A 114434-nucleotide genomic window follows, 5' to 3' on the forward strand; every position below is an offset into this window, starting at 1 on the left:
CCCCGGTTAATGAAGTAGTTGGTGCAACCGGAATCAACCCCGCCTGAGCCAATGTACCAAACATGCTCAAGAATTGTGCTAAGGTCTCCTGAAGTCCGGGGGTAACAACAGGCGCCTCCGGTATCTGCCCCCCAACTGGAACTACTAGCGGCTTCTCAACTGCTGCTCTGATAGGTGACCTAGCTGCGACACGTGCTCCTCGTCGGCCTCTACCTCTGCCCCTAGTGACATCTGCTCCGGGGGTAACATCATTAGTAATTGTAGCTCGTGTCCTCACCATCTGTGAGAGAATGGAATGATAAAAGTTCAAACTTCAAGATCAATAAACTCGCACGATAGGAATGAAGAAAGTGAAACTGTCCTAATAGTTCCGTAGCCTCTCGAAGATAAATACAGACGTCTCTGTACCGATCCGCAAGACTCTACTAAACTCGCTTATGACTCGTAGCACCTATGAACCTAGAACTCTGATACAAACTTATCATGACCCAATTTTCCCTCCATTAGGTGTCGTGATGTCACCTAGTCTTAGGGACTAGGTAAGCCTAACATTAGCCAAATAACAACAATAATTAAATAACATCTAACAATTTATGAAATAGAAACCTTTATAAAATTTACAATTCTCAAAACCGGTAGTACAAGTCATAAGCTCTACAAAGTTTGCTACAATTTTCTAAATACAACTGTTTGAAATAAAGTAAATAGTGTGAATACAAATCAGAAGATGACTCTGAAGCATGCGAATGCATCAACAGGTTTACCTTGAGTCTCCACAACAACAATCCACACATCTAGCTAATGATCAACTGACTTCGAAATACCTGGATCTGCACAAAAATGTACAGAAGTGCAGTATGAGTACACCACGGCGGTACCCAACAAGTATCAAGACTAACCTCAGTGGAGTAGTGACAAGAGACAGTCAAGACACCTACTGGACTAAATAACCTAAACAAGTATAAGTATAGGAACAACAGAGTATGATATCTATATAAAAACTACACAAAATAGCAAATAATACGGTAATTTCATTAAGAAAGGAAAACAACAACTATCAGCAGAATACCATAATAATGACACGGTAGATGTACGGAAACACAGTCTAAATCCGGTGAGCACAAATAAATGAAAGGCAAATAACAACACAACAAAATGACCGCTTTCACACCGGGTTTTAGCCAATAACCTCCACGAGGTACCGAACCTCAGAATATTCACAACTCACGGGTCCTAATTCCTGAACCCTAACACTTAGCATCAGTGCTCTCATTACAATTTATAACTGCACTAACGACTCACGTGCCAAATAGAGCCATTCTCACAAAGAAGGCAAGTAAACAAGGGTGTGCATCTATACCAAACAATATCAAGAAACCTCTTAACCAATAAGAGTGCTTAACTACGTGTATACTTGTGCAAGTGTCCTAACATAGTTCATGCCAGCTAGTAAGTATAGGAAAAGAAATGGACAGCACGTAGAATGTTTTCCCACAACTTTCCACAAGATAAAGCTCACACAGGTAAGTGTACCATTACATAAATATCAACAATAAGAATGCCCCCAGGCCATCACAAGTCATCACAAATCAATCCCTAACACAACCCACCTTGTCTCTCCACATGTGCAATAGTAAAGTGAATGCCAACCTTGTCTCGCCACACGTGCATAATAATGTTCCCACCTTGTCTCGCCACATGCGCAACCCATATACATATAGCCCGCCTTGTCACGCCGCATGTGCAAATATCAGTAGTAACAATAGCACGACAGAAACCTCGTGCAACACAATAACAACAACCGCACGGCATAAACCTCGTGCATCGCAATAACAAGTACAACAACAACAATGACAATAATACAAGGGCACGCCAAATAAGTCAACTCAGAGATTCCAGAACTCAAAAAATGGAGGAACTAATTCACAAGGAGTAGCCATAATAGGGAATGCTAGTCATAACAAGAACAACTCAATAAGGAAGGAAATAATATGTAACAATGGCCCGCGATATATAGTTCAACAGCAAGGGAGCTAACACAAGTCGAATAATCCCAAATAAGGACAAGTCAACTAAGATATAGGATATCTAAACTTCTTTTAAAGTTGGGCAATTATGAAAAGGGGCAAAATAAATTCAATTAAGGATAAGCAGCAGAAAGATAATCACAACCTCAATTAAGGATGAACAATTACAGAAAAGATAACTATAACTTCAAAAAAAGATAAGTAGTTAGGGGAAGGATAACATGGCAATAGAAGAGATAACAATTTCAGTTAAGGCACATATGAATCAAATAAGCAATAAGAGTGGATCATGAAGCAATTATATCTAATTAAACTAGGTAGATATGAAACTAGTAATTAAGAAATATAATCATAACAAGAACAACTACATATTCAGTGAATACAATGATCTAACAACCCTAAACGGCCGATTTTCCACAAATAAGTCTGAGCACTTACTCGTCACCTCGCGTACATGGACTACAATTAGCATAGAAGACTCAAATACTAAGGGGTAGTTCTCCCACACAAAGTTAGGCAAGATATTTATCTTAAAGATGACAGACCGATACTCAAAAATGAACTTCTCGGTGAAATGGCCTCCGGACGACTCAAATCTAACCAAAATAACTTCAAAGCACAAATAAAACTCATAAGAAACTATTTCGGATCATAAAGCCTCAATCTTTATCAAAATCTAAAAATCGACCCCCGGGCCCGCACCTCGAAACCCGACAAATCTCACAAAATCTGAACACCCATTCCGATACGAGCTCAATCATACTAAAATTATCAAATTTCGATACCAATTCGTCCCTCAAATCATGATTTTTCATTTTGAAAATTTTCTTCAAAAACCTCCATTTTCCTCAACTCAAAATACAAATTAAATGATAAAAATAAAGATAAAAATATGGAATATAATAAATTCTAGGTGAAGAACACTTACCCAATCGATTTGCTTGAAAAACCCACAAAGAATCTCCCAAAACTGAGGTCTAAACCTCAAAATATGGAGAAAATGGCAAAACCCTCTAATATAAACTCTCTGCCCAGGACTTCCGCATCTGCGGACAAATAAGCGCATCTGTGTTATCGCATTTGCGGGCAGACGTTCGCATCTGCGAACTTGACTTACCAGACCTAGATCCGCATCTACGGACAATATAGCCGCACCAGCGGCGTCGCAGAAGCGATAATAGGAGCGTAGAAGCGAACTCCTTCGCAGATGTGATCACTCAACTGCAGAAGCAGCCTTCGCACCTGCGTGCCAGTATCCGCAGAAGCGAGCTAGCTCCCTAGGCCTCTGTGATCACAGAAGCAATCAGGCTCACGCAGAAGCGGAGCTGCACCAGCGCTCCAAGATGTCGCAGGTGCGAGACACCAGAACCAGACCTGACCAAAACTATGAAAACCAACCGAAACTCGTCTGAAACACACTCGGGTCCCCCGAGACCCCGTCCAAGCATACCAACAAGTTCCATACCCTAACACGGACTCGTTTGAGGTCTCAAATCACATCAAACAACGTCGAAACTATGAATCGCACCATAATCGAACTTATGAATTTTTAAATCTTCCAACTTCTAAAACTCACGCCGAAACCTACCAAATCAACCCGGAATTATGTCAAATTTTGCAGTCAAGTCCCAAATAACATAACGGAGTTGTTCCAACTCTCGGAATCGCATTCCGACCCCGAAATCTCCAAGGTCAACTCTTGGTTAAACCTCCCAACCTTCCAAACTCCCACTTTTCCAACTTTCGCTCAAATGCTCTAAATTACCCTACGGACCTCCAAATCCGAATCCGAATCCGGGCGCACACCTAAGTCCAAAATCACCATACGAAGCTGTTGGAATCATCCAAAACCTATACCGGAGTCGTTCACACAAAAGTCAACTTCTGGTCAACTCTTACCGCTTAAGCTTCCCAAAACTTGAATCCTTCTTCCGATTTGACTCTAAATCACCCGGTAACTAAATTCAACTACGCACGCAAGTCGATACCCATAATACGAAGATTCTCAAGACCTTATGCCGCCGAACGAGACTTAAATTCTCAAAACGATCGGCCGGATCATTACAGTTAGACAAGAGACTTACCTCGTCTCAAGACTCACTTTCCGGTTATAATTTCGTTCTATAGCCTCAATTCGGTGCCGAACAATCCAAAACTAGTTATATGTGGTTAAATCTTATTTTTATTAAAACCCTAGGTTCTTCACATTTTCAAAAAGTTTCACAATCTTTTCATGTTAAATCTAGCGAAAACCCACGTAATTAACTCAACAATGGGTGGGAGTTACTTACCTTAGGATATTTATGAAAATCCCCCTCCAATGAGCTCTCAAAATTCCCCAAGACTAAATGAAAAAGTGAGGAATAAGGCCTAACTCCCGCAATAAAATCCCTCATTGCCTCTAGCAATTCCGCTTCTGTGGACCTTGGGCCCCACCGCAGATGCGAACGCAGCAGATGCCAGGCACCAGTAGCCCTTCTAAAAATAGGAAACCACACTCTGCCGACCCTTTGAAACTAGTACGGTGGCCCCGAGGCCCCGACCAAACATACCAACAAGTTCGAAATTATAAAACGGACTCGCTCACACCCTCGGAACGCGAAAAACAATATTAAAACTAAGAATCGCAACCCAAAACCAATAGAATCAACTTATGAACTTCAAATTCTTCCAACTTACTCCGAACGTGCCGAAACATACCTAAACTACTCGGAATGACTCCAAATTTTTTGTGCAAGTCTTAAATCACCATGCGAAATTATTCTCAGGCTCGAAATCCCAAACGGACCTTGATAACATCAAAACCTACTCCAAACCAAATTTAAAGAACTTTTAAACCTTGAATAAGCCAACTTTCAACATTAAGCGCCGAAATGCTCCTGTGGTCATCCAAAACCCGATCTGAATATACGCCCAAGTCCAAAATCATCATACAAACCTATTGGAACAGTCAAATCCAGGTTTCGAGGTCGTTTACTCAAAATGTTGACCAAAGTCAAACTGAGCCTTTTAAAAGCCAAACTAAGGAACCAAATATTTTGATTTCAACCAACCCTTCCAAATCCCGAACTAACCATCCCCGCAAGTCATAAAATAGTAAGAGCACATATGGGGAGTCTTATTTAGGGGAACAGGGATCTAAAAAGCAAAATGACCAGTCGGTTCATTATAGGATCAGACGGCGCGTGACTTATCATTTATGGTGGGCGAGAAGGTTCTCTTGAAAGTCTCACCAATGAAGGGAATCATGAGGTTCGGGAAGAAGGGCAAGTTGAGTCCACGGTTTATAGGTCCATTTGAGGAGGCAAGTTGGGGAGGTTGCTTATATGAGCTTGCTTTGCCTCCCGATCTATCGGGGGTTCATCCGATTTTCCACATGTCTATGATCTGGAAGTATAATGCCGATAGTTCGCATGTGTTAGACTATAACGCGGTTTAGTTAGATGAGAACGTGGGTTATGCGGAGGAGCCAGTTGCCATTGTTGATAGACAGGTTCGCCAGTTGAGGTCCAAGAAGATTTATGCGGTAAAAGTTCAATGGAGGGGCCAACCAGTTGAGAAGGCGACTTGGAAGGCCGAGGAGGACATGCGGAGCAGATACCCACACTTATTCGACACTCCAAGTACGATTCTAGACCCGTTCGAGGATGAATGTTTGTTTAATAGGTGGAGAATGTAATGATCCGACCGATCGTTTTGCTTTCTAGATTCTTGTTCCCCTAAATAAGACCCCTCATATATGCTTTTACTATTTTATGACTTGCAGGGATGGTTAGTTCGGGTTTGGAAGGGTTCGGGTTGAAATCGAAACACTTAGTTCCTTAACATTGACTTTAAAAGGTTAAGTTTGACTTGGGTCAATATTTATAGTAAACAACCTCGGAACCGGGATTTGACGGTCCCAATAGGTTCATATGATGATTTTGGACTTGGACGTATATTAGTATCGGATTTTGGATGACCCGGGAGCGTTTCGGCACCTAAAGTTGAAAGTTGGCTTATTGAAGGTTTTATAGTTCTTTAAATTTGGCTTGGAGTAGGTTTTGGTGTTATCGAGATATGTTAGGGATTTCAAGCCCGATAATAGTTCCGTATGGTGATTTAAGACTTGCACGCAAAATTTTGTGTAATTCCGAGTAGTTTAAGTATGATTCGGTGCGTTCGAAACAAGTTGGAAGAGCTTGAAGTTCATAAGTTGATTCGATTTGGTTTGGAGTATGATTCTTAGTTTTGGTATTGTTTTTCGTGTTTCGCGAGGTCAAGCAGGTCCGTTATGATTTTGAACTTGTTGATATGTTTGGACGAGACCTCGGGGGCCTCGGATGCCATTCAGATGATGCGCGAAACTCGTTCGGACTTGGAAGGAGTTGCTGAAGCAGTAGGGCTTATGGTGCATTCGCACCTGCGAAAGATTGGCCGCAGGTGTGCTTTGTGGGCTGTGTGGGCTGAGTCCGCAGGTGCAGACATGGGGGCGCAGCTGCGCGACCGCAGAAACGGTCAATGGTCCGTAGAAGCGGGCAAGATCCGCAAAAGCGAGCCATTTTTTCACAGATGAGGAAGTAGGCCAGCTGAGGGAGAGCCACATTTGCGATGAATATTCCACATAAGCGGAAGTCGCTGGGCAGTGAGGTCCATTTAATACGGGACTTAGGCCATTTTTGGTTCATTTATTTCATTTCTTGGGCGATTTTGGAGCTTCTTAAAGAGGGATTTCCACCTAGCTATTGAAGGTAAGTAATTCCTACCCAATGTAAGTTAAATACATAGATTATGGGTAGATTTTAACATGTAAATTTGTGAAAATTATGGGTTTAGATGAAAAACCTAGATTTTGATAAAAATGGGATTTAACCACGAAAATAATTGTGGAATCGAATGAAAATTATATTTTTGAGTTCGTGGGATTATGGGTAACAATTTTCTTCAAAAATTTTCAGAATCCGGCACGTGGATCCGGGATGAATTTTAAGAATCTTCCAATTTGGGTTGGGTAATTACTCTAATAGTTAAATTATTAACTTTTGAGCGTATATTGATTATTTTATATAACATTTAGCTAGTTGCGGATTGTTTGGCACCAAGTAGGGTCTTTAGAGTGAATTTGTGATCGGAAAGTGAGCTTTGAGACGAGGTAAGTCTCTTGCCTAACCTCGTAAGAGGGAATTTACCCATAGGTGATTTAAATTACTATTTGTTTCTAATTGTGGGGGCTACATACGCACGAGGTGACGAGAGTCTGTGCGTAACTACTAATTATGCTTATATCCGGGTAGTTTAGGACCCAAATCATGAAATATTTGTAATATTTGCACCCTCCTTGCTAATTAAAGTGCCTAAATTATATTGGAACTTGATAGAAAAATTGTAAAAGACTGAATTTCACTTACTTAAGTTTTGGCGGGTTACTTGATCGTTAATAGAAATTGTGCTTCTTTGTGTATTAGCCTTGTAATAACTTTTAAATCGGATGTTCATAAAGTATCCTCTCTTCTTTTGGAGCGGGCCGAACGCCTCGACAGTAGATAGATGCATCTATGGCTTGTGCCGCTCGACCCTCGGCAGTGTACACATTATTCTGGATCGGACCGTACGACCTCGACATAAATCATATGTAATAATACTCGGAGCCTAATTATACTTGATATTATTTTATGGCTTGAGAGGTTGTAATTATTAATGACATAATTTGACCTGGAAGTTACGATTAGTGAAAGAATTATGTATTTACTGCTTGTTGTTGAGTTATAATTATTGTTTATATAACACATGCTTATTTAAAATTTTTATATTTTATTTATAGCCCATAGTAAGTGTCGAAGTCGACCCCTCGTCACTACTTTTTTGAGATTAGACTAGATAATTACTAGGTACACGTTGTTTACGTACTCACGCTATACTTCTGCACTAATCGTGCAGGATCTGAGGCATGTACATAAGGCGGTCATATCGGCGCGCACCCCCGTTACCCCCGAGGCCTAGTGATGAGCTGCTTCCTTATGCACCTAGAGTCTCTCTTTGTATCTATTTTCTGTCTACTTTATTTCAGACAGTAGTTAGAATTTTGTATATTCTACTAGTTGCTCATACACTTGTGATACTAGGTCACACATGCTAGTAGACTTTATGATTTTGGAGTATTTATGTCACTATATTTGCACACTCAATTGCCTTTGTTTTGTTTTATTAAATTTTTTACTCCTTAATCTCTTAATAAATGGAATTTAATTACTTAAAAACTTATTAAAAGAGTAATCAAATAGTCAGTTCACCGTTGGCTTGCCTATCGGCGACGTTGGACGCCATCATAGCCTATACGAGAATTTGAGTCGTGACGGTTGCAGTTTTAAGATGTAAGTACCTTTTCTTTTTCTTTTTTACTTTCATATAGATATTCACCAAATAGCATTGCTTATGCAAGGTTGGTTAAGTAACACTCCCTATACTCTTTGATATGAAATAGTGCCTTCTTATTTTTTTCTTCAGTAACCACCAATTGACGAATCAGTGTATATTATCCAAAAGTCACTTGGTAAACTTTTGGTTTGAGCCTTTGAGACAATTCAACAACCTTCTGAATGAATGTATATTGTTCAGAATGCCACAAAGTAACCACGTTCTCCCGTACCTAAATATAAATATTTGCATTATATCATCCACTAATTGTTGGCAAATTCAGTTTACAATCGAGCCATGCATATATCTAACTTAGAAGATTAACCAGTAATATAGAAAAAAATAAATTTAATAAAAAGGAAACTCTCATATTCATAAAATGAAATCTAAAATTTGAGCAGAAATTGATACAACATGTGCAAGGATGACCTAGTTTCAAACTTACAAGATTACACAAAAAAAACAATTTAGACAAATAAAAAAGAAAGACCAAATTTTCAGTTCATCTCTGTTGCATTGAGTTTTATCATCACCACATTATAACAGTGTAAATACAACTACACATAATGATAAATCGAAAAATAAATTTTAACCAACTATGAAAATGTAATACTGAATTTGTTGACCGTGTACAAATACAAACTATAATCGTGACCGAAGTAGAAGACAACTACTAATGAAATATTTTTTTCTCTCATATTTCTACTTCATCACCAGAAAATGGAAACATCCTTTCATTGGTTTGAGTTTTCATTTTCCCCTTCAAATTTCATGTTATTCATTATACTCATATTTTAATATTATCTATACAGTTTTAAAAAAATTGTACGTATTAGTATGAGTTACACGTGCAACGCAAGTATTCAGAAACTAGTTATTTCTAAAAAACGGGGCCCTCAAAATTGGGGCATAAGCCTTACTAGTAAGGGGTCGTTTGGTATATTGAATAAGGATAATAATTTCTGAATAAAGTTTAGGACTAACTTTATCCCATGTTTGATTTGGGGTATTAATTAATTCTGGAATAATTTTACACCAAAATAATAAAATTAGTTATCCCATATAGAACGCGTGATAACTAATCCAATGAGATATCCATAACAAACAACCCCTAAGAGTAATAAAAGAAACATTTATTTTTAGGTTACCAAACAAAAAGGACAAATAATTGCCCAAAAGCATTAATTAAAGGAATTAAATCCTCCTTAAAATCACCTGATTTGAGCTGGATATGTTCTGTTAAATACATGGACTGAAATGTCACACGAGAAGAATAGACTATGAAACCATATTTTCAACAACAGTCAATATCAATTTCACTACGTGGTCCTTAATTGGTCCACATCAAAATTGGAACTCCAAAATTAATTACTTCTGTTTTGTTTTGTTTTGTTTTATTTTATGAATTAAATTTATGCACTAGTATTTATTTATGTTTTAATTAACGCAAATATTTTCATGGTAATACCAAACTTTTTAATAGAGTTTATGACTGATATCTAAACATAAAACATCTAACAATGGGAAAAAAATACAGAATATATAAGACCGTTATAAAATGAACTAAACCTTAGTATTTTTATCCAAATATTATTTTCATCTTAAAAAATAATTATTTTTAATTATAATTTAAACGATAATCAAAATATTAATAAACGATCCAAATCTGACATCCTACTTTTCCTATATTCACTCCGTAGTATTCCTTTCTCTCTTTTTTGTGTGAAATCTGCAAGCAATCCGCAGAACGGCCAAAAAGAAGATAAAAACTAAAAAGCAAATTCAAATAAATACACGAACTCAAAAGAAATATGTAAGTTTTTTCCTTGCTTTTTTCCCAATGCTAGATTATTTTTTTGTCCCCAATTTATTTCACTCTTTTCATTTTGATTTTATGAATATTTATCATCACTCAATTAACATTATGATTTATAATATTTTACAAATTTGAAATAAGCCAATAAGAATCTATTACTCTTTAATCCAAAATTAGTTGAGTCAATTATATGTATTTTATTATCAATCCCGTTTTATGTATCAATTATATTGAATGTGATTATTATTTATACTCATGTACTTTGTGTATATCTTAATGTGTATTTTTACTATAATCATATTATAATTGATTATTGCGTCTTAAGGCTCAACATAATAATTTTCATATAACAATTTTGATTATGTGTGATTAAGTACCTTAATTATATAGTAATTGCATATTAACTTTGTTCTCAAAATGCATGTATTATGTCACAAATGCAAACTTTCTTTTAATTTTTTTTAAAGAATTATTTAACTATGCAATTTAAAAGTGTGATACTTTTCGATATTAAATAATGGCCGTAATAATAATTTCAATTTAATATGTAACGTAAGAATAAATATTAGTATAAAAATCTGGTCAGTCAGTCAAACAGTGTCTCTAAAGTTAATTAATTCTCAACTTTACCACTATTACAATCCACTCCACCAACTCACCCTACCCGCCCACCCCACCCACCCCCAAAACCTCAAAACAAAAATAGACAGACACAACACAACCCACAAACCTCTCTCTGTTGTTTTGTTTGGTTCTTCTTTCTTCTTCATCAATCTACTTTCACCAGCAGCAAATTATTATTAGAACCCTTTAGATCTCCTACTTAGATTCTCCTTTACTGAGTTAAAACCGAGTTATTGTACTCTCGATCCAAGTTCAACTCAGTTCTTGATACTATTTATTTTGTGTCATATTTTTTGCAATGTGGGGTTCACTATTTTGAACCCCTTTATGAAAATGTCGGCTTCACTTGCTGCATTTGAGCGTCCACGAATTGGTACTTCAAATACGGTAAAGTTTCTTATTTTTAAATTTTTTTATATTCTATGTTTTATTTCAATGATTATGTGTTTTATTGCTGGGATTAGGAGAAAATTTGCGGGGTTATTGTCAAGTTACTGATGGCCAAAATTTGGACTTTTTATGAATTGGGTTAGAGTTTTTCTTTTAGCCTAATGGATAAGTTAGAATAGTAAAAGAAAAAAATTGGGTTTATTTAGAATGGCATAATCTAAAAAAAAAGGGAGAAAAATGTGGGGTCATTGTGAAGTCAATGACGGTCAAAATGGGAAAAAATTGGAAATTTAATGGATAAGTTAGAATTGGAAAAGAAAAAATGTGTCTATGTAGGCATTGTTTAAAAAAAAGGATTTTTTGGGGCTGCTAATAGTGAAGAAAATTCTGGGGTATTGTGACGTCAATGATGGTCAAAATTGAGAAAATTGGGACTTTTGAAATGGATATAGTTTTTAGCCCGATGGATAAGTTAGATTGTACTTATATAAAAAAAGGGTTAGAATTGTAAAAGAAGATTTTGCGTCTAGTGGTAAGATTGCAACACGTGATGTGTGGGTTAGACGCATCTTATTGGTTTAAACCTTGTCGCAGACAAACACATGGTATTTAAGTCGAGGAGGGTAGAGGTACGAGTCTATTATCTACGGAAGTTCGAACTGTGCGCCACTAGCTCTTGCTGATTTTTTTATTATAAAAAAAAGAACAGAGAGGAAGGTTTTGTGTCTATGCAAGTTGGTATAGTTAAAAAAGAAAGATTTTTCTCTGGTAATAGAGAAGAAAATTGCGGGGTTATTGTGAAGTCACGGATGGTCAAAATGAAAGAATTTGAGACTTTTTATGAATTGGGTTAGAGTTCTTTAGCATAATGGATAAGTTGGAGTTTTCAGAAAAAGAATTGGGTCAATGTGAAATAGTATGATATTAAAGATTATGTTTTGATGGTGTTATACCAGTTTTAATTAATGGATAAGATAGAAATATAAGAGAAAATGGGGGTCATCTGTTAAAAAGTTTAGGATTTTCTGTTAATGTTCCGTGGACTTTTTTTAGGATTTTCATTTAATGTTGTTTTAACCAGATGATAAGATAGATAGAAAGGAATCTCTGGGTCATTTTGAAGTCAATTATAGTCAAATACTTATTTCAGAAAAATAGGATTATTTTTATAAATTTTTTGGATTGGATTAGAGTTAGTTTTGGATCATTTTGTAATCAATGATAATCAAATGATTTTTATTTTGTAAGATGTAGGAGTTTTTCCTTTTTTTTTTTCTAGGTGGTAGGAGTTATATCTTTTCCCCCAAAAAACGTAGTTAGAAAAGAGAAGTAAAATTTGGGTTACTCTAAAGTCAATTATAGTCAAATTAATGAAGTTAGGGTATTTTGATTACTTTTGCAGTTGTTTTCCTCAAAGGATAAGCTAAAGAAAGATAAAAATTGGGTCAGTGTGAAGTCAATTATAGTCGAGTGATTTGCATTAGAGAAATTATGATCTCTTGGTTGGAGTTACACTTATTTTACCAAAATTGAAGTTGCAATTTAGTGCAAAATAGGCTCATTCTGAAGTCAATTACAACCATATTATTTGTGATTCAGTAAAAGTAGGATCTGAAGCTGTGATGTGCGCCTAACCCAAATCACGTATGTACTCTTATCGCTAGAGCAAAGTTTTTTTTTTTGAGAATCAAGAAATCCCCGAGGGCCGCTGACCTACAATTCGGGACTTGGTGAATAATGACATAGTGGTTGATTCAGGTAGAACAACAGTTACGGGAGATCCGGGTCAAATCCTACTAGAGGAAAAAGGTTAGGCGATTGCTTGCCTTATATCTAAGTCTTGGTGGTAGAGTTATCCAGAATAGCAGGTGGTACTTACTGGAGTAGGCGAGATGCGAACAAGTTGGCTCGCACACCATTATTATAAAGAGAAGTAGAAAAAGAAAAAAGAATTTCCCACCAAGTAATAATTGAAAAAGAAGGAATGTTTTTTTGCTGCGAGCCAGTTGGCAAAAGCTACTTATATCTCTACCAAAAGTTATAGAGGCTCTGATACCATCTGAAATAATAAGAGAAGATGAGGGATGTATTGATGATTTGATAAATAGAACACATACGTACTTATAGATGTCTAATATCTATTATGTTATTTTGTTCAATGCGTGAAATATCTAAATTTAAGAACTTATGACCTGACAGTCTAACTAGCATTAGATGCTTCTATTCGTGCTTTGCAATTAAAATTCTTGGGTTTCAATTTTTTAACTGGCTAATTGTTTGCAGGTTTTCAAGAGTGGGCCACTGTTTATCTCTTCAAAAGGTCCGTAATGCTTTTCCAGTTTCCTTGATGCCTTTATGTTGATGATTATTGCACTGGTCCGTCATGATTTGGCTTATTTGTTAGGCACTAGTTGCCTAAAACTCTGTCAACAAGCCTTTACTTGATGCTGGCTTTATATTATATATAACTTAAGGGCTGCACTTTTTTCGGGTTTAAAAGAGTTCAAAATTATCCTTCAGAATAAAAAGAGTAATTTTGCCTTTATTCTGAGAAGGCTGGTCCAATATTTGGAGGATTTTAGATTGTGATGGGGCAGTAGGTTCCATTACTGATGAGATTGAAACTAAGAGATCAGTGTGCACTAGTGTTCCTTACCCTGCTAGGTATTCATACCCTTTAGCAGATGACACTTTTGATTGAAATGATGATAAGAAAACTGTCTTATTTTCACCAGCTTTTCTTCACCTACAGCAAACCGCAAACGCAAGGAATATGTTAAAGAACTACTGTCCAAAGGAGAATAGGAGTTTGAAATACTCAGTACATTTTTCTTGGATAAGTTCAAATGCTCAATACATTAGGTCAAAACAAAATACAAAATGAAATGCTGGGATTTGCAGTTGCTGCTGGTCCAATCTAAGTGTTGTAGAACTTATTTTTGGGCTTGCACTAGTTGGTTGATGCAGAGTTCTGTGCAGTTCAATTTATTAAGCAAACTCTGATTATCTGACCAATTTGGTCGCTTGACATCTAATTCTCAAAGAATAACTTTCTGCAGGATTAGGTTGGAAGTCATGGAAAAAGCGTTGGTTCATCCTTACACGTACATCTCTGGTCTTTTTCAAGAATGATCCTGTCAGTATAATTTCTCTGAGTGTTCTTTACTTCCAAAGTTGATATTTTTGTTCGACTATTTACTTGGTTTCATATTCTATTTCTAAAGAAAAGAGAGAATCGTAGCTTGAATTCAAGCTGATGATTTAGTTCTAGGAAAACACCTAGAAGTTACTCTTTCCTTCTCTTTGCTCTTTGAAGTTCAATTCACATGAGGAACGTAGTGTGCTTTTGAAGTTGCAACACATATTCTTCAAGAATTTGAAATTTCGAATTTGCTTGGAGCCACGCGACAAATAAAAAGCAATAAGTCTGCAACTTCCAATGCGCACTACATCCATTAGCTGAATTAAATGCAATTTTTTCCGTTTATCTAAACTGTCAAATTTAAACTGTAGGGAACAAGAAATCATTCTTGAAGGATGCATAAAGCGCTTTCCAACTTAATTAGCAACACAATACATCATATCTTACCTCATGCTTATTAATGTGCAAAATGCTATTCTATAGAAAATGAGCAATAGGATCACTTATCTTTTGAATAAATACAAGGAAGCAAATAGGACCACATATCTGTTGAATAAAATTGTATTCCCACTAGGAAGAGTCCGCTGGATCGGCAAAACTTGTTGTTTGGCACCAAATATTTTAAGATAGACCTAGAGAAATAAGCTTTATGTTGACATGGTAGCAGTTCACAAACTCAAATGTAATTGATGGAATATGGATAAACTAAAATGATTTTCTTTTTTCTAGAAAGTGATTATTTCACATGGGTTTTGTCAATACATGGTTTGACATCAACAATTTCATGTGACAAAACTGATGAGAGAGTAGTACGAGTGCTGTATATTGCATAAGGCAAAACACACAGTGAGAAATTTTTACATATTCGTTATCAATTTTGCCATGCCATTTTATTTTATTTGACACACGGCACTATGCAAGTCCTACCTCTCAATTAATTATAACAACTCCTTTACCTTTATCCTCTCCTTTTCTTCTCCAGAATTCTTTGTTTCTGTCCAAAATAAGTGTCTTTTTGGACTTACAAATTTGGACCAAAATAAATATCATTTTAATCAAGAAGGCATTATCTTTTTTTAAATTTATCCTTGCCCTGATAAATAATAAGTACACCTTTGTAAAGTCTTTCCATGCTAATTTACATTTACAAAAAGAGATTAATGAGTAATTTGCAAAATTTTAAAAGACACTTATTTTGTCCAGGAGGTAGTAGAATCTTTTTCCATACATGTAGATATTGGCTCAACATCCATTTAAGAATAAACCAAACATCTGAGGAGCCTAAGATAATTCACATAGTACGGGAAAAGATCAAATAAGAAAATATAGTGAGAAAAAATGAAAGAAACTTACAGTGGATCATTATTGGAACCATCATCTATATTAGCAAATAAAAAGATTCTAGTTAAATACTATGAGGAGTAAGTTCTTATGGGAAGGAAATGCAGATAGAAAGAAGCTACATTTGGTAAAATGGCAAAAGGTAATAACTGCTAAAAAGGGAGGAGGTATGGGGGTTAGAAACTTGAGAATGCACAATAAGAGTTCACTATATAAATGGAGATGTTGCGGACGAGGGTTCCGGACTTCCGGCGAGTTGTTTTCCTATACAATGATGGAAAGGAAAGCACTTGGAAAAAACTTATAGATGCCAAATATGTGAAGAAGGATACATGGAGGCTTGCAACTGTTCACAGTTCTACAAAAGGCAATATCTGGAGCAATATTAGTAAGCTGTGGAATGAATTTCAACAACACACTAGACTGAAGCTGGGAAATGGAAGTAAAATCAGATTCTGGACTGAAGTATGGGTGTGGGATGTGTGGTTAAGTAACAGATTTCCAAGCCTATATAATTGCTCTATTATCAAAGATGGACATGTTGCCGAGTTTTACTCCACAAATGGCTGGCAATTAAACTCCAGAAGAGGTTTTAATGACTGGGAGATGGAAGAAGTGGGTCAAATACTCCAATTGTTGAGCACAACAGTGATAGAGCAAAACAAGGAGGATCGATTGGTACGGACAACAAGTAGTGATATGCAATATTCTATTAAAAGCTGTTATAACCTTCTCCAGAAACAATCTGATTCTTATGATTCTAATTGGCCTTGGAAAATGTTATGGAGAACCAGAGCGCCTACCAAAGTGGCTTGTTTTGGGTGGATTGCCATCAGAGAAGCTTGTCTTATGCAAGATAATCTACAAAAGAGAGGATTTAGTCTAATTAACAAGTGTTATTTATGTGAAGAAGAGTTGGAAACTGTTAACCATCTGTTTATCCACTGTAAAATTGCTAAACAGTGCTGGGAGCTTTTCTTGAATTTGAGTGGTGTTTCTTGGACTATGCCTTCAGACATAAAATCATTACTGTTTAGCTGGCAAGGACAGAAGATAATAAGAAGTAAGAAGCAGCTTTGGAGGACCATTCCTTTATGCATCTTTTGGACCTTTTGGGAAGAAAGGAACAATGCTTGCTTTGATAATAGGAGGATTCACATCTCTAGGATTAAAAATAATTGTATGATAAAATTATTTTTTTGGTGTAAATGACGTTTAGTTGAGAGTGTGGATCACTATTTAGAGTTTTTGGATCCGTTAGGAAACTTGTAATTGAAGTTCTGCTGCTGCAGGTGTTTGGCTGCTCTTGATGTAACCTTTGTACCATCTTGGTACCTTTATTAATAAAATCTTTACCTTATAAAAAAAAAGGTTCTAGTCATGTTACTTGAGCAAGAAGAACTGATTGACCTCATAATAACTTGTGTCATATTATAATCCGTACATTAGAGGATAAGTTTATTTAAAAAAGAATAACAAATGGACAAAATCAGAAGCAACATTAACTTTGAGAAAATGGTTAGAGAATCAAGTATCACATTTCAAGCTTTAATTTTTTCATTGAAGAAGAATGAGGAGGAAAAAGAAAGGAGGATCAAATTTGATAAAAGCAAGCAGTGTCATTGTCTTGATTCGTTGAACTCTAACAATAACAAGTTGCTTATTCACATCAATGGGGAATGTAATTTCACAAAAAAGTTGCTTATTTAGTCCCTTCCATTTTTAAAAAAATCTTTTTATTGCATCATCATCATCATCCCTTTTGGTTAAGATTTATCTTTAGATTCTTCAAAATTACCACATACCTAGTCTTCTAATAATGGCATTCCTGAATGAACCGTGCCCTTCTTGCTTAAATGCCTATTCTACATGATCTTGCTTGAAGGGTTCTTTTCGGTTTAGATCTTAAAAATGACTTGTCAGAATGCTTTAAGCACAATGAATGCAATGGGAAACCAGGGTTCAAATCTCAGTCGAGACAATAAAAGTGATTTCTCCCAATCTACTAAAGTCTTAGTGAGCAGGTTTACTGTATTGGTGATGCAATAGAATAATAGAGGTGCGCAAAACCTAGCCCGAACACCACATTTATGAAAAAGGAAGAAAAAAGAAAAGGGAGGATCACATCCGACAACGGGTGAAAGTAACACATGCAAAAAAAAAAGAAGAGAAAAAGGCGTTTGAAATTGTTTGACTATGTCATATGTGGGCCTCCTGATACACTAGCTCATAAGTGTGTTATTTTGATGACCGAAGGTACTAAAAAGGGATGAGGTTGCTCAAAATCACATGGAGGAAAGTTGCATCAGTGAAACCTTAGTTAAGATTAGGATATAATAAAAGTTAAGGATCCATATATATAATACTAATTAATTGGAATTAAACTAGTTATATAGGGATAAGTTGGCAAAATACATAAGTTACCCCCCTGAACTAAGGACCAAATTCCTATTACACACTTTTTGCGGACAAAAATCATCTTACACACTTAACCTTTCTAAAGTGTGTCTAATACACACCTCTTCTGTGTTTGACCACTTTTTTTTTAACAAGTGTATACCACGCGCCAGTAATGATATGACACGTGTCATTAACTTAAACAAAGAAAAAGAAAATGAAAAATCCTCCTTTTTCAAAACAGAAAGAAAAAGAAAAAGAAAACAACTCGCTGGAAGTCCGGAACCCTCGTCGGCAACATCTCCATCTTCTCCCTCAGTCACCTCCCTCAACAAAACTCATAAATTCCTCCTAATTACATCTTATAATAATCTTCAGCCCCCACCACAATGCTCCCCCTTCCCTATATCAAGACCCCCATTTTTCAAAACATAGGACACAAACCAGCAACCACAAACCCCTCTTCTCCCCATTTTTTTTTATTCCCACATACACCTCTACTCCCTCGAGAAACCACCATTGCAAGATTGTTCTTTCATTTTCAACCACAAAATCCATCACTAATTAGATTCCAACAAAAAAAAAAAAGGGAATAATCACTGGAGTTGTTTCTGTCAAATGGGTGATGTGAAAATGGAGAAGAGACTACTGCAATGTCAAATGGGTAAAGAGAAGTAGACGGGACTGTTTCTATGGGAAATTTGCAGCGTTCAGGTGAAGAAATATATGAAAAATATGTGTGTATGAGCTTCTTGATGATTGTGAATTGTGGATGGTGAGTATGTGAACATGACAGTGAATTAAAACTCAGTGGATATTCTGTGTGCAGGTGAATTGTGGAGTGCAAAAATGTCATAGGCGAAGACGGATCGGGGAATAGAAAAATGAAAATAACTCAAAAAATGAACAAACAATTAAAAGTTGGACACATGGCATCCGTATAAGCTTCAGACACAATTTTTAGCACTCACTCGCTTCTCTTGTGTAACTAACACGCGCATGCCACGTAGCAAAAGAGGTGTGTATTAGACACATTTTAGAAAGGTTAAGTGTGTAAGGTGATTTTTGTCCGCAAAAAGTGTGTAATAGGGATTTGGTCCTTAGTTCAGGGGGTAACTTATGTAATTTGCCGGGATAAGTTTGAATTTAGAGAACCCTTAGTTTCCCTTAAAAGGGAAGTTATTTGATAATGGAATGAAATGGACATGAATAGAGTACAGTTGATATGGAGAATTCATATAGCCGACCCCAATTAATATTGAAAAGACTTGGAAGGCTATGTGAACTGGTGGTCTAATTTGCTTTTAAATGGTAATTTGGATGCTTAAAGTCTGGAGATCTCGTTTACTCTTAATGCATGTATTAACTTTTAGTTGTGAAGCTTTTTCTCTTGTTGATTTTATCATCTGAACGCTACTGATTCATTACGCTCCTCATGTAGAGTACACTTTCACAGCGAGGAGGTGAAGTGAATCTAACTCTGGGAGGAATTGACTTGAATAATTCAGGGAGGTAATAAATGAATCATGGTCTGTTATTTTTGTATGTTCGGAGTCTATGCCTTGCTCTTACTACAGTTCCTTGCTATTCAGTGTTGTCGTTAGAGAAGATAAAAAGCTTTTGACCGTTCTGTTTCCCGATGGACGTGATGGGCGAGCTTTTACTCTTAAGGTATTTATCTCTCTCTCTCTCTCTCTCTTCTAAACACAAATATCATTCCAGGAACTCTTAATGCATGTTACAGGCAATTTACTTGGAGGAGTTGGGCAGCAAAATAAGTTGAATTTCTGGTTATTCTTTTCTAAACAGTTTGAAACTCCACGGGTTACTTTACACTGGTCTCTTTATACTCTTTAACTTTAGGATTATAGAAACCTGAACTTGCAACTCAAGGACGTGCTCCAAACTGAAATTAAATATTTTTTGTGAGAAAAGGGTAACTGATTTTAAATAATTTTGTTTCAGCAAAACACTATATACAGGCCTATTATCGTCTTAGATAAGCCTGATGAGTACATATATATAGTGGACTGTTATAGTTAACAGTAGGAACAATTCCAAAATGTATGAACTCCCCCCCCCCCCCCCACCCCCACACACACACACACACCCAACACCAAGCTCCCATGCCTGCTAAAGTATACTTATTCCTGGATCATAAATTAGTAGAAATCATCTTTTGAACTGCAGGCAGAGACATTGGAGGATCTGTACGAGTGGAAGACCGCCCTAGAGCATGCTCTTGCACACGCACCTAGTGCTGCTCTTGTTATGGGACACAATGGCATTTTCCGAAATGACACTGGTGATTCTATTGAAGGGTCTTTCCATCAATGTTAGTAATGTTATCTTCCAAGACTTCCGGTTTTACATTGTTAATGCTCCAGATGAGATTTGGCTGCTATGTCCAGATAAAACTTGCCTGTTCCCTGTTTGTTGTTAGGGCGTAAAGATCTGACCAGGTTTCTTTTTATTCAGGGAGGGATAAACGTCCTGTTAAATCTTTAGTTGTCGGAAGACCAATTTTGCTCGCCTTAGAAGATATAGATGGAGGCCCATCATTTCTTGAAAAGGCACTGAGGTTTCTCGAGAAGTTTGGTAAGGCAACCCGTTCCCTCCTGAAATATGGGTTGTGCAAGAGTAATATTGAAATATTGTTTGCTTTAAATTACGTGGTTACTTTAGTTGGATAACCTTTTTCGGTTGGTGTAATATCTTTTGTTGGATAAACTTTAGATGTTATTGTGTTTGGAAACGTGGATTAAGGCGGACTTGATATTGATATTGCTTGGAAATTTTCCATTTTCCAACAACTTATGGCCAGAAAATTTGGAAAATCTAGAAAGCTCAGGCATATTGATTCTCAACACAAGAAGCAAACCCAAACTTGTTCTTTCTTATTTGTGCATACCTATTAGCTATAAAGATGTTCTACAAGCTGTTGATTATAATTAGAGGAGCGTTGATATAAACTGTGGATTATATAGCTGTTCCAGTTTCTTTTGTGGATTATTGCAAAGTAGTTTTTCGTTCCTAGTTTCTTTTTGGTGTACTCATGAGGTCCCTATTTGTATAGAGGATTGGATCTCTTTTGTTGAGAACCATATTTTGGTGTAGGCTCTCTTTTTTTGGAACACGACTTATATACGGGGTTAGTCCCCACTTGTTAATAAATTATTTACCTTATAAAAAAATAGCTGTTCTATAAGCTCTGGGTGTTACGTTGGTCTTGAGGAAATTGAATGATGGAAATTCTGAGTCTGTGAAGAGCCCCAATTTCTCTCTTGTTTCTCTTTAGTTTCTGAACCTATTTTCCTTTACTCTGATACTTGTTGCAATATTGAATATCTGCTTAAATCACATATTATGATGTTCACATTGTTATCTCTCACTTACTGAGGATGTTGAATGGGGTTAATGATGATCAGGTTATGTTTGTAAATTATTGAGGTATTATCATTTTTAGCCCGTGCCAGAAACTATTTACGAATAGCCGAAAAAGTGTATAAAATTTGTATAATTTTTGTATATAACATATAGAATGTATATATATACAAATATATATAAATTTTATACATTTTTTCGGCTATTATTTTTACAGCGACTATACAATGTCATTTAGCGTAAATTATTTTGATTATAAACTGCCTATTTAGGAACCAAGGTCGAAGGTATATTGCGACAATCTGCAGATGTCGAGGAAGTGGAGCGGAGAGTAAAAGAATACGAACAAGGTACATCTGCTCTACTGCATGACTGCCATCTGTTGGGTGTACTTCACATTTCAAAAAGGGTTGTCTATCTGTACCATCTAATTTCGCTATGTTTCAAGAAATTGAAGTATTGTTTAGGTCTGGAATGCATTTTGGTTGTGTAATTCTTATCTCTGATTGTTATAGTCTGTACCTTGGTTTAGCAATTTTTTTTCTTTGCGGTAAGATAGTTTTAATAATGAAGAGTACTGAAGGTACTGCAAAAGTACAAAAGATCCAAACCAGATAACCTCAACAGTTGCTGCAACAAGGTTCGAAAAAATCCAAAAGAAATGCTGGATTTTTCAGCATACTGCCCCTACTTCACAAGTAAAAGTTTGCACGCATCTATACTTTACGAATGAAATATGTTGTTTTTTCCCCTTCAAAACACCTATTGTTCCTCTCCAACCAAGTAGTCCACATAATGCACAGTGGGATGGTCTTCCAAGTTGGCTTCAAGCTCATGTCCAACTTCTGATTCTGCCAGAGAGTGAGATGGCCTTTCACATCTTGTGGCATCATCCAACTTACTCCAAATATATTCGGAGGCCAAATATGTCAAGAGAAGTTGCAATGGAAAAAGAGATGTCTATTGGATTCCAAGGATTCTTCACATAAGAAGCATCTGTTTCCAAGGGAGAATCCCTTCCCTGTAACTCGTCCTAAGTCAAGCAAGCTTCCATTGCAGCTGTCCAACCAAAGCTAGCTGCTTTAGGGGGAGCTTTTGTTTTCCAGGCTTAGCAGAATGTTCATGGCATTGCTTCTCCTCCCGCTTGCTTTTGCATTGCTCCTCGCAGAAATGCCCTTAATGAAGTGTAGAGTACCGATTGCATTTGAGTAAAGGTCAATGTAGTGCTTTGCAACAGAACTAGGGTCTCACTAGTGGTCCAATCCTGTGTTTTCTAATGCAATGGCCCCATCTATTTGTCCGATCTATCAGTTTTTATAACTGATGATGAAATAATTGCTATTCACAAGAACTCGTGTACGACCATTATCTCTTTCTGTTTTCTCCCTGCTTTTATTCTCCTTTCTTTTAGTGTTGTGGATGTGGTCTAGCTAATTGTTTTTTGAAAAAGAACATGAAGGAGAATCTGTTTTGGTGGTTTATTATATGTCCTGTTGTCCTGTTAAATCGTGGATTCTCCTTAGCTTGCTGATTTCAAATTGATCTCCATAGGAAAAACTGAATTTGTGCCGGAAGAGGATGCTCATGTAATTGGCGACTGCGTCAAGGTATTGGTTAATATTTGATGAACTTACACTCATTTGATGCTCCCCCCTAATGTTGTTTCTCATTTTTATATCTTGATGCTCTTTAAGTACAACATAATTGGTGCTACATTTATGCAGCATGTGCTTCGTGAGCTGCCATCATCTCCTGTTCCTGCTTCCTGTTGCACCGCTTTGTTGGAAGCTTACAGTAAGTAAATTTCCAATTCCTTTATCTCTTACCCCCCACTGACCAGCTAGTGTGCAATGACGTCCGGTCTGCAAGCTACTCTATTTTTTTTCTTAGCTGCTCTGGATTCTATTCTCGCTTTAAAATCGAAAATGGATTTGATACAATTCAACAGAATCTAAGAAATGATCATAAGAGATTTTGTAACCATTTTCTGAGTATTTCTAATTTTCTTGTTACTTGTAGTCACCACGTGGCTCTCTTTCTTGTTATTCCTTGTAGTCTCTTTTATACTCGTGTGTTTATTTGCTTTTATAGCGAAAAGGTGCCCAAGTTGTGGGCTTAAACTCATGTTTTTTCCTCAAAGTTAACAAAATTTATTACATTATAATTTTTTGTTTAGTTTCACGCTCCCTAAAGTCATGTATAGCACGCACTATGTCCAACTCAACAATATAAATGCCACAGAAGCTCGGTCAGTGGTCAGAATAGCAGTTTCAAACATGTTCAGGTGTCTCGATGAAAACCTGGCCCCCGTGGAGTTGGGGGGCCGGAAACAGAATTCCGTGCTAGTGCGGGTGTCTATATACCTATTTAGCCAAAAAAAACTAAAGACAAAAGACGAGACTTCTCTCAAATGACAATCAGAACAGAGATGAAAGAAACTTTAAACTATGTGTTTCAGCTTTAGGCAATGATGTCTTGCCATCTTCCATACCTGCCAAGAAAGAAAAAAAAACCGTTGCCATCTTCCACCTTTTTTCCCCGAGTTCATGATACTTTCTTGCTTCCAGCAGTCAAATAATATAAATTATCAACTTTAAGATTTTAGTTAATTATTCTTGGAACTCAGCTAGATTATCAGTTGTGATTAAATTAGGACATCCATTACATACTTCCTGAGTTGTACCAGTCTATTTATATTTCTTAGTTGAAGTTACTGTAGATCCATGTCTTGGTTGCTTGAGTTTTTCTTTTCTTTGTGATTACATGGACTACTGTTTATGATCAGTTAATATTCTCCACTTTAGACTGTTGACACATAAGCAATTGGTTTTCTAAGTTCAAGTTGTTCCACTTTTGGCCATAATAGAAATCGATCGGAAGGAAGCTCGGGTCAATGCTATGCGCTCTGCCATTCTTGAGACATTTCCTGAACCCAATAGGCGCTTATTACAGAGGTAGATCCATTTTGTATTTGCTGATTAGTCTGCGTGTGATTCGGATTGGATCCTTGGGTTTCAGTTTTTCATGGAATCTTTTATGGTGCTGTTGTCTTCTGCTTCTAATTGGTATCACAACGTCCTGATAGATATACAGAGTCTTAGACAATTGAATTGCAAAATCCGTCCGGATATTAATTATCTGTCAAAAAAAGAAAATCCCTCTGGATACTAGAATCAAAATCCCAGAGAAATGTTTAGTGCTGAGCGGGTTATCCCAAAGCTTTCAACTACTGTTAGGGGATAAGTTCTAACTGTATGGTCTTGTTCCATTACTCAAAATTCTATAATCTGTATAAGGTTTTGTCTGACGCATTTTGTTTCTCTGGGAGCTCAGGTTGACTTTTTTCAAAGTTTGCCCACTTTCATTAATTTTCTTTGTCCATATACTTTTTTTATTAAGATGCAATATTTCAATATACTTCTGACAAACGTGAGGAAAATAAAAGGGATAGAGACAGAGAATAGAGATACTCTTATAGTCTCAGTTCTACAGTAACTCGAATCATATTTACACAGTAGTTATCCTACACCTTTATTTGAGGAAGATGAACTCTGTATACTAGTGAAAGAAGTATTTTTTGTTTTTTTTTTAAGCTTCAAGTTCATGCATCAGTTTACCAACCTAACCTATAATGTTCTTCCCGTAGAATTCTGAAGATGATGCATACAATTTCTTCACATGCATCTGAAAATCGGATGACTCCATCTGCTGTTGCTGCTTGTATGGCACCATTGCTGTTACGCCCTCTTTTAGCGGGTGAATGCGAGTTGGAAGATGACTTTGACGTTAGTGGAGATAACTCTGCTCAGCTTCTTGCTGCCGCTAATGCAGCAAACAATGCCCAGGCTATCATTACGACACTTCTTGAGGAATATGAGAATATTTTTGATGTAAGTGGCTCCAAAATAACTGACAAAAGTGCTTTCACCAAAAATTAAAACACTGAAGTGGCTTAAGAGTTCATTTCTTTCCCCTTTTGTGGTGCAATTTCTTTGTCCTTTTTCCTTATTTATGAGTTTATTTCACCATTCTCCTTTATTTATGGCGTTTATCTTTTTCCCATGGGATACCCTTTCATCTCTCTCTGCATTTATTTTCTTTTAGTTCATTCAAGACTTCCTCTTTCTCATGAAAATATTTTCTGTTTATTGACTTACTTGGTCTATCCTACTACCGTACATATTTGTTGAACTAGCTCTGTCCTTTGCAGAATTTACTGTGATAGTTGAGCTTAGCTGTTTGTTGGCTTTGCTTACAGGATGATAATCTTCATAGGTGCTCTATTTCAGCAGATTCTCAATTTGGAAATAGTGGGAGTGAAGAGTCGTCAGATGATGAAAATCTGGATATGAAGGACAATGGTTATCATGATGCTGAAAATGAGGTTGACCCAGACACTGACGATGATTGTGAGCGTGTATTGAGTGGAAAATTAAGTGAAAGCAGTGGCTCTGCTGCCAGTGATCTTTATGATTATAAGGTTCTTGCTCTTTCTCTTCCTCGGTCCTGAGACATGAATAAAGTGTTTCCGTTTTCCATTGCACTTACCGATTTCTTCTTTTCTCTTTCTCCAGCTTCTTCATTTATTATTATTTGAAGTTGTATTATTTGCTGAATCTGAACTGTTATGACAGCCTTTTTTATTTTTCTGAGAAAGCAATTATTCCATTAATATGATTGTGGATGATATGCATGCAAAAATAAAGAATCTAGACACAGATATAATTCTCTGAAAAGCACACCCACTTATCCATGATAATCAAATCTCGTAGGTGCTCGAAAAATTCTGTTCCGTTGTTCCTCTCTTTTCAAATCGTACACATAATTGCCAGTGACCACTTCCCATACTTTACTTCTTCTCCTCTTCCTTCTAAATGTCTAGCCTGACGTCAAATGTTTGATAGTAGCTGGCAGCAGCAACAACAACAACAACAACAAACCAAGTGTAATCCCATAAATGGGGTATGGGGAGAGTATTGTGTACGCAGACCTTACCCCTACCTTATAAAGGTAGAGAGGCTGTTTCCGATAGACTCTCGGCTCAGGGAACATTGGAGATAAGATAAAGCAGCCAAGTAGCATGGATTACCTTCCTCTTCCTCAATTGTTTGACAGTAGCTGACATCAAATGTTTGACAACATATTCCAAACTGTGCTTCACAAATGCATCCTTCCAGTCTCTTCCGCACAGAGCACTGAGTGGCATGGAGTACCGTCCTCTTTCTCCAATCCTCGGCGATGAGAGTGGCTTCTCTCGTTGCTATCCAAGCTAAAAGTAGACATTTATAGGTGCTCTAGGACCAAATCTAAGAGTAGGCAAGATGTATCTCCCTACTCAGTAAATTGTGATAAAATGATTTAACAATGAATAGTCTTATTAGGATACTTTGTCTTGGAATATGTGCAGTACATGATTTGTTTAAATTTGTTATAGTCAAACCAACATAATAAATGAAAAAGTTTGGTTCATATATGTCTGCCAACTATTTAAAAATTGGCTACTACTGCATTTATTGCAGTCAATTCGTCTTATGGCTCTTTCTGTACGAGGATATAGTTACTCTGGTTTGTGTCAGCCTGAATTCTGCTAATTTCTTATATGGACCGTTGGCAACTAGAATTTCCTGCCCTGGGTGTATTAGATTTCTGTAGATATTTATTTAGGGTGTGCATTAATTTGATATGCAGGGTTTCGGCGGTGATGATTCAGATGTTGGATCGCCTAGGGATAGTCGTGTACAAGGAGTGACGTTAAAACCAACTGTGGATACTCAGCCCCTTGCAGGTTCTAATGTTCCATTCAGCGAACAGCTGGAAAGATGTGGAAATGAGGTTGATGGTCCTTGTGAATTAGCTACTAGTGAGTCTCAGCGGTCTATGGGTGAAATACTCTCATCTAGGGATCCTGGGCCACCTCATGGTGTCTCCGGACCTGATTCACATGCAGACAAGACTAGCAGCAAGCTAACTCCTTCTAACCTGAATGTCAAAAGATCAACCTTTTGGGGGAGAAGCAGTGTGAGTTTTGACTTTTGTCGACTGATTTCACTTGAACTATTTAGTTTTTGTTGCTTAAACACCTTTTCAGTTGTAGTTAGTTGCGTAGTTTCTTTTCTTAAACACATGGAGCTTTTTTTTCCCGATCACGTGTTTAGTTTAACTTATGTGGGCATTAATCTGCAAATCTGTGGGGTTTCTCTAGTGTCTACAACAATCAAATTTTGAAACTTCTGTATTTTTTGAGAATTATCTGTGTTACCTTTTGCATATGTAGATCTTGCAATTAGGAAACTTCTCGGGCTTGAAACGTCAGGCTTAGTCATTGCATGCTGTACCGGTGGAGACCACAGCTAAATGAGAGTGCTGACTGGGATAAGATAATCATATTAATAGAACTTTAAATATGTCGGGCAAAAACAACAATTTGCTTTATTTTCCTTAAATAGGTAATCAAGCTTGTGAGAACTATTGATCAGTAGCATGAAAACTTAGTTTACTTGCTTTAAGTATAAAACAAATGAAAGGGTTGTGTCTGTTACCCTTATGATGACAGCTGACATTGGAAATCTGATCTTTTGTTTGTTTTCTTTTGCACAGGCCAGAAAGACGCCATCAACGGAATCAATTGATTCCTCTGGAGAGGAAGAGTACGGCTTCTTCCACTAACTTCCCCCCCCCCCCTCCCCCTCCCTTCCCTCTCTCTCTCTATCTCCTGTGGTGTCTAGAGAAACTTGTTTCATCTAATTGAAATGTAATCATTCACTCTTATGGGGATAAATAGATGCCTCTATGATGTCAATATGACAACTTCCTTTTACTTAAATTAAATAATTGAAGATTGATGATCAACAGATATCTCTGTGGCATCAATTTGGATATTTACTTCCTTTCTTATTGTACTTTGTTTTGGGTCTTAGGATTGTTCTGTACAAACTTGTGCTCTCTTGAAGTGTCCTAATATTCATCAGTAATGTTCTATGACAAACTTGTACTTTGTTTTGGATGTGATGTCCTTATAAGTATGTGCGCCTCTCTATATTTGTATGACTCACATTTTTCTGGATTCAAATCATACATTCAATACTGAAAGATAAAATGCTTTATCACTTTCATACTCTATTACATTAATGAGTTAGTTTAAATCTTGTCATTCCATTATTATTCAATGTCCTTTCTAATGTGATGACTTTTCGATAGGCTCGCTATACAGAGACTTGAGATTACCAAAAATGACTTGCGCCATAGGATTGCAAAGGAAGTAAGTTACATCAGTAGGCTTTGACCTCGTAATTCATCTTATCATTCCTTTTTTCTGAGACCATTTACCTTAAACTTTTGCTAGGCAAGAGGAAATGCAATTCTGCAGGCGAGCTTGGAGAGACGGAAGCAAGCCTTGCATGAGCGCCGCTTGGCTCTTGAGCAAGATGTATGATTTATTTCCGTGTGTAATAATTCCTAGAAAGCCTACAAATAATTGTGTATTTTCTAGCTAACTTCTTCCGTTTTCCAGGAGGGTCTGTGTTTAAATATGTAGTGGCTGCACTAGATCTACATATATACACTACTACTGAACCATATTCTTGGCGACCTCTTTCTTTTTTTGTCATTTATACCCTTTTTTGGGGGTGATTATTTAACCTTTCCCATTCAATTTCATTCCTTTCTATTTAATCTAACTTTTTTTTGTCTTTTGGTCACTATAGAAAATATAGCTGGTTTCTCGTTGATAAAATTTCTACTTCTCCTTCTATGTGTTCATTCTAATTTAGGATGTGCTGTGCACTTGTAGTTGATGAAACTCTTTGTTCCACAAGCTTCTATGCATCTTCGAATGTGTGAGATACTGTGTGATTTTGTTGAAGGTTGCAAGACTACAAGAACAGCTACAAGCTGAGAGGGATCTAAGAGCTGCACTGGAAGTTGGTTTGAGCATGTCTTCCGGACAATTGTCGGGCTCTCGTGGTATGGATTCCAAGGTTTGTATTGATGATTCGGTAGTTTTATATTGTTCCTGTTTTGGTTGATTTTGTTATGTTTCTGAAAGGACTTGTACTTTCTTAAAGACTAGGGCTGAGCTTGAAGAGATAGCCCTGGCAGAAGCAGATGTGGCTAGATTAAAGCAGAAAGTTGCTGAGTTGCATCATCAACTTAATCAGCAACGGCAGCATCACTATGGCTCACTATCTGATGCTTGTGATCGACTTCAACATGGGCAAAACCATAATTCTCAACTGTAAGTTTTGGAGTAGTCTTGAATGTTTTCAGGTCCCTTGCTTCAATTTCATGTACTTCTTGGTTGCATGCAGCCATTAACAATATACTCCCTCCGTCCCACTTTATGTGGCACTCTTCCTTTTTAGTCGGTCCCAAATCTTTCCTTATTTAGAAACAATTATCTTCAGAATTCCTACTTTAGCCTTAATGAATTGATTTACAGCCACACAAATATCTACGGTTTGTTTCAGACCACAAGTTTCAAAAGTCTTTCTTTTTTTCGTTAATTCCGTGCCGAGTCAAACACTGCCACATAAATTGGGACGGAGGGAATACTTATTATTTATGAAGAATTCTTCAATGGATTTCCAACTTTTCATCATGGGCTTTTCAGTTTGATTAAACATTTAAATGATGATCTAAGCTATTAAAACGAACGAAAAAAATATTGTCCGTGTATTTTTGTTCGAAGCAGAGAATAATTTAATACCACTGCAAGTGCTAGTGATAGTACCCTTTTTTCTTATGTACTATAGCAGAAGATGGTGGAGAAAATGACAAAAGAAGGAATAATTTGGTCTATTTTTAGGAAAAGAGGATTGATTTGTCTTAATTTGTGAAAATGTGTGGTTTTGTTGTGACTCAAGGAGTAACCTCATGTTAATTACATTGATGGCTTCAGCAAGTTTTAAGCTAGTAAAGCTTTATGGTTTTATAACTCAGTGTCATTTTATTGCACTGTCTGTTCCCTTTTCTGTTACACTATTTGACTGAGTACAGTCTTATACGTTAATCTTTTCATATAAGTAATGATGCAAGAAAATATTTTTATAGTAGTTGAAAGATTTGCTTGGAAGAGAAAATACAACATCAAAGTTTAAATTTTAATTGTTAAATGAATCTAATGTTCTGAAATTTGTGAAAGTCGTATGAGATAATATTATGACTAGATAGGATCAAATACGTTAGAAATCCCAAAATGGAAATGAATGTCATGCAAATTGGGACAGATAAGTAATAATCCGGCTGAGAAGTGATCGTTCTTTGACTTGTAGCTGCAAGTGTAGATAAGTTTTAGCCGAGGAACGATTTATTCAGCTGTGGAAGTTGGGTATCTTTTGGTGTCCAACAACTCAGCCATTATTAGGCATTACAGAAATAAAAGCAGGCAATACTTTTCTTCTAAGATGGAACAGTTGGATATGTGCCTATTATTTAAGCTTGGATTATTTAGCATCTGGGTGTGGGTACTGCCTCCATGTTACAACACCGCAACACATTGTTTTTTCCCTTGTCATAGAAATTGAGAAAGAGTTCAGCATGAGATATTGGAATTACATTTCATCTTTGGGCATGCATATTTGAAAGAATTGGGGGGAGATTGAAGTGAAATCATCTTTCATCTAACATGTTATTGATAAATTTTTCCTTATGAAGTGTGTTTTTATTTGCAGGAAGTATTTCCAGCAAGATTTTGACACAACACTTGCTTTCTGTAATCATGAAAGAAGACAGAGAAGTGAGGTGATTTTTATCTTTTATAGCTTAATCAGCATAATGATGGGTATGCACATTTCATTACACAATATTGGCTCATTCATAGAGGTTAACTTGCAGCATCCCATCTGGGTCTCGACCTGGATCTCAGAATTCTTAATCGCACTGTAATTGATGTTGCATCTTCTTATCTGTGCTCTTAAGCTATATCTTGCTTCTTCCTGTAATTTTGTATGATAAGTACTCTGTAGTTGGAGACCCTGCTTTTTTGTCTATAAGGGAGCAAATTTTAAACCCCTGTCCTGTATATTTTATGAGTTCTTTACTTCTAGTACTACATGAGCTATAAGTTGAGAACGTATAGCTAGTAACCATGGGATTCGCTGAAAAACCATGGAAGATCAATCTTTACATAAATATATACTTTGATTCACTCAAAGGCTCTTTCGACCTTTACCGCTATTGCATCATTTCCTCTTCTTTTCGTACCTGAAGATGTGAATGTCAACTCTCTTCCCATTTGTGCAGATATCCACCTACAAGCTGTGAGAAATTACTCTCTTGTAATTGGTGGAATAACTTCTTACTTTGTTCCATGTTATAGTTTTATAGCTTGTTAGATCCATGCACATGTCTTGTGCCGAGATTGGACTTAGGAGCTGAAAAAATGATAGCCTCGTATATTCTGTGGGTGAGGTTTATCTGTTGAAGTTCATCACCTAATGACAGATATTTAGGCGTCTTTATTATCTCTAGTAACCACTAGAATCTGCAGGAAATTTAAAAGGTTTTTGAGCATTTAACTAATGCTGTTAGAGCTGAACTGTTGGGCCAAAAAAGCCTCTTTTTTTTCCTTTGTCAATGAAAATTATTTGTCAAAAGGATAGATGCATATCTTCTTGAAATTCTGACCTCAAGGTAGTAAATCACAATTTTCATGATTTCATCCAATATTCTTCAGTTGTGTATAAATTTTCATAAATGCTAAAACTTCTGAAATTAATGCAGGAATTGCTGGGTGCAGATACGAGGAATGTTAAAGGACAAGTACTGACATCTGGCCCCAGCAGTAGACAACCTGCCCGAAAGCTATTTCTTGATACAACCTCAAGTGATTCCAAGAGTATTGAGGCTTCAACTAGTTTATCCTTGGATGAACTCGGTGCCATTGATTCTCCCTCCGTGCGTTCTACTTCAAGGACCGCTGAGGTAACAGAAATAAAAACTTCTGCTGCTTCTCGTTCTCAACAGCTCATGAACAAGTGGTCACACTATAGGCTACAGTGCAAACTCATGCCCCCTTGGATGACCCCAATGCTATAGAAATGCTATAACATAATTTGGCAGGATTCCTTATATAGGAATTTTAGCCAGCATGGTTTTCTCTTATCACTTTTTGATTTAGCAACATCAGACTTGTTGTTTAGTAACTTTGTTAGATCACCCTTAACTAGAGATCTCGAATTCGAGCTCTAAGAATGGAGTCCTCTTCGAGGGAGCACTAAAACCTCCTATAGTGGGTTTTCTATGGCATGAGTCTGGATTTAGTCGGACCTCTGTTAGATCTAGCGCATATATGATTATTTTGAACTTCATTGTCATGTTGTGATGATCTTTGACGATGAATTTAGCAGGCGATGGATTATAGCCGACATCCCTCAGCTACATCTTCCACTTTGGTAGAATTAACAACGCGTCTGGACTTCTTCAAAGAAAGACGGTCTCAGCTCATGGAGCAACTCCATAACCTCGACTTAAACTATGGATCAACATCTCAAGACTTTATGTACAAACCTCCATCTCCTCCGTGGAACTGACTAAATGTTTTGTAGAGGCACGTGAAGGGAAGCGGCCAATATCTCAGCATTTGTACATCCTCTGTATCATAGCATATAACTCTGTCATGTACTTTATGTACTACCATATGTACCCTTTTGTTTCTTCCACTTCTTTTTTGGTTTTAGTTATATCATTCATTTTGAATTACACCGAAAAAATAAATGAATACTTCCCGCTGTATAATAACACAAAAATCTGAGAATCGGTCTACGACCCTAAAACGCCAAAAAACGAGGAACGGTAACGGCGAGCCGATGATTATTGTTCTTTAGGTCGTTTTTTATGGCCTGACCAAAAATTTAGCCGATCCGGGATCGTGCGCCGAGGCCCATGCAGATGGCGTGGGCTATATAGCACACAAATTCTGGAATCGAGTGGAATTTTAGTTTTATGACCCTAAAACACCAAAAAACAAGGAACAATCACGGTGAGATGATGACTATTGTTCTTTAGGTCGTTATAGATGGGTCGGCAACATTTTAGACGAATGCAAATGGCGTGGGTCGGCAACATTTTAGACGAATGCAAATAGTGTGACCTATAACATACGAAAATCTGGGAATCGGTCGAAACTCTAGTTTATACCCTTGAAACGCTAAAAAACGAAGAAAGGTCATGTCGTGGCGATGACTATTGTTCCTTAGGTCGTTTTAGATGGGCTGACAAAAATTTAGGTGATCCGGGTCCGGTTGCCAGGACTCGTACAGATGGCGCACATGAAAAATTGAAAATCAGGCGAAATTCTAGTTTTATGGCCTTCGCCAAAAACGAGGAATGATTATAGCGGACGATGACTATTGTTCCTTAGATCGTTTTAGAAAAGTCGGCAAAATTTTAGGCGTTCCGGGTCCGGTCGCCCGGACTCATGCAGATGACGTGAGTTATAACACACGAAAATCTGGGAATCGAGCTAAATTCTAATTTTGTGGCCCTAAAATGCCAAAAAATGAGAAATGATTATGGTGATGCGATGACTATTGGTCCTTAGGTCATTTTTTATGGGACGACAAAATTTTAGGCGATCTGGGTTCATTGCCTGGACCAATACAGATGACGTGGGCTATAGCACACGAAAATCTGAGAATCGTACGGAATTCCAATACTAGGGCCATAAAATGTCAAAAAATGAGAAACGATCATGGTGGCGATGACTATTGTTCTATAGGTCATTTTTTATGGGTCATCAAAATATTAGGCGATCCGGATCCGGTCGCTCGGACCCATGCAGAAGACGTGTGCTATAGCATACGTAAATTTGAGAATCGGGCAAAATTTCAGTTTTATGGCTCTAATACGCCAAAAAATGAGGAACGGTCATGGCGAGACGATGACTATTATTCCTTTGGTTGTTTTTTATGGGCTGGTAAAATTTTGGGCAATCCGGGTCTGATCGTCCGGACCCATATGGATGGCATGGAATATAACACACAAAAATCTGGGAATTAGGCGAAATTCCTTTTTTATGGGCTAAAACGCATAAATAACACACGAAAATTTGGGAATCATACGGAATTTTAGTTTAAGGGTCGTAAAACGCCAAAAAATGAGGAATGATCATGGTGAGGCATTGACTACTGTTTCTTAGGTCATTTTTGATGGGTTGGTAAAATTTTAGGTGATTCGGGTCTGGTCTCCAGTATTCATGTAGATGGCGTGGGCTTATAGTATACGAAAAAATTGAGAATCTCGCGAAATTCCAGTTTTATGGCTCTAAAATGCCAAAAAATGAGGAACGGTAATGGCGATGCAATCACTTATTTTTAGGTCATTTTTTATAGGTCGGCAAAATTTTTGGCGATCCGGGTCTATTGCTCGGACTAGTGCAAACGATGTGGGCTATAACACACGAAAATCTCGAAATTGGACAGAATTCTAGTTTTAGGGCCGTAAATGCCAAAAAATGAGGAATGGTCATGGCGAGGCGACTATTATTTCTTAGGTTATTTTTTATAGGGCAGCAAAATTTTAGGCGATCCGGGTCCCGTCGCCCCGGACCCATGCAGATGGCGTGGGTTATAACACAAGAAAATCTCGGAATTAGACGGAATTCCAGTTCTAGGGACGTAAATGCCAAAAAACGAGGAATGATCATGGCGAGGCGATGACTATTGTTCCTTAGGTCGTTTTTTATAGGGCGACAAAATTTTAGGCGATCCGGGTCCCGTCGCCCGGACCCATGCAGATGGCATCGGCTATAGCACACAAAAATCTGGAATTCCAGTGCAATTCCAGTTTATTGACCTAAAATGCCAAAAAATGAGGAACAATCATGACGAGGCAATGACTATTGTTCCTTTGATCGTATTTGATGGGCCGATAAAATTTTAGGCGATCCGGGTCCAGTTGCCCGGACATATGTAGATGACGTGGGCTATGCACACAAAAATCTCGGAATCAGGCGAAATTCCAGTCATATGGCCCTAAAAGCCAAAAAATGAGGAACGATCACCGCGAGGCAATGACTATTATTCCTTAGGTTATTTTTTATGGGCCGACAAAATTTTAGACGATTCGGGTTCGGTCGCCTGGACCCATGCAGATGGCGTGGCTATAACACATAAATCTGAGAATATGGCGGAACTCCAGTTTTATGACCCTAAAATGCCAAAAACAAGGAATAATCATGGCGAGACGATGACTATTGTTCCTTAGGTTGTTCTGATGGCGTTGGTTATGGCACATGAAAATAAGAGAATCGGGCATAATTTCAGTTTTATGGCCTTAAAATGCCAAAAACGAGGAACGGTCATAGCGAGGCAATGACTATTATTCGTTAGGTCATTTTTGATAGACCGACAAAATTTTAGGCAATCTGGATCCGGGCGACCAGACCCATGAAGATGGCATGGGATATAACACACAAAAATATGGGAATCGGACGAAATTTTAGTTTTATGGCCCTAAAATGCATAAAAACGAGGAACAGTCACGGCAAGGCGATGACTATTGTTCCTTAGGTCGTTTATGATGGGCCGACAAAATTTTTGGCGATCCGGGTCCGATCGCCTGGACCCATGCAGATAGCTTAAGCTATAACATATGAAAATCAAGGAATTGGGCGAAATTTAAGTTTTATGATTCTAAATCGCCACCACTTCCAACCAAGAGGTTGTGAGTTCGCGTCACCCCAAGAGCAAAGTGGGGAGTTCTTGGAGGGAGAGAGCCGAGGGTCTATCGGAAACAACCTCTCTACTCCAGGGTAGGGGTAAAGTCTACGTACACAGTTTCCTCCCCAGATTCCACTAGTGGGATTATACTGCGTTGTTGTTGTTGTTGTTGTTGTTGTTTTTGTTATAAATAGCCAAAAAATAAGGAACAGTCATGTCGAGGCGATGAATATTGTTCCTTAGGTCGTTTATAATGTGCCGACAAAATTTTGGGCGATCCGGGTCCGGTTGCCCAAACTCATGCAGATGGCGTAGGCTATAGCATATAAAAATCTGAGAATCGGGCGGAATTACAATTTTATGACTTTAAAACGCCAAAAAACTATGAACGGTCGCGGTGAGGCGATGACTATTATTTCTTAGGTCGTGTTTGATGGGCCGAAATTTTTTTAGGCGATCCGGTTCCGGTTTTCCTGACCTATGAATATGACGTGGGTTATAGCACACGTAAATTTGAGAATCGGGAGGAATTTCAGTTTTATGGCCCAAAATGCCAAAAAAGAGGAACGGTCTTGGCGAGGTGATGACAATTATTTCTTAGGTCATTTTCGATGGGCCGATGAAATTTAAGGCAATCCGAGTCCGGTCGCCCGGACCCATGCAGATGGTGTGGACTGTAACACACAAAAATCTAAAAATCGGGCAGAATTCAAGTTTTATGTCCCTAAAATGCCAAAAAATGAGGAATGATCATGGCAAAATAATGACTATTGTTCCTTAAGTCATTCTTGATCGGCCCAAAATTTTTAGGCAATTCGTTTCCGGTCGCCCGGACCCATGTAGATGGCATTGGCAATAGCACATGAAAATCTGAGAATCGGGCGAAATTCATGTATTGTGGTCCGAAAACGCCAAAAAATGAGGAACGGTCACGACGAGATGACTATTGTTCTTTTAGTCGTATTTGATGGATCGATAAAATGTTAGGCAGTCCGGGTCCGGTCGCCCGGACCCATGTAGATGGCGTGTGCTATAGCACACGAAAATCTAGGAATCAGGTAAAATTCTAGTCTTATAGCGCCCTAAAACAAGGAGCGGTCATGGCGATACGATGATTATTGTTCCTTATGTCGTTTTTGATAAGCCGACAAAATTTTAGGTGATCCGGATCCGGTCGCCCGGACCCATACATATAACGTGAGCTATGCACACGAAAATTTAGAAATCAGGCGCCATTCCAGTTTTATGACACTAAAATGCCAAAAATGTGGAGCGGTCATGGCGAGACGATGACTATTGTTCCTTAGGTTGTTCCTATATGCCAGCAAAATTTAGGCCATCTGGGTCCGGTCGCCCGAACCAATGCAGATGGTCCATCAAATACGACCTAAGGAACAATAGTAACGAAAATTTGGGAATCTGACGCATTTCCATTTGTATTGCCTAAAATGCCAAAAAATTAGGAACTGTCATGGCGACACGATGACCATTGTTCCTAAGGTCGTTTATATGGGCTGGCAAAATTTTAGGCGATCCGAGTCTAGTTGTCCGAACTCGCGTGGGCTATAGCACACAAAAATGAGATAAACAAGCGAAACTTTAGTTTTATGACCTTAAAACGCCAAAAATGAGGAACGGTCATGGCGATGCGATGACTATTGTTCCTTAGGTTGTTTTTGATGGGCTGAAAATTTTTTTAGGAGATTTCGGTCCGGTCACCCAGACCCATGCAGATGGCGTGGGTTATAACACACAAAAATCTAGGTATGGGGTAGAATTTTAATTTTATAAAAGTGAGGAACAGTCATGAAGAGGTGATGACTATTGTTCCTTAGATCTTTTTGATGCACCGGCAAAATTTTAGGCTATCCGGGTCCGGCGTCCGGACCCATTAAAAATGGTGTGGGCTATAGAACACAAAAATTTGAAAATTTGGCTGAATTCCATTTTTATGGACCTAAAAACAAAGAAAGAGGAACGGTCATGGCGAGGGAATGACTATTGTTCCTTAGGTATTTTTCTATGGGTCGACAAAATTTTAGGCAATCCAGAACCGGTCGCCCGGAACCATGCAGATGGCGTGGGCTATAGCCCAAAAAAAATTTGAAAATCGGGCAAAATTCCATTTTGATGGCCATAAAATGCCAAAAATGAGGAACGGTCACGACGAGACGATTATTGTTGTTCCTTAGGTTTTTTTATGCGCCAGAAAACTATTAGGCGATCCGTGTTCGGTCTCCTGGAGCCATGCAAATTGCATGGGCTATAACACACGAAAATCTTGGAATCGGGGAGAATTTTAGTTTCATGGCCCTAAAACACCAAAAACAAGAAACGATCATGGCGAGGAAATGACTATTGTTCCTTAGGTCGTTTTTTATGGGCCGATAAAAGTTTAGACGATCCGGGTCCGGTCGCCCGCAACCATGCGGATGACCATAAAATTGAAAATCGTGCGGAATTCTACTTTTATGGCCCTAAAACGCCAAAAAAGAGGAACGGTCATGGCGAGATGATGGCTATTATTTCTTAGATCATTTTTGGTGGGCCAAAAAGCTTTTAGATGATTCGGGTCCGGTCGTCCGGACCCATGCAAATAGCGTGGGCTATGCGCATAAAAATATGAGAATCAGACGGAATTCCAATTTTATGCCCCTAAAACGTCAAAAAATGAGGAGCGTACATGGCGAGACTATGACTATTGTTCCCTAGGTCGTTTTTTGTGGGACGGCAAACTTTTACGCGATCCGGGCCCGGGCGACCGGACCCAAGCATATAGTGTGGTCTATAGCACACAAAAATTTGGGAATCGAACATAATTCTAATTTTATGGCCCTAAAATGCCAATAAACGAGGAATGATTATGGCGAGGCAATGACTATTGTTCCTTAGTTTGTTTTTGATGGGTCAGCAAAATTTTAGGCGATCCAGGTCCAATCGCCCGGACCCATGCAGATAGCGTGGGCTATAGCACAAGAAAATTTGGAAAATCGGGCGGAATTTAAGTTTTATGGCCCTAAAAAGCCAAAAAAAGAGGAATGGTTACGGCAAGGCGATGACTATTGTTCCTTAGATCATTTTTTATGGCCCGAAAAATTATAGGCGATCTGAGTCCGGTCGACTGGACCCATGCAAATGGCGTGGGCTATAGCACACGAAAATCTGGAAATCGGGAGAAAGTCTAGTTTTATGGCCCTAAAACACTAAAAACTGAGGAACGGTCATAGCAAGGCAATGACTATTGTTCTTTAGGTCATATTTTATAAATTTTTGGTGATTAGGATCCGGTACCCCAGACCCATGCAGATTGGGTCGGCTATAACACATGAAAATCTGGAAATCAAGAGGAATTCCAGTTTTATGGCTTAAACACCAAAAAATGAGGAACGGTCACGGTGAGACGATGATTATTACTCCTTAGGGCCGGCAAAATTTTAGGCGATCCGGGTCCTGTCGCCCGTATCCATACAGATGGCGTACGCTAAAGCACACGAAAATATGAGAATCAGACGAAATTCCAATATTATGGGCCTAAAATGCCAAAAGAAAATAGAAACGGTCATGGCGAGGCGATGACTATTGTTCCTTAGGTCATTTTTGATGGACCGGCAAAATTAGGCAACTCGAGTCGGGTCACCTGGACCCATGCAGATGATGTGGGCTATAGAACACGAAAATTTGAGAATCTGGCAGAATTTCCTTTTTATGGCCCTAAAAAGCAAAAAACAAAACAAAAAAAGGAACGGTCATAGTGAAACGATGATTATTTGTTCCTTAGATCATTTTTTATGGACCGACAAAATTTTAGGTGATCCGTGTCCGATCGCCGCATCCATGCAGATGGCGTGGCACACAAAAATCTAGGAATCCAGCGGAATTTTATTTTATGGCCCTAAAAAGCAAAAAAGAGGAACGATCATGGCGAGGAGATGACTATTGTTTCTTAGGTCGTTTTTTATGGGTCGACAAAACTTTAGGCAATTTGGGACCGGTCGCCCGGACCCATGAAGATGGCATGGGCTATAGCACACGAAAATCTGAAAAATAGGCGAAATTTTATTTTTATGGCCCTAAAACGCCAAAAACGAGGAACAGTCATGGTGAGGCGATGATTATTGTTCCTTAGGTTTTTTTTTATGCGCCGAAAAAATATTAGGCGATCCGTGTTCGGTTACCCGGACCCATGCAGATTGTGTGGGCTATAGGACACGAAAATCTTGGAATCAGGCAGAATTCCAGTTTTATGGCCCTAAAACGCCAAAAAATGAGGACCGGTCATGGCGAGGCGATGATTATTGTTTCTTAGATCGTTTTTGGTGGGCCGAAAAAGTTTTAGACAATGCGGGTCCGATCGGCCGGAATCATGCTGATGGCGTGGGCTAAACACATGAAAATTTGAGAATCGGACGAAATTCTAGTTTTATTACCCTAAAACGCCTAAAAAAGAGGAACGGTCATGGCGAGGCGATGACTATTGTTCCTTAGGTCATTTTTTATGGTCCGGTAAAATTTTAGGCGATACGGGTCCGGTCACCCGAAACCATGCAGATAGTGTTGGCAATAGCACACGGAAATGGTCACTACAAAGCAATGACTATTGTTAATTGGGTCATTTTTTATGAGCCGATAAAATTTTAGGTGATCCTGTTCCGGTCGTCCGGATCCATGAAAATGGCATGGGTTATGGCACACGAAAATATAAAAATCGGGCGGTATTCTTGTTTTATAGCCCTAAAATGCCAAAAAAAATTAGGAACGGTCATGGCAAGACGATGACTATTGTTCCTTAGATCGTTTTTTATGGGCCAACAAAATTTTAGGTGATCCGAGATGGCGTAGGTTATAACACATAAAAATCTGAGAATCAGGCAGAATTACGATTTTATGGCCCCAAAACGCCAAAATATAAGGAATGGTCACGACGAGGCGATGACTATTGTTCCTTAGGTCATTTTTTATGGGCCGACAAATTTTTAGGTGATTCGGGTCCGGGCAAATGGCATGGGCTATAGCACACGAAAATCTGGTAGTCGGACGGAATTCAAGTTTTATAACCCTAAAATGCCAACAAATGAGGAACGATCATGGCTAGGCGATGATTATTGTTTCTTAGGTTGTTTTTTATGGGCTGAAGAAAATTTAGGTGATCCGGGTATGGTCACCCGGACCCATGCAGATGGCGTGGACTTTAACACAAAAAATTTAAAAATCGGGCGAATTTCAGTTTTATTGCCCTAAAACGCAGGAAAAAAAAACGAGTAACAGTCACGGCGAGGCAATGACTATTGTTCCTTAGGTCATTTTTGATGGGCTGGCAAAATCTTAGGCGATCCGGGTCCGTTGGCCCGGACCCATACATTTGGCGTGGGCGAAATAGACGAAATTCCAGTTTTATGGCCCTAAGGAAGTGTGAGCGGTTGGCTTTGGCAGGTATGAGAAGAGGTAGAAAGCAGCCTAAGAAGAATTTGGGAGAGGTGAACAGGCAAGACATGGCACGACTTTGATAGGAAGGTATGGAGGTCGAGCATTAGGGTTGAAGTTAGGAGGTAGTTGAGCGTTTTTCTACTTCGTACCAAATGTGAAGCTAGTCTGATAGTGTTTTGAGTTGCACTGCTAGTGGTTAATGTAATGTTCACACTATTTTCCCTTTTTCATAGTATCGAGCTTTTATTACTGGTTATTGTTATTGTTTTTCCATATATTTTCGGGTTCTTACGATACTGTTATTATTTTACTGCTTTTTGTTGCTGCTACTTATCTATTGTCTCTTTTCGTCATCTTGAACTGAGAGTTTATCGGAAACAACCTCTCTACCCCTGGGTAGGGGTAAGGTCTACGTACACACTACCCTCCCTAGATCCTACTTGTGGGATTTTACTGGGTTGTTGTTATAATACAACTACAGATATTGCCTTGTTAAAAACCATAGGCAACTCATCAACTTCAGCAAAAGAAACTCAAGTTTTCTTGAACAGTAATCAGCATTTTTGAGAGTAGGTTCAAAGAAACTTTTTGAGTCCTCATTTAGCTCGTCACATCTCCTGTTACACTTAAAAGACATTTCAGCAACATAATTTTACAAAAAGAATACTATCTCTATAGTTTAGTCCAAAAGTGCCATGGAGGGAGAAAGAAGAATATCTAATGACAGAACTTATCTAGTACGGCACCATATCTATTTTGCTTGTTTAAATCATATATTGCTCTAAAGATTATCCATCTTGAAGCCTGACAAAAATTGGGCACCCTTTACATGCATTGGCCTTCACAAAATGAGCAAAGTATAAATATAGGTAAGTACATATGTCGGGTTTAACTCATTCTCACTCTGTTTCCCATCCAGGGATATTAGCAGTAGCTTCGTTAACCATCTTCACTAATCTTACCTGCAAAAAGAAAAGGACACGAGCAGTGATAAGCACCTACATGCATCTTTTCTTTTCCGAATATTGCATGCAGGACACGTGATCTATGCGTGTAGTGATATAACATGCATGCCTCCGTGCATCAACCGTTACTCTGAGCTTTAATCGCCTTCATATCAAATGTTCAATTGTTCACAGGCACGTTATTGATAAGGAAAAATGAGAAAAAACTGACACGCTTTGGATCTAACAAGCCATGAGGAATGGGTACGAACAGACATGTCACACTCTAACTGAGGCAGATATGTCAGGTTCTAAATGAAGCAGGTAGGTAGAGACATATATTTAGTAGTCTTTTCAATGGCAGTAAAATATAAAAACAACAGCGGGTACGCAAGAGAATTAGATTTGAATGATAGTAGTCACTCCATTCCCATTAGTCCATCCCACAGCTTTCATCCCGGCATGAATAACTCGAGGAAAACCATCAAGTTATTGCTTAAAATTCTATAGCCACAGACTTCACTGATAGAAAAAAGATATATAGCAATGACCATATGCGATAAACAAAGCTAGGAAGCAAGGGAAGCCATAACATAAGCTAGTAGCTTTTGACCACATCAAAAAAGGAAGTCAATCAGACAGAAGTATGCAAAACAAATGCAACGGGACAATGTCAGAACTACAGATAGCTTCTGTTTTTACATAGCATATAAATCTGTTATCTCAATTTTTAAGTCCACAAAAATGCAATTTGATCGATTCCCAAGCACTTTTTTCAGTTAATAGTTCTCCAACATACTTTAAAGCTGTGAACAGAAGGTTTAAACATACCACACTTTCGGGAACCCCTGGAGGGGGCAAAGTGAGATTCTTTGGTGGAGGACCGCGAAGGTAAGATCTTTTGTCAAATCTCCATTCACCAATCTTTCCATATGTCAACTCTCCCTGTTTAATCATCAAAAGGATTAAATGACCAACCACCAGAACAATGTTTGTTGTAGAACTTATGCCAATCAAGTACTGTGTCGTCGAGAATGGAATCTGAGGAAGTGATCAATTTACCTTCATATTATAATCACATCCATAGGTATAATGAATGATGAACCGCTTGCCAACTTCCAGATCCCATGGGGGCTGAAAGTGAATGATGTTTGTTAGCCAGGTATTAGTTCAGCATAACGTAATGAAAAATAATAGTTTCATTTAGCTCTTGTAGACCTGTAGCATGAAGTCCTTACGAAGAATGTGCCGTACACCATGTAAAGCGGATGCCACAGCATAGCCGTACCTGGAACGAGGACATACAAACAAAATTTTAGATTTTGTTAGTGATCAAACATATTATCTACTATGAGCATCAATAGAAACGAGAAACATAAACATCACATTTCTAGAACCCAGCCAAAAGCCTTGTCAGTTTCTGGATCGTCTTTCATCCTCAAGGAAACATTCATCCATGTGGGAGCAATTTTCTCCAAAATGGACTGAAACAATCAGAAGGGCAAGACAGAAAACAGAAAAATGATTAAATGAACCAGAGTAAAATGAGCACCCAATAGAACTAGACTGAATAATGAGATCAAACAGCATCGTCATCAGATAGTATACAGTATACTTAATGCCATTCAGCAGGCAAGTTACTAAAAAGACCTTTGCCGGCAACAAAAGAATACTGTTTGGTTCAGCATATTAAAGCTAACCTTTTTAATTATTACTGGAGAATTTCCAATTGGATCAACATTAGTCACTGGGCCCAGCTCCTCTGGATAATATTTTCGTATAATTTTCTCATGTTCAGATGGTTTTATGTAGAAAAAGGGGAATGCAGCTGGGTGATCGCCAAGAACCAAGTTTGGCAAGGGATTTGCAAATACATGGTCGGGCTCTGCCATTAGAATGTATCTGCATCAGTCATAGCATATTGTACTGTTCAGACCATATGCATACAAGAGGAAGTGGAATACATTATCCAGAGTACTGACTTACTCTTCTTCAATTGGTGCCTTCTCCAGCCATTGAACAAAAGCCCAGGGTCTGTTAAGGACAATATAACCCTGGAGATAAAATGGAAAAAATTTAGAAGACTACAAGTTAGGATTAGAAAAGTAATTAAACACAGAGAACCAGAGCTTTTGAAGAAATTGAAGATATTGTCGCGACAACTCAATTTCCAGTAAACTACTCGAGGCTCCCCATGGTTTTCAAACAGAAGATGACCGTGTGTTGCTCCATTTTTAAAACTTTGAAAGAGGAAAAGTTAAATCATCTTCCTCTTCTAGGCTTTAGCTTCTAAGGAAATGACTCTAAGTTTCCCTCTGACACAACTACTTGTGTAGACCAAATAATTTCCTTGAACAACGAAAAATTTTGAACAGCCAAGGCAATGTCATTGACTAAAGTTTCCCAAAAGATCAAATGTACTTTGAGCCCTAGGAAAGAACTAATTTTAAATAAGAGAAACTGAAAATAACTTCCTCAGAGTCTCAACCACTCAACCCCAACTAAATCCTAAATAAAGCTTAAAAGGGTGTGCAAATATCTTCCTTTCTTTTTTTGTTTGTGACGCGGTTGTGTCCGGCCCAGCTTGCATGCACCTGATTATTCTATCAGGTACCTGCTAACTTCCACTAGCACGTAATTTTGCCTACCAAGGCTTAGGCAAATAAGAAGAATTGCTTATTGTTTTTGCCTCGAATTGAGCATGAGGCATCATGGTTCTCCTCCACTTCATTGACCAAAAGACCACATTATTGTTCAAATTCCATACCACAGAACAATACACAAGTGACGATACACAAATTGCCACATACCCAAAACTAATAAATTTCTATTTTTTCGAAAATACCCAAAATCCAATAAAACTAATTCTTTGCATAAGCAACTGAAACTCACTCCCCCAAAATCCAATAAGTTCTATACACTAACGGTGCAAGAAAATATTATATAATCAGGTCAGTTATTAGGTAATACAAGTAAATCCTCGATAATATTAATCGGTATACTGATAAAAATGGTAACTGACCTACTATCACATGTTAAAATTCACTAATAATGTAACATGATCTTTTACATTGTCAGCCATAACGTAAATCCTATCGAGAGTTTAAGTTCTATGCAATGTACGTTTACAATCAGGTCATTTATTAAGTAATTATAGATAAGTGATAAGTCTATCAATAAAATTCATTGACGGTTAGTGTATATAAATTAAATTCTTCCAAATTTAACCATAAAACAAAACAAAACATCATTCTGTTATCTTTTTATCCAAAAAAACACAAAATTGAACACAACACACAAAAAAACAAATAATTCTTAAATTCACATTAAAAAAACAAACATATACTGACCCGATCCAATCCTTCAGGAAGGGGGTCAACAACAAAAGTAGGAATCTCCTCCATCAAATTATCGGGTTTGCCCGAATGCAAAACCCGAGTAAACCCACCCATATCTGATCCAGCCCGATCCTTCATTTTCTTATACCAATAATACATGATCCTACACTGCCACTTACTGTACGGCGCGTCGGTCGCCGTCAATGCCACGTGGAATTTCCGCCCGCTGGCTTTTAAACCCGACAGACCCGATTTCGGAACCGGGTCGAACTCTTCAGTACTGTTACTTCTACCGACCTTGTTGTGAATTATCATTGCGACTAAATTGTACGTTGCGAAGAAGAAACCTAATGCGAGTAACACCAGTAACAATGGGGAAACCCGACCCATGTTGTTCTTTCTTGGTATCATTTTGTGATTCGGATCATACAAATGTGGATTATGATTTTGAAAATGGGTGTTGAAGAGAAGAGAAGAAGAAAGTAAAGGGAATTTTGGAAAGATTTTTGCAAAGCTCTACAAGTTGAAGACTTGTACTGTGAGGAAGGTATGTGTTTTTTGTTTGTTCTGTTGATTGTCAAAATTGGAGGTTTAATATATAGTGTAGCTTATTTTAAGTTAACTTAATAATTTTAGCTTTTGGTTTTTGCCGTTTGTTTTCTTTTAGTCCTTTTAACTTAAAAACAAGTGATTAAAAATATTTTTTTTACTTTATTCAAACACTATAAAATAACTTAAAAAATTATTTTAATTTAAAAGCACTTAAAATAAGACAATTCAAATAGGCTCTAAATATATATTTTATCGGTTAAAAATATTTTTTTTACTTTATTTAAACACTACAAAATGACTTAAAAAATTATTTTGATTTAAAAGCACTTAAAATAAGATAATTCAAATAGGCTCTAAATATATATTTTGTCGGTTATTATTTTTGGAAGCAGTTATACTATTATTGTTTTCATGGTTTTTTTTTTGTTTTTTTTAATTGAATTCACGTGAACATTGGGTGTATTTCACCATAAACTTAGATATCATGTGTACTAGCGTTATGACTTTCTATAACATTTTATTTTTCTCTTCCTTTTTGACATAGATTTACCTAATATGTCATAAGCACACTTTTTCAGAAGCTTACTAACCTAGAATCCGTGCAATTCATCTTGTCTCGATATTATACCTATTTATATTATCTATACTATTATTGTTAGTTTGACTCGTTTTGATTCAAAAAACTTTTTCAATATAAAATAAACTAAATATAATCAATTTTTATAGTTTTAATTAAACCTGAGTAAAGTCAAATCACAACTTGATTTTTTTCGTACATTTGACCTTTCAATTTTTCTTGCACACACCTAACTAACTTCAATTCAAACTATATCTCACGTTCTAGTCACTATTGATTCCCCTTCTTTCCTTTTTCCTTTTTCCTTTTTCCCTTTTCCAACTCATACTTCATGTTAATGCTTAGTTGGAAGATAGTATTTTAGAGAAGATAATATTAGTGGTGTTTGAATTTATTTGCGCATATTCCAATTATATCATTTAGTATCTACGTATAATTTATTTAATTTATTCCAATTAAGCTTTTAATTTATTTAAATAAATTTAAAAAATCGCTTGCTTTTTGTTTTTCTACTCGGATTTGAATACTAACCATACTACATTTATTGGAGAAGAAAATTTTGAAGTATACTTTTAGTGTTATACCTATGTTATTTTAGGTTGGCCCTACTTTGGCTACATTCACAGGTGCTATATTAGAGAAGAGAATTTGATGTATGCTTTTGGTCCTACTATATTTTTATTTTTAACCGTAATTGAGGCACATATTATTTTAAATTTGACTTACTCTTTTTGGTTCTATTTTTCTAATTTAAGTTTTATGCATTAACGGTATATGAATTTTTTTATATATATTTAAAGTATGAATAACTTGAAAATTGTAAAAAGAATATTACAAATAGTGTCAATGGAGGGAATATTTGTTGATATAATTAAATTCCCATCTCCCACACTACCTAGCCACTTTTTTGTTTTTTTATTTACATAAAGTGGCACATGGTATTCACAAAGTCTAAATTTGGGGACAAAAAGTAATGATTTTATATGATTGTTTAAGGCAATTAGAAGCCAGCGTTGTTTAATATACAAAGAGCAAAGATATAAATAAGATAGAGAGCCAAATTTGTACTATATATTAAAGGCTTTTATCCAAGAAGTTAAATTATTTACTTTATAATGGATTTTATTGCAAGCATATTGAAATAATTACTATATAAACAAAGGATTTTGTTGCAAGTATATTAAAAGAATTACCTTATACAATGGATTTTGTTACATATATATTAAAATAATTACCTTATTTGATAATCGTCTATTGCATCATGTTATAAATAGGTAATAGCAAAAAGTATTAATAATCTATCAATCTTTTCTAACAACTAGAAAGGAAAGGAGATCAGACAACGAGATTAATGTTTGTTTACAATTATGATCCATCATTTTGTAATATACAGTAAATTATAGAACACAACATTTTAATTATTCTTGGTTAAATGTTGAATCCATATTTTATTAGCATTACACAGAAAGACATTAAAGAGATTCATCATCTATAGTATATACAAAAAATTAAAATTTGAGACCTTATATACAGCGTAATTTTTCGAATGAACTCCCTTTCTCCTAGCTTTGCCCATAATTACACGTATTGTTTACGTAGACGATGGTGGACAAATTTGAAAAAGAAAAAAGATATGTAAAACTACACACTACACTAACTGTGAAAAAAAATATTTACATCGTCAATGAATATATCGTCAAAGGATATTAAATTCTCAATTAGGTGAGCGTGGAAAATGTACCTAAATATATCTAGGTTAAGCAAGTCTAACAACTGAGTTTGGTTTGTTAGTATCATAGGAGGAACTAATAATATACTATACTATAATGGAAAATTAATTATTTTATATGCCACAAAGAGATAATTTTACCTCTTCACTCTTATTGTTATTATCTAATTAAGTCATATAAAAAATTCTTTTTATTAGTAATCTCATTACCACAATCTAATTAAGATGTTTCCAATTTTGGTTAGTTTACTTGTTTACCTAGTTATTGCAAAAATGGAAAGAGTCCAAAGCAATTTCTTCTCCTCTCGGATTTATATCCTTTGGAGGAATTTACATAGAATACAACATTTTTAACATTTATTTAAGTTTCCTACAACTGCTTTGATAAAATTACATATAATACAATTTAATTTAAAATTTACAACTTTTCATATTCTTAATATATATCTCTTGAGATTATCTCACCTAAAATATATCCTAATATATCTATACTATATTAAAAGCACGGAGGCCCTTAACGAAATGTCGTTTGCCTTTTTTACCCTTTTAAAATAGAGTTCACATTAAATAAAATAGTCATTTGACTTGAAATCAACTAAAAATTAGATTATTAGATATTTCCTTATTTGAATTATTTAATTTAAGATGTCCTAATATATTTAGAACTTTTGAAGTTTACTAAAATTATCCAACTTTGACTTTTTCTACATCTTTTTAACAAAGAAAATGTATCTTGGACTAAACTAATAGTTAGGCATTTGTATTTCAACTTTAATTCTCAAAATTGCGTAAGAAGGAAAATCTATCTATTTTTGTTGTGAGAAACTTTAATTTTGCTGCTTATCAAGCAGTAAAAGAAAAAAAAGAGCCTTTAAAACTTTCTCTTCCTTTCTGGCAACCAAAAGATATCAAAGCAACATTCTATTGTTAATTTGATCCTTTGAAATATGTTCATTATCTTATTTCTTTTATGTCAAAGTTCCAAAATATGTTTTTTACGAAAAATAAAAATATCCTAAACGTAAATAAAAAATTATTTTTTCAAGAAAGGACGGAATTATCCTCAAAGTATTTAGCAATTTTAAATTTAAATAAAAAGACATATACTGAGTGTAATTAAAACTTTGTCTAATACTATGAAATATACTTACGACAAGTAAAAAAAAACAAGTTTTAAAAGAAAAATAGAACACTTCTAAATTCCTCACGCAAATAAAAGAAAAATAAAAACATGCATTCCTAAAATCCATACTTAAATAAATGAGAAAAATATGTTTTCAATAAAGAAGAATTAACCCAAACATCCGCTCACCCAACCACTTAAACTAAAAATAGCCGATGATGTGATGACTCAAAAATGTCATCTTTAATTTAAACGTTCATCTCTGTGTTCTATGAAGATGTTGAGAGCTTACCTGCTATGAGTTACGTATCACCTGAATAATTGATGTTAATGGCGTTCCTTTTCTAGTAATATATTGCTTATGATGCCGCTGTTAGTATTGTTTTCATGTTGTGTTACATTGATTGGATTATGTATGTGTTGTTAGGATTGGTTTCTTGGATTCTCTGGCAGGTGGATATGTCTAGTTATAAAGGAAACTCTGGCAAAATTTTTGGAAATTTTAGGAGTTAGTAAAAATTAGGGAAATTGAAATGGGTGAAAGAAGAGATAAGTTATGTTATGTGTTTGGGGGCGGACTCTACTTCTCATTTGAGGGCTATTAATATTATGGATACCAATTGGACATGATAACAAGTGTACGAGGTACATTATAAGTGATGTAGGGTCTAAGGAGAGGCCTAAATCTAAGTCAAGTTGGAAAATTTCATAATAGACTAAAGTTTCAAATGGGTACGCACAAGACCAAACTTTGAAGGAGCATATCTACCTATATATAATAAATTATATGATAATCTACCTAACAAATGAAAGATATTCGAGTCTAGTTTCTAACTCTTCAAACTGTTCATCATTTGGACACTCCTACAAGAAGTTATGACCAAATTACCAAAGGCTAGCAGAATGTGAGTTTGCGGCCAAATCTGCGATCGCAGAACCATTATGCGATCGCAAAAGTGGTTATGCGCCCGCATAACTGGTCGCAGACCTGTCCAGAGAAGCCCATTTTTGGGCACCGATTTTGCGGTGCATTGTGCGAGCCGCATACCCATTTTGCGGTCCATTATGCGACCGCAGACCCGATTTCGGAGGGTTAATTTTTTTATTTTCATAACCCGACCCTATTTTGATAAATAGACTTTGGAACTTATTTTGGGGTAATTATCTAATAATTTTAGAGAGAAGTGAGAGTATTTTAGAGAGAGAAAGAAGCTCAAGTACTTTGTTTATCAAAAATCTTGTTCAAGCTCTGAAGTCCAACAAGGAATTATCACAAGATCTTCACCCAAGAGGTAAGGTTCTAACCCTTATTCTTTAATTTTGAGTTTGGATAAAGATAGGTGATTGTGAGTGTGATTCTTGCATGTGAGAGTATTAGTTATACATGCTTGTACCAATAAGATCATGGGAAGATTGTTGAGTTCAAATGGATAAAGATTGGATTGAAAATGGTAGAAATCTCCAAACAAAACTTTAATTGAGGATTTGAAAGGCAATCCGATATCGAAATTCGATAATTTTTATATGGTTGAACTCGTATCAGAATGAGTATTCAGATTTTGTGAGTTTTTCCGAGATTCAAGACGTAGGTCCCATTACCTTTACGGTATCTCGTGTGATGTATTTACTAATCCTCGTAATCTATAATATCTGTTCAAACAAAAAGATCTCAATTTGAGGCAAAGAAAATGGTTGGAGCTGTTGAAGGACTATGATATCACCATTTTATATTACCCTAAAAAGGCTAATTTGGTGGCCGATGCTTTAAGTAGAATGATTGTGAGACTGTTAGCTGCAGATGTCCAGACTTTGACTAATCAGTTCGAGAGGTTAGATGTTTCGGAACCCAGATGGGTTCTAGCTTGCACAATCGCTTAGTCTTCTTTATATGAGCGCATCAGAGAGCGACGGTATGATGATACTCATTTGCTTGTCCTTAAGGACATGGTGCGGCACGGTGGTGCCAAGCAGGTTGATGTGGGAGATGATGGAGTTCTACGGATGCAGGATTGTATTTGTGTTTCTAATATGGATGAGCTTCGTGAATTAATTCTTGAAGAGGCCCACAGTTACTGGTATTCTATTTATCTGGGTGCCGCCCAAATGTATCAAGATTTGCGGCAACATTATTGGTGGAGGATAATGAAAAAGGATATAGTTGCATATGTAACTCAGTGTCTGAATTGTTAGCAAGTTAAGTACGAGCATCAGAGACCTGGTGGTTTGCTTCATAAGTTAGAAATTCCTGAGTGGAAGTGGGAGCGTATCACTATGGATTTTGTTGTTGGGATCCCACGGACTCAGAGAAATTTTGACGCAGTTTGGGTCATTGTGGACAGATTGACCAAGTCAGCACATTTAATTCCAGTGACAGTTACCTATTCTTCAGAGCAGTTAGCTGAAATTTATATTCGTGAGATTGTCCGCCTTCACGGTGTGCCCGTGTCTATCATTTCTGATCGAGGTACACAGTTCACCTCGCACTTCTAGAGAGCTATACAACGTGAGTTAGGCACACGGGTTGAGTTGAGTACAACATTTCATCCACAAACAGACGGACAGTCAGAGCGCACTATTAAGATATTGGAAGATATACTTTGCGCTTGTGTTATAGACTTTGGAGGTTCTTGGAATCAGTTCTTGCCACTTGTAGAGTTTGCCTATAATAACAGCTACCAGTTGAGCATTCAGATGACTCCATATGAAGCATTATACGGGATACGGTGTCGTTCACCAGTTGGCTGGTTTGAACCAGGAGAGGCTCGGTTGTTGGGTACCGATTTGGTACATGATGCCTTGGATAAGGTCAAGATTATTCAAGATCGACTTCGCACAGCTCAGTCTAGGCAAAAGAGTTATGCCGACCGTAAGGTTCGTGACGTTGAATTCATGGCAGGAGAAAGAGTATTGCTCTGAGTTTTACCTATGAAAGGTGTAATGAGATTCGGAAAGAAGGGCAAGTTGAGTCCTAGGTATATCGGACCCTTTGAAATTTTTGAAAGGGTGGGTGAAGTAGCCTGCAGGCTTGCGCTACCACCTAGTTTATCAGCAGTTCATCAGGTGTTTCATGTATCCATGCTTCGAAAATATCATGGTGATCCATCCCATGTGTTAGACTTCAGCTCAGTTCAATTGGACAAAGATTTGACTTATGAGGAGGAACCGGTATCTATTCTAGCTCGGCAGGTCCGTCAGTTGAGGTCTAAGAGTTATTCTTCAGTTCGGGTACAATGGAGAGGTCAACCGATTGAGGCAGCTACTTGGGAGTCCGATTTGGACATACAGAGCAAATATCCACATCTTTTCACCAGCTCACGTACTTCTCTAATTCTGTTCGAGGACGAACGTTTGTTTTAGAGGTGGAGATTATGATGACCCAAAAATATCATCTTTAATTTAAACGTTCATCTCTATATTCTATGAAGATGTTGAGAGCTTACCTGCTATGAGTTACGTATCACCTGAATAGTTGGTGTTAATGGCGTTCCTTTTCTAGTAATATATTGCTTATGATGCCACTGTTAGTATTATTTTTATGTTGTGTTACATTGATTGGATTATGTATGTGTTGTTAGATTGGTTTCTGGAATTCTCTGGCAGGTGGATATGCCCAGTTACAAAGGAAACTCTGGCGAAATTTTTGGAAATTTTGGGAGTTAGTAAAAATTCGGGAAATTGAAATGGGTAAAAGAAGAGATAAGTTATATTATGTGTTTGGGGGCGGACTCTACTTCTAATTTGAGGACTATTAATATTATGGATACCAATTGGACATGATAGCAAGTGTACGAGGCACATTATAAGTGATGTGGGGTCTAAGGAGAGGCCTAAGTCTAAGTCAAGTTGGAAAATTTCATAATAGACTAAAGTTTCAAATGGGTAGACATAAGACCAAAGTTTGAACGAGCATATCTACCTATATATAATGAATTATATGATGATCTACCTAACAAATGAAAGATATTCGAGTCTAGTTTCTAACTCTTTAAACTGTTTGTCATTTGGACACTCCTACAAGAAGTTATGACCAAACTACCAAAGGCTTGCAGAATGCGAGTCTGCGGCCAAATCTGCAATCAAAGAACTATTATGCGATCGCAGAAGTAGTTATGCGGTCACAAAACTGGTCGCAGACCTGTCCAGAGAAGCCCATTTTTGGGCACTGATTCTGCGGTGCATTGTGCGACCCGCATACCCATTCTGCGGTCCATTATGCGACCGCAGACCCGATTTTGGAGGGTTAATTTTTCTATTTTTATAACCCGGCCCCATTTTGATAAATAGGCTTTGGGGCTTATTTTGGGGCAATTATCTGATGATTTTAGAGAGAAGTGAGAGTGTTTTAGAGAGAGAAAGAAGCTCAAGTACTTTGTTCATCAAAAATCTTGTGCAAACTTTGAAATCCAACAAGGAATTATCACAAGATCTTCACCCCAAAGGTAAGGTTCTAACCCCTATTCTTCAATTTCGAGTTTGGGTAAAGATAGGTGATTGTGAATGTGATTCTTGCATGTTAGAGTATTAGTTATACATGCTTGTACCAATAAGGTTATGGGAAGATTGTTGAGTTCAAATGGGTAAAGATTAGATTGAAAATGGTAGAAATCTTCAAACAAAACTTTAATTGAGGATTTGAAAGGCAATCCGATGTCGGAATTCGATAATATTTGTATGGTTGAACTCGTATCGGAACGGGTGTTCGGATTTTGTGAATTTTTTGGGATTCGAGATGTGGGTCCCACTATTGATTTTTAAAATAAATTTCTAATTTTAATCCGAAAAATTTATAATTTCATATGGAATTAGTTTATACGATTCGTGTTGAGTATGTTGAATTGTTTGTGATTAGATTTGAAGCTTTCAGACACGAATTCGCGAGGCAAAGGTGTATTGGAATCTTGAAATTTGTTTGCAAAGCGAGATAAGTGTCGTGGTTAACCTTGACTTGAGGGAATAGAACCCTTAAATTATTTATTATGTGAAATGCATGTGAACGACGTATAGGCGAGGTGATGAGTGTCTATACGTTGTCAAATTAATGGTTTGCATAATCACTTGAAAAATCATAAATTATTTTGAATCATGAATTAATTATTATATTAATAGTTTCTCTCGTGTTCTTTGCTCAATATCATGCCTTGAATAGTTGAATCTATGCTATAATTACTACATGCTTATTTGATTTATGTGACTTAATTGCCACTTGACGTTTAGCATACTAATTATTAAAATGCCTATTACATCCTTAATTTTCACAATTAATTATTACTTGTCATCATTTATTTCTAATAAATCATAATTATTGTATGCTTGTTGTCTTATAATTTTATATTAATTGTTGCATTTATTGGAGTAATTTTTTTTATAAGAATTGGTAAATGAATATATTGGAGGAGCGGGTTGCACGCCGCAACGGAAATGAAAGTGAATAAATTGGAGGAGCGGGTTGCACGCCGCAACAGAATTGATTGAAATGAATATATTGAAGGAGCGGGTTGCACGCCGCAACAGAATTGATTGCACGCCGCAACAGAATTAATTGAAATGAATATATTGGAGGAGCAGGTTGCACGCCGCAACAGAATTGATTGAAATGATATATTGGGATCGGGTTGCACGCCACAACAGAATTGAATATGAATATATTGTGGGATCGGGTTGCACGCCGCAACTGAAACTCATTGAAATAACAATTGGTTATGACTGTCGAGTTGGCTTCAACTGTTAAAAAGAGATACGTGTTTTATTTCTATTATTGTTGTTATTATTGTTATTGCGTACATGTTAATGTAAGTGACATGTCTTAGCCTCGTCACTACTCCGTCGAGGTTAGGCGCGGCACTTACTGAGTACATGGGGTCGGTTGTACTCATACTATACTCTGCACTTCTTGTGCAGATACCGGAGTTGGTCCCAGCTGTGTATAGTAGATTTGCTCGGATTCAGCTATTCGCAGGAGACTTGAGGTATAGCTGCATGGCGTTCGCAGTTCTGAAGCTGTGTATTTCTTCCAGGCAGCTTTATTTTCATTCAGACCTTTATTTGTATTATTCTAGTAGCTCGTGTACTTGTGACACCAATTCTGGAATGATATTTAGACATCACTATTATTATGGATTATTCACTACATTTTAGACTTTACTTCCGTATTTGTTTCTTTGTTATTAATTAATTTAAAAATTATTTTAAAATGGCTTATATTATTTTAACGTTAGCTTGCCTAGCAAGTGAAATGTTAGGCGCCATCACTATCCCGAAGGTGAGAATTTTGGGTCGTGACAGATGAAGATATAATATATGCATAATTTATGTATTATATATGTATAATTATGTATATTCAATATATAATCTATGTTTATAGCTAGAAAAAGTAAACAATGAAAATGACCGGCTATTTGTGTAAAGATCCCTTCAAAAAATAATTAGATTTTGTTCATTTCCTAAAATTTAAGCTAAATAAAAGAAAAAAAATATTTTTTCAACAAGTAATAGAATTGTAAATAAAGAGTAAATAATTTATTAAAAAGGAAATTCTAATTAACTACTTTTGGCATGGGAATTTTTGAGAACATTGCTCCTTATCAAACAAAAATTTATGAGTCTTTTCTTAACCCTTTTGTATTTACGTTTTAAAATTTTAATATATTATGTTTTTACTTTGAATACAATCTAATTTCTTCTTAAAAAAGTGTCGAGGTTCATGTTAATTTTATGTAAGAAATGAACCATCCTTACTTTTTTATAAAATTATATTTAACATTAATTTGTCAATAAAACTAAGAATTATAACTCATGTCATTATTTGTGGATGAACATATCCTTTAGCGTTGACAAATCCTCTTATCCTTCAATCATGTACTATTTCTTTAAAACATAATATATACTCCCTCCGCCCCCATTTATATGGCAGTATTTGAATTTTGATAGTCAAACGAGTTTTTTTTTAATCGTAATTTTTTATATGCCTTCTAAATATTTAGATTTTTATTGAAGTAGTTTTTAGATATGTAAATTTAACGAATCTATCAATATCAATTATTTTTAAAAACTTATATTTTTTTTTTAATTTTTATTTATGCAATATAATACTGTCATTGGTCAAATTGATAGTCAGATTTGTATTACTTGTATTCCAAAGAGATGTTAGGCGAGATATACCAACATAACATATTTATATCTTATTTAACAAGATATTATAATTACAACTATTATATAAATAATTCAACTAAATTCATCATCTTTGTATGTTAAGAAGATATTTTTTCAATGTATGCAATAATTTATTTTTCTTATATATATTTTATACCGATTGACGCAAAACACACGTGCAACGCACGTACACTAAAGTTAGTCTCTTTTAAAATTCTCTCTCATCTAAAAGTATCTATCATATTAATTTTCCCCTAATTTCTCCATTAATATATTGTATATTGTATATTTCTTGTACAAAATGTATATTATATAATTAAAATATATAATAATATATAATATAATATATATATATATAATATATGGTATATATATAATACATAATATACAATATACAAACACTGAACTGGGAAAAAAATATCATTAATAAATATACTACGTAGAGTATAATATATATCATGTATATATTAAAAAATATACAATATTATATTATAAAAGAACTTGGGGGAACAAGGTTTTGCATTGTCAGAGAGGTGAAGAAGAATCAAATTTGGGAAATCCTTTGAGATTTTTGGATAGTGTATAGCATAGGAGTTCTAATAGAGAGAAATAATCTCGTAAAAAAAAATTAAAACTAACAAAGGCATGTTTCTTTTGGTAAGGATATGATATGATTGATGCATAATACAAGGGGATATGATTTGATTGATGCATAATACACGAATAATTAAGGCATGTGGGTGCCTGTAGTGGTAATCAATATTAATAAATTGGAGAATTTTTACAAACAAATAAGGATACGTTTCAAAATAGGATTCCTCATTAATAGGGAATCTACAATATTTTTAGAGTGTATCTTTTATATTTTGTTGTAGAATTTGTAATTCTAATACAAGTTGTAGATTATGGAATATTTTATGAATTCCTAAGTAACTACGAAAATTTCCCTATCTTTTGATCGTAAATATCTGAACATTTTGTTGGCCCAGAGAAATAGCAAACTAGCCCAAAAACAAGGCCCAACTATAGTATTATTCGAGCGAAGTGCTCTAGTAGCCATTTCCAATCCTGTTTTTTAAAATATATCCATAATTTATAATATATTTAAGGATGAGTCAATTCACCTAAACTTCAGGACTAAGTATCCTGAATATTTTTATCCTGAATTTGTGGCCTACTAATTTGGAATTCAAGATTTAGTATCCTAAATTTTTGAGCTACTAATTTGAAATTCATGACTGAATTTCTGAACTGCTAATTTAAAATTCAGTACATAAAATTTAAATTTTTAGATATAATTTTTGAACTTTATGGTACAATGAGGTTTAAACTTCAAGATGTCATGTCCTGAAATTTGAGCAGATTGGTTAATCTTTAAATACATTGTAAGTTGCTACTTGATAAGTTGATATCATTTCCATCTGTTATTCATATTTCGTACCATTATGAAAAAAGATTCGGGCAAGATATGTACCTTTTTAGGAATTTAAAAAAATCGTCCTATTTTCATTTGGTATTTTGGCCTAAATATTTTGAATCGTCAATTTGCAATCAAGTTTTTTGTTTCATAGTTGAATTCATTTCTATAGTTCCATATTTAATAATGTCCGAACTAGTTTTTTCTGCATCAACGATTATCGGAATAAACAAGACTACTATTTTCAACGGAAAATACTTGATACAAACATAATCCAATTACCATTTAGGAACTATTGCAAGAAAAAATTAATCAAAATCACATAAAACACCTGATCTTGAAAAGAGATTGTGAGATAATGGCTAATGGGAACAATTCTCATATGAGAATAACTTAGGTTACTTTTGTCATGTCGCTCTTAGTCACACTTAACACAACATAAAAAGATGAATATTAGATGACCATAATAAAAAAGGGCAGCCCGGTGCACTAAGCTCCCGTTATGCGCGGGGTCCGGAGAAGGGTCGGACCACGAGGGTCTATTGTACGCAATCTTACCCTACATTTTTGCAAGAGATTGTTTCCACGACACGAACTACTAACCTCCTTGTCACGTGGCACCAACCTTTGGATGACCAAAATACTGTTTAAAAACCAGATTTTGCATACCATGATCAAACATAGACGTTCAAAAGAAAGCTCTACTACCATAAAACACTCTTGAATTCTCTTTCCTCTTATTGTTATTCATATCTGATGAACTTCCATGATTCTGAATCACATGATCTTTCTGATCATCAAGATCAGCTCCTGATTTATCCAAATCCAAAGGCAGCTTCATTTTTGCTAATGATTCAGTAAACTGCTGCATACTTCTCATGTACATGTCAACTATTTGCTGCTGCATAGCTGATTGTTCTGCATCAATCTTGATTATATTCCCTAATGGAGCTGAAAATACCACATGGGGTTCTTTCCTTTCTTCGTTTTCGTTCTTAATCGAAACCTTTTTATCTATCTTTTTATCTGGTGATGAGCCTGCTGAGTTCCTGTCTTCACTTAGTGTACTTGTCAATGAGGAGCTAAGGAACCAAGAATTGTGAATACTTTCTTTTGGAGAAATATTTGAGTCATGATCATCATCAGCAATTTCATCATCTTCTTCTTCTTCTTCTGATGGATTAATTGCAGCCATTTCGTAGTCATGATTCTCGGGCTGCTGCTGTTGTTGACTGTGAAATGATGCAGAAAGTTGGAGAAATGAACCACCTAAGTCAAAATATTGGGACACCATTTCTTGATTCTCTTTAACTAAGTTGATCTCAGGAAACTCAATTCTTGAATACTCGATCGGATCAAGAACAAGTTGAGATGTGTTTCTGTCTAGTAATACAACTTCAGAACTTATAGAAGAAGAAGATGATGGTGAACAAGAAGGATTATTTGATACTGAAATGGGGTTGTTGGTATTCAAGAAAAGTGACAATTTGACAGTACCAGCAGGGGAATGAAACAAATCAGTAGAAGAAAGGCTAAAATCTTGAGTGGTTTTCCCTTTACCAATAATTGAAGAAATTGGTACTAAAGCAAAGCCCAAGAGTTGATCTTCCATTAGTGTTTTAGCTCTACTAAGCATCCATATTTCACATTTGAGGATCGAGTCGATTTGGGATACTTTCATGGCTAAATCTTCATTGAAATCTGGATTTTTGCCACCACCATTTATGATCCTTGTTGACATGGCTTCATCAGGATTGTAAGTTAGGGAAAATTTGGCATAAACATCTTGGTTGTCATAGATACAAATGTTGTGAATGTTCCTAGCATTGTGGACATGAATTTCAAGAATTCCAGAGAATTCAGATTCTGAATCTGTACTTATATTTGGATTGTATAGAAAACTTGTTGAAGTTTGCTTGAAGGAACCCATAAAAGGAAAATCAAGAATCTAGTTCTTTCAAATCAAGAAATGGAATAGGGGATAGGCTGATGTCTTGTGTGCTAATTTGCTATAGCTAGAACAACATGAAAGATCAAAAATACACATTTGATGTTGCTTTATTTGGTTCTTTTGGAGGTTTGGGAGGCAAGAACAAGCTAAAAAAATATTGTGTTAGTACATATAGCATATTACTTGAAGTGCAAACATGGCATTGGAGGTTTGGAACATTTCTTTCTGGTTTCTTTAAGGGGTGGGAGGACAAGGATTTGAGTGACTTACAATTGAACTAGAGAAGTTTCTATAGGAATTGTGTAGGTGGAAAGAAGTGAGATGTATGTACTAATATAGTATGGAAAGGGCAGAAAATAAGTACTTAAACTTCTATGCACTTAACGTGTAAATGTTTGTATACTATTTGGTCACTAAAAGATAACTACGAGTAATAATTCATAAAACATAGAATTAGTAACCAGGAAAACAAGATAGATTAATTATTTCAACAGATAAAATTACACTCTTTATATTGCCGATGTACACAAAATAAGTTCACAAAGAACTAATAGGAAAGAGCCAGCAAGATGAGAAGAAGAGTTTGTTTTTAAGTATAATAACTAACTATGAGATTTTCATGTTTTTATTTATTTTGACTTAAACTTCTTGTTGGTTTGATTGCTTAACAGCATTTTAGAGTGAAGATCTTTCTCAAAAATATTTTTAAAATTTTATATTTTGGAAAAGGGGAAGAATTTTCTAAAAGGGGCATGATGAAAATGATGATGAAATGAGAAGAAGGACTAATTTTTCTTCCTCCACTTTTAAATGTTTTCTCTAGCTTTTGTGGAGTGGGTGAAAGATAGAGAGATATTTGGTTAAAGTGTGGGGTTTTGCTTTGCTTGGCATTGCAGCTTCCTTCATTTCCTATCACTACCTATTGAAAATGGAGGTCCTACCATCTCCATTTCATCATTCTTGACTCTTATTCAAAGATTCTCTTCAAAGTCTCAATAGATTTTGTCATGTGTTACAATAACTTTACCTACTCCTATTTTAAGGTGTCTTGAAATAGTTTACTAAGATTTATTGGTTTAGTTAAGAAAATATGTGATTTAAGAGGTCGTTTGGTTCGGAAATAAGTTATCTCGGATTTAATTATCACGTTATTAGTCTTTACGGAATTGTTATCCCACCCTCCCATAGGAATAAAAAGAACACTACAAGTAATCCCGAGATTAGTTATATCGTTATTTTATCAACCAAACATGGGATAAACTCATCTCATATTTAATCTCGAGATTAATTATCCCTTATCCCTCGTATCAAATGAGCATTAAGTATATGCAATCTAACCGTCAATAAAGTGAGTGAAAATTCATGGGGGACTAGGATTCATATCTCAACAGAGAAAAATTACTAAATGATTACTTTTCATCTGCCTAAAGCGTGAAGGGAAGAGTTGCACAGTGCTTGTATTGATCTAAAGTAGCAAGTATCCGGTGGAATAGTCGATAGGCAAGTCCGAACACTGCCATGACACTAGGTATCAGTTGATACATGTGGAGGGTTTAGATTTGTTAACACAGAGATTTAAGGGTTGATCATGTAGCTAAGAGTTGATCAGTTTCATCCATTTCACTTTATATATCCATCTACTAACTACTAGCAATCATCATAGTGAGTAAATCATGGACATGCAAGAATTACTCCATGAAAATCACAGTAAAAGGAAGGTTGAATTCTTAGTGCTGAATCTTGTTAGATCTAATGTGATGAGTAAAGATGTTGGAACCAAAAAGAAAAGATAAAAGATGTTGCAGTTCAATAAATGTCAAGCCAAGAGTTGAACTAAACTCAAGGGCACCCATGTGCACAAAGCAACTAGCGTTCACGTAGGTTCGGGGAAGGGTCATACCTCAAGAAGCGTGATATAGACAGCCTACTCTAATACAAGCATTAGTGGTTGCTTCCACGGCTCGAACCGGTGACCTATAGGTCACATGAAAAGATAACTTTATTGTTAACTAAACTAAAATCCATTAATTTGAATGATCCATCCTGGAAAAGGCACTATGAGAATATTCAATTAGAATCTGCCCAAAACTGGTAAATGTGTGGATAAAAAGGCCACTCACTTCAAAGAAATTAGTACTGCCATTATTAAAAATTAAACAAATGGAACATATTTACAGATCTTTCTGAATCCTCCATCCAATGCTATCTTAATATCTGAAGCAGATAAGAGAATTGAATAAGATTACTAAATGTCAAGAATCTAAAGACAACTATGAAATTCACCTAACAATGTACATTTATTGGGGAAATAAGGAGTTCTCTTTCCCCTTTGTCAAGGATAATAAATATCTGGAAATAACAACAGGGACATGAACATGGTTCATCCCATTTTACCAGTAAACAATTATTTTACAAACAAGAGAAGTTAAATACTGTACATGGGTGCGCGATTCATGAAGTGATCTTTAGGGTTGTCTAGGAGCACAACTCACTTCCGACCCATCCTAACCAAACGCTGCTGGTGCTTCTCAGCGGCCGCCTTATCAGCAGCTTCACGCTTCAGTGCCCTCTTTGCACGCCGGCCAACAAGTTCTTTAGGAACAGCATCCTCCTTCTTCTTAGGCTCGCGAGAGGGACCAGCACTGGATTCCTGAGAGTTTGGTCGATAAACAGGCCTTGCTTCTTGCCTTCCTGCACTGACATATCCATTATCACCCCATCGTCTATTGCCTATACGGAGTCTCGATGAACTACTAACGAAATAATCTTCTGCTAAATCTTCTTCTTCTTCATAATCGTACATGTACAAGTCATCCATATCATCATTAACCTCCGCCCTTTCCTCCACAATCAAAGGTTTAAACCATGATGCCCTGAGGAGAAGGCAAACACTCTCCTCAAACATGTAGTCCCGAAGGCTGTTAAAATGGACAAAAAATGGACAAACAATTATTACACATGAGGATAGAAGTCACCAGCTGCAACAAAGGAATTAAATCCAAAGAAGTATAATAGATGGTGAACACAGAAACAACAATGCGCCAAGTCAATATGTCAAAGCAAAAAAGAGAACTGGAAAAATAATTTGATCTCCGAATCATTATTACTTATAAGGCGAGAAGTCACCAGCTGCAACTAAGAAAATTTTTTTCTAGCCAAGGAAATCGAAATCCAAATAAAGTATAGATGGCAAAAACAGATGCAACAATGCATCAACATGCAAAGAAAAACCACTAGACAAGTTTGGTCTCCAATACAGCCTACAAAGCTTCTTTTTTTGTTATCAATACAACCTACAAAGAATTCATATTTTGTAAAGAAAACCGTGAAGAATAGTTAATATCATGACAACAACACATCCTTCTTATTAATTAGGGAATGTTGAAATTAGTCAGGCTCATCCTAATGTTTTAGGTGTCTTTGCAAGGTAAAGGGACAAGATTAATTTGAACACCTTCTGAATCACCAAGAGATATGAGACAATGTAAAAGGGTAGAAATTTGATAGTTACTTGATGCACAACCTGAGCTTGGTAAACCAAGTACAGGAATATTCTCTAGAGATCAACTTGTTCTGGCATATTAAATAATGGGAACTTGCTATGAAATCGAGCAGTTATCTGAACCTCTAGATTAAACTCTCAAGGGAAAGGGGCCAAATATACCCCTCTACTTTAGTATATTGTTTATATCTACCCTTCATTATACTATCGGGTCACATCTACCATTACCGTTAGCCAAACTTTTTAAAAATACCCTCCACCTAACGGAAAGCCACCAAATTAAAAAAATGCCTATTTTTTAAAAACTCATTAATAACCTGTTAAATCTTTTTTATTTACTGCACTTCTTCCTTACAGATTAGTCATCTCCTTCGTAGTTGAACTTAAGACGTGAAAGACAAAAATACCGACAATCATATATTCATTTATATATTGAGTCACGATTCTTTTAATATCCTTATTGTATGTTTATTATATTTTACCTTTTCAATTTTTTTTTCTTCTAGCTTTTCTCTTTGTTTTTTCCCACCATGCAGAATTGTGCCGAGTATTCACCATGATTTTTTCCCACCATAACGTGAATATTTATAGCATCTTATTAGGTTGACAATTATGAAGTCTTAAAGCAACTACCGAGCTATTTCTTCCTTCAACAATGAGCCTTTGTTGATGAGTACTCACGCACCATATTTTCTTAGTCTGCTTTAAGCATTTGAGCAACGAGTAATTATCGCCAAATCACGCCTTATGAATCAAAGTTAGATTTCAAGCTATGGGATGGGATACTCATAATTCTTAGTAACAACTGAACTTATAAGGAACAAAAATTAGAAAATAATTAGAGGAGATTCAATTTAATATCAAGCTAGAGTCTACGAAAATCATCAAAGAATGAAAGAAAGTACACCAACAAGTTGGAAAGTAACTTAACAACCTAAGTACACTAACTTCATGCATTAACCAAACAAAATATTGATTATATATCAGTTGTTACTGACATACAAACTAACTATCAAGTGTGCATTGCATTAGACAAAGGGATGCCATATTATAACCACAAAAAATACAACCAAAAGTGATAACATGACATCCTAACGCCACCATGAACTAAGAACCAAAAATATAAATTCTTACTAATCCTACTTCCGCCATTATTCTCGATCTCTCTCTAAATGAATAAAATGTGTTAAGACGTCTCAGAAATCAAAGTTCCGTATTTTTATATGATGGGTTTAACGGGTTATGGGTTAATGAATTTTTTTTAAAATGATTATTTTATTAATTTGGTGGATTCCGTTAGATAGGGGTATTTTTAAAAAGTTTTGTTAACGGTAAGGGTAGATATGTCCCGATAGTATAACGGAGGTTAGATGTGAACAATATACCAAAGTAGAGGGGTATATTTGGCCCTTTTCCCAACTCTTAATAATATGCTTCACAAAACTTCACCTCCCTTCCTCCCTCCCTCTAGAGATTTCACCATGCCCCAACCAAAGCAAAGAAAAGGCAACTCATATCCCACAACTTTAAAGGTGTTGCCCCTAAGGAACTAGCCTTCTAGAAATTGAAGGGTTGAAGAACAACATTGGGACCAAGGTTCGACCACCATGAATTATTCCCATTAGCCTAAATCTAGGGAGTCATTGTATCTGGTGTCTGTGCTAATTGAGAGATTGTAAGCAGGGACAATGCTGGAAAAAAAATTCAAATTTGAAGGTGAAGTTACCAAGGTAATTGCTCTGTACAAAAGATATTGGAAAATAAAATCGATATGTTATTCCGGCAAATAAGGCAATGACATATTAATGCAGATAACAGTGTTAATGAGATACCACATAGACCGAGTTATTAGCATCATGATGTATCACAAAATTTAAAGGAAAGAAAGATTACTCAAAACTGATTAGTTACCTTCCATCAAGTGCGCGATGGATGTAGATAAAGTCAAATGGATGCTTACACTGAGGGCACGTTGGTTCCTTTTTATAGGTTGCCCATCGAAGGATACAAGTCACACTGAACAATAAAAGGAGAAACATATTATCATCACAACATTTTCCTTTAATTACAAAGAAAAGACACGTAAAGGACACAATTTTAAAAATTAATGCAAACCTTAGAAATTAGAAAATCAATACACCCTTAAAATGATGGGTTTCCTAGAAATAAAGTAGTCAGAAATAAACATATATCAAGCAGAAGCACGGCAGTCACAAAACCATAATATTTGATATCTAGCACACACTAATAGGTGAACCATGCAATCACAAGAACCTATCATAAACAGAAGCCGAAACACATTACAAGGCCACATTTCACAATATCCAAAAAAAAGTATCTGTGTGACCACTGGGATAGACATTTTGGGCAGTGGATAAGGTAGGATGCTGGTGAAGAAACCAATAACAGAGACCACCATAAAACATAGCTTGTATTTATGACTGAGGACTATGGGGAAACTACACGACACATTACTTCTGCCCCAACCCAAAAATATACAGTAGTGTATGCAAAAGTAAAGAATCCTTTTCATATTTTCCTTACCTCACCACTGCACATCTCCAGTGCACCCGTCTCCATGAAAGTTTGGATTCAAAAAATGTAAGAATGTCATAGCAGTAACCAGACCAAAAAATGCAAGAAAAGTCTCTTTTCCTTCTCTTTCCCCGTCTCGCAATTAAAAGAGTTGCTAAACAGAATTAGCACCCCTGACATATATGATTGTCTCCATAAAAGTTTGGATTCAAAAAATGTAAGAATGTCATTGCAGTAACAACAAAAAAAAAATGCAAGAAAAGTCTCTTTTCCTTCTCTTCCCTGTCTTGCAGTAACCTGACATATATGATTCTCCCCCCTCACTATTAACCTCCATTTACTGCCATTTTGATCTCCATTATAACAAAATAATTGTAACATCATCTAAGTGGATATTTAGGTGCAAAACCAAATTAACGTGATATATTTATCTAAAACAGGAATGAACAGAACCGAATCAAGTGTCTGCTGATCAAATGGCAGTAAACAGACAAAAGAGAATGGTTGGTTAGACAAACCAGTAAGCATGCTCGCAACCTTTTACCAGGGCAGTTTCTTCAAGCATTATCTTATTCAAACAAATAGCACAAATCCCATGATGGTTATTCTCGCACCCAACTCGGTGTGTTTCCTCAGCTGTGCTCTTCATTTTCTTCTGAAAGGAAATCCCATATCAATCAATGGAACCCATATAGTGAACCCCAATATCGCATCTAAACTCAATCCACACAAGCATAAGATAGAAACAGAAAATTCCGAGCTATTGTAAATTCACAACGCAAAAGATATAGTTAGTTTAGTACGCCCAAATAGAAAGGTTATATAGTCTATTAGACAAGTTACTAAATATAACGCATTGCCATTCAAATTAACCAATTTTCAGCAGTTCTTTGCACACAATTACTACTCCCTTCCATTATAAGCTGTCCAGATAAAAGGCCTACTTTATGATAACAAACAAGTAGCATATACAAGAAACTCCGGGAACCACAACAAGCAGAAACTTGCAAATCGACTAAAAGACAAAAGTTCCAACTTTAATCAAATCTCATAATCACCTTGCCATAACTAACACTCTTCATCAAATAAAATCAGATGAATAGTGTCAACTCAAGATATTCTAACAATTCCCGCTTCTCTCAAAAACTCGTGAAAATTTACAACAAGCATCAATTATCATCACAAAACTAACCCATCACACAAATCTTCACTCAACTACGTTGATCCTCCTCCCAGGGATTTGGACTAGTGATAAGAGCACAATTTGTTATGTGTGGGTTAGGCGCATGTCAATGGTTCAAACCTTGTTGTAGACAAAAGCCTAGTATCTAAATGGAAATTGGTAGAGGGGTTGGCCTGAGTTTCTAACAGTGCGCCACTGGTCATGAGGGATTTCTCAGTTATAAAAAAACTACACATTGATCCCAATCTAGTCTAGCATATGTTTCCTTTTCACATTTAAATCCTATATATCCTTTATTCCGATACCCATCACACAAATCTTAATTCAGATTAACAACTAAACTTCCATAATCTAACACTCCAATCTACTAGATAGAAAATCCAATTTTGTTGGAGGAAAAATTACTCAATAGAAACAGCAAAATTACCAGATCAATAAAGAATAGACCCTAATCCAAGGAAGCGTGATACTCAATTACTTAAATATAATCAAAATCATCTCAAGGAAAAACTGAATTTTGGATCAGATAAAATATTCAAACAGACCCAGCTAATAATAAAGTAAAAACAGCCCAAAGAACACAATGGGTCAGCAATTACCTCAAAATAATCAACACCCACATAATTATTTCAAATAAAAATTGGATCTTGAACCACAATTAACACTAAAACAAACCAACAAAATCAAAAACTAGAAATAACCAAAAAAAACAATAAATAACAAAAGAACCCCAATTTACCTGAGGTTCAATGGATAGATCTTGAAGTTCGTTGACGAGTTGTTGACATTCAAACTCGACAACTGTGGCCATAAGGTAAAGTTAGGGTAAGGTTTAAATAAAGAAACTAAGAGATAATTATATACTCTACCGAATAGTTTCAGTATATATAAAAATGGAGAAAATTACAGGAAAAAGAAGGGTGTGGGGCGGGGGGGAGGAGGGGAAGATTGATTCTGAAGGATAATTCTTTGATTCCAGAGGAAAGTGGAGCTTCGAACAGGGGGACGAAGCCAACGCGGATCACATACAAAGATCAACTTATACAATGTCCCACGTAATCCACCTAAACCAGCCACCCCTAACAACCCCCTACCCTCACAACCCTACCCCACCAAACAAGAAAAATTGGGGATCACAATTTTTTTTTGCTGATTTTATAAGGGGGGAAAAAAGGTGAAAGTTGTATTATTTGAAATCGGACAATTTTATCATTTTTTAAACTTTTGGTTTTATTTATTTTTCTCAAAAATTTTACACATGTGAAATCTATTAATTTTATGCTAAATTCTTAATGTCCAAGCAAATATGAATGACTTGCCAAATTTGAAAAATAAATCATTTTATAAATGATAAAAGTTATCTGGTTAAAATACGGATAGGATATCTATACATATAATACTGAATCACTATTGGATATGTGATATATATTACCCCAAAAAAAAATGTGATATACTCCCGCCGTTATTTTTAAAAATATTTCTTAATTTTAACAAGTATAAAATAATGAATATCTGTTAAAAATAAAATGAATAACAAAATTCAATTATATGCCTCCTGTAAAAAAATTCAACACAAATAAAAGAACATCAAATGATTTATAAACAAGCATTAGTAAATAAAAATGCTCAATATCATCATGTATTATAACTTTTGGGATTCTATTTTTAAATAATTATATTCATTTACTTTCTGGTTCATTCTTTTTTAAAATCATTTGATATAAAAAAATCACCTATTTGTTAATTTAGATTTGCGTTGAATAGGCTAGAAGTTCTCCCATCCAATGACTAAAATAGATCTCTAATTAAGGGTGAACGTGGATTATTTGCTGACTTCTAACTATCAACCCATGTTGAGACTTAGAAAATTGAGAAACTTCTCTAAATTTTATTGTCCACATGTTTTGTTTACTGAAATTGGGCTTGGATTGACTCTAGTATTGACATACTTTGACTGGGCCATTTGCATTAGGCCTATAGCATTGAAAAGTTATTTTTGGGCTTCATTGGGCTTTTCTCTTCGAAAAAATGACACTGTATAATCGCTGTAAAAATAATAACCGAAAAAATATATAAAATTTATATATATATATATATATATTATGTGTGTTATATATAAATTTTATACACTTTTTCGGCTATCAGATATAAATTATTTTTGGCGGGCCAAAAGTGATAATACCCATTTCTCTTCTACTTTTTCTTAAAGCCCACACTTTAAATTTGTATATTGTTTATGTTTTCTACATCTATACAATTAACATGCCCACATTTCTCACACGAAGGAAAGAAAATGAAGTCCAACTGTAGAAAATGGATGCAAAGATACTTTCCAACGGTGGTTTTCTAAATTACTAGACTGTTTTGAGTTAAATATATAATACGTTTATTTTTTTCCAGGAGAATAAGTATAATAATAATAATTATTATTATTATTATTTTATTATTAATAACAACATTCAACCCAATCACCACATGAACAAAGGAGTTAAATAGAGATATTATCCGCTCTAATCTAATCTTTAAGGCCTCACAGTTTTGTCCCTCGGGGCTTTAACCCAAAAGGAGCTTCAATAGTTAGAATCCTCAACTCGCTCTTTTAAAGACAATAATTCTCACCCTGCACTGTGATATATTTTCTTTGCTTCAATTTATGTGAACCTATTTAACTGGATACGGAGTTAAGAAAAAAGAGAAGACTTTTTGATGAGCGCAAAACACACACTTAAATATGCTCGCTAGTCGAATATAATATAATATAATATCGTATCCACATGGATTGGAGTTAAACAGTATTATCATAGTTTATAGCTAGCTTGCTATCCAAGATGATCAACAATTGAGATTTATATGATTAATAATATAATTTAACTAAGAATCTAAAATCTACAACTATTGACTAGTGATTATCGAAACAAGGAATAAGCAATTAAGGTTATCAATAGAAGAGGATAGGGTTTTGACAGAATAAGTGCAAGATAATTATTCGGGATCTATCTCTAGATAATTCACTTTCAATGTTCAAGTAAGTCTCCCGAATTCACTCTATTATTAGTTCACACGTTTAGCAAAAACTCCTCTCTCGATTAAGTCTTAACCTCACGAAATGAACCAAATTAAGCACTGTGAAGATATGAAAGAATGCGTAGTGGGTCGGTCTTTAGGAAAACATCTTTCGATTATTCTCCTAACTAGATTTAATCAATGATTCAATTAGCCTCTTTCGATTACTTAGAAGAATCTATGAACTCAACCAACAATATAATACAAAGATATCACAAGTTATGCCTCTTTCGATTATAAAAACAAGTGAATATAGATGGAACAATCAAATCTTCCAAAAACGATTCAAATACATAAAAATAGAGTTATAACTCACAAACAATGATTAATACACCAAATGCAGCAAAACCCAAAAGGAACTACTCTATAGACATGGAAGAGACAAATAAAACTAAAGTATAGAAAAACATAAATACAATCAAAATCTGGATCTTGAGTGAGGAAGGAATGATGAAATTCTTGTGCTTGTGTTCTTCCTTAGCCTCCTTAGGTCAAAAATGTGTCAAAAGTTCATCTAAAATGGTGTTTTGGTGTATTTAAGCCGCCCCTCCAAAATAAACCTCTGACGAAACTACCCTTTTTAGCGGAAATAGAAAGTCGCTCTAACATTTTTGTGCTACCACGCCGCACCCCGCGCCGCCCCATGCGGCGCGCATGTATGGAATTTCAGAACGTGCCAAAAATTCATATCTAGCCACTTTTTGCACTGTCGTGCCACGCCATGCGGCGCGACAGTGTAAATTTGGCCAGAAATTGAGTTTATTTTCACTTTGCAGGAAAATTGCACTAGTGCTATGAGGCCCGCGAGGTGGTAGTGCAATTTTCTCAGAGTGAATTCGTTTTCTCATTTTTTGATGTCCATACTTAGTTTTCTGTCACGACCCAAATATCCCACCACAGGCATCGTAATGGCACCTAGTCTCTAAGACTAGGTAAGCCGATTTCAATTACATTTTTGTGGAGCTAGTTTTTTAATTAAATGAGTAACCAAAACTAACATCGGGACAAATATGAATGTACAATCTCCCAAGACTGGTAGTACTAAGTCACGAACTCTAACTGAATACATGAAATGATCACGAGGACTGAATATATAATACTATTTGATTAAAAATTAACAGTACAATGAAATGAAAACACTCCAAGGGACTGCGACGACCAAGCAGCTCTACCTTGAATCCTTACGATCCCGCTTTAACTCTTCTCAAGCCCAATAACTTCAATACCTGGCTCTGCACAAAAATGTGCAGAAGTGTAGTATGAGTACACTACGATCGGTACCCAGTAAGTATCAAGACTAACCTCAGTGGAGTAGAGACGAGGTACAGTCAAGATACTCACTAGTCTAATAGCCTGTGCAATATAATATACAAAATAATAGGAAGCACACAACAATAAGGGCAACATAAAACAACCAGTAATATGCACAGCAGACAACAAGAATACCATTAATATCGCTTAACAATTAATAAATACAATTACACACAATAAATCAAATCCTTCAAATAAATATCTTTCACATATAATTCTTTCAAATAACTCTCTTTCAAATACAATTTTCTCAAATAATTACATTTCAAATATAATTCTTTCATGTAATACCTTCTACATAAAAATCCTTTCAAATAAATATTTTGAATATAATCCTTTCAATTAAAAAGTCATCATGTGACAACTCGTTTCATAATCATAAAAATACAGGTCTCAGCTCATTTTCATATTTTTCGTAAATACGGGTCTCAACCCATTTTTCATATTTTTACGGTACCTCGTGCCCATAATTAAATCATCATAATTCCACCAGCACCTCGTGACCTCATTTCATATCACAACTGCATGAAAAAAATTCACGTGCCAAATATCATTATCATTTAATCACAACACCCCGTGCCCACTATTCATATCACAACTGCACGGACATTTCACGTGTCAATATCCTCATTATTTACTCACGGAACATCGTGCTCACATTTCATTTTATAATCCGTCTGGCATTAGCCACATGCTCTCAATTTCAACATAAATCAGATTGTCATCAATTTACCAACAACAAGAAAAATTATACAAGGTATAAAAATAAACACAAGAATATCACAACATCACATGAAAATTATCAACCCGACATCATCACATATCGTCCCTAATAATAGCCACCCTTATCGCTCTTATTGCCACCCTTATCGCTCCTATAACGACTCTTATCGCTCCGCCCAGACAATATCAATAGCCACCCTTATCGCTCCTATTTTCACCCTTATCACTCCTATTGCCACCATTATCGCTCCGCCCAGACAATATTCCAACAAACACAACCACAGTGAAATTTCACTCTTATACCACATAATATCAATGATGAAATGCCACTCTTATATCTTCAAAATAATAATTAACACAACACAACAATTTATACTGAAAATTATCACGACAACATACCAAAATCAATTCATATCACAATTTTCCCAATGGCTACAACCAAAATTCCAAAGATACAACCAAGTCAATTAATTTCACAACAAATAGTCGAAGGCTCCACACAATGTGTACAACACCCAAAAATAATCAACAAAGATATAAATTACTCAAAATAAAGTAAAGTCTTTATTAACTTCAAATTTTCGATAATTATATAAACACCTCTTCTTAAGCTCATTTAATTAATTATTTGCAGAAGAAAAAATCCAAAATGAAAATTAAATTCCAATAATTATCAAACCAGCAAATTCACGGAATTTCATAAATAATCAAATAACAATCACATCAACTTGTCATACACGACAAATAGATGATTAAATATATGCCAATAATTATCCAATTTACTACACAATATGCTCAAGACTTTAACTCAATAAAACTTGCACATATAAACCAAGTACGTACTCGTCACCTCGTGTACATGGTTTTCAATTACACAAATTGCACATAAGACTCAATGCCTAAGGGAAAATTCTCTCACTCGAGGTTAAACAAGACACTTACCTTTTTGAAGTTAGGTCGATATTCCAAAATAGCTTTCTCACGTGAATTGACCTTCGGACGGCTCCAATCTTTCTTGAGCCTTCCTTACATTACTACGAGGTTCCGAAAATCCTAACAACTTTAATCTATTTATAAACATAACAAAAGTGAACCATAATTAGGAAGAGTTTTATGGTTTCAACTCATTTGAGCATTTTATCAAACACTAGGTGTGCAAATTTGGTTATAAGGTTCTTCTACAAGATTTCCTTCATTCCACAATCCAATCTTTACTTATTTGATCTCAACAATCTTTCCACATGCCTTATTGGTACAAGCATATATACATAATACTTTTACACCCAAGAATCATACTCCCAATCACCAATCTTTTACCCCAAACTCGAAATTGAAGACTACGGGTTGAATCTTACCTCTTTGATGAAGATCTTGTGATTAACTTCCTTGATTCTTGAAGATTGGATAATTAGAATATTAGGTTCCCTCCTTCTCTATCTAAAATACTCTTACCTCTCTCTAAAACCCTCAGAAAAATACCCCAAAATAAGCCCCAAAGCCTATTTATCAAAATGGGGTCGGGTTATGAAAATAGAAAAATTAACTCTCCTAAAGCAGGTCTGCGGTCGCATAATGGACCCAGAATGGGTATGAGGGTCGCAAAATTGATCACAAAATCGGTGCCCAGAACTGGGCTCTTCTGGTCCATTCTGCGACCAATTTGCGGTCGCAGAAATAATTTTGCGATCGCATAACTGTTTTGCGATCGCATAATTGGTCGCAAAATTAGATTTTTCTAGCCTTTGGTAATTTAGTCATAACTTCTTGTAGGAATGTCCAAATGATAAACGGTTTGAAGCGTTGGAAACTAGACGTATAGACCATTCTTTTAATAGGTAAAACACCATATAACTCTTCATATAAAGAGAGGTATGCACGTTTGAAGTTAGGTCTTATGCGAACTCACTTAAAACTTTAGTCTATTATGAAATTTCCAACTTCAACATTCGATGCCGAAACCTATCGAATCAAGTCCGATTGACCTCAAATTTTGAACACAAGTCATAAGTGACATAACGGACCTATTCAAATTTCCAAAATCGGATTTCGACCTCGTTATCAAAAATTCAACATTCGATAAAACTTTTCGAAAATCGTCTATTTTCCATCTTTCGCCAAAATGCGTCGAATTGTCCTACGGACTTCCATATCTAAATCCGAACACGTGCCTAAGTCTGAGATCACCATACAAAGATATTGACATCATCAAAATTCTATTCCGAGGTCGTTTGCTCAAAAGTCAACTCTTTGGTCAACTCTTTCCATTTAAGCTTCAAAATGAGAATTTCTCTTTCAATTAAATTCTAAATCTTCCGAAAATCAAACTCGACCACACCCGCGGGTAATAATATATATTATGAAGTTGTCCGGGACCTTAAGTCATTGAACGGGGCGTTAATTCTTAGAACGACAAGTCGGGTCGTTACATTCTCCACCTCTTAAATATACGTTCATCCTCGAACGTGCCAAGAATCTTTTTGAGGACTTTAAATTACTGAGTGTATTCTTACACACATACTTGTGGGTGATTCTACGTTCCCGAAATTTAACCGGGATCCGACGACACCATCTCAATTGAGATTACTTCTTTTCTCCATTTTTATATGCTTTAAAGCAAATTTCCTAACTCTCCAATCATTTCCAAAATGCCTGATTTTTACTTCGACACACAGTATTAGTCTCAACTGGCTATAGTAACTCGTGCCTATGCACACATCAACTTTCTTGATAGTATTGAAGTACTTCAATTTTTTTTTCTGGATTGCTACATTCTTCCCCGCTTAGAATCATTCGCCCTCAAACACATAACATATTTATCTCTTCCTTTGCAAATCTCAATCCTCCAAATTTTACTAACTCCCAAAATTTTTAGAAATTTTGGCAGAGTCCCCCCCTGTAATTGGGCCTATCCACCTGCTAGAGTAACACCAAAACAACTCCTAACAACACATCCACAACCCAACAAAATACCACAAGGTGTATATCAATAACATCAATCTCAGCATTACAAGCATTGCATTATTATAATGATATCAGGATATGAAGCACATCATATGTATGCTCATCACCACATCTCTGGTCTTAAAAGCTGCTCATAATTAATTCCAGCATTATCAATTAATCTTTTATTAAACACTACCTCATTTTAAATTTTCACAACACTGACAACAGAATGTGAGGCATGAAGACCTCATGATTGCTTGCTCGGATTAATGAGTCACATTTAACGCCACATGGGCACTCATCTCATACGTTAAAACTTAATGTTTATAGCACGAAAATGGCTGAATATGCACAGAAATATATACAAGAATTATCAAATAAGCCTAACAGACATGACTCCCGATTAATACTATTGTACAATTAAATTTCACAAAGGAAAAATTTTAAACTCATAAATATTTCACCACAAGGACCTCGTCCTTACATAATTTCCATCGCGGCTTGTATCCCGGTTTAAATATTTCACATCATGTGAAAATGTGAGGTTCTCGTCCTCAACTCCGAATCACAAGTATGTTGCACATTGTGCCAACTGAAATTTTCAATTTCCTTTCTTTCTTCTTTTCAATATATTTCATAAATAATTTTCACAACATATAATGAACAGTAGGGCATATAATTCATAAAAATTGGAATCAATTATTCTGAAATACATTAAAACCACTGTAATGAATAATAAAAATTACTTTTGAGCTTATAGCCCTCAATGGTGTACCAAAAATAAAATGACAGACACGGATTCACATCTTTAAATCTCCCAACAGGGATAAACATATAAGTGGGTCACAAATTTATGAAGCTCACCCATAAGTGGAGCATAATAGGAGGACTCACCTCAATATTCAGAACCGAATCAAATTAAGAAAAATATCATTTTATAATAAAATCAGGATCATACCTATAACAACATCATCTGGTGTTTTGTCCTCAGCCAAATCATAATGATTTAATCAACGGGTCGGGCCTCCACCTCTTAAGCGCCCACTACCCGCCTGTCCTCCACCTCTAGCTAACTATGCATGTGAAGTATCAACTGGAATAAAGTTTGTGGCTGGAGTGTTCACATAAAATTCACCCCTCCCAAGTTAGGGACAATCTCTCATGATATGCCTAGTATCACCACACTCATAACAACCCCTCCGAGGTCGCGGCTGCTCGTACTGAGTCTGTGCCGTATAACTGGAATAACCACTATAAGAATCTCGTGTCGGTGGTGCACTATAAACTGGAGCACTCCGAGTAATCTGATGTGCGGACTGAGCTGACCGATTGCTTGAGCCTCCGCTAAAATGGGTTTTAGATGAAGAGTAAAACCCACTGAATCCTCCAGACCTTCGAGACCTTTTGGCCTCCTTAGACTCCCTTTCCTCGCCTAAAACACCCTCAATCTTCCTTGCAATCTCCACTACTTGTTGAAATAGAGCATCAGTTTGCAACTCTCGAGCCATGCATATTTTAATATCATAATCGAGCCCCCAAATGAATCTGCGGACCCGTTCTCTGATTGTAGGAACTAAGATAGGTGCATGACGGGCTAACTCACTGAACCTGATAGCATATTCTGACACTGTCATAGTGCCCTGACGCAACCGTTCAAACTCTGTGCGCCATGCATCTCTGAGAGTCTGGGGAACAAACTCTTTCAAGAACATTTCCAAAAATTGAGCCCAAATTAGTGATGTGGCATCGGCTAGTCTACCTTCTTCATAGATTTTCCACCACCGATACGCTGCGCTTGACAGTGGAAATATAGTAAAGGAAACTTCCCTATCTTCCACAATACCCATGGTGCGAAGAATACGGTAACAATTTTCCAGAAATCCTTGGTCATTCTCTGTAGTTGTGCCACTGAAAGTTGGTGGATCATATTTCTTAAACCCTTCAAGTCTCTTTTGTTATTCTTCTGATGCCTCGGGCCTGACCTCAGGCCGAACCAGAATAACAGGTTGTACCGGTACTACACCCGGAACCTGTCCAACGTAAACCTGCTGCTCTGTAGTTGTGGTAGGATTCTGAGCTACTCCCCCAATCTGCGGAATGTTTGGTACAACAGAGATCAATCCCGCCTGAGTTAATGTATCAAACATACTCAAGAACTGTGCTAAAGTCTCCTGAAGTCATGGGGTAACAACAGGTGCTTCTAGTACCTATCCCCTAACTGGAGCTACTAGTGGCTCCTCACTTGTTGTTCTGACAGGTGCTCTAGTCGCAGCACATGCCCTTCCTCGACCTCTACCTCGGCCGGCCTCTCGCAGCCCTAGCATTATGTGCGGATGCCTGCTCAGCTAACCCAGTAGCACGTGTACTCACCATAGGTGAGAGAATGGAGATACAAAGGTTCAAATTCCAAATTCAACAAATTTCGCACGACAGGAATGAAAGAAATGAAAATTACCTAATAGTGCTGTAGCATCTCGAAGATAAGTACAGACGTCTCCGTACCGATCCGCAAGACTCTACTAGAATCATTCGTGACTCGTAGAACCTATGAACCTAGAGCTCTGATATCAATTGTCACGACCCAAATATCCCACCACAGGTGTCGTGATGGCACCTTGTCTCTAAGACTAGGTAAGCCGATTTTAATTATATTTTTTTGGAGCCATTTTTTTTAATTAAATAAGTAACCAAAACTAATACCGAAACAAATATGAATGTACAACCTCCCAAGACTGGTAGTACTAAGTCACGAACTCTAACTGAATATATGGAATGATCACGAGGACCGAATATACAATACTGTTTGATTAAAAATTAACACTACAATGAAATGAAAAGACTCCAAGGGACTACGACGACCAAGCAGCTCTACCTTGAATCCTTACGATCCCGCTTTAACTCTTCTCAAGCCCAATAACTCCAATACCTGGCTCTGCACAAAAATGTGCAGAAGTATAGTATGAGTACACCACGGTCAGTACCCAGTAAGTATCAAGACTAACCTCAGTGGAGTAGAGACGAGGTACAGTAAATACACTCACTAGTCTAATAGCTTGTGCAATATAATATACAAAATAATAGGAAGCAGACAACAATAAGGGCAACATAAAATAACCAGTAATATGCACAGCAGACAACAAGAATACCATTAATATCGCTTAACAATTAATAAATAAAATTACACACAATAAATCAAATCCTTCAAATAAATGTCTTTCACATATAATTCTTTCAAATAACTCTCTTTCAAATACAATTTTCTCAAATAATTACCTTTCAAATATAATTCTTTCATATAATACCTTCTACATAAAAATCCTTTCAAATAAATATTTTAAATATAATCCTTTCAATTAAAAAGTCATCATGTGACACCTCGTTTCATAATCATAAAAATACAGGTCTCAGCCCATTTTCATATTTTTCGTAAACACGGGTCTCAACCCATTTTTTATATTTTCATGGCACCTCGTGACCATAATAAAATCATCATAATTCCACTGGCACCCCGTGCCCTCATTTCATATCATAACTGCACGGAAAAAATTCACGTGCCAAATATCATTATCATTTAATCACAGCACCTCGTGCCCACCATTCATATCACAACTGCACGGATATTTCATGTGCCAATATCCTCATTATTTACTCACGGAATATCGTGCCCATATTTTATTTTATAATCCGCCTGGTATTAGCCACATGCTCTAAATTTTAACATAAATCAGATTGTCATCAATTTACCAACAATAAGAAAAATTACACAAGGTATAAAAATAAACACAAGAATAACACAACATCACATAAAAATTATCAACCCCACATTATCACATATCGTCCCTAACAATAGCCACCCTTATCGCTCCTATTGTCACCCTTATCGCTCCTATAACAACTCTTATTTCTTCGCTCAGACAATATCAATAGCCACCCTTATCGCTCTTATTGCCACCCTTATCGCTCATATTGCCACCCTTATCGCTCCGCCTAGATAATATTCCAACAAACACAACCATAGTGAAATTTCACCCTTATACTCACATAATATCAACGGTGAAATGCCACCCTTATATCTTCAAAATAATAATTAACACAACACAATAATTTACACGGGAAATTATCACGGCAACATATCAAAATTAATTCATATCACAATTTGCCCAATGGCTACAACCAAAATTCTAAAGATATAACCAAGTCAATTAATTTCACAATAAATAGTCGAAGGCTCCACACAATGTATACAATACCCAAAAATAATCAACAAAGATATAAATTACTCAAAATAAAGCAAAGTCTTTATTAACTTCAAATTTTCGATAATTATATAAACACCTCTTCTTAAGCTCATTTAATTAATTATTTGCAGAAGAAAAAATTCAAAATAAAATTAAATTCCAATAATTATCAAACCAGCAAATTCACAAAATTTCATAAATAATCAAATAACAATCACAGCAACTTATCATACACGACAAATAGATGATTAAATATATGCCAACAATTATCCAATTTACTACACAATATGCTCAAGACTTTAACTCAATAAAACTTGCACATATAAACCAAGTATGTACTCGTCACCTCGCGTACATGATTTTCAATTACACAAATTGCATATAAGACTCAATGCCTAAGGAAAAATTCCCCCACTCGAGGTTAAGCAAGACACTTACCTTTTTGAAGTTAGGTCGATATTTAAAATAGCTTTCTCACGTGAATTGACCTCCGGACGACTCCAATCTTTCTTGAGCCTTCCTTACATTACTATGAGGTTTCGGAAATCCTAACAACTTCAATCTATTTATAAACATAATAAAAGTGAACCATAATGAGGAAGATTTTCATGGTTTCAAGCATTTTATCAAATACTAGGTGTGCAAATTTGGTTACAAGGTTCTTCTACAAGATTTCCTTCATTTCACAATCCAATCTTTACTTATTTGATCTCAACAATCTTTTCACAAACCTTATTGGTACAAGCATATATACATAATACTTTTACACCCAAGAATCATACTCCCAATCACCAATTTTTTTACCCCAAACTCGAAATTAAAGACTACGGGTTGAATCTTACCTCTTTGATGAAGATCTTGTGATTAGCTTCCTTGATTCTTGAAGATTGGATGATTAGAATGTTAGGTTCCCTTCTTCTCTATCTAAAATGCTCTTACCTCTCTCTAAAACCCTCAGAAAAACACCCCAAAATAAGCCCCAAAGCCTATTTATCAAAATGGGGTCGGGTTATGAAAATAGAAAAATTAACTCTCCTAAAGCAGGTCTGTGGTCGCATAATGGACCGCAGAATGGGTATGAGGGCTGCAAAATTGATCACAAAATCGGTGCCCAGAACTGAGCTCTTCTGGTCCATTCTGCAACCAGTTTGTGGTCGCAGAAGCAGTTTTGCGATCACATAACTGTTTTGCGATCGCATAATTGGTCGCAGAATTATATTTTTCCAGCTTTTTGTAATTTGGTCATAACTTCTTGTAGGAATGTCCAAATGATGAACGGTTTAAAGCGTTGGAAACTAGACACATAGACCTTTCGTTTGATAGGTAAAATACCATATAACTCTTCATATAAAGAGAGGTATGCGCGTTTGAAATTAGGTCTTGTGTGAACTCACTTAAAATTTTAGTCTTTTATGAAATTTCCAACTTCAACATTCGATGCCGAAACCTATCGAATCAAGTCCGATTGACCTCAAATTTTGAACACAAGTCATAAGAGACATAACGGACCTATTTAAATTTTCAGAATCGGATTTTGACCTCGTTATCAAAAATTCAACCTTCGATAATACTGTCCGAAAATCGTCTATTTTCCAACTTTCGCCAAAATGCGTTGAATTGTCCTACGGACTTCCAAATCTAAATCCGAACACGCGCCTAAGTCTGAAATTACCATAGAAAGATATTGACATCATCAAAATTCTATTCCGAGGTCGTTTGCTCAAAAGTCAACTCTTTCCATTTAAACTTCAAAATGAGAATTTCTCTTTCAATTAAATTCTAAATCTTCTGAAAATCAAACTCGACCACACCCGTGGGCCATAATATATATTATGAAGTTACCCGAAAATTTAAGTCGTTGAACGGGGCATTAATTCTTAGAACGACAAGTCGAGTCGTTATATTTTGGACCCTCGAACGTGATCCCGGCTTAATTGCTTGGGCTTCTACTTAGACTTCAAACCTCGAAATAGCTCGAATTAGCTCCACAACATCTACATAACTCGAAAATCACTCCTACACGGCATAAAATACAAAATAAGTGTAAAACACTACTAATTAAAGCTCAACACAAGTAAAGTGCATTGAATTAAAGTGTAATAAGCGTCTAAAATATGAGATTATAGCCTATCATCACTTTTGAACTTATGGTATAAAATGAAGCACATATATTTTGTGTGGCTATAAATCAATGGATAAAAGTAAATTATTTTTAAATATGAAAATGTGTCATTATTTTTTGTACAGACTAAAAAGAAAATAGGATCACATAATGATGTTATATGCTAATTGGAGTGGGGGACCTAAGTGTACAACAGGATAGTTGAGGGGATCAATTAGTTACTAGAGACAAAAGAAATAGTTAGGCGGTTTAAGAGAGTAGAAGTTGTTAGAAGTTAGTTAACCGTGGTTGAGGAAGTTAGCTGAATATAATACCACCTTCATCTGTAATTGGGATTCTATTGATTGTTTTACAGAAGAATAACTCTTTCTCTCTCTCTCAATCTTTAATCTCCTCTCAATTGCGATACTGTTCAGGAGTAGTTCCCCAATTCTACCCCTTACGTTTGCAGTTTAGGTGTTCTTCGTTGAACACATTACACGTAAATTGAAACCGAGAGGGTAGCATTGACCGACGCAGCCTTATTCGAATTCAACTGTTAGCGATCCTTGGATTGATACAACGGGCTGTCTTTGCCCAACATTTGAACCACGCTCTTGGCATCCAAACACATTCAATTATCAATGAATTCTCAGCAAATTGAATGTGTTTCTGATCACTAGAGCTTTGACAATCAATGAGTTCTCAGCAAATTGAATTCGAGACACAAGGAAGTGAAATGAGGAGCCAATTATGTATTCAAGGCTCAGGTAGATATATAAGGAAAAATCACTTAATTTTTTTTGTCATTGCTAGAATTTGAACATGATATACCTCGTAGTTTTCTAAGGCCTTATTTGTTTGCACTTAATGCAAGTCTGAATCTTTAATTATTTTAGATCTCAGACATTAAGTACATTTGTTCAAATCTTAATCATTAAGTGTGTTTGTTTTTTTATTTCACAACCACTTAATGTATCTGAATACGTCTGTATCATTAAGATCTATAACATAGACTTAATTTCATTAAAATATTATCACCCATATTCATTATTAACTGACGCCACCGTCTACCATTATCAACCAGCATCATGCCACCCACCACCACCATTGTCGACTACCACCACCCACCATCCCCACCACTCCCACCACCATCATTCTCAATGACAATCAACACTCATCAACCTCAACTATCACAACTAACCACCCCATCACCATCAAACAACCATAGCTTGCACTGCCCACCATTATAAACTACCACCACCTACCACAATCTTTCTCAATCACAACTACCACCATCACCACCCGCCATTATTAACTATCACCACCCACCACCACCATCCTCAATCATAATAGCTACCACTACCAATCACCACTAGATACTACCCTAAACTACCACCATCAACTAAATTTACCACCAACCACCACTTTTAGTCGGCATTCACAAGCACTACTGTTAGTCATCACCACCAACAACTATCATATTTTAAAAAATTATATATTTTAGTGATGAAATATTAGATTAATTAGTATTTTATTTAAATTTTATATTTATTAATTTTTAAATAAACGTAAATTTTATACGTTCAGATGTTAAAAATCAAGCAGTTCAGATCTTAATACACATATTAAGATTCATATGTGTATTCAGATTCAGATGTATTAATCTTAATACAAATCTTGATATTCAGACGTGTATTCAGATTCAAATATTTTAATCTAAAAAAAAAAAAAAAGGTAAGTGTCATTAACACTCAGCGACACCCTTCGATGCAAGGACTAAAATTCTTATTTTGTCATTCCATTGATTCTTCAGGGGTTGTTTGGTTATCAAGATGGATAAATAAAGATATCATATGGGTTGAATATCTCGTTAAATTAATTGTCTCCCCTTCTATATGGGATAACTAATCATACCATTTTAGTACAAAATAATTTTTGCAACTAATTAATACCACGAGCAAACGCGAGATAAAATAATCTCACATTTTATCACGAAATTATTATCTCTTATCCCAACCAAAAAAATAAAGAAAATTAAGATATGTTATTTGATTTTTCTTTGATTTTCTACTTGGTATTTAATATTCTCTTTTTAAGAAAGAAAGCATTCTCAAATGAAAATCCAATTAAATTTTTGTTATTTATAAGTTCGAACCCAAGACATGTACCCCTATATCTTCCCAATATGTTCCAACATGATAACAAGTGGCAATTGTGTAGCGTCAAGTAAAGGGAAAGAGTGAAAAATCTCCATTTCCCAAGTGCTATATAGGTTTCACTTTATAGGGTTTTGAGTGGCTCAATGCATATATAGCAGTTAAAAAGGCATAAAAGCCACAACCTCTGGAAAAGTTTTGAGCTAGTGTTTTATTCTAGCAGCTAATATGTAGGTCATATAGCTTATTGTTATTTGTTTTTTTCAGTTTTAAATGAACTCACAATAATGTCCAAGAGTATGAAAGTAAGCTAAACTTTTGGTGAAAAAGAATGAAAGAAAGAAAGAAAGATGAAAATTCATATGTACAATGTCATAAAACTTCAACAGAATTTGAATTTTGACACATAAAATCATGGAAATTGTCATTAAAATTTGCCACTTATTAATCTAGTGAAATTCATGTCAACCAAACCCAAACACCCAGAGAAGTGCAAACCCCCAACACACATCCAAAAAAAAATATCTTCTAATCATTGCGGTATAACTAAATTAGCTTGCGTGCACCTCGACTGACACACAACCAAAGCTTCACAAACAAAACATCAAATCGCACAACAAACCAACGTAGACTGTAAGGACTTTTACATTATTCTGTTTTTTTTTGTTAATCCAACTGACTCAAATTATAATGGCAGCCCGGTATACTAAGTTTTCGCTATGTGCGGGATCCGAGGATTGGTCTGACCACAAAAGTCTATTTTACACAGTCTTACTTTGTATTTTTATAAGAGACTGTTTCCACAACTAGAATCCCGTGACCTCCTGATTACATGACAACAACTGACCTTCTAAACTATGGTATATATTCCCTTATAAAAATAAAAATTTCAAGAATCCAACGATTTGAACACTATGAATCTCTTCTATACATGCCAAACGTAAAAATTCAAGAATCATGTTGTACTGACAGCAGGTCAACTAGCCTCACTAAATACCAAATAGGGAAGTGTCAAATGTCAAGAAAAATGAAAATAATTGTAGAGTAAAGCAACAGTTTGAATAACAATTTGATCTTTACTAAGGCAAGTGGGACAAAAGAGCACTTACATCAAATGGAAGAAAAAAGGAATGAAATGTTCGACAATATCCGAAAAATACGCAAAGAACATGATTAAGAGAGGAAAAATGGGAAGAAAATTGAACAAAAAAAAGCAACAAATATTATTTTATATGATGGCTGGTTCATGCTTTAAAAGAAAATACATCACATCACTAAACAAAGGTCTAATAGCAAAAGTGTAAATTTTCAAAATTTTCATGTTTAAATATAAGAATTAGAAATAAAAAAAGAAAAAGGAAAAAGGAAATACAGGCACAAGAAGCAGTAATGTAGAGAATTAATTGTTGCCCAAAAAAATAGAGAATTAATACTCTATAAATATAGTAATTGTTTACTTCAAGAGTAAAGCAAAAAAGAAATAATGACAAGTAATGATCAATAAAACCACACCATCAAATATATACCAAAGTAACATGAACTTATAATTCAGCAATATAATCAATTTATCTTTGCATGTTTGATTATTCATAATACAGTAGCTTAATAATCAAGTAATATATAGTGAAAGTATATCATTGTTATGTGTTATAACACAAGATAAAGTAAAGCATTATAATTATAATGTTAAAAATATCTCGAACACCATCTATTAGGTGTTAATAAAGTGAGCGTTTAGCTTTTAGACAGTGACATCATAAAAGTTCTATTATATCAAGTCACCGCAAAAATTACGAATAATTATTCATCATAAATAAAACTACTAACCTAAAAATAAAGAAGTTACCTAGGACATTATGGTAAACTACACTGACGACAGGATAAAAATTGTCTGTATATATAAGTTTCTTTTCCAAATTACCCATACCTATGAATAAGATTAAGCTGGTGTCTAGAAATAACTTTGATTGGAACTTGAAAAAAAAAAAATTCTTAAAAGTTAAAATTCTGTTTGAACATTTTATAAGGAGAAAAGTTGACGTTTAGTAAGTAGGAAAAAAAAATTCACCCTAAAACCGGCAAAACTCAATTTTGGACAACTTGAATTTTTTTTTAAAACAAATTTTACAAGCATGATCTTATTTCATAAACACAATATTTTTTATTTTGTTTTTGATTAAATGAAGCCAAAATCTATGACAGAAGCTAATTCTATGCCTTACATTGCCACAACTAGATTTTCTCTAAGAAAAGGAACGAGTTCAAAAAGAGCAAGCCATAGATGTAAGACAGTACAATTCATGGATTCCAAAATTTTCCATAAAAAGGAAAAATTACTTCTTGAAAATATAGATCCTATTTTCTGCTAAAACCTCGAGAAACCAAAAAAAAAACAAAAAAAACCACAGAAGTTCATGTACAAGAAAAATAAAGATTATAATCAATGTCATAAACCTTATAATTTGATGAAGAAATCATAGATGATTAATGAAGTTACAAATACTCATTTCCTCAATTGTTTTTAAAGAGGAATAAATAATAAACATTTAATTTATTTGATTACCATAATTTGATCCACCAAGTAATCCACCACCACCAGTAGAAGCAGCATAAAGATCAGAAGTTTCATTAGTAATATTACCACTGCCACCCAAATGCAAATCAGATAAATTGGGGAAATTATTATTATCTTTGCCTTCTTCAATTCCTTGATCATATAGAAAACCTTTGAAAACATGGCCACCAATTCTAACAACAGCTTGATATGCAAATTCATCTTCTCCATCATCTACTGAAGTTACTCTTACACACTTGAATACAGCTGGTGCTCTCACTTGTCCTGGCAATGAGGCTTTAAAACTTGCATCTACAATAATATACAACAAAATATATACTTGCATGAAAAAAAAAAATCAAGGAAAGGTTAATCGACAATAATATACCCACTGTAATTCCACATACAAGAGAGGTTCGCGAAGGGTAGTGTGTACACAGCCTTATCCCTACCTTAAGAATATAGAATGGTTGTTTCAGATAGAAACTCGGGAAATAAAAAAAGAAGCAGTAGTAGCAAACAATAACACCAGCAAGAAAATAAGTAAACCGAAACAAAGGTAGAAACATGTAGTAATAAAAATCTAAAAATAAGAAGATACAAGACAAACAAAAATAATAAAATTACATTTGAATAATGCTCATCAAGAACTAATATTCTAAGGAGTATGAGTATAATCTCGAAATAGAATCTGAGATAACATTTTATCCCATATTTAGTTATAAATATTAGTTAATATACTAGTATAAATTTTATAGCCGACATCTTGGTATTAATTAACCTAACATTAGATGTGGAACAACAATCTCATCCTGCGATTATTAATCACTGGACAAACCCTCTTTGGAACCAAACCCCTAAGAGTTTTAACTTTATTTACTTTTACAACGTCAAATCACCTAAAAGCATGTGACTGTCCATAATAAATGGATAGTTTAAAAATTCTTTTGGGAGTGTATACTAGTCAAAATTCAAACCAAAAATTTCTTGAAAGTTCAAAATTAAGAGGTAGTGGGGGCCTGAGAGTATATAGAAGATCGTATGTTATATTACAGTACTAGTACTAAAAACTTCTTTAAAGATTAGGGTTAATGGGAGTTGGGGGTATAGAAAATCATGATATTCTTGTTAGTACTAAAACTTCTTAAAAGTTTGAAGTTGGTAGGGGTCAAGCGAGAAGATCATATACACAAACATTTTGCCGCTCACCTCGACTATTCCATCGATACAATTAACATAAGATGACATATTTGTAACAACATAATGTGTAGAAGATAATGTGTGACATAAGATGAAATACTTCTTAAAAGTTTGATCTTGGTAGGGGTCGGGCTAGAATATCATATACACTAACACTTAACATTCTTCTTAACAAAAACGTCATGAGTCAATTTGTTGGCACCTTAACTATTCATTTACTAAAACTAAAACATAAGATGACATATTTGAAACAACTTAATGTGTAGAAGATAATGTGCAAAATTACCTTGATGACTAGAGCTAGTATCAAAACTTCTAGGAGTAGTAGTATTTGAAGTAGAAGTATGAGAAGCTGTAGTAGTAGCTTGAGAATTGACAAGTCTAGGTTTCTTAGCACTTGAAGTTGACTGAGAAGAAGAACCAGCAGCAACATTTACATTTGTTGAAGTACCTCCAATTAGTTGTCTCTCGCGCCTTCTTGCAGCTGGTACCCAAGTACTTTTTACATGTGTTGTACAATCAAAACCTCTACTTTTACAACAAGTTCTACATCTTCTGTGTGGACAATCCTTTTTAGCTTGGTTTCCACAATCTTGACATGTTGCTGAACTTGTTGATGAAACTGAACCAACAATATTGTTGTTGCCATTGCCACTACCAAGAACATTACTATTTTTGGTATAAGAATTTTGGGGTTGTTGGTTTGAAAAGAACTGAAAACCACCACCTTCAGTATCATTTCCTCGATTTCTACTAACTAAATCTTGATCATCGAAGCTTACCATGTTCGTTAAAGGAGTAGCTGTGAGTAGCGGAATAACACCAACACCAAGAGATGTGTTTGTAGCATGAGATGTAGAGATATTGGAACCGTTTATGGGGTCAAAATTGATGCTATTTTCTTGGTGTGAATTTTGATGATGGTGATGGTGGTGGTGAAACGAAGCGGGATGTACTACAAACATACCCATTTCAGGTGAGAGGCCATAGTTGATCTGCATCTGTCGAGACGACGATGCAGACCATATCCCACTATGGCCTCCTCCACCACCACCGCCAGCAGCGGTGTGAGGACCATTTCCTCCACCGCTACCGATGGTGGTGCCAGCGTTGAAACCTAAAGATAGGTCCCCAATAGCAGCAACACCAGTAGCTGAATTAGAAGAATTAGCTACCCAGTCTGCAAAAGCTCCAGAATCTGAAGCCTGCAGCAGCCTCCTAGCAGTAGCCACAGCTGCAGACTTTAACAGATTTCTTCTTCTACTATCTTTTTTGTCCTTTACCCAACAAAAACAATAGCAAGAGAAGTAAGCTGTTGATGTTGCAAAACCTTGGAAAATCTAGAGATCAACTAGAGCAAAAAACAAAACAAAAAAAAGATGTGGGGTCTTTCTGAAATTCTTTTTCAGAATAAGATTTAGAGAAAAAAAGAGAGATCTAGTTGATGACTTTAGGTCTGTATTTGCACTAATTACTGACTGGTGAATAACAGTTGGCAGAGTACTGAGGCTTCTTCTTCTTCTTGCTGCTGCTGTTGCAGCTTCTGAGTTTCTACTGATACTATACTAATACTTCTTCTACAGTCTGCCAAATTTGCCTTTAATATTTCTTGTGAACAAAAAAAAAAGTTCTGTTTTCTTGAAGCTAAAAAGGCAAGTTCAATAACGACCTTTCCTGAGTTGGGAACTTTTCTTGTTTCTTCTTCTTCTTCTCTTCTTCTTCTATGCTATAATTTTTCTTGTGTAATTTGCTTCTTTCTTGTTGTTAAATGGCAACTGAACTTTCTCTCTATTTATCATCAGACAGTTTCTCTTTTTGCCTCCTTCTCTGAGATTCTTTCTTGCTATCTCTCTTTGAAAAAAAAACTACTGGCAAATATAAACTGATATTATTGGAGAGAGAATAGTTGAGATTGAGATGAAAAAGAGAGGAGATAAACGGGGGTGGTTGGGGTTGAAAGGAGTGGAGAGGGAGCATTTTGTATTGTAGTTATTGCATCATTATCTCCAAAGTCTAAAAAGTCACATGTCTAGCTTTCTTTTCTTTCCCCCACCCTTGACACTTCCCAATTTCTATCTTTTCTATGTTAAAATTCATGTTACCACCTTAACCTACAATTGTAGCACTTGACCTAGTTATTATACGTAAATGTACACACAATTAAATTATACTGCAGTTGTGATATAATGCATTGGTAGGAATTTATTAAGCGATTACCTTCCTTTTTTTTTGTCAGAGTCTATTGTAAAAAAATATTTTAATCTTCACAATATAAGAATAAAATTTGTATGTACACTATTTTTGCTTGACCATACTTATAGGATTAAACTGATATTTAATTTATTTATTTTTGTTGTTGTAGTAGTAAGGTCTTACATGAAATCATATTAATCAAGTTCGATGCGGACATCGAATGCATAAAAAAAATAAACTAACGAAGGAGCTTTTAACTTGTATATATTGACAATAAAAAGAATTCTTATCATATCGCATCACTTAATTATTAATAAAAAGTGAAACTAATAATTGAAAAAATACACTAAATTGGTTGCTAAACATTGTAATAAAAATGATAAAAGATTTCTCCTCATCCACAAAAACCAAAAGAAAATCATTATTTACTGATAATCAAAAGACATCTTTAGTTGAATTCTTGCTTTGGAACTAATAGGGAATGTGAGTGTAGAAAAAGGGAGGAGGGCTCTTCGTCCATTTCAATTTTCAACCATGCATATAGAATCTTTATTTCTCACTTTTCTCTCTAAGTTTTATTCATTTCCTTTTGTTTGTTGTTACTTCCTAAAGTCTAAAGAAACCCTTGAATTAATCCAAGAAACAAAAAGAGACAAGCATTACACTCCCTTTTACTTTTTCTACAAGAAAAAGTTACCCCTTTTGTGGTGTCATGTCTCATGGTAAGTTAAGTTTGATTCAACTTTCCATTTTATTAACAAGTTTATACGAATTAACTTAATCCTGAATCATTTTGTGATTATAAAAATAATAATAATAATAATAATAATAATAATAATAATGTAGAGGAAGCAAGTTTTATTACTCAAAATTGTGAGATTTATTACATAATTCTCCTCTATTTTCTACCCATTTTCTGTTAATTAATCATGTAAAATTAAAAATAAAATATTCCATTTGGCTAAAAAAAGAATAATTGGATTCGTTAATCAAGTTTAATAGAGAAATTGAGTAAAGTGTATGCATGGTACTTTTTAAACTTTTTGGTTAAGGGTAGGCTCACGACCGAATATATTAAATACTATTTGTTTGACTCAAAATATTAATCTTGTCAACCAATTAAATTTAAATAATGAAAAGTCAATATTAACTCTTAATAATATCCAAAAGATAAGATTATCGACTTTATGACACATAATATATATATATTGACTGAATGGTAATGAATGTGAACACTAATAACATTATTCAATGATCCAAAAATATGGAAGATAACATTAATAACATGTTTGGCCAAACTTCTCCAATATGCCAAAAGTTTTTTTTTCTTTTCAAAAGCATTTATTTTTCTTAACTTAAGGTGTTTGACCAAGATTTTTTGGGAAACAAAATACTTTTAGGAAAAGCATAAGCAGTTTCCATGAAACAGAAAAAAGTAGCTTCTTTCCAAAAGCAGAAGCAGAAGCAGAAGCAGAAGCAGTTTTGACTTTTTTTCTTACCAAAAATACCCTTAACAAAATATAGTAGATACCAAAATAAGTGTTAAATCTAATACTTAGGATATTAATGTATAAGTATTTCTTCTTATTTTTAGGATAGTTTTCTAATATGTAGTGACTTTAGGGGTGAATGCTTTTATATTTGTTAAATAATTTTTAATATATTTGAATAATATTAAAAGAAGTAAAGTACTTTGTAATTTTATTTTCATATTTTACTTAATTAAACTGAAAAGATTTAATTATTGCTTGTAATAAAAAAAATTGAGATTATTTATTTACTTATAATATTAACTATTAAATAAATATATTCATGTCTTTATTCGTAATTTGATACTTAAAAGCACTTTTTGAAAAGCTTGTTCAAAAGTGCTTTTAAGAGTACTTTTTTCATAACTACTTTTGAAAAAAGTACTTCTCAAAATAAGCTGATTTTTTCAGTTTGGCCAAACAAGCTATAAATAGTAATAAAGAGCAATAAATGACATTTAAGTAAAAAAAAAATATGTGAGTCACCCGAAAAGGAGTAAGATCTCTGAATATTTTTTCTGACATTGAAGAATGATTAATGAGCCTTATAACACTCAGGTTGTTCTTCTATTAAGTGAAAAAGCTAGACAAGAATATTAGTAAAAAATATTATTTTGTATGCTTGTAATATGACTAGATTCTCTCTATAAAGACAATGTGTTTTCTTAAAAGTGAATATCTTATGTCCCCTATCATTGTATCTCTTTGTATTTATAGGGAACATATTCATAGAAACCCTAACAATACAGGTACAGAGAATATCCACTAGAATATTCTCTTTAGTGTCCTATCTTGAAACTAGTCGTTGTAACTTTGTCTAGGATGCTTGACCTTGACCTTGATTTATGATGACTTCTCGACCTTGATCATTGCCGATTCTTCGACCGCAACCTTCATCAATTTCTGGGACCACTTCGACCTTGGGCAGGTCTTTATTGGAGTCGTATTGGTGACACATGCCAGTCTGTGAATGCCTCCTTAATGTTAACATGGTTAATCATATTTGAGATAGTTTTTGCCCATACAGTTATTGAGGTCGTCCTCGCATGTGAGCTTAATGAGCGGATAATGTCGTTTTCGATCGAACTTATCGAGTAAGCTACTAGAATCGTAATCATTGTGTCGAACAGGCCACGTGGCCCTCTATGAGCCGCATATTTCAAATACCTTAAGTTTCCCGGGCGATGTGTTGGAGTTATGTTGTCCATGGAATAGAATGATGTCATGATATCAAGTATCATTATGACGCATATTTCCGATACGTTGCCTCGATTCATGCGTGACCCTTAATTGGATCTTCCGTTTCTATTCTGGTGCCAATTATGACGAGCCATTTTCGGGTTTAGTGGCATGCTCTCTATAAATTGAGGTTTTTAGACTTTAGTTTGAAGTTTGTTTCTCCTACCTTTCCAGATCACCATCCTTCTTCTTGCCATATTCTCTAAACTTCCATTCCTCACTCTGTTTCCTTAGTCCATCCCCATCATTTTCCGCTTGTTATTCTTCTCTACTACTTTGCATCATGTCTAACTTACCATCAAACGCTGGTGAAGGGAGCCACGTTGCTCCTTTAACAGTTGTGTTTCCTTCTCATGGGAGGGTGCTTCCGCCATTATTGATGATGAAGTATTCCTGACAATGGACGAAACAATCCCCCACAATCCTAAGGTTAGGTCCGACTTTACAAAGTTACTGGATGTCGCGCTTGGGATTTTTCCAATCGACAATAACGCCTAAAGAATTGGCAGAACTTAAGGCTAATTTTGGCCTTCCAAACCATATCGAACTGATCTCGGCTGATGAGGACGTGTAGGTTCATCGCCCTGAATACTACGCTCTATACGCTTATCCTTTCATAATTGGTTTTTCGTTCCCCCTCCTTCCATTGGTGGGGGAATTTTGTCGTCAATACGGCATCTGCCATGCTCAGTTTGAGCGGTACGTCTACAAAATTATTAGAATGCTGACCAAATTTGCCGAGCTTGTCGGGGTCGGACTAACGATGCAGTATTTGGTTCATCTCTTCGCCCCTAGCTTTTATTGGGGAACGATATTGAATCTTCGCTATCGTGGAGGAAAATATTAGGTGGTGAAGACGGATGATAAGGCGAGTCGCTAGTTCTGGCTCAATTTTTTCTACGTCAGGACCGAGGACGTGGTCGCTAACGCCGATGGCTTTCACGAGGCTTGGAATTACACACGTAAGTGATCATTTTTCGTTTGCGTTCCTTTACTGGGTCGAGCAAATCCTCCCCCGCGCCGTAGGGATCCGCGACTGGCCGAGGTTCATCAAGAAGTTCAGAGTGGCACTTCCTTCGACATGTAACCTTTTTTATTTGCTCGTGGTTGTTTCATTTCTTGTTGTACGCCGATTCATTTTGCTAACTTCAATGTTTGTTTCTTTCCGAGGTAGGGGGTCTTCTTGAAGGAGCGGGGCACCGGTGTTATCCTTTTGGAGGAAGATTGCTTCCCCTTCAGCTTCTGCCCCTATTGCGACTACTGCCGCTTCTGTGCCGACCACTCCATTGGCCGTCGCAGTCGAACAACCTGTCCCCATTCTTTCCTCTACTTCTTCTCCTCAACACCTTTCGTTGATTGATTAGGACGATAATGTCTCTCCTGAGGACGGTAGTCTAATGCCGCCTAAGAGGAGAGCCAAGGATCCTAGAGGACGGCCACAATGCATGTTGGAGAGTACACTGGGGTGGGCTCCGACGTCCTCACTCATATGAGATGAACATGAGCGCATCGATGCATCCCCAGAGGGAGACGGTCGAAGGCGGGATGGATGACGACGTCCTCGCACTCCCGAGGCAAGAGAAGGCTTCGTCTTCTAGGGTTGTAGTGGATGTCCCCTCTTCTGCTGATGGTAGAGAGAAGGACGTTGTTGAAGATGACGCCGGATCCAACTCTGATATGGATCTAGACTAGTTGAGGTTTATCGATGAGGGACTTACTCAACTCGAAGTGAAGTTGAAAGGGGACTCCAAAACTATTGCGATCCCAATGGATCGTAATCTGCTTATAAATACCGAGGAGGTAATCCTTTGCCCTCGATCCTCTTTGTTCTGAGATTGAGGGTACGACCCTCGAGACAATAAATGATGGCACGTTGTAGAATAACATTGATGGTCTCGTCTCCAGGTGTGTATGACTATCATATATTTTTTTCTTTATGCTTTTATTTCTTTGTAAGTTCTAACTCCTTTTCTTTGTTTTGTAGACGATTATTTCGGAGATTGAGAGTGCTCGTCGGGAGAAGAGAAGTAAATAAATTTACGTGAAGTTAAAAGACAAGTATACAACGTGCCTTGGGAAATACCGGTAGCTCCGGTGTCGGCTTCGCGAAGGCGGCGATCTGGGGGCCATGAGAGTGGACTTAAAGAAGAGGGACGAGGAGCTGATGCAGGTTGTGGAGAAATGTAGCGTCTTTGAAGGGGCACTGAAAAACAAAGAGGAGGAGCTTGAGCTTAATAGGGGAGTAGAGACCCAATGCAGCGATCTCCAAGCCCAAGTGGACTAGCAGTAAGGTCAACTTAAAGAGTACCAGTTCAAGGCGGAGGCTCTCAGAGGCGAGGCCGCCGAGAAGCAGGAAGAGCTCAATAAGGCAGAGTCTGCTCGGTCGGAGGCTTGGAAAAGGGTGGAGTTACTTGAATTGGTGAACTGAAACCTTTATCTTGAGCGATAAAATGACTTATCGACGGCGAGGGCTAAAGAAGAACGACTCGATGAAAGGCGTGGGGAGTTGGAAAAAGAGATCTCCGATCTTTATGATCGAGTTTCTGCTTTATAGGCCGAGAAGGCCAACTTCTTGCACGACCTTCTTCATCTACGACTTATGGCTTCCTCAATGCCCCGTGTGAGATATATGAGGAATGGATTCATGCCGAGGCCCAACTGGATGTGCTTCGTGAGTTGCATGTTGCGGGCTCCGTTCCTGCCGCGGACTTTGAGGATACTCAAATCAAGGCTCGCGAGTCCTGGGTTGCTTGTGGCTACGATCTGGCTACGCTTCGCCCTGGCGAAGAAGATGAGGATGGGGAGGTCACTATAGATTATCTTGAGGATGAGGCCCAGTAAGATTCTATTTACCCTCCAGGTGAGGATGGAGATGGTGCTGAATATCGGGGCGGTGACGGTGTTGAAGACCAGGCTGGTGTGGATCTTGTGGGTCATGTTGGCGATGGCCATCAATAGTTTTTTTTATAATTTTGTGTATTTTTTATGGCATCTTCAAGAGCCTTTGTAAGAAACTTTTGTCTATATATATAAATGGTTGTTTTTGCTTTCATCTAAGCCTTTCTTATTTGCCATGATTTGTTTATGTACTTTGCGTGTTTTGCTCCTTCGTACTTCTATTGTTGTAATGATTTGGGTTGCCAAACAGTTTAACGTAATGTTTCAACAGTTTTAGTTTATTTCTTACTCCGTTATTCTTGTGTTATTGTTACATATGTTGGATTGGTCCTTGTTGTATTCTCTAATTTCAACAACTAACTCTTAGCAAATAACATGATATTTTCTATGATCAAATATACTCTTTTATGTACCTTTTTTCTCTTAGTTGATACTTGATGGTCTTGGATAGAACTTAGAACGTTTTCATTGAGTACTTTAATTAAGAATATTATAGTCTATAACTCTATGCACTAGTTAATATTCAAACCAAATAAATTAAACTGAAATTATCGAAACAGAATAAAACGAAACCGAAAGAAGAAAAGTCAAACCACACTGACTGTAATTAAGTATCGTATTGGTATAACATTTTAAAAAATCGAATATCGAAAATTCTGTACCGTACCGACCGACAGACGAACACCTCTATCGAACCTGTAATTTACATATCCCACGAAAATAATTTTACTGTTACTCTTAGACTCCCTTAAATGCTAATTAAAATTAAGCCCCCATTTGACTATGGATTTTGCCAAGTTTTTTCCAATTTTTTTTTTTTGGCAAAACATGTTTGTTTATAGATTCTATCCATGTTTTGGTAGATTTTGAAAATAAAAATTTAAAATCCCAAAACTAGCTCTAAACTTGCCCAAAATATTACTATTGGATATTTTAACAATTTCAAAAATTACCTCAAACTTTTGTATTTTATAAAAAAATTCACCATTTATTATGACCCAACTAATCCACCGGCTAATTACTATCATTAATTTCTTTTGGACTGATGGATCTTGTAATATTATTACAATTTGATGAATTATAATGGCTATTAATTGAGTTATTAGTAGTTGATATTAAAATATCATGTTATTGTTTTAGGATAGTGTATTACATAGTTCATTATAAAAATAATAATTATGTGCCAAACTTATCTATGTTCATGACTATGGTTTGTGATAATGATAATGAATGACATCGATAAAAGTTTTGAATATACATGACTAACAAGTTTGTTTGTTTGGTATTATTGAATATTTTTGATAGTTTTTAGAACTTATGAGTATAAGTCATAATTTATATTTTTTTTTTTAAAAATAATTTTAAAACCATGTTTAAATAGATTTTGATATTCAAATCAAATTTCACCAAAATCAAAAAGTATTTTTTACACAAATTTGAAAATATGTAACCACACCCACGCTAGCTAAATGGCGCAAAAGGAACATTGAGAGAAGTGAAAAAAAGAGAAGAAAAGACAGAGGGAGTAGTGGGTCCCAATATGGCTTTAGGAAGTGTACGGCATCACGCTTCCCTCTTTCCGTGAATTTATGTTCACTTGTCTCTCTCTTTCTCTTTCTGGAAACAGGCCCCCTCTCTTTTTCCTTTCTTGAGCCCCGTGCTCTGTTTTTGTAGTTATATATTTATTCATTTTATCTTTATTACTTTAATCTTCAAATATTTGTTCTTCTTTTTACTTTTGCATTTCTCTTTTTAAATAAAAGGTTATTAATATGAATTTATTGTCGTTCGTTCACGTGCTCGTTTTGATAACGATGGACTGAATTTTCAGATTGATCACTCTTAATTCATATTGCAAATGATGATTTTTCTAAAGTATTCTTTCAATGCAGTCTCATTTAATCAATGAGAGAATTCTCCTTTTTTTTTTTCTTCCTCTTTAAGAAACTCCCTTCATAAAAAGTGAAAATTTGACCAAGGCTCCCGAGTTCGAGCTCTGATTATAAAATTATCATTAGTAAAAAGTATTTAATTTTTTTCTAAATTCCAAATTAGTGAAGCTTTAAAATAAATATCAGATATTACAGGTTGTAATTTAAGCCCGAATCCATTTGTCCCGCACAACCCGTCCAAGATTGGGTCAGTCATTAACCCATCAATTTGTTGAACTTAGCTCATCTTAACCCAACTCATCTCATCTCATCTAAAGTTGGGATAATTTTTAGGGAATTTTACCTTCTTATACTATATATGAAACTTTATTACCATCTCTAATCAAATTTTAACTTAATTACACAAGCATATACAATTTACCAACTATATATAAATTAGTATTAATAAGTTTCTTTATATTAGAAATTGAATAAGGATTCTCATCCCTGCACTCTCTCTCTTCTCTCTTTCTTTCTCTCTGTCTCTCTCTGTTCTTTTCCCAATTTTCTTCCTTCATTTTTCTCTGTTTTTTATCCTTTTTGTTTTCAAGAAAATTCATCAATGAATTTCAATTGTTATAATATAGAATTTTAACTTAGCAAATTTCTTTCATGTTGCACAACTGGTGTTCGAATTAAAATTGTCAATTTATAAATTTTGAATGCATTTGATTCCCTACCATTGACAACCATTAAAAAGTTCTGAAGCTTTGAATTCGCATTTTGGTTTTCAAAAACTATTACTCCCTCCGTTTCAATTTATGTGAACCTATTTTCTTTTTAGTCCGTGCCAAAAAGAATGACCCATTTCCCTATTTGGAAACTCTTTACCTTTATGCAATGATTTATAGCCACACAAAATATATGTGACTCATTTTAAACACAAATATATGTGACTCATTTTAAACACAAGTTTAAAAGTCTTCTCTCTTTTTTTAAACTGCGTGCTCAGTCAAATGAGTTCACATAAATTAAAACGGAGAGAGTATTTATTTAGATTGGGTTTTGTTACAAATATTTGGAAATATTCGTTGGAGTTAATATCTCAATTTTGAGGGTGTTTGGTAAAGATTACACTTAGTTTTTGCTGAATTACAGTTTGAAAGTCGAAAAAGAAGAAGAAGAGGAAGAAGAAAAAGAACACATGACATACAATATACTTACGAAATTGTATTAAAGTTGTATGTAAATTGTATTCTGTTATAATTATATATATTTTTATTTTGATTGTTGTATGAAAATTAAAAATTAGTCGTATAATGTATGAATTGTTGTATGAAATTTGTATTTAAGTTATAAATACAACTATCTTTCTACATAAAGTTGTTGATATATATAAAAAATATTTTAAGAGATAAAGTTTTGACTGAAATTTCAGAGAGGAAGAATAAACACCATTTACAAAATATATACAAATTATATACAAAAAATATATTGTATAAAATTTGTATTTAAATTGTATGATGTTGTAGTTATATTTAACTGGGTATAAACAATGTATGAAAGTTGTAGATAAGTTGTATACTATATAATTAGTTGTATGAAATTTATTTTTACTATATATGTTGTTGTAGATATTCAAATTTGCATTAAATTTGTATGAACTTTATTTTTAATTTGTATGTTGATGTACCATACATTGTTCTTTTCTCAATTGATTTATTAAGGAAAGAAATGTAGATATTGAATTCCAAATCGACTCATGTGCACTGATTCATATTTGTTTGAACAAAAAAACTTGAATATTTGATGAGAACTGAATGATTTGGGTTGAGAAATTTTGAGTTTCACATTAAAAGAGACATCGTCGCACTTCGGAGAAACTTAGTTTTATGTGAGATTTTGAATTTTGTGTGAGAAATTAACTGGGTAGCATATATTCTTGTTAGAAATACTAAAACAAAGTTGAATCTGAAGTTTGGAGGTGATTGAATTTAATTTAAAATCTGCTAAAACTTTGAATCTGCTCAATTATGCCTTTTGATTCAACTACGATTGGTGCTGTAGTTTGACAATGTTGTTAAGAAATTATTCAGTAAAAGCAGAGTAGACCAATCGTAAAGATGAAAACAAGGATAAATTTTGGCGACAATTGCGTTCAAAGCTGTTGTCATATTGTAGCGTATCTTTTTCCTCTTTTTGTAACTTAAATTTTATTTGTTATGGCTTAAAATATGTAATACACAACTGGAAGGAGACTTATTAGAAGAGGAATGGAGAGAAAATAGGAAAAAGATATAACTAAATCCCTTAGTTTAAGACACTAATAATGTATTGTATATAATTTATAAGTAATCCCATATATTGACCCAGCTCATTTCAGTTCAAATAATTTTTAGATGTCACATTTATGACTAAGTTTATTTATTTACTCGCCTATTTTGACTTGCTTAAAATTAGTTCAACCCGCCCAACATCACACCAAACTGAAAACTCAATAAAATAAATTTGAACACTTGTCCATGTTATTTCTCTTGTCTCCTACAATGTTAGTGGGAGGAAATTAGAAGAAAAAGAAAAAAAGATCTTAACAATACAAAGGAGTAGTTAAGTATACGAGGTTATGAGTTCGAGTTATCTCAAGAACAAGGTCTATCGGAAACACCTTTTCTATCTCAAGATAAGGGTAAGATCTGCGTACACATTTGACTCTTCAGATTCTACTAGTAAAATTATATTGGATGGTCGTTGGTGCACTAATTAAGTATACGAGGGACAAAAAAGTTAGATATGTCTGTCACATGGGTACAGAATTTGGCATAGTCTTTTTTCTATTAATAATCACCGACCATTGACTATTGCCTTTACACATCACCCAGTTTTCTGTATATCCATCCAAAATTATATAGGGATTTGGGAAGAGAGAAAGAGAACTTTATCAGTGTATGGGTGTATTCATATTGATGATTATTTAAGTAGGCATTTGGACATAAAATATTTATTTTTTTGAAAAAAATAATTCTTAAAATTAAGTTAAAAATTTATATTTAAGATTTGAAACTGTATTTGAATATGCGATTTACTTGAAAAATATTGTAATTTTGTGAAGGCAAATAAAATTTTATATGTAAAAGTGGTAACACTCACTTTCCAAACTGGGAAACTCATCTTCAAAAAGAAAATTGAAAAATTCAATCTAATGTATATTGTATAGCTAAACAAGTTTTCAAAAAAAAAAAAAAATGGACAAACGGGTCCTAATTATTCTTCATAGGTAATTTATGTAGAATTCCGTTCTTTTGTTTTTAAATTCTATATTTGGTATTCGCATGATTAATTTATATTTAAGTAGAAAATCTCCTTTTAAGAGTAGAATGTAAAGGTGATTCCATTTATCGAGTTCAAACCTAAATTTTTTTGGTATATTTATTAACTCTACCACAATCTTTAACGATTATGTATAATTACTTTGTTCAATCACAACTTGACAACACTAGAAATTTTTTTAATATAGAGAAACATTAAACATGTTTTCATGATTTTACGGCATGATGTATGTTGGATTCCTTCAAATTTGTATGATAGCAAAAATTACTCAATCTGATCCATATTATTGTACACTTCTTAAGAAAAAATATTTACTAATAATGTTGATCATATAATAATATTTGTCAAAGATATCTTTTACTTCCCCCTAAATGTTTCACTCAACTAACTCTATCTGAAAAGGGAAAAGAATCAAATATATCCCCCTACTTTCATATATTGTCTACATTTAATATTTGTTGTACTATCTGGCCAAATTTACCCCAACCGTTATACCATCATGCCAAATTTTTCCGTACAATCAGCAAATTTTAAAAAATACCTCTTGATCTGTTAAGTAATCCAAAATATACCAAATTTCTTTTATTTAAATCACTTGTTGTTCTTCTTGGTTCACTATTTTTGAAATAATTGACATTTACCTGCTTTCTGAATTAGAAAAAATAAAATAAGAGAAAAAAAATATTAAATAATACAACCGAATAAACAAAGTATAGTAAATTGAAAATTCTAAATTAGGTAGTTTTTCTAAATTCTAAAAGTATTTACAACATCTCAATTTTAACGAATTCGGTGCACCAAATGTATGAAAACTTTGCAAGTATTAGTGATTGAAGTTGAAGTCCTCGGAGACTTTACATTATCTAATTCAACTTTGCTTTAATTAAATATCATTGTGCGCTTTTAAGTTAGTCGATCTAACTCTATACTAACCAGGCAATGACAAAATATATTTGAATATACATGTACATACTACATACATGATGATCAGCTGCATATAATACACAATAAATAGACCCACTAAATTCTATGATGTGTATATGCTTGAAAAATAAATACAATTTTAAATCAATTTTATTTATTACAAAAAGAGAAATGGGTGCATTGATAATTTTAAAAAACTACGAATAATTTGTATAGTCTAATAACTTTAGCATTCACATAAATAGTAATTTTAAAAAATATAAGACCAAGAAGAACAACAAGTGATTTAAATAAAAGAAATTTGGGAGATTTTGGATTACTTAGCAGATTAAGGGGTATTTTTAAAAGTTTGCTAATTGTAGGGGTAAATTTGGGCCGATAGTATAATGACAGGGATAAATTTGATCCGATAGTATAACGAGGTTAAATATAGATAATATATGAGAGTGGACGAGTATATTTAGCTCTTTTCTCATCTGTAAATGATATAAAAGCTGTAAGGTCCAAAATTTATAGGTACATTAATAGAATAGGTTTATTGAAATAAACATGCATCCCTCTCACTGATACACTATTTAGGTACACTATTACAAATTATGACAATATAGCTACACTAGTACTAGATTAGGTTGTTTATTATTTTCACTGGTATAATAGTCTGTGTAGTATAATTGGAGGCATTAAATTACACAGTGAAATCATTGAATGCCCAATTGAAATAAAGATCCATTTTTCCACCTTAATCTTTTCCTTTATCACATATTAATCATGAATTTATTATTGAGTTTAAAATCACGATACCAAATAAACTTGTGCTTAATGTATAATTTGCCTAAGATGTTATATGAATTACTTCTTCGAACTTGCCAATCTAGAAATTTGTTCTTACTTCTCTCTATTTATGAAAAACAACCTGTCACCGGAAACTTCATTATTTTGTCACTGTTTCTATAGCCTGTTTAATGTTTAAAATTAATGACAATTGATTCGTTGTAATTTACTGTTGAATCTACTCGTCATAATTGTGACGAATTAAATGATTCAACGTAAAGGCATTATTACTAAACAACTTTAAGCTGCTGCCCGTACCTTTTACTTTGATGGATAATGGAACTTAATAATTAACCTTAGTTTAGACCCTAATGCTTCATGCAAGTACATAATTAAGCTCTCTAAGGTGCAAAAAGGTACTTATGAAAATAAAATGCAAAGAATCATTGCCATAATAATGAAAAAGCAAGTCACTAAAGCTAGCTAGTAAAATAAAAATTGAGAAACCAACTACAAAGTTGTGGTAAAGTGATAAGTACCTAATTAGAGGTCTCGTGTTCGAACCCCGAATATAAAATTGCTTTTGTGAGGAAGTGATTTATCCCAAAAGTAAAATTTCCAACAATTTTTGGATTTACGAGCTCAATACAAAAATCGAACATGGGTATGAAACCCAAAAAAAAAAAGAGAGTAAGAAACCCCCTATGTAATTATTGGTTATAAATTGGTACACCTCGAGTAAACTAAAAAAGAGAAAATACATGAAATACATTTGTGAAATATAACTCCTAATTATTTATGACATGTGCATGTGAGATGTAAATTTCTTTTCAATGATTTCAAACTGGCCAATAAATTTCTTTTGTAAAGCTTTTAATTCCAATTAAATACTTTTCAAGCACAAACTCTCGTTGCCTTTATGTTATTGCACCTAGGTAGCCTAAATATAATGCAACGTATGAAGTCTAGTTGTCACACTTCTTTTTTTTAGCCCAAAAGATATAAGTTATGGATTGTGTGTTAAAGAGTTTTTCAATTAAAGTGACAAACTTGATTATGTGTTATTTTTTTTTACAGGGTCGCCACTTGGATTCGATTTTTGGGTATTCAAAGTCACCTTTTATTTTAATCCCTAGTCAAAGGAAGGTTTGACTTTATTTTTATTGGTCTACGAAAATAGGAGACTTGGTAAGGAATTCTATTAACTGAGGAGAAGGTGTGAGGCACTCCCAAAATTCCGTGGTTCTAGCACAGTCGCATTATTGACTACAACCAATCTTGAATTAATTTTGGACAAACTGTGCAATTATTTGATTTCCATATTTTACCTTTCCGCATTTATTACTTGATTATTAGAATTATTAAAGGATGTTTGGAATAATAACATGTCGTGACCACACTACGCAAGCGATTGCATGATCGAGACGAAATTTATTAATTTTGTCATAACAACGCTACACAAGCGAATCTGCAGTCAAGACAAAGAATTATTAACACGTTATTACATTTGAAAAAATCACTACATTTGAGGAAATTAATTTTAGAATTTATCAAATGTCAACTATCGCGTTACGCAAGCGAATCCACGATTTATAGCAAAAATTAACTAAATTAGGAATTAATTAAAGCTACTGGATATATGGTATGGAATTAATGAATTAATTGAAGGTTAAATATTCCGTTACACAAGCGAGTCCGTGAAGTTAAAGCGTGCCTATTAATTGCCTAGCATTTAAATTAATTAAATATGATTAACTTATTTAAAAGAAAATTAGATTATTATAATTTTATGACTAAATTAAAATGTAAAAAGCTGGCCAACTCATTATTTAAATATGAGCCAGCTTAGTTTATTGAGTTTGGCACGGGACAGGCCAACTTGTTTAAAGAATGGGCTAGCAAGCCTTTAATGTATTGGGCTTGTCAAATTTAAGCTCCTCAATGAACTCAATGAATAATTAATCTAAATAGCCATCAATCCAATTGCTTAAACTAAAAATAGTCGGTGGATATATAATATATGTATAATTTATATATTATATGTGTATAATTAAATATATTCAATGTATAATCTATGTATATGTCTAGAAAAAATAACAATAAATATGGCCATCTATTTATGTAAAGATTCCTTTAACTTATCTCAATTAGCTAAAGACCTCCCAGTCACTAATACTAAAAGATTATTCTGTTAATTCAAGATTTGGCAAACTTAAAATATACAAAACAACAACAAAAAATAATTAAAAGAAAATGAAACATAACAGACTTCAATTAACGATATGGTTCAGAAGCAATCGATCAATATTTTAAAACCCACTTTCATTCCAAAAATTCAACGAAAACAATTTTCTATCGTCACCTCTTTTTTTTTTTTTTTTTTTTTTTTAATAATATAAAGTTTAAGATAAAATGTCATGAGTTAACTTATATCATCAATAAAATCATGGCGAGACATTTTCTAAGTGTCTTCTAGTTTAAATGAGACCCACCTGATGACCATGTTGATAAACCTTTCTTTAAACTCAAACATCATGAATAGAGATTAAAAAACCACAAACTCTTTGGCATGACATGTGATTCTTTTTTTAAAATCTAAACATTCAACAAACCATCTGTCAAGACCCGGAATTTCTCACCTTCAGAATCGTGATAGGCAAGCCAACGTTAAAATAATCTTAACTATTTTAAAACAAATTTAATTAAATAGAAATTAATTATTGAAATAAAGTGCGGAAGACCATAAATACTGAATTATCAAAATACATCCCCAAATCTGGTGTCACAAGTGCACGAGCTACTAGAATGATACAAATAAAGGTCTGAATAAAATTCAAGCTGTTTGAAAGATAATACACAGTTGAGATAGAATAGAAGGAGACTTCAGAACTGCGAGCGCTGTGCAGTTATACCTCAAGTCTCTTTTGAGTAGCTGAATCCGAGCACGTCTATGGTACGCTACTGGGACCAACTCCAAAATCTGCACAAGAAGTGCATAGTATAGTATCAGTACAACTGACCCCATGTACTAGTAAGTGCCGAGCCTAACCTCGACGAATTAGTGACGAGGCTATAACAATACACGTACGTAAACCACATGTACAAGTATATAACAAATAACAATTTATAATTTGGGAGGGGACATGCGAAGGGGAATGATATAATAATTTCAGCAGGAGAAGTATCACTTAGCAACCATTTAATTTATCAATAATAAAATGAGCAATTGATAATGTGAAAAGGGCACGACACCACCTTTCGTGCTTTTATTCTCATTTAGCATGGCATCACCCTTCGTGCTTTTACACTTTCTGAAAATGACACGGCATCACCCTTCGTGCTTTTACACTCATAAATGGCATGACAACACCCTTCGTGCTTTTACACTCACAAATGGCACGACAACACCCTTCGTGCTTTTACACTCTTCCTTACTATGACAGTGATATTATAAATAATAAAAATGGCACGATATCACCCTTCGTGCTTTTACACTCTTCCTTACCATGAAAATAATAATATAAATTTGGAAGAGCATTTAAATGCGGGAATATGCACTTATCAATCAATTCAATACCAGAATACCGATTTAACCTTCCAAAATATTCAACAATAATTAAATGAATAATAATTTCACGAATAATGATCAAATAATCAATAATAAACTTAAACAAGAATATCTTAATTAAATAGGCAATTATTCATATTAAATAAATTCCACCCGCATGCTTTGACTCAACCACAATGCATAAGTACTCGTCACCTCACATATACGTTATACCCGCACGTTAAATCACGTAGCAAATATACAAATAAGTCCTACTCCCTCAAGTCAAGGTTAACCACGACACTTACCTCATTTTGCAACTGTAACGACCCCTGTAACGACCCGGCCTGTCGTTCCGAGAGTTGTAGCGCTGTTTTTCCCATTTCTGCTTATTTATGTGTTGTTCAGATGTGTTGAGTTATTTTGAATTGGTAGTTTGGGTTCGGAGTCGTTTTAGAGTGAAATGAGGCAATTAGTGTCTTAGTTAGAAAGCTAAGTTAGAAAAGTCAACCGAAAGTTGACTTATGAGTAAACGAGTTTGGACTTGGATTCTTATGATTCGGTTAGCTTCGTTGAGTGATTTTAGACTTAGGAGTGTGTCCGGAATGTAATTTGGAGGTCCGTGGTAGAATTAGACTTGAATTAGCGAAAGTTAGAAATTTGGCGATTTTTGTCGGTAGTGAAAAATTAGGTAACAGGGTCGGAATGCAATTCCGAAAGTCGGAGTAGGTTCGTAGTGTCATTTGTGACGTGTGTGCAAAATTTGAGTTAATTCCGAGTTGATTTGATATGTTTCGGCGCGAGTTTTTGGAAGTCGAAAGTTCGAAAGTTCATTTAGTTTGATTTGAGGCACGTTTCGTCGTTTAAATGTTGTTATGCATGATTTGAGGCCTTGAGTTGGTCTGTGTTATGTTATAGGATTTGCTAGTATGTTCGTACGGGGTCCCGAGGAGCTCGGATGAGTTTCGGATAGGTTTGGGCTGCGTTGTGCTCGTTTTTCTTATGTTTCGACATCGTTTCTTCCAGCATAAATGGTACCACATTAAGCAAATGAGCTCCGATTTCTATTTTGATTGAAGAATTAGATCCGTATCGTAATTACGGAGCCATAGAAAAAAGAATCGTCGAATTTGGGTATTGTATGAGGAATTTATGGTCATTTTACTAAAATAAATTGGGTTGCGAGATTTGTCAGATTAATTGCGAAATTGCCACTGAATTCGTATTTAAAAATCTGCACTATTTGCAAATATTAAAACCTACATATTTCCTTCATTATAAGGTCAAACTGAGTGATTCAAAAGCCTAACTTGACTAAAATTTCACAAGGAATCTATTGGAGGTATAAAAAGCAAGTTTCGGGATCGTTTGGCATGAGAAATGAGGCACAATAACTGGCAAAAAAATATATAAAATGAGAGTTTGTTCATTCGGTCATATTTTGAGTTGGGGAGCTCGGATTTGGGTGATTTTGGGGGCAATTTTCACCATAAGGATTGGGGTAAGTGTTCTCTACTCTGTTTTGATTATATTTCATGAATCCATCTTCGTTTTTGGGATTTGATTGATGATTTCAAAGTAAAATTGAGGGAGTTAGGGTTTGAGTTTTGGAGAGTTTAAGTGAGGATTTGAGGGGTCAAATGGAGTCCGATTTTGATAAATTTTATATGGTTACACTCGGGAAGGGACGAGGTTTATTATTCTGCTATTTTTGACTGATTTTGAGACGTGGGTCCGGGGACCGAGTTTTGGCCGATTTCGGATTTTTGGCATATTTATGCAGTTTTTATTGTGGAATTCGATTCTTTAGACTATGTTGATAGTAGTATTCTGATTTTTGGTTAGATTCAGAGCTTTTGGAGGCCGAGTCTAGAGACGAGGGCATCCCAGAGTAGGATTTTACGCTGTTAAGGTAAGTAACAATTTAAACTCTGGCTTTGAAGGTATAAACCCGGAGAATTTGATATCGTGTGACTGTTTGGAGGTGATACCCATGCTAGGTGATGGACGTGTGAGTGTATACCATGAGGAATTGAGACTTGGTCCGTCCCGCGAGGCCTCATGGCCATCATATGTGTTTACGTAGTTACTTGTTGTTGAATTTATCTGCCTTCATGTTAGAGATCATTCTTAGGATTTATTCATGCTCACATTATTGTACTCAGTCATAGAAATTATTGTACATATTTACCTCAGTCTCTATTATTTGCTAATATGCTATGATACTTGATGTGGGTTGTGTTCCCTTATTTGTTGATAATGGTGAGGCTAGTGAGGTACATGATTGAGTGAGGCTGAGGGCCTGCTTGTGCGGATATTAATACCATAGCGCGTGAGTTGTCCGCGTAGCACGTGAGTTGATCTTGCGGGTCTAGGTATTGATACCATAGCGCGTGATTTGTCCGCGTAGCATGTGAGTTGACCGTGCGGATCCAGGTATTGATATGATGGCACGTGAGTTGTCCGTGCTTAGCGCTTGGGCTTTGGGAGTCCCTCCGGAGTCTGTACATACCCCCAGTGAGCGCAGAGTGTAGAGTGTTGAGCGTTGAGTGTTGAGTGCGAGTGCTGAGTGATGGAGTGACATTGCTGTGAGGTTGCATTTACTTTTGCTTTTGCTGCATTTACCTGTTAATTTTCCTTGTAGTCTTACTGATTTATGAAATTACTTGTCTACTCCTGTTTGTACTTAATTGTGGAAATAATAATTGGATTTTTCTGCTTAGCTCATCACTACTGCTCAGTTCCTTAGTTATTTCTGTTACTACTGAGTCGGTTGTACTCAAACTACACCCTGCACTTTATGTGCAGATCTAGGTGAGTTAGAAGGCGGCGATCGTTGAGTTCAGGCCGGCTATCTTTGGAGACTGCAAGGTAGCTGTTAGCGTCCGCAGGACCTTGTTACTCCTCTTGTCATTTCTTCTTTTGGACAGTTAGACAACTTATATGTCTTAGTTCATAGTTTTAGATGCTCATGACTTAGTGACACCCCGATGTTTGGGGCTCATTTCCGTATTTTCTATATTATATTTAGAGTTGATTTAGTTTATGAGAAATTCAAATGTTGATATTATTTTATTAAATTCTTATAATCGATTTAGTAGTAATATTTTGGGAAATAGGCTTGCCTTGTAACACGATAGGTGCCATCACGACCATGGTTAGATTTTGGACCGTGATAACAACCAAATTCAAGAATCCAATACATCTTTGCCTCGCGATTTCGTGTTCGAAATCCTCAAATCTAGTCACAAACAATTCAATATACTCAATATAAATCATAAGATTTAATTCCATATGAATTTACTAATTTTTCGGATTAAAATCCAAAATTCATCTCAAAAATTGACAGTGGGACCCACTTCTCGAATCCCAGAAAAACTCACGAAATCCGAACACCCGTTCTGATACGAGTTCAACCATATAAAAATTATCAAATTCCGATATTGGATTGGCTTTCAAATCTACATTTTACCTTTTTGGAAGATTTTATAAAAATCTAATTTTTCTTCAATAAGTTCACGTATTAATGATATAAATGAGTATGGAATCATGAAATATAATTAATATAGGATAAGAAATACTTACCCCAATATTTTCCCATGAAAATCGCCCAAAACGCTTCTTACCCGAGCTCAAAATCGTAAATAGTGAAAAAATGAGACGAAATCTCATTTCCAGAACTTAAGTGCTGTTTGCCCAGATTTCTACTCATCGCGATCGCGGGAATACGTTCGCGATCGCGTAGAACAATTTCTGCCTAGGTCCATTTTACTCTTCGCAATTGCGGGAATGGCTTCGCGATCGCGAAGCACAATTTGCACAGGCTGCCAATTTGCGCTACGCGAATACGGCAGTGCTCTTGCGAACGCGAAGCACAACTTCTCAGCCTTCCGCGATCGCGGACCACTCTGTGCGATCGTGTAGCACAAATTTTGTGCTTCAGCTTCTGCCTCATTCCTTCTTCGCGAACGCGATCCATTCTACGCATTCGCGGTGCACTGGGAGCTAACCTTCCACGATCGCGTGCCTATCTTCGCGAACGCGAAGGGTAAAACTCACGGCTCACAATTTCCTCTTCGCGATCGCGGAGCACCATGCACCAGATGACAGCAGAAGCTCAAAAACCAAATTTTTCCAAAGTTCAAAAGGTCCGTAGCTATCCGAAACTCACCCGAACTCTCGGGGCTCCAAACCAAACATGCACACAAGTCCAAAAACCTCATACAAACTTGCTCACGCGAATAAAACACCAAAATAATGCCTAGAACTACGAATCGAACACCAAATCAAATGAAATTTTAAAGAAAAATTTAAAACTTCTATTTTCACAACCGAACGTCCGAATCACGCCAAATCAACTTCGTTTCTCACCAAATTCGACAAACAAGTCATAAATGACATAATGGATCTATTCTAATTTTCAGAATCAGATTCCGGTCAATATATCAAAAAGTCAAATCCGTGGTCAAACTTTGGAAATCTTTAGCCTTTAAATTTCTAGTTTCCGTTAAATGGCCATAACTTGAGCTAAGGACCTCCAAATTAAATTTCGGGCATACGCCCAAGTCCCAAATCATGATACAGACCTACCGGAACTGTAAGAACACTGATCCTAGTCCATTTGCTCAAAATATTTACCAAAGTCAACTCAATTGGGTTTTAAGGCTCTATTTCACATTTTAATTTATTTTTCACATAAAAACCTTCCGAAAAATTATACGGACTGCGCACGCAAGTCAATGAATGATGAATAGTGCTTTTCGAGATCTTAGAACACAGAATTTATTATTAAATTTAAAGATGACCTTTTTTGCTCATCACATCCTCCACCTCTAAAATAAATGTTCGTCCTCGAACAGAATTAGAAAAGTACCTGAGCTGGTAAAAAGGTGTGGATATTTACTCCGCATGTCAGATTCAGACTCCCAGGTAGATGTCTCAATCGATTGACCTCTCCATTGCACCCGAACTGAAGGATAACTCTTAGACCTCAATTGTCGGACCTACCGGGATAGAATAGCTACCGGCTCCTCTTCATAAGTCAATTCTTTGTCCAATTGGACTGAGCTGAAATCTAATATATGGGGCGGATCACCATGATATTTTGGAGCATAGACACATGGAACACCGGATGAATCGCTGATAAACTAGGTGGTAATGCAAGCCTGTAGGCTACTCCACCCACCATTTCAAGAATTTCGAAGGGTCCTATATACCTAGGGTTCAACTTGCCCTTCTTTCCGAACCTCATTACATCTTTTATAGGTGAAACCCGGAGAAATACTCTTTCTCCAACCATGAATGCAATATCACGAACTTTACGGTCGGCATAACTCTTTTGCCTAGACTGAGCTGTGCGAAGTCGATTCTGAATAACCTTGACCTTATCCAAGGCATCCTGTACCAAATCGGTACCCAACAACCGAGCCTCTCCCGGTTCAAACCATCCAACTAGCGAACGTCATCGCCTTCCGTATAATGCCTCATATGGAGCCATCTGAATACTCGACTGGTAGCTATTATTACAAGCAAACTCCGCAAGTGGCAAGAACTGATCCCAAGAACCTCCAAAGTCTATAACACAAGCGCAGAGCATATTTTCCAATATCTGAATGGTGCACTCTGACTGTCCGTCTGTCTGTGTATGAAATGCTGTACTCAACTCAACCCACATGCCTAACTCACGCTGTACAGCCCTCCAAAAATATGAAGTGAACTGCGTACCTCAATCAGAAATGATAGACACATGCACGCCATGAAGATGGACAATATCACGAATGTAAATTTCAGCTAACCGCTCTGAAGAATAGGTAACTGCCAGTGGAATGAAATGTGCTGACTTGGTCAACCTGTCCACAATGAACCAAACCACGTCGAATTTTCTCTGAGTCCGTGGAAGCCCAACAACAAAATCCATAGTGATACGCTCCCACTTCTACTCAAGAATTTCTAACTTCTGAAGTAAACCCCCAGGCCTATGATGCTCGTACTTAACTCGCTGACAATTCGGACACCGAGCTACATATGCAACTATATCCTTCTTCATTCTCCTCCATCAATAATGTTGCCGTAAATCTTGATACATTTTGGCGGCACCTGGATGAATAGAATACCTGGAACTGTGGGCTTCTTCGAGAATTAATTCAAGAAGCCCATCCACATTAGGCACACAAATATGACCCTGTATTCACAGAACTTCATCTTCCCCCACAACAACCTGTTTGGCATCACCGTGTCGTATCATGTCCTTAAGGACAAGTAAATGAGGATCATCATACTGTCGCCCTCTGATGCGCTCATATAAAGAAGACCGAGCGACTGTGCAAGCTAGAACTCGACTGGATTCTGAAACATCTAACCTCACGAATTAATTAGCCAAAGTCTGAACATCTGCAGCTTACGGCCTCTCACCAACCGGAATATACACAAGACTGCCTATATTCATAGCCTTTCTACTCAAAGCATCGACCACCACATTGACCTTTCCGGGGTGATAAAAATAGTGATATCATAGTCTTTCAACAACTCTAACCATCTTCTCTCCCTTAAATTAAGATCTTTTTGTTTGAACAGATACTGAAGGCTACGATGATCAGTAAATACCTCACACAGATACTGTAGATGTAATGCCTCTAAATCTTCAGCGCATGAACAATGGCTGCCAATTCTAAGTCATGAACAAGATAATTCTTCTCGTGAACTTTCAATTGCCGTGGCGCGTATGCAATCACCCTACCATCTTGCATTAATACTGCACTAAGCCCAATATGAGATGTATCACAATATACCGTATAAGATCCTGAACCTGTGGGTAATACTAACACTGGCGCGTAGTCAAAGCAGTATTGAGCTTATGAAGGCTCAACTCACACCCGTCTGACCATCTGAATGGGGCACCTTTTTGGGTCAGTCTGGTCAATGTGCTTGTTACAGACGAAAATCCTTCCACGGACCAGTGACAATAACCTGCCAAACCCATAAAACTCTGGATCTCTGTAACTGAAGTAGGTCTAGGCCAATTTTGAACAACCTTAATCTTCTTAGGATCCAATTTTATGCCTTTTGCCGATATAACATGCCCCAAAAAGGCAACTGAGTCTAACCAAAATTCACATTTTGAAAATTTGGCATATAACTGATTATTCCTCAAAGTCTGAAGCATACTCCGAAGATGTTGCTCATGCTCTTCTTGACTGCTGGAGTAAATCAAGATATCATCAATGAATATAACCACAAAAGAATCCAAATAGGGCTTGAACACCCGATTTATCAAATCCATAAATGCTGCTGGGGCATTTGTCAGCCCAAATGACATCACTAGGAATTCGTAATGCCCATACCGAGTCCGAAAAGCTGTCTTAGGGACATCAGATGTCCTAATCTTCAACTGATGGTAACCAGACCTCAAGTCGATCTTTGAAAACACCTTGGCACCCTGAAGCTGATCGAATAAGTCATCAATTCTTGGTGGATACTTGTTCTTGATAGTAGCCTTGTTCAACTGCCGATAATCTATACACATTCACATTGAACCATCTTTCTTCTTTACAAATAACACTGGTGCACCCGAGGGCGAGACACTGGGTCTAATGAATCCCTGATCAAGTAAGTCTTGTAATTGATCCTTTAATTCTTTCAACTCCGCCGGGGCCATACGGTATGGTGTGATAGAAATGGGTTGGGTGCCCGGAGCCAAATCAATACAGAAATTAATATCTCTGTCGGGTGGCATCCCCGGCAAATCTACAGGAAATATATCTAGAAACTCATGGACAACTGGACTGAATCCATAGAAGGAACATCCGCAATGGGATCGCGAATATAAGCCAAATAAGCTAGACACCCCTTCTCGACCATACACATAGCTTTCACATAAAAGATAACTTTGTTGATAGAATGACCAGGAATTCCTTTCCACTCTAACCGAGGTAACCTCGGTATGGCTAAGGTCACTGTCTTGGCATGACAATCCAATATAGCATGATAAGGTGACATCCAATCCATACCCAAGATGACATCAAAATCTACCATATCAAGAAGTAGAAGATCCACACTAGTCTCAAGACTATCAATAGTAATCACATACGAACGATAGACATGATGTACTACAACAGATTCTCCCACCGGTGTAGATACACACACAGAAGCACTTAGAGAATCACGAGGCACAACCAAATATGAAGCAAAATAGGAGGACACATAGAAATAAGTAGATCCTGGATCAAATAGAACTGAAGCATCTCTATGA

At 35.7% G+C, this 114434-nt stretch overlaps 5 protein-coding genes across 10 annotated transcripts; 1 reads left to right on the forward strand and 4 right to left on the reverse strand.

The window, feature by feature from the left end:
* The first annotated feature begins 10942 nt into the window (after nt 1-10942).
* LOC104115906 (rho GTPase-activating protein 7-like) lies at nt 10943-52178 on the forward strand. Of its 4 annotated transcripts, none has more exons than XR_011412278.1 (22): nt 10943-11247; nt 13534-13570; nt 14310-14386; nt 19572-19642; nt 19723-19801; nt 20321-20465; nt 20609-20728; nt 21787-21864; nt 23066-23121; nt 23239-23308; nt 24381-24468; nt 25161-25404; nt 25773-25994; nt 27203-27532; nt 28112-28161; nt 28712-28772; nt 28857-28940; nt 29377-29490; nt 29578-29747; nt 31183-31252; nt 32250-32434; nt 32860-33208. XR_011412278.1 is itself a non-coding variant. In XM_009626628.2 (22 exons), the coding sequence occupies exons 1-22, from the start codon at nt 11188-11190 to the stop codon at nt 33040-33042; spliced, it is 2613 nt and encodes an 870-aa protein (XP_009624923.1). In that variant the 5' UTR covers nt 10943-11187; the 3' UTR covers nt 33043-33208. The 4 variants fall into 4 exon arrangements, 3 of the variants coding, with proteins under 3 accessions (XP_009624923.1, XP_070044685.1, XP_009624924.1); XM_009626628.2 differs by having other exon boundaries at nt 32234-32434; nt 32857-33208; XM_009626629.3 differs by having other exon boundaries at nt 10944-11247; nt 32234-32434.
* LOC104115905 (hydroxyproline O-arabinosyltransferase NOD3) lies at nt 42170-46446 on the reverse strand. The gene is made up of 8 exons (XM_009626626.4): nt 45890-46446; nt 44526-44593; nt 44240-44441; nt 43926-44023; nt 43758-43827; nt 43602-43673; nt 43371-43484; nt 42170-42557 (listed from the first exon to the last, which is right to left on the reverse strand). Exons 1-8 carry the CDS (start codon nt 46286-46288, stop codon nt 42495-42497), a joined length of 1086 nt encoding a protein of 361 aa, XP_009624921.1. The 5' UTR covers nt 46289-46446; the 3' UTR covers nt 42170-42494.
* A 6504-nt stretch (nt 52179-58682) lies between the features above and the next one.
* On the reverse strand, nt 58683-60902 carry LOC104115904 (uncharacterized). The gene has a single exon (XM_009626625.4). The coding sequence runs from the start codon at nt 60352-60354 to the stop codon at nt 59113-59115; it is 1242 nt and encodes a 413-aa protein (XP_009624920.1). The 5' UTR covers nt 60355-60902; the 3' UTR covers nt 58683-59112.
* A 1593-nt stretch (nt 60903-62495) lies between these two features.
* On the reverse strand, nt 62496-68608 carry LOC104115903 (uncharacterized). 2 transcript variants are annotated; one of them, XM_009626624.4, is made up of 4 exons: nt 68335-68608; nt 66931-67064; nt 65789-65893; nt 62496-63293 (listed from the first exon to the last, which is right to left on the reverse strand). In XM_009626624.4, the coding sequence occupies exons 1-4, from the start codon at nt 68404-68406 to the stop codon at nt 62864-62866; spliced, it is 741 nt and encodes a 246-aa protein (XP_009624919.1). In that variant the 5' UTR covers nt 68407-68608; the 3' UTR covers nt 62496-62863. The 2 variants fall into 2 exon arrangements, with proteins under 2 accessions (XP_009624919.1, XP_009624918.1); XM_009626623.4 differs by having other exon boundaries at nt 66931-67067.
* Nucleotides 68609-86567: 17959 nt separating this feature from the next.
* Nucleotides 86568-89949, reverse strand: LOC104098874 (protein LATERAL ROOT PRIMORDIUM 1). 2 transcript variants are annotated; one of them, XM_018771661.3, is made up of 2 exons: nt 88174-89949; nt 86568-86972 (listed from the first exon to the last, which is right to left on the reverse strand). In XM_018771661.3, the coding sequence occupies exons 1-2, from the start codon at nt 88886-88888 to the stop codon at nt 86680-86682; spliced, it is 1008 nt and encodes a 335-aa protein (XP_018627177.1). In that variant the 5' UTR covers nt 88889-89949; the 3' UTR covers nt 86568-86679. The 2 variants fall into 2 exon arrangements, with proteins under 2 accessions (XP_018627177.1, XP_018627176.1); XM_018771660.3 differs by having other exon boundaries at nt 86568-86999; nt 88174-89945.
* Between the last annotated feature and the right edge of the window lie 24485 nt (nt 89950-114434).

Source organism: Nicotiana tomentosiformis, chromosome 11 (genome assembly GCF_000390325.3).
Source record: "Nicotiana tomentosiformis chromosome 11, ASM39032v3, whole genome shotgun sequence".
Taxonomy (NCBI): Eukaryota; Viridiplantae; Streptophyta; class Magnoliopsida; order Solanales; family Solanaceae; genus Nicotiana; species Nicotiana tomentosiformis.

Coding starts and splice junctions, on each gene's coding strand:
- LOC104115905 (XM_009626626.4), bottom strand. CDS start 46,288: ATGATACCAAGAAAGAACAACATGGGTCGGGTTTCCCCATTGTTACTG. Junction 44,442..44,525: donor AAGGCACCAATTGAAGAAGA/GTAAGTCAGTAC, acceptor TGACTGATGCAG/ATACATTCTAATGGCAGAGC. Junction 44,024..44,239: donor CTCCAGTAATAATTAAAAAG/GTTAGCTTTAAT, acceptor TGATTGTTTCAG/TCCATTTTGGAGAAAATTGC.
- LOC104115904 (XM_009626625.4), bottom strand. CDS start 60,354: ATGGGTTCCTTCAAGCAAACTTCAACAAGTTTTCTATACAATCCAAAT.
- LOC104115906 (XM_009626628.2), top strand. CDS start 11,188: ATGAAAATGTCGGCTTCACTTGCTGCATTTGAGCGTCCACGAATTGGT. Junction 11,248..13,533: donor GAATTGGTACTTCAAATACG/GTAAAGTTTCTT, acceptor AATTGTTTGCAG/GTTTTCAAGAGTGGGCCACT. Junction 24,469..25,160: donor AATAGGCGCTTATTACAGAG/GTAGATCCATTT, acceptor TTCTTCCCGTAG/AATTCTGAAGATGATGCATA.
- LOC104115903 (XM_009626623.4), bottom strand. CDS start 68,406: ATGGCCACAGTTGTCGAGTTTGAATGTCAACAACTCGTCAACGAACTT. Junction 67,068..68,334: donor ATCTATCCATTGAACCTCAG/GTAAATTGGGGT, acceptor ATTTCCTTTCAG/AAGAAAATGAAGAGCACAGC. Junction 63,294..65,788: donor CATCGCGCACTTGATGGAAG/GTAACTAATCAG, acceptor CCATTTTAACAG/CCTTCGGGACTACATGTTTG.
- LOC104098874 (XM_018771660.3), bottom strand. CDS start 88,888: ATGCAGATCAACTATGGCCTCTCACCTGAAATGGGTATGTTTGTAGTA. Junction 87,000..88,173: donor TACTAGCTCTAGTCATCAAG/GTAATTTTGCAC, acceptor ATATTATTGTAG/ATGCAAGTTTTAAAGCCTCA.